General features: G+C 37.4%; 1 long non-coding RNA gene across 1 annotated transcript; it reads left to right on the top strand.

The window, feature by feature from the left end:
• Window positions 1-24,327: 24,327 nt before the first annotated feature.
• LOC135964552 (uncharacterized) lies at window positions 24,328-110,192 on the top strand. Its single transcript, XR_010577038.1, has 2 exons — window positions 24,328-24,392; window positions 109,733-110,192. It is a non-coding gene; the product is annotated as an uncharacterized lncRNA (long non-coding RNA).
• The last annotated feature ends 11,704 nt before the right edge of the window (window positions 110,193-121,896 follow it).

Below are 121,896 nucleotides of genomic sequence, written 5' to 3'. Positions count from 1 at the left end.
TTTTTGTATTTTAATAGGGACAGGGTTTCACCATGTTGCCCAGGCTGGTCTCAAACTCCTGCACTTAGGCAATCTGCCCGCCTCGGCCTCCCAAAATGCTAGGATTACAGGCATGAGCCACTGCATCTGGCCACACATGGCTCATTCTAAGCACTATTGTTTATTTCCATAATTCAAGGTAAAAACTAGATAATAATCTTTTCCAGGACAGGGATACTATTTTATGCTTCTTTTATGTATCCCACAGAGCAGATGCTTAGCAGGTTCTAACAATCTACTTACTGAATTGAACTGATAATAAAATAGTGAGAATAATTATTTTATTGAGCACCTCAATGTGATTGGCTTTATACTAAGCACATAGTATATATTATCCTATTTCATTTTGAAAACAACATTATGAAATATTATCCTTATTTCACAAATGAGAAAATTAAAATTCAAAGAAATTTAAATAATTTACTATTAAATGGCCACATGGCCATTCAGACCAAGATTTGATTCCACAACCAGTGTACTTTAACCCCTATGACATATTGCCTTCTACTTACCTGTATACCTTTGTTAACCAAATTTTAAAGACATTTCATGCAGCCACAGATGTCTGCACTAAATGTACATACAACTTACTGAATTAGAATTTCAGGCTTGAGACTTCGCTTACTTTCCTCCCTGAATCACAACTGCAATTTTCTGTCATAGCAGCCATGCATAGAAGCAAGGTGGCTGTGAGATAAAAAGAGAAAGGAAAAATACCCTGACAGAATTAGAGTGATCATTAAAATCATTAAAAGAAGCATTGGGAGTTTATTATGAGCCATAGCAAGGAAGTTCACAGCCCACAAGCTTAGCAGGCTAAGCTATACTTGGCTATAATTATATCAGTGATGGTTATGGTTTGCACATTTATTGTATTATACTTTGAGATCATGCACAACATTTAAGTAAGGAAAGAGTTTTAGAAATGATATTAGTTTCAGTCTAAATCTAATTTTTGAAAAGTAAACAATGCACAATATATCTAAACCACAGTTAAAAGTGAAAGTCTTTGCTTTGTATCTACCAACATATCTTTTTCAGAAACTTAAAAATCCAAACTCCCACTACCTCCACCTCAAAAACTGATCTTGATTCAACTGTAGCTCTGATACTCGGCTCTTTAATTTGGTCTTTGCTGACAGCTGACTTCAATTTTTGCCTGTTTATGGAAGTAAATTAAAAGAACACACTGTCTGTGATCCAGTGGCTCTTTGTGGTACAGTCCTATTCAGTCTCCAAATAAAAACCCAGAGAGTTGTCAGGAGGACTAATCATTATGTAAATATGATTGCATTTGTAGGGTACAGCATAGGGAAGCTCCAAGGGAAGTATGTCACTTTCCCAGGTACTTCATGGATTAATGTCTTTGTTACGTCAGTTTCTAAGTAATGAGTTTAGAACAATTCAGATGAGATTCAGAAACTTCAGATGGCTGATGCTTGGGCGGTGGGTTTATGTAAACATAAGAGTCTGTATTGTTTACCGATTGCACGAGGGTGCCCCTGGTGTCAGCACTTGCTGGGGGTACGTGGGGGAGAAATATCTGAAAAGAAGCCTCCAACAAACTTTAATTCATAAAACTTCCCTCAAATTCCAGAATGCTTTGGTAAAAGATGGGATTAAATCTCACGAAAGGAGATTTGATTTTATGTACATATAAACGGATGGTATTGCATACATTGTTTCTAGGTTTCCTAAGCAAATGAGCAAAACCAAAAATAGAATTTTACTGACTGTGGAAGGCCCTTATTAAAGATATGTGACTTCTTATATGTTCCTGAAATCTTCAAATCTAGGAAGTACCAGGTCATAGTGACTGTCTCTTCTCTCTGAGATACTGTCTTTTTGAAAATACAGGCATATCTCATTTTGTTGTGCTTCACTTTATTGCACTTTGCAGATGTTGTGTTTTTACAAATTCAAGGTTTGTGGTAACTTTACATTGAGCACACCTATTAGCACCATTTTTCCAACAGCATATGCTTACTTCGTGTCTTTGTGTCACATTTTGGGTAATTCTTGCAGTATTTCAGAGTTTTCATTATTATTTTATCTGTTATGGTGATCTGTGATTAATAATATTTGATATTACTATTGTAATTGTTTTCAGACACTATGAACCATGACCACATAAAATGATGAATTGAATCAATACATGCTGTGTGTGTTCTTTTCTTTTCTTTTCTTTTCTTTTCTTTTTTGAGATGGAGTCTTACTCTGTCACCTAGGCTGGAGTACAGTGGTGCAGTCTTGGCTCACTGAAACATTTGCCTCCTGGGGTTGAAGCAATTCTGGTGCCTCAAGCCTCCCAAGTAGCTGGGATTGTAGGCACCCACCACCATGTCTGGCTAATTTTTGTATTTTTAGTAGAGATGGGGTTTTGCCATGTGGGCCACGCTGGCCTCAAACTCCTGACCTCAGGTGATCTGCCTGCCTTGGCCTCCCAAAGTGCTGGAATTACAGGCATGAGCCACTGCACTCAGATGATGTGTGTGTTCTGACTGCTCTACCTAAAGGCCGTTCCCTATCTTTCTCCCTCTCCTCAGGCCTCTCTATTCTTTGAGACACAACAATATTAAAATTAGGCCAGTTAGTCCATACTGCCCAAAGTAATTTGTAGATTCAATGCTATTCCCAACAAACTACCACTGATATTCTTGACAGAATTGGAAAAAACTACTTTAAATTTCATATGGACCCCAAAAAGAGCCCACATAGCCAGGACAGTCCTAAGCAAAAAGAACAAAACTGGAGGCATCATGCTACCTGACTTCAAACTACACCACAAGGCTACAATAATCAAACCGGCAAAAAAGAAAAAAAAAAAAAAGAAAAAGAAAAAAAAAGAAAAAAAGTACTGGTACCAACAGATATATAGACCCATGGAACAACAGAATAGAGACCTCAGAAATAATACCATACATCTACAACTATCTGATCTTTGACAAACCTGACAAAAACAAGCAATAGGGAAAGGATTCCCTATTTAATAAATGGTGAAGGGAAACTTGCTAGCCATATGCAGGAAACTGAAACTGGACCTCTTCCTTATACCTTATACAAAAATTAACTAAAGATGGATAAAAGACTTAAATGTAAAACCCAAAACAATAACAACCCTAGAAGAAAACCTAGGCAGTACCATTCAGGACATAGGCACGGGCAAAGATTTCCTGACAAAAACATCAAAAGCCATTGCAATGGGCAGGGCGCGGTAGCTCAAGCCTGTAATCCCAGCACTTTGGGAGGCCGAGACGGGCGGATCACGAGGTCAGGAGATCGAGACCATCCTGGCTAAGACGGTGAAACCCCATCTCTACTAAAAAATACAAAAAACTAGCCGGGCGAGGTGGCGGGTGCCTGTAGTCCCAGCTACTCCGGAGGCTGAGGCAGGAGAATGGCGCAAACCCAGGAGGCGGAGCTTGCAGTGAGCTGAGATCCGGCCACTGCACTCCAGCCCGGGCGACAGAGCAAGACTCCGTCTCAAAAAAAAAAAAAAAAAAAAAAAAAAAGCCATTGCAATGAAAGCCAAAATAGACAAATGGGATCTAATTCAACTAAAGAACTTCTGCACAGCAAAAGAAATTATCATCAGAGTGAATAGGCAACCTACATATTTGTAGAAAATTTTTGCAATCTACCCATCTGACAAAGGGCTAATATCTAGAATCTACAAGGAGCTTAAACAAATTTACAAGAAAAAAAAACTACCCCATCAAAAAAGTGGGCAAAGGATATGGACAGACACTTCTCAAAAGAAGACATTTATGTGGCCAAGAAACATATGAAAAAAAGCTTAACATCACTTATCATTAGAGAAATGCAAATCAAAACCATAATGAGATACCATCTCACTCCAGGCAGAATGGTGATTATTAAAAAGTCAAGAAACAATAGATGCTGGTGAGGCTGTGGAGAAATAGGAATGCTTTTACGCTATTGGTGGGAATGTAAATTAGTTCAACCACGTGGAAGACAGTGTGGTGATTCCTCAAGGATCTAGAACCAGAAACACCATTTGACCCAGCAATCTCATTATCGGGTATATACCCAAAGGAATATAAATCATTCTACTATAAAGACACATGCACACGTATGTTTACTACGGCACTATTTACAACAGCAAAGACATGGAACCAACCCATATACCCATCAATGATAGACTTGGTACACATACGCCATGGAAAACTATGCAGCCATAGAAAGGAATGAGATCATATCCTTTGCAAGGACATGGATGAAGCTGGAAGCCATCATCCTCAGCAAAGTAACTCAGGAACAGCAAACCAAATACCTCATGTTCTCACTCATAAGTGGGAGTTGAACAATGAGAACATATGGACACAGGAAGGGGAACAACACACACCAGGTGCTGTTTGGGGGTGAGGGGAGGGAACCTAGATGACGGGTTAATAGGTGCAACAAACTACCATGGCACATGTTTATCTATGTAACAAACCTACACATTCTGCATATGTATCACAGAACTTAAATTTTTTTTAAAAAAGAAAAAATAACTACTAGATATTTGGATGTTAAGCCAACTTTTATGACGTGGATAAAGTGTATTATTATTATTATTTTTCAGACAGAGTCTCACTTTGTCACTAGGCTGGAGTGCAGTGGCACTATCTTGGCTCACTGCAACCTCCACCTCCTGGGTTGAAGCGATTCTCCTTCCTCACCCTCCCAAGCGGCTGGGACTACAGGCATGTGCCACCACACCCAGCTAATTTTTGTATTTTTAGTAGAGACAGGGTTTCACCATGTTGGCCAGGATGGTCTTGATCTCCTGACCTCGTGATCTGCCCGCCTTGGCCTCCCAAAGTGCTGGGATTACAGGCATGAAACACTGAACCTGGCCTATTCTTTTAATATACTGTTGGCTTTTATTAATAATTTTTCCAGATTTTATATTACTATTCAAAACACCAATGTACACTCCTCTCTTTATTCAGTTTTATATTCTAAATAATGATATAATGATGATATAAGGATAATATAATGATATAGTTATGTTATTCTGTCTTTGTAAATTCAAAGACTTTACTTCTTTGCTTATATTCAATAAGATTTGCTTTTGAAATTTAAAATAAACAAATAATAAAGAATATAAAATAAACTTAGTCCATTTAGTAACCCTACAATGAATGGCCTCTAAATGTGTTCAAGTGAAAGGAAGAGTCACACTTATCTCACTTTAAATAAAAAACCAGACAATCATTAAGCTTAGTGAAGAAGGCATGAGGAAAGCTGAAAAAGATCAAAAGGTAAGTCTCTTGTGCCACACTCACAGTTAGCCAAGTCGTGAATACAAAGGAAAATTTCTTGAAGGACATTTCTTGTAAGTGCTATTCCAGTAAACAGACAAATGATAAGAAAGTGAAACAGCCCTATTGCTGATAATGGAGAAAGTTTTAGAGGTCTGGATAGAAGATCAAATCAGTCAGAACATTCCCTTAAGCCAAAGTCTAATCCAGAGCAAGACCCTAACTCTCTTGAAGGCTGAGAGAGGTGAGTAAGCTTTAGAAGGAATGTTTGCAACTAGCAGAAGTTGGTTCATGAGATTTAAGGAAACTAACAGTTTTCTTAACATAAAAGCACAAGATAAAGCAGAAAGTACTGATGGAGAAGATGCAGGAAGTTTCCAGAATATCTAGCTAAGATAATTGATAAAGGTGGCTATATTAAGCAACAGGTTTTCAGCATAGATGAAAAGCCTTCAATTAGAAAAAGATGCTATCTAGGACTTTAATAGTTAGAGAGAAGTCAATGCCTGCTTTCAAAGCTTCAAAGGACAGACTCACTCTGTTGTTAGGGGCTAATATAGCTGATGACTTTAAGTTAAAACCAATGCTCATTTACTATTCTGAAAGTCCTAGGGTTCTTAGGAATTATGCTACATTTCCTCTACCCGTGCTCTATAAATGGAACAAAAAAGCCTGGGTAATAGCACATCTATTTATAGCATGGTTTACTGAATATTTTAAGCCCATTGTCTGTTGTTTTCACACTTAGAATAGAACACTCATTCTGCAGCCCATGGATCAAGGAGTAATTTCAAATTTCAAGTCTTATATTTAAAAATATATTCCATAAGGCTGTAACTGCCATAGAACTTTGAGGTGTTTCAGACTCAGTGGAGGAAGTGACATCACATGTGGTGGAAACAGCAAGAAAACTAGAATTAGAAGTGAAGTCTAAAGATGTGACTGCATTGCTGCAATCTCATTACAAAACTTTAATGGATGACTAGTTGCTTCTTATGGATGAGCAAAAAAAAAAAAAAAAAAAAAAAAAGTGTTTCTTGAGATGAAATCATCTCCTGGTGAAGATGCTGTGAATACTGTTGAAATGACAACAAAGGATTTAGAATATTGTATAAACTTAGTTGATAAAGCAGCAGCAGGGTTTGAAATGATTGACTCTAATTTTGAAAAAAGTTCCACTGTGGGTAAAACACTATTAAACAGCATTGCATGTTATGAAGAAATCTTTCATAAAAGAGACAATGTGGCAAACTTCATTGTATCTTATTTTATGAAATTGCCACAGCCACTCAATCTTCAGAAACCACCACATTGATCAGTTAGTAGCTGTCAACACTGAGGTAAGACCAGCAGAAACGATTACAACTAGCTGAAGGCTTAGATAATTATTAGCATTTTTAGCAATAAAATATTTTTAAATGAAGGTACATACATTTTTTAGACATAGTACTATTGCATACTTAATAGGCTACAGCATTTTGTAAACATAACTTTTATATGCACTGGGAAACCAAAATATTTGTGTGACTCACATTATTGTAATATTCACTATATTGCAATGGTCTAGAAGGCCTCAGGAGATACTGTGGGTCTGGTTCCAGACCACCACAATAAAGCAAAACACAATAAAATGAAGTTTGCCTGTATCTTCTGGGACTTAGTTCCCACGGATTCAAGGCAGATAGGAGAGCATAACCAAAGGTCCTGAGCCAGGGAGGAGGAACTGAAACGAGGTTGGTGAGTTTGAAACAGATGAGTGCAGATGAGAGCGCAGGAGCTGAGATGATAAAGGTTGGCAGTGGTCGGGTGTAACGCTACAGAAAGACTTTAGAGGCTGTTTTAAGTGCAATGGAAAGTGCTATGGAAGGATTTTCAGCAGATCACTCTGGTTGTTCTGTGGAATAGAAGGAAGCAATGAGGTTGAGGGGAAACATCTAAAGAAGATTTTTTAGTCATCGTGGGAAGGAATAAGTGGGGCTTAGTCTAGGGTGGCCAGTGTGAACAGAGATGTTAAAATGAATCCAACTATATTTTAAGGTTTCTATATGATAGGTTTATACTAGAATGGAAAGATAAAATGATAAAGGACATTGTATGTGTGAATTTTCATTTTCAGGAATCTTGGTGTCTATTAGAAAAATTGATAAACAGAAACTTGTACTAGAGAATGATAAATGTTAACAAAAAATCAAACACAGGACACTTTCGAAAGCATGTAGGATAGTAAACCAAGCCACAGGAAAACCTCACGTAAAAATAAAGTGTTGGTAACTAATTATCAGCTATTTGTTGAGAAAGCAATTATGTGACTGAAGTTGCGGCACTGTATTAGAGAACTTCAGAGTTATTTCTACAGTCCATATTTCTGAATTTATTGACGAAGAAACTAGAGTTTTGAAAGATTAAGGGTCTTGACTAACAACATACAGATGGGTGATCAGAGAAGCAAACATGCAGTCATTAACGAGTTATGTTCCTGGTGATAAATAAGAAACATGGTTCTTCTGTTCGTCAAGCTTTCCTAATTAAGATAGAGGGATTGACAGTGACAATGAAGTTTCTTGATTGAGCACCTGAGTGGATGGAATTGTCATTGATTAAACTAATGAACAGTGTGGGAAGAACAAGTTTTGGGGTGTAGGAAGGGCACAGGAAGAATGGAATGGATTCAATTTGGAAGTGCCAGTAACATTTTCAAGTGATGATATTAGCAAGGAGAATCATTATAATAAAAGGCCAGTCTCCATCTAATAAAACCAGTTTAGTGACATCATCTCACTTTAATTCCTGGTACAAATCAGAGCTAGAGACAATTTGCTTCCAGATAAAATAGTTTTTTAAATAGGCATATTATCATAGAAAGATATATTTACATTCTTACATGTGCTAACTGCTACCAAATGAAACAGGCATGGTGTACCATCTCCTGGGAGCATAAAGAAAAAATTATTCATTTGTTTGTTTTCTTGTTTTGATTAATCTTATAAATCTGAGTAGCAGACATTGTATAGTGTTTTAATCACCTATGAAGAGAGAAACATGCATAGCAGAATTTATTCAGAAAAAAAATATATACTTTCTTCTGGGATTGTTCTAGGTACTAGAATTGTTTAAAAATACGTATCTTGAGTCTGCTCAGTTCTATTCTCAGTCCAGCTCATTCAATATTCATGGAATGTTTTCCTGGGGGAGGATGTGGCAGTGACAGATTAGAGAAAAGAGGGACACCAATCCACCACAGGATAGATACATCCGTCCCAGGAAATACATTTCTCAATGTATAATTAATTGGTTCAGTATAAGTTTGATTAAGTAAAAGAGTCTGGCAATCTGAAACATACAGGCAGAATCTCTGCATTTAAATTTTAACTTCCCTCAAAGTGAGGCAAGTCACAAGAAAACAAACTCACAGCAGAGATTTTTCAAGTGAACACATACATAAACCAATACAGTCACCACCAACATGACGATTTTTTGATATGTTTTGGAGCTAGCATAATTTAAGTTTCCCTTGATTAAAAGCATCAGATTAAATATTCCTCATATGCAAATAAGGGGGAGTGGCCCTCTGGAAAGGACGGAACCTTCACTGTGTCACCCTGCTTTATTCCAATTGGAAGAAATGGCTAAGGGGCAGGAAGAGGAGGGGCTCTACTTACTAGAAGGAAAAACAGGGGTCACGCATGAACACACCTTCCAGGTGCATTTGGCCATCTGAAGAGAGTTTGATTAAAAATCAGAACTTGGAGAGAAGGGGCTACTTTTGAAGGTGTTTCTTTATCTTTGTGACCTCTCTGTGGAGAAAAACAGATGACTCAAATTGAAGAGAACTGTGATTGGGCAAACTGGGCAGGAGGTGGGCAAGGGGCCGTGGGGAGGGCTGGAAGTTACCGCACTTGATTATCTTCTTTGATGTTTGCGGTAAACATATCAATCATATCTCAGAAAGGGTTTGGGTCCAACACTCTGAAACGCATCTGGTTATCATTCCCAAGGGAAATTAGCCCATGCCATGCCATTATCCTGTCAAGAAATCAAAGGCCCTCTTCCTGCATCAGGGGCTGTGGTTTGCCTTTGTTTGTCCATTTCTTTGTGACCCTCACCTGTGATTGGATCACAGTTGCCTGAATGTACAGCTATCACCACACAGCCATTTTCTGGAGGCTGGTTGGCTATATTCACTTCTCATTTTGCAGGGCTAGCCTCTCTACATACATTTTGTGTTAACTTTGGAATTTAATAATAATTTATAACATTGTTTATAGGGAGATATATGCTCTAGTTTCTAAGTCATCAACTTGAAATTATATTTCTACCACCCAGCTTACGTGTGAATCAGACACCTTTCTGCCTACTTAGCCTAGTTTCCTATCTCTTCTTCATCAACAGTACAGCACTCCAGTGACAGAAGGAATGTGGATATTAAACAAGATGACATGAAGTAGCATAAAGACATCTTTCAATGACTCTTAGGGCTGGAAGTTATAATAAAGTCATATAGTAAAATTCTTTCATGTTATATTTGGTCAAATTGTGGCCCAGGAACTCATAATTGGAATGATCATGTAACTTATTGTCCAATATTAATATTTTTAGAGTGCTGGAGCTACAGGTATAAAATGGGACAACGTTGGGTGCACTGAAACACATATCCCATTCATAATCAGATTTCTTCAATGTGGTAAGTTAATGACAGAGGTAATATTGTAAACCTGAGAATACTGAAAGAGTTTGTCCTTACAGTACACTGAATAAAAAGAAATATGATTCATGCAACTTAGAGAGATTTTTCATTAATAGGTTTTTCTATAATCCTGCATTAACACTACATAAAACATATTTTCCATGTAAATTTGGTTTTATACTAAAGTTAATTTTCAAAACGTCTTTGTTACTATTTAATGATAAAATTCATGTTGATAATTATAACATTTATAAAGTTTTATTTAAATTAAAATATAGAAAATATACTCTTCCATATTTTGAGTAGTTATGAGAACCAAATGAACCTGAAAATTCTTGACAAAGTATATACCTATACCAAAACCAAATATCAATAACTTCTTATAAGATATAAAATAAAAATCAGTAAAATCAAAGAAAAATATCATGAAAGAACATCTAGTAAGTCACAACCATAGAGCTTTCAAAATTATTCTTTTCATGAGAAAATATGTTAAAACATGGTAAAGCAAAAATAAAATGGTGAAGCAAATTTATTTTAGAGAATGCCTTTGTTGACAGATCCTAGCATAGACATTGACAGATTCTAAATTATCATGATTGCAGTCATGTAAATTTTAAGCTATCTCATAGTTGCAATAAGTCACCTTGAAAGTAAGTAAGTTTGAAGTGACTTAAGTGGTGAAAACTGGAAGAATAAGGATACCAGGATCATAGTCCAACTTCTTGGGATTCCCTTTCTTAGACACAAACCATCATCTCTTAGTAATTAGAGCTAAGCATTATTTTCCCTTCTTTTAAAGTACCTGGCAGCTGACCTGGTGGCCAACTGAAAATAAGTATTTCCATTGCCTTATTCAAAAGACAATGCCTTACATTAGAGCTCATTACAAAGAAGAAATCACTTACTGCAACATGAGATGCAAACTTGGTACTTGGCCAAGTAAGTGAATTATAAAAAAGATTGTGGGTTTACCTGCTATGATTTTAATATATGTCCCCTCCCAAACTCATGTTGAAGTTTAGTTGCCATTGTAACTGTATTAGGAGGTGGGACATTTAGGAAGTGATTAGGTCATAAGTTCTCCACCCTCATGGGTGGGATTGGTGACATTATAAAAGGGTAAGCTTGGCCCCCTCTTGTTTTCCCTCCCTCTCTCTTTGCCTTTTCCTCTGCCTCTCTTTTTTCTCTCTCTCCACTTCTAACTTTCTGCCACACGATGACACAGCAAGAAGGCCCTCTTCAGATGCCAGTACCTTGATGTTGGACTTCCCAGCCTCCACAGCTTTGAGCCAATAAATTCTGTTCATTGTAAGTGATCCAGTCCCAGGAATACTGTTATAGGAGCACAAAACAGACTAAGACATTATCTTAAATCAACATGCAAAAGCAATCTCTTGAAGATCAAAGCACCTTATAGATTCCTAGCAACACAATTATTTCTCCATAATAATTAGGTTGCTACACAGTTCCAGGATGTTTGATATTTGGATAGGAACTATAACTCTCACATTTTTACTATCACTGTTTAAATACTAACTTACCAAAAAAGTTATGGACTTGCGAGGGGGGAAAAAAAGAACTGCTCCACCAAGTTAAAAGGTCAAAGTTTTATACGAGTATCCCTTGAAAGTGAAATATTCATAAGAATTATTTAGGGACTCTGCCAGTTTTCTGGACCTCACCCACAGATATTCTATTCTAGGAATCAGCACTTTTGAGAAGTACTGCTGAATAGAGAAATAGGAAAATGCTTAGCCTGGAAAGTTTAACTGTCTGCTCCAAACAATATTTGCCAACAGGTTTTCTTCTGAGATTATATACATTATAACAGATTTTAAAACATATTTTGTTAATTCAGGGTAAAATATTTTAAAAGATTATTTTATTAGGTATTAATACACCATGACTATTTTATCATACAATTGGAAATGTGTGTGTGTATGTATGTGTGTGTCAGCAAGCAGAAAGGTTTGGATACACTTGTTAATCTTTTTAAAAAAGCAAATATCTGATAAAAGTTGGGTTGTATGTAGAAGAGTAGTTGTTTAGGTATTCTATCCTTAAACATATTCGTTTTCCATGGACTTCAAAAATATGCTTTCTCCTTTAAAAATGAAAAGTAATCATTTGGTTTTCTTTTAACCATATAAATCTCTCCTTGTTAAAAAAAAAACCAAAACATTGAAAAGGATCATGAAAAACAATTGAATATAATCTCAAATAATTTTGACTTTAAAAAAAGAAATCAAAATTGGTATAAGAATGAAAAATAATTTTGAAAGTTCTGGGGGAATGTCCGAGGAACTGGAATTCTTTAGTCTAGAGAAGGGATTGTTAGGGAATATTTTAATAAAATTTTTATAATAAGACTAAAGCAGGTTATGCTGAGAAGAAAGCTGACAATTCATCTTAACTGAATAAAGTATCTTCTTGGTGATTTTACAAGAGACTTTTTATCTTACAAAAAGGCTTCTTATTTTTGTCTTCTTAATAGAGACTTCCTCTCTCATTTCTCTCCTTCTTCCTTTTCTTTCTTCCCTCCTTTCTTTCTTCCTCCCTTACATAACTACTGAGCATCTATTATGTGCTAGGCACAAAGGAAATGCAGTTGGTTTAAGTTAAATATACTTGGTTAGGGAAGAGTTCATGGAGAATACTGCTTGACTATTTCAACATTTTATAAGAATCTGCATATAAAAGGACTCATGGTATACATTGTAGGGCAGTGTCTCACAAAGGCCATTTACTTTGGGAAATTTCAGTCTGATCTTCATTTTGCTAATCTCTAACAAGAGATTCCAGTAACATAATTCAATTTCAGAGTGCAAAATGTTATAGAAATTTTCAATTCCAGAACAGCGGAGAGGCTAGCAGATTTTATTTTATTTTTTCTGTTACTGGTTTCACTGATAGCACTTGGGAAAGATTATGAAGTTCATTTGGCAGGGTTTTCTCTGTAAACTGCTACTCTGTTCTTTCATTTAATGATCAAGGAAAGATATTATTGACAAGTAGAGTGCCAAATCAGGTGTTAGGAGTGTCTGGTTCTACTTTGAGCAGTTATTGATGAGAAATTAGTCCGAGTTACATCTCTTTCTTCTCCTTCATTGGCCTTCTTATAACAGATGTGTGGCCTGCTGTAGTAGTCAGGGTTCTCCAGAGAAATAGAACAATAGGATATATACAGATATATAAGAAGAGTCATTATGGAAATTGACTCACAGGATTGTGGAGGCCAATAAATTCTATTATATGCTGTCTGTAAGCTGGAGAACTGCAAAGCCTGGTCAGGTAATTATTTAAAGACTTGAGAACCAAACGAGCCCATGGTTTCAGTTCATAGCTGAAGACCTGAGAACCAGGGGCTGCTAGCATAAGCCCTGGAGTCTGAAGGCCCAAGAACCAGGAGATCTGATATATGAGGGCAGAAGAAGAAGACTGCCCAAGTTCAAGAAGAGGGAGCAAATTCGCACCTCCTCTGCCTTTTGGTTCTATTTGGGCCCTCAATGGATTGGATGGTGTCTGTCTACATTGGTGAGGGTGGATCTTCTTCACTCATTTTACCAATTCAAATGCCAATCTCTTCTGGAAATACCCTCATAGATATGCTCAGAAATAATGCATACCAGCTTTCTGGGTATCACTTCACACAGTCAAGCTGATATATAAAATTAACCATCACAACCATTTTTAAAGAAATATTCCTCTCATATCTTGTGGCTCATTTTGGCTCAAGCTAGAGCTTAGATAGAGCATCCTACTAGGTGCTCTGCTGAGAAAGGAGTTCATTAGGCCAGTGTATTTAGTTCATTTTCACACTGCTATAAAGAACTGCCTGAGACTGGGTAATTTATAAAGAAAAGAGTTTTAATCAACACACAGTTCTGCATGGCTAGGGAGGCCTCAGGAAAATCACAGTCATAGTGGAAGGGAAGCAGGCACCTTCTTCACAAGGCAGCAGGAAAAAGAAGAGCAAAGGAGGAAATTCCAAACACTTATGAAACCATCAGATCTTGTAAGAACTCACTCATGATCATGAGAACAGCATGGAGGTAACCACCCACATGATCCAGTCACCCCCCTCCCTTACATGTGGGAATTGCAGGTCCCTCCCTTACACGGGGGGATTACAGGTCCCTCCCTTACATGGGGGGATTATAGGTCCCTCCCTTACACATGGGGATGACAATTCAACATGAGATTTGGGTGGGGACACAAGGCCTTATCATATCAGCCAGCAAATTTCTCTGCTCCAGAAGAGCAACAACCACAATAAGGCTCAGTTCAGGCAAATATGCATCAGTGACTACACAAGGATATAGTAGTAAAGGATCCTGAAAGGAAGCGAAGAATGATGGAGAAAGTGACAAGAGATAATAATAATTAGAACCCAAGAACACCAGTGGTTGACATTGAGAAATATTGTGAAGCAGTAGGGCTAGAACTGGGTTCTTGGAAGGAAGACAGACAGGGACAGGAAGTGACAGGCAATAAGAAGTGGGCTAGGAAACAAAGCCTTGTAGACAACTGAGTCTTAGTCTTAGGACTTCTGGACATGAATTTGAATGAATCAGCAAATGTTTTTTTAAAAGTAAGGCATGCAACTTAAGAATGACTATACTACACTACATCCCTTTATTCATGTAGTACAACTAAAGGTTTTCACTAACTCAAGCTTCCTCTGCTTCAAGTCAGACTTTTAACTTGGTCTGCAGCCTCCATTTCATGTCATACTTCGCCATCTAGTGGCTAGTCATAGTATAAGACAAAAACGAACCCAAACATGGATTTCTATATGCTTTGTTGAAAACTTGAGACATTCAACTTTGTAAAATGTAAGAGATTCTATTTGTTTTCTTTATATGCTATCTTGCTTCAAAGAGAATACATGGTGACTTAGCTTTAGGGTTGAAATTTCAGATTATGACAGAGCTAGGCAAGTTTAAGACAGTAAAATTTAAAAAATTATAAATAAATTTCCACTCATTTTTCTTAACATTAAAACATCACTTTCCTTGGTATTTCTCTTCCATATAGAGTTTATATAAACTGAAATCCAATAGGTTTTTCCAATCTAGTTATTCTGGTAGGTTTATTTTATTATTATATGCTAAAACCAACCTAACTCTCATCTAATTATGTCAAATGGTATAGATCATTTTCCCCCCACTTTATCTAGTTTTTCTTTCTTCCTTTGTATTCCTCAGTGAAGGAGATAGCACTTGACATTTTTGCATCGTTAAAAACAATCTATGGTTCAACTTCCTGATGTGAGACACGACTCTGGTCATTATAGAGTTAGCTTACAATTTAAACAAAATGTTCAGGAAACTAGTATTCTTTGTTCTACTCAGCATCAAGTCTCTTTAGGACTGCTTAGTGCAACATTTGTACTGCCAGGAACACGTGAATGACAATTCACATTTAGCAGTCAGTATATGCTGATGGTCAAACAAATGAGGGGGAAGCCCTTGTGTTGAACTGTTTAAGCGATAATCTGAGAAGAACACAGTCTACTTCCAGACTACATTTGGAGAAAATGTTGAATGCATAGAATTTAGTTTAATAGTTAAGAGCGTGCTTTGAAGGGAATAGACAGATATTTTTAAAGTTTTACTTTAAAAACATGAGGTCTTACTTTGTTGCCCAGGCTGGTCTTGAGCTCCTGGGCTCAAGAGATCCTCTTACCTTGGCCTCCCAGAGTGGTGGAATTACAGGCATGAGCCACCATACCTGGCCTATATTCTAGTTCTGATACTTACTAGTTGTGTTGCCTTTTTAAAGTGATTTAACCCCTTTAAGCTTCATTTCCTTTATCTGTCAAATAACAAAAAAATTGTACTTGCCTCATAAAAAACTTGGGAGGATTAAATAATTTACACATAGCTTAATCTTAGCACAGTATCTTGCACACAGTAAACAATAAATAGAAGTTGTTATGATGGTAGTGCTGATAATGTTTGGCCAACAATCTATGTTTTGCCATTAATTTCTAATCCTGCCTAATTAACCTTTGCAATGTAAATACTTGGCTTACTATCATGTATATATGAGATTCTCCTTGGGAATCCTCTACAATAAGCACTGTAACCTGAAGAGTGATTAGTGTTTGATGGTCAAAGACATTTCATTCCAAACAAGAGAGGAAAAAGTTTCAAGAAAGAGTAGAGTCCACAGTCATGCACCCTGTTTATTCCAATAGGAATTGCCCATGGCAGCGTAGTGTATGAGGGAGGGAGGAAATCCATGTTTAAATCCTCAAAATGTGTTATCAGTACCAGTGAATCTGATTTGGATCAAGAACGCAAATGGGAACAAGAGCCACCTGGTTTATAACAATAAAGATGCTCCATTATAGACTTTGCAGGAGATGGGAGCAGGGCAGGGGCAGTAGATGAGAGTTTGAGACTAAATGAGCAACTGAAAGGCAGATTAGAACTTTTGTTCCACCATTTCCCAGCTAACTTAATTTGTGGCAAGTCACTGAACACTGTGGAATCTGTTTCCTTCCTTTCTTTTCTTTTTTTTCTTTTTCTTTTCTTTTTTTTTTTTTTTGAGACAGGGTCTCTCTCTGTTGCCCAGGCTGGAGTGTGGTGGCACCATCTCAGCTCTTCCTGAACCCAAGGCATATGTCTACAACTGCCTAAAGGACATTTCCAACTGATTGTGTGGAATATTGCACAAAATCAGTGGCAAAACTGATCTCTTGCTTTTCACCACTCTAACCTAGTTCTTCTGTGAATAGCATTGCTAACCACCTTGTTGTTCATGTCAGAAACTCAATGTTCATTCTTGTTTTTTCTCGAACTCCTAGCCATATGTGGAATATGTGCAGCTTTATCTACCTCCTCTACCCTTCCCCTGTTTCAGAACTCCGGACTTCTCTGAATCACTACAACAATCTTTAAGATTGCTTTCCCCACATTCACTCTTGTTCTCCCACAATTCATTCATGAATGACCCCTGAAATGAAAACATTCAAGTGTACAGTCAAAGCTGAAGAAAGGAGGCGTGTGTTATGGTAGGCAGAGTGCTGGGATGGAAGAGAAGGGATCTAAGTTCTGGTTTGACTCAGTTCTGACCTGACTCAGATCATAAGTCAGTTTGGACATCTCTCTGTCTCTGTGGCTATTGGCTTTCTTACCTATAAAATAAAAACTTTGGATCAGGTGATTTTCAAAGTTTCTTCAAATATGAAAATTCAATGCTTTTGTTAAAACTGTTTCTAATTCTGGAGCAAAAGCCTTTTATGATGCTTTAAAATTGATTGTAATAATAGAGCTGGTTGCAAATGGCTTTAAATATGTATTCCTTAAAGACTTCTCTCTTTGGTGGCTACAAACTGACTAATCCCATAGTGCGATTATAATTCCAGAATCAATCTGGTCATTTGTTCAAGTTAAACTCCAGTTTTTCTTATCTCATTTTGCACGTACAAAAGTTGAATGAGATCAATATTTATGTGCCTAGTTGCTTGTAATATAAAGACCTTCAAGGTCTTTAATCCTTCAAGGAGTCTTTAATCTGTTCAGAAAAGAAATTCCTGTATATTTCTCTCACAAAATAACAATTAATTAGAACTTGACTTAATTGAAAGTAATATGCCCTCAGCTAGCATTGATTGATTTAATTAAGAGTTAACAGGATGACATGGCTGCCTTAAATGTGACTGTACCAATAGGGGTAGAGGGATAGAATAAAGAAAATAATGATTTCATATTATTCATTGCTTGGGCAATATCTGGAGTTACTGTGTTCAGTCTGAGCATTGTATTTTAGAGGGCACATCGACAAATTACAATGAGTCCGGAGGAGAACACTGTGTTGTTGTAGAATCTACAAAACTTATATGAAACATGGTTGAAGAAGCCAAAGATATTTAAGCTAGAAAAGAAGAAAATTATGGGGCACACCAGAGACCTCAACTTTCTGAAGGATTGTCAGTAGCAGAGAGATTTGGCTTCCTCTAGTGCTTCAATGGATATAATATGTGATCTTTGAAACACTGTAGCTCAAATTACACTATTCTTGTGTGTTAGCAACACTCCCATGACTTTTCATTATTCTTACAATGAACTCCAATCTTCCTATTACAGACCTTCACCCACTTATGTCTCTATGCCCCTTACTCACTAGGGTCAAGACCTGTTAGTTTTTGGCTTTTTGCTTTATGTTTCTTCAACACACAAAAATTCGAATCCACCTCAAATCTCTTATACTTGCTGTTCCCTAACTAAACAAGGAACTGCATTAACAAATAAATAAAACATTAGTAGTGAGTACAGGTTAAAGACAGCAGATTTTGCTCAATACAAGGTAGAACTGAGCCTCAGAACCCAAAACCCAGAGTCCTAGTAGAAAATGGAGATCTGTCCATCTGGAATGATTAAAGAGAGGGCTAATCACTTCCTGCCAGGGAAGTTGTAGAAGGTGAATTGGTTGCTTTGCGCTTTATTGGACAGAAACTCATCAAAAGTTGCCTTCGGCCCAAAGAGGAATATCCTGGTTTATTTAACTAAAACATGCCAGCATGGCTAAATCCAGGTAATCAAATAATGTCTGCAGGAACATTAGTTGTTCCAGCCACAACCTCTGCTTCTCTCTGTTGGCCTCATTCTCAGGCAGGCTGTCTCCAAGAGGAAGCACTGTGGCCTCCAGAAGTTTCAGGACTATATCCTGCCTGATTAGCAATCCCAGAAAAAAAGAGAGTTGCTGTTTCTTAAAAAATTCCAGCAATAGTCCCAGGATTAGCTATATTTGGTTTGGCTTGGGCCACATGTCCACCCTGAGCCAATCACTTCAGCCTGGAGATGAGATACTTTCAACCGCCGCTTCTGAGACTGGTGAAAAAACACACCTCTCACAAAAGTCTGAAGTAGAATCAGCTTCACCAGAACAACATGAAATAAAATTGTGAGAGGGATAGTTCTTCAAAATAAAATAAGGGAGTAGCTAACAAAATACCAAAGAAACGGATGCTGGAAAGACAAACACACAAGATCTCTGTTATAAATGATGCTTTATTAAGGATGTTCAAAATTTATATAACTGCAAAAAGGTTGGATTATCTGACTTCAAAGAATATGTTTGATTCTCAGTGTTCTATGATAGAGAGTTGCGATTTTATTTATTTATTTATTTATTTATTTTTGTCTTTATCTGCTGTGGTCAATGTCTTAGAAAGATCCTGTCCTATCTGATGGCTTGAGATAAAGTCAAAATCATCCGCTCATGGCAAATGCAGAACAGGAATTAGGGAAGGGGAGAGGTCACTGGAACCTGACTCAGATCAGAATGGGTATGAGTTGTGGAAATTGGCCCAGCTGCAGAGACTGATCTGGAGGTTCCCTTCTGTGAGCCAATGAGAAAACACTGTCCTCTTCATCCAGAAATAGTTGGAATCAAACAGCCAGTGTTCTCATGTTACTCCTTGGCAACTTAGAATTTCTTACTCTGAAGCTAAATCTGTCAATGATTTCTTTGAACACTGCTACCTGATTAGGAGTTTACTTCTATAAACTTCTGTAAAATGTATCCAAGTCCCAGGCTGTGAGGGCCTTGCTGTTTCCCAGATACTTTCAGTGTTAAATGGATAAGAGCATTTTGATATACTACCCTTCTCAGGTTAATAGTTTTATATTTCAAGATATCGCTTTGCCAGAAGATGTTCCAGCTGAACTGGAACTGGAATTCATAGTTTAGCTGCAAATGGTAAAATTGTAAATAGATGACCCTTTCTTCATCCCACCACCAGGAACCTCTTCGCACAAAGCAATGAGAAACTCCCCTTCAAGAAGGAAGTTTTGGGCTAGTCAAGAGAGAGAGAGAGAAAAGGGAGATGGAAAGGGCTTCATGGTCTCTGGCCCAGCTTGGCTCCAGGGACTACATCTGACCTCGTAGAGATGAAAGTTGCACGTGATTTTCATGAAGACCTTTGTGATTAATGGGAATATTTACCCATGGTGTTGCTGAGCCCAGGTGACAAAGTGAGATGAGTCGCTGGAGTGAAGTGAGAAGCATTCCTCTGTTCCGAAAGGGATTCAACTTTGGCCTTGGGGCATTGTAAGAATTGTAATGTGTTTTCTTTTACTGCTAGCATGCAAGGGCCTTGTTTCAGCTTTTACGAAAGGTTCAGTTTCAGAGCAAGGGTACACATGAGTTGATTTGCTATTTATATTTGTTTCTGATAAGCAATTGAGAGTTGAGAGAGTAAAGGGACAAGGGGCGCTTTTGCACTCCTCTTGCTGTGGGGAATCACTGTGTGCAGTCTCCTCCCTGATGGAAACATTGCCCCAGTTCCTTTGTTTAGCCTAATTTCAAACCTAGGCTCATTCCTAAAGGCCAAAGTTAGTTTAAGTGCCTCACTCTAATGATGAACATTGATGGGAGCTTAAATTAAGGCAGCTACACGTAGGGTAGAATGAAGTACCCAAGGGACTATATAGAAAAAAGAGAGGAACCAGATGGGAAAAGTGAGGAGGAGGGAAGACCGGGTGGCTTCCCAGTTTTGTTTTGAGCGTCTGGGCAGACGGAAATGATAAACGCCCTTTACCAAGTTGAGAACTATAGGAGGAGTTTCAGGTAAAAATCTCATTATTTGAACATGTTTATTGGTAAGCATTTCTATGAAATTCCAGTTCGTTTTCAAGTGTAATTAAGATTTATATCCAGGAAGTGTGTCTGAGTCTCTATCTCTGTGTGTCTCTGGGTGGGTCTGTGTATAGAGCTGGTGGGGTCTACAATAAGGGAAGGCTGAGGGAAGCTTGACACCAGAGAGTCAATTGGCAGAGCAACATTAGCCAAATAAGCCAATAATTAATTCCTCAGTGGGCAGCGAATATTCTCATTTGGGCAGGAGGATATTGATGAAATTGGGAAATGAAATAGATATGAAAGTGATAATGTAATGAAGTACTTCAGTTCCTTATACCTTAGTTTTCTACAATGCTACTGTGTCCAGAAAAATGCTCAGTGCCAACATAAGAAAAGTTTTCCAGTGTTTCCAAGAATGATTGTAGCTTTGGCTGCCTTTGTGACCACTTCATTTATGCCACATTATTTTCATAAGCTAAATATAAAAGCCTTCTCTTTTGAATATACACTATTAGGTAGACAAGATATTTCATATCTGATAGAATTATTACTACAATGCTAGCTAATATTCACTGAATGCCTACCACATGCCCGACACTATTCTAGTTTTTTTAAATCATTTATTAGTAATTTAATCCACATTAAGTCCTTGAGAACAAGTAATTTAATATTAATAGTTTCATTTTACAGATGAAGGAACTAAGGACCAAAGTACAGTAACTTGCTGAAGATCCCATAACTAGCAAATAATAAGGCTAAGATGTGAACTCAAGTAGTCTGACTGCTCATCCCAGTAATCAATCTCAACAACATAAATGCATGTAGTAGGCAACCTCTAAGATGCCACCAATGATTCCTTCCTCCTGGTATTCTAAACCTTGTGTAATCCCCTCTCCTTGCATATGGGTTGTGTCTAGAGAATTGCTTCTAAAGAATAACACACAGCAAAAATCATGAGATATTTCCAAGAGTAAGTTATAAGAAGACTGTGGCTTCCATCTTGTTTTCTCCTTCCCTTTCTCTTCCTCTCTTTTACTCATTTGAAAAAACAAAAACAACAAAAAACAGATACCTTGTTGTGAGCTGCACAATAGAGATACCTATAAGGCAACAGAGGATCTCAGTCCAACACCCATGAGGAGCTGAGTCTGCAGCCACCATGGGGGTGAACCAGGAAACTGCAGTCTCAGTTGAGTCCCAAGATGATGGCAGCCCAGCTGATAGCCTGACCACAACTTCATGAGAGATGTTGAAGCAAGAGGTACCTCACCAAATCACACTCAGATTCTTGACCCACAGAAACTGTGGGACCATCATATTTGTTGTTTTAAGTTACTCCAAAACTCCACTAAGTTTTGGAGTAATTTATTACCCAGGAATAGATAATTAATCAAACACATAATAAATGGAAATTCTGGTCCCTAACTTTCTCCCTGGGCCTATATTGCTTTGGAGAAAGAGGAAATTCTGGTTCCTAGCTTTCTCCCTGGGCTTCAAGTGCTCTGTATCTTACTTTGGAAAAAGAAGGATGACAAAGAACAACAGCTCTGTAGCCAGTTTATCTTCCTGCCATTGTCAGCATCTGCCTTTTAATATGTTACCCTGCTAAGCACCTAATTCCTTCTTTATTAAATAATGATTTCCTTCCTACAAGTCATCCTCTGGAATAATGATCATTTTTAGCTTCTGAGAGAAGCAGTTTTAGAAACATGGACTTTAGATTTAGACTGATCTGGGCCCCATGGCTCCTTCACCTGCTACACACCATTGTCACTGGGAAATGGTGTCACCATGACACCACTGTCATTTTTGAACCTCAGCTTTTTCATTTGTTAAATGGAATAATAATACTAATGTTAACATATTTTAAAAACTGAAGTGTGTATATGCGAGAGAGAGAGAGAGAGGGAGAGACAGACAGACAGAGAGAGAGAGAGAGAGAGAGAGATTTGTGTTTTGTTCTTGCTGCATTTGCTTTTCCTCCCCTTCAGCTCTGCTGGGGAAAGGTAATGAGGGCCATTATATTCCCTTAGGGAGCCCAACCCTGAACTTCTGGAACACAATCTCTTTCAATCTTTTCTGGAAGCCTCAGCTTATAAAGAGATGACTAAATGTCTCTGGAGAGAGAGAGGAAAGCAGAGAGCAGAGGAAGCCCCAGACAGGGACCGGTATGGGAGCTGTTGTGCACACCTTGGAAGAAGCCATTGGAAGAGCATCTGAACCTGAGAAGCCTGTGCAGAGAAGCCTCCCAGCTCTGCAGGGAGTTGTGTAACCTGCTCATTTGGGGTGGCCCAGATGAGCAGAATCAACTGATTTTTAGGATACCACCGGGCATCTCACCTGTAACCGGTGTGGCCCTCCTGTATCCTTTGCTCTGCTGAGGAAACTTACTACTTTTGTACCACTTAGAGCAGGGGTCCCCGACCTCCACGCCACAGACTAGTACTGGTCCCTGGCCTGTTCAGAACTGGGTCGCACAGCAGGAGGTGAGTGGCAGGTGAGCAAGCATTATGCCTGAGCTCAGCCTCCTCTCAGATCAGCAGTGGCATTAGATTCTCATAGGAGCACAAACCCCATAGTGAACTGCACATGCGAGGGATCTAGGTTGCACACTCCTTATCAGAATCTAACTAATGCCTGATGATATGAGGAGGAACAGTTTCATCCTAAACCCCTACCCCACCACGTCTGTGGAAAAACTGTATTCTAAGAAACTGGTCCCTGATGCCAAAAGGGGACCACTGACTTAGAGGCAAGTAAAACTGCGAGAGAGTAAATATGGATGGAGAATTAATTCCCTGCCATTTGGGCTGCGTGGATTCTTGGAGCTAGAAGTCTGAATATGACTTAAAGATAGTAAAACAATAAGATATTCCTTATATTAATAAATGTCTGCAAATCCACACCTTGCAGAGAGACGTTGAATATTCTTCTGGTTGGTACTGAGAGTCTTGGAAGAACGTTCAGAGAAGCCTTGATTGACAGGGCATCATTATTGCCCAAGATGCACGTTTTCATGTATGAACTGCTGAACTGCTCTTCTTCACTGTGCAAAAAGCTGATTATGTTCTCCCTAGGGCTTGAGCATTTTTTTTATGCTTTATTTATCCCAAGTCTGATAGTTGAACAAGATATACTTGCTCAGATAAGACAAATGTGACCTTGTCCTGGGACTCAAATATAGAACTTGTGATTTTCATCACTCTTTGGGTTACCATCTTTTAGGGTGAAGATTTTCCGAAAGGCCAAGTTATCGTTCTGTTCAGTCTTTGGCTTAGGATGACTCCCCAGAGACCCATCGTGGATTCCAAATACAGACATTGATTCTGCTTTGGGAGCTGTTTGCAAAGCGGCTTTAATTAGGTGCTGAGCTCTTTATCAGTTCCTGGCAACCCAAATTCAACATTCTGTTCCCCTGAGAGCGCTTTCATGCTGAGTTCTCAGCTTCTTCCCTGTTCCTCACTCTCAAAGGCAGTAGGAGGTTGTCCTCTTTCAGGACCAATAGCTCTGCTGTAAAACTTGTCTTTGAGTTCTCGGTGGTTGTAAGTCATGTTGCAATCTGCAAGCCGAAGTACAGTTAATGACCTGATTTTTATAATATTTAACAGGCTTTAGGAGAGTTTAGTTATTTGGAGTTGAATCTGGAAGAACTTCAACTCAGCTATTTTTCAAAGATGTTTATTTTCTGTATTTCTGGCAGTGTTTTGCTTAGAAAAGCTGCTGACACGCTCTCTCAGTGGTGGCATTCCAGACCCCTGCAGAAACCCCTTACATGAGAAAAATAAAGGCTGCTTCGGACAGAGGTCAGTCTTAAATAGAATGCTGGGAATTTAAATCAATGTAAGCACATTGGAGTGTAACAAAATGAGTCTTTCTTCTTTGCAGTGCTGGAAAATGCTTTTACTTCTAGGAATAAATTATCAATGTTTCTTTATGAAAAGCAGCCATTACTTAAAGGAAAGATAAATGGGGATTTTGTAAAAAACTGGTGCAAGTTGGATCACAGGACTCTTATCTTGAGAAAAGCTTTGAGGTCTGATACCTAAAAGGATTATCAAAAGGAGATGGAATGATTTTAAGGTCTAAGCCTGAAGTAGAAGTTAAAAAAAATGTAGGTGTTAAAATTGTTTTTCAATACTATGTAATAAATGTTTCATAGCTTGAAAATTATTTTCTTGGTTTCTACCTTTTCCTTTTAAAGGAGATGGGCAAGTACTATATTCCATTTGCTGGTATCTGCCTGAATACTGTATATATTGAGTGAAGACTTTTTAGTGTCTATGTTATTAGGCTGAAATGAATGGCCCTGTGTCTATTCACATTTCAAGACTCATCTTGTTTCTTCCTAGCTGTTTGAACTTCTCACAGTACTAAAATGAATTTGTACACTTTCTGTGATAATCTAAGTCAATGAGTTTCTAGTGATTACATTTTGAATTATTTTCTCTGAAAATGTTCATTTTCAAGTGTATTATTATGATTTTGATCTGTACATATTTTATTTCTCTTGAATTTGCTGATGTAAAGGAAAATCAGTACTTACCAGATTTTTCTCCTAAATATTTGTCCTTCTAAACTGATTTGAGAAAATTTAAATAACAGGGGTCAGAAGCCAAGACTGTTTAATATTCTTTGTTTCACTATGGATTATTTACTGTGGTCATATTACATATTAGACACTTTTTGAAAGCAATAATTATGTTTAATAATGCTTTATAGTTTAAGATATTTCACATTATTCTCACAACATGTACAAAAACTAGACCCAGAATTAGCTGACTCTCCAAAGGCCTCTCAAAAGTTTCATAGCAAAGTCAAGGCTTGAACCAAATATCTCGCTCCCTAATTCTCCTCCTATTGATAAATAGACCTCCACCTATTGATAAACAGCCCTGCCAATTCTCCTAGTCACCCAATCAGAAACCTGGGAGGAACACTGAATTTTTCCCTATTCAAGGGACATTGTCTTCACTGGCCCCCTTCCCTCTATCACTACTACTTCTTGACTTAATTTATCTGGGCCAATGCACTGGTGTCCTAGTCAGAGTACTCTTTCAAAATTACACATCTGGTCAAGTTATTTTGTAGCTTAATTTCCTTTAATAATTCTCTATTACCTAACTCCTGAACATCATTGCCTAATTGGGTAATATTTTGATATTAACTGATTTTTCCTTTAAGAAGAACTTTGCCATGTGAATGTGTTCAAACAATGAAAAGACAGAGAAAACAGTAAAATAGTGGAGTGAATCGTGTAATGAATTCCTGGGATATCTCGGAGATTCAACAGTTATCAGCAAACAGCTAATCTCTTTTCATCTGTTTCTCCATGCCCCACTCGTAGCTCCCCACATCCTTTGCTGGATGAATTTAAGGCAAATCTCAGGTTTTGTGTTTCTGTACTAGCAATTTTCTTCTTGTCCTTGATTTTAGACATGAGTTGAGGGAGCTCAGATTCACTGTCTTAGGAGCATTTGGGGACTAATCGATATTATTTGATCTCAAACAGCAAACTAAGCTTTCAAAACTCTCAACAGAGACAAGATTTTTTAGTTTCAAAAGACAATATTTGTTAAGAAAGAAATCTGGGAAGAGGAGATCACAATATAAAAATAACTTACCCTGTCTCAGGCTTCAGAAGAGGCAGTTAGAGAGCAGACAAGAGAATCTACATGCATGTAAAATCCCCCAAATAGTGGCTGCCTCCTGGCCCTGAGCAAGTCCTGCAGTGAATGCATATTAGAAAACTCATATTTATGGGTGTGGAGGCTTTAGCAGAAAGGATACCCATGACATTATGTTCACCTAAACCCTGAGAGGCACTCTGTGACACCATGGGGTGCAAACAGTAGTGTGGGAACGGTTGTTTGGCATGCTGGGTAAGAAATAGAGAGGTTTCTGGAGGATTTAGGGGTTGTCAAGAGAAAACCGGAGAATCTGGAGGGACCACATGGCAGAGATGAAGAGGACAGAGAGAGACCTGTGTAGAGAGAGAACAGCGACGCCATGGAGAAGTGGATTTCTCAGAAGGCACAAGCAGAGGGAGGTCAAGCACAAATGTCCCCTTTGAATCGACCCCCCAAAGAAGGGATTAAGAACAGGCCTTGAGTTGACTAATACACTGAATTGTCTTTTATGAATTGTTTTGTCACCAAGAAAAGCAATAGTAATGTAGACATTGCATTTACTTATGTAAACTAGAGTGCATTTTTACTCTACCAAGTTTGTACCCACTCCATAAAATCATCAGCACTCAGACATTCTTTCCCCCTCTCCTTTTCTTTGTAGCCAGGCTCCACTTCTGGCTTTGCTATCAGGCAGGATCCAAGTTAGTGGTGGCTGCTGGAAGCCTCAGGCACACATGCGACCACTGGTAGCTCAAGGGAAAAGAAAGCACTTGTATGCCAATAGCTCCCCTAAAGGTGCCACGGCTGGCTCTCATGGAATTGTTTTGCCTTATGTCCCTGAACCAATTACTGTTGCCATTAAGATGTGATAGGCGGCCGGGCACGGTGACTTATGCCTGTTATCCCATCTCTTTTGGAGGCCGAGGCGGGTGGATCACGAAGTCAGGAGTTTGAGACCAGCCTGGCCAACGTGGCAAAACCCCGTGTCTACTAAAAAGACACAAATTAGCCGGGCTTAGTGGTGGATGTTTTTAATCCCAGCTACTCAGGAGGCTGAGGCAGGAGAATTGCTTGAACCCAGGAGGCGGGGGTTGCAGTGAGCCAAGATTGTGCCACTGTACTCCAGCCTGGGTGACAAGAGCAAGACTCCATCTCAAAAAAAAAAAAAAAAAAAAAGATGGGATAGGCTTATTTGACTAGCATGGCTTGCATGACTACATTGAAATTGCAGGGTGGGGTCAGCCAATCTCCATTTCCTAAGAGAAAATGAGGATGATGTTCCCAAGTAGGCAAAAAGATACTGGGCAGGCTGAAATAACAGAAATCCATCATGTGGGTATTTAAGAAATATTAGCTTGAGTGAAAGAAACAGTCTTCAGTATCAAAGACCAGCCAGGACTGTTGTAATCATGTTACATTGCCTGTATCTTTTTTCCATAGTTTAAATTCTAACATTTTTCACTGAACAGGCCCTAAGTTGACTGATACACTGAATTGTCTTTTATTGATTGTTTTGTCACCAGGTGAGAAGAAAGAATAGAAATTGCATTCACTTATGAAAAATAGAGAGCATTTTTGCCCCACTGAGTTTGTACCCACTCCATAGAGAATTATATGCATTTGACCACCCTAAAATGACGTTAGCGCTTTAAGATAGTAAGTAAGCCACATAATTATGACACATTATGAATTTTTAATGGTGCTTCTATAATGCCTAGCTTTCAAGATTTAAAATCTTATAGAAATTTAATAGTGAGCTCATAAGTAGTAAACGAGTGGGAGAAGTAAGGTAAAAGGTTACATTTCAAGGTAAGCAAGTAAGCAACCTGGCCAGTGCTAAGCGGCATGTCAATTTTAGGATATATAATCCTGAAAAACAGAAGCTTATATTATCACAAAATTTCTGAGTTTTGCTTGGATTTACCACTTATAGTCAAGTGCCTGATGGGGTCTATGAGTCAGTGACTCACTTTTGATTAATCCCTAAGATAGACTATAAGCCCCATGAATGCAGGGGCTGTTCTTACATTGCACAATCCCCTTACCCAGCACAGGCTGGTTACATGGCAAAATCTCAATACTTGCTGAATGAATGATATATGAGCAGTGATTTCAGTGAAAAAAAGTAGTACAGACACATCTAATTTTGACTACAGAATGTTTTCAAAAAATTAGATTTGATTTTCTATATTTTATATGAATTGATATTCAAATTACATTGTGTCCTTTATTTCTCCTCTCATGATATTTATCATGCTTGTTAATATAATAGTGAATGTATACTGAATCTTACCATGTACCAACTCACTTAATCCCCGCAACAACTCTAGGATGCACCATTATTACACACATTTTTTGTGACAGAGCTCATTGCTTATAGAGTGCTAGAAGTCGACCATGGCAGTGGGATTTCTAAGCGTGTATTCTAACTTCCAGGATTTGTAAATACTTGTTTGACATCTGTTTTCTTTTGCAGGATGTAAGCTCTACGATACAGTCTTATCCACCACACCCAACTCAGGGCTTTGCCTTTGTTCATGTTGGTGTGCGCTGAGTGAAAAAAATTAATTAGCTAGTTTCCTTAGCACATACTGATTGATAGAAAAAGAGAATTAAAAAGTGCGTTATGTATCAAAGAGTTAAAAAATATCTTAGACAATGTATAGAGCATATAATACATTATAACAAATAAGAGGAGCTGACTATTTAATGGAGACATGTAGACAGGTAGTTAAGTATAGATATTTGGCATTCATAGTTTACTTTTACTTAGACTCATTTTTTCCTTGGTCCTAGATTTGAAGAATAAAATCATCATATTTTAGGATGGGGTTGTTTTTACATGTAAATTAATCAAAATTTTGACACCTTCCTACAGAAGAAAACTATTTATACTTTAGTGGCTTCTGTGAATTATTTCTGGTAAGTGCTCTTGTAGACCCAATGGAAGAAATATTTGTGAAAGTATTTTCTAGACCTGAAATACATAAGCCTATTATAATTGACATTTTATTGAGTCATCAGCACTCTACACATTAAAAGAGTGATATAATAAGTTATGAGGAATATTGGTATCAAACTCTTTTAAATATTCATGTTTATAAGCCATTGAGCACAACAGTCTTCAGCATTTCCTTAGCTATGCTAAGTGAGAACTACAAAGATAAATTAGGGCAAGGATTATACTAATGGCATATTTCATAATTGCCTTTAGTTGTTCTTCATAGCTTAATTCTGTCAGACAGGTGTTTTTAGCTATCATGTGTCTCTAGCTACACATCTGTTTTATTAATTTTTTATGGGGACTAAAAGTGAATTATCTTAACAGGTTCAGAATAAATTCTACATTTAATTTGGATCAATCATTGAAAATGATGTTGGCTGTTCATAAAATTAGGAGCTTAGTTTGTAGAATAGAAAAGGAATCTGCAATTTCAAGGAACCTCCTCTGAGACTGCAGATGCTAGAATTGAAGTATAATTATGTGATTTAACTTTCCAGCAATTACCAGCATTTTGAAGAGCCTTTTTCTCTGCTAAGGTAACAATCTCATCTTAAGCAGATTCCACAACTTCTCAGCCACTTTCTTTCAAGCTGTTTCTGTAGACCAAGGCTTACAGGGTATATATGGGGTCCAATTTGTCATCCATCCTGCACTCTCCTTTTCTTTCTGTGTGCCTACTCTGCTGTTGCACTGGGGAAGAGGTTAAAGACGAATGATGCTTTATTATGTGACTATTGGGGGTAAGGTGGAGACTGTTTTCATTTATTGGTCAAAAAATCACATTAAGGGCTTGATCTCAGGGTGTGCAGGATCCTAGGTAAATATATATTTTTGCGACCCCCCACTAGCAATTTGATTAAAAATTGGCTCTGTGTCCCCACTCAAATCTCATCTTGAATTGTACTCCCATAATTCCCACATGTTGTGGGAGGGACCCAGTGACTGATACACTGAATTGTCTTTTATTGATTGTTTTGTCACCAGGTGAGAAGAAAGAATAGAAATTGCATTTGCTTATGAAAAATAGAGAACATTTTTGCCCCACTGAGTTTGTACCCACTCCATAGAGAATAAATTATCTGCATTTGACCACCCTAAAATGACGTTAGCTCTGTAAGATAGTAAGTAAGCCACATAATTATGACACATTATGAAATTTTAATGGTGCTTCTATAATGCCTTGAATCATGTGGGCAGTTTCCCCCATACTGTTCTCATGGTAATGAATGAGTCTCATAAGATCTGATGGTTTTGTAAGGGGTTTCTGCTTTTGCTTCCTCCTCATTATCTCTTGCCACTGCCATGTAAGATATGCCTTTCACCTTCCATCATGATTGTGAGACTTCCCCAACCATATGGAACTGTGAGTCCATTAAACCTATTTTTCTTCACAGTCTTGGGTATGTCTTTATCAGCAGCATGAAAACAAACTAATACAGCCCCTTTCAAATGCCAGAGCTGTTGCAAGCTTTGGGATTTTGTCTTTGCTTTTCTTCTCAGAAGACTCTTTCCACAGGTGCACAGTTTGTGTCACTCTTATTATGCTGGTCTCAATACAAATGTCACCTCCTCAGAAAGGCATCCACTGCCCAATCCTAAGGCAGCCATGAGGACCCCCTCACTTATGTTACTCTATTTTATCATCTGCATGGGCAAACTACTAGCTAAAATTAATTAATGATTATCTTTGGGTTTATCTGACTCCCCTTTCTTCAACCTATCATCCATGAGTGCAAAGGTTCTGTCATATTTCCAACTCCATCCCCAGTGTATGCTATAGGTCTCAGCATAAAGAAGCTGCTCAAGAGCATTTGTTTTGTATAAGGCATAAGGAAGGGGTCCAGTTTGTTTTCTGCATACAGCTAGCCGGTTTTCCCAGCACCATTTATTAAATAGGGAATCCTTTCCCCATTGCTTTTGTCACCTTTGTCAAAGATCAGATGGTTGTAGATGTGTGGCATTACTTCTGAGGCCTCTGTTCTGTTCCATTGGTCTATATCTCTGTTTTAGTACCAGCACCATGCTGCTTTGGTTATTGTAGCCTTATAGTATAGTTTGAAGTCAGGTAGTGTGATGCCTCCAGCTTTGTTCTTTCAGCTTAGGATTGTCTTGGCTATTTGGGCTCTTGTTTGGTTCCATGTGAAATTTAAAGTAGTTTTGTCTAATTCTGTGAAGAAAGTCAATGGTAGCTTGATGGGAATAACATTGAATCCATAAATGACTTTGGGCAGTATGGCCATTTTCACGATATTGATTCTTCCTGTCCATGAGCATGGCTTTTTTTTTTTTTTTTCCATTTGTTGGAGAGTCCTCTCTTCTTTCCTTGAGCCGTGGTTTGCAGTTCTCCTTGAAGAGGTCCTTCACATCCCTTGTAAGTTGTATTCCTAGGTATTTTATACTCTTTGCAGCAATTGTAAATGGGAGTAAAATGTCTCATTCATGTTTATAATTATGCTTTTCTCATTCCCAGTGTTCTTTTGTATTCTCTCTCTCTCTCTCTCTCTCTCTCTCTCTCTCTCTGTCATTGACCATAATTGCCAATTCATTATTTACTTGTTATTTCCTTTAAGAGATTAATTTTTGGTTTTACCACTCAGGAGTCAGGCCTTCTGTTTTCTTTTTTTTTAAATTTTAATATTCAATTTCTTGGTTGTACTTTTGTCAGCATTCACCCCATTCCTACATTTTACCCAGGATGGCACAGAATTCTAGATCTGCTGTCTTCTCTCCTTTAAACACTTAAGATAGTAAAAGCACACCTGAATGCAGAGAATAAATGTCATCAGAAAGTAGCTAGTGAGATACTTATTAGGATGTATCTCCTTCTCTGTCCTCTCAGTGAACTCTCTTGCCATTGAAGTTAGGCATTCAAGTTTACTGCTTTTAGACCACTCCACTGGACAATGAGCCCAACTACTGAACCAAAGTACTTGACTATTGGCCTAATGAGAATTCAGGAATACATTTATTTCTCAAACACTTGTGAGGCATCCCAAGCTAAATCATGAATGAGAGCAGAGATGCATCTCAGCCTCTTCCACATCCCTCAACCTCTGTCTTGGTATCTCTTATGTTTGGTCCTGTTGAGAGAGAGAGAGAGAGATAGAGAGAGAGAGAGAGAGAGAGAGAGAGAGATCCTACTTTTTATGAGCCCTTAATCTTATGCTATGTTTGAACAGGAAAAGGGACTTAGATATTGTGAGAGCATGTTGATAGACACTCTCCGATGATATGATTCCCTATATTGTTCTCCAATGATAGAAACTAAATTTAGAAGAATATAAAGATAGACCATGAAATATGTATCTGGGGAAAGTCAAGGACCTTTAGACTATAAGGAGCCTGCTATGTCATTTCAGAGTATGACTGACTGATGTGTTTTTAATTATTTGTGCAAATTATTTGTTGTACAAATTTATGAAGTTTACATGTGTATATTGTTAGGTGATCAAATTAGGGTCTTTAGGGTGTCCACCACCCTAGCACAACACATTTTTGTAAGTATAGTTACCCTATTCTGCTATCAGACATTGAATCTCTTCCTTCTATCTTACTATATGTTTGTATCCTTTAACCCAGTTCTATTCCTCTCCCCACTCCCACTCAGACCCTCAGACCCTTCTCAGTCTCATTATATATCTTTCCATGCCCTACCTCTATGTGAACAAATATTTTAGCTCCCACATATAAGTGAGAACATGTGATATCTGCATTTTCGTGCCTGGCTTACTTCACTTAAGATAAAGACTTTCAGTTTTATCTATGTTGCTGCAAAAGGCATGATTTCATTCTTTTTTATGGTTAAATGGTATATATATTTACAAATATATATCACATTTTCTTTAGCCATTCATATTCTTAGAGTGATTTTATATTTAATATTTTATCTTTAATATATTTATATTTAATATTTTTATATTTTATGTTTTTACTATTGTGAATAGTACTGCAACAAATATGTAAATGCAAATATCTCTTTGATATAATGATTTCTTTTCTTTTGAGTAGATAACCAGGAGTATCCAGTAGCGGAATGCTAGATTGATTGGTAATTTTAGTTTTACTTTTTTTGAGAAATCTCCATACTGCTTTCCATAGACGGCATACTAGTTTACATTCCCACTGCAATGTATAACAGTTACCTTTTCCCTGTATCCTTGCCATCTATTACCGATTGTCTGTTTAATAATAGCCAATTTGACTGGGGTAAGATGATACTTCACTGTGGTTTTGATTTGCATTTTACCAATGATTGGCGATGTGGAGTATTTTTTCATATACTTGTTAGGTATTTGTATGTCTTCTTTTGAGAAATGTGTATTTATGTCCTTTACCCATTTAAAAAAAATAATGCTGGAATATTCTTTCTTAACTTTTATTTTAGGTTCAGGGGTACATACACTGGTTTGTTATTTAGGTAAATTTTGTGTCACAGGGGTTTGGCATACAGATTATTTCATCGCCCAAGTAATAAACGTAGTACCTGACAGGTAGTTTTTTGATCCTCTCCCTCCTCCCATCCTCCACCCACAAGTAAGCCCTGGTGTCTGTTATTCCCTTCTTTGTGTTGATGTGTACTTTATGTTTAGCTCCCACGTATAAATGAGAACATGTGGTATTTGGTTTTCCATTCCAGCATTACTTTGCTTAGGATAATGGCCTCTAGCTCTAACCATATTGCTGCAAAGGACATTATCTCGCTCCTTTTTATGACTGCATAGTATTGTATGGTGTATATGTGCCACATTTTCCTTATCCAGTCTATCACTGATGGGCACTTAGGTTGATTCCATGTCTTTGCTATTATAAATAGTGCTGCGATGAACATACACATGCACATGTCCTTATGGTAGAACAATTTATATTCCTTTGGGTATGTACCCAATAATGAGATTGCTGGGTCAAATGGTAATTCTTTTTTGAGTTATTTGAGAAATCAACACACTGCTTTTCATAATGAGTGAACTAATTTGCATTTATACCAGCAGTGTATAAGCATTCCCATTTCTCTACAACCTTGCTAGCATCTGTTATTTTTTTACTTTAGTAATAGCCATGATGACTGGTGTGATGTGTCTGTTCAGATCATTTGCCTAATTTTTAATGGGATTTCTTTTTACTTGTTGAATTGTTTGAGTTCCTTGTATATTCTGGATATGAGTCCCCTGTCAGATGAATAGTTTGCAAATATTTTCTCCCATTCAATAGGTTGTCTCTTCACTCTGTTGACTGTTTCATTTCCTGTGCAGAAGCTTTTTAGTTTAATACAGTCCCATCTATTTTTGTTTTTGTTGCCTATGCGTTTGAGATCTTAGCCATAAATTCGTTGCATAGATCAATGTCCAGGAAGGTTTTCCCTAGGTCTTTTTCTAGTATTTGTATAGTTTTGGGTCTCAGTTTGAAGTCTTTAATTCATTTTGAGTTGACTTTTGTATATGGTGCAACGTGGGGGTCCAGTTTCATTCTTCTGCATATGGCTATACAATTTTTCCTAGACCATTTATTGACAGGCCTTACATTGTCCTTTCCCCAGTGTGAGTTTTGTCAGCTTCGTCAGAATCAGTTGGTTGTAAATACCTAGCTTTATTTCTAGGTTCTATATTCTCTTCCAGTAGTCTACGTATCTATTGCTATACCAATACCATGAAGTTTTGTTTCCTATAGCCTTGTAATACATTTAGAAATCAGGTAATATGATGGCTCCAGCTTTGTTCTTTTTGCTCAGATTGCTTTGGCTATTCAGACTCTTCTTTGGTTCCATATGAGTTTTAGGATTGTGTTTTCTAATTCTGTGTAACCTTGGAATTTTGATAGGGATTGCATTGAATCTGTGCATTGCTTTGGGTGATATAGTCATTTTAATGATATTAATTCTTCCAATCCACGAGCATGGGATGTTTTTTCATTTGCTTGCATCATCTTCAATTTCTTTTATCAATGTTTTGTAGTTTTCCTTGTATAGATCTTTCACCTCATTGGTTAGATTGACTGATTGTTTGTTTTTGGTAGCTATTGTAAATGAGATTGTCTTCTTGATTCCTTTCTCGGCTAGATCATTATTGGTATATGGAAACACTGATTTTTTGTACACTGATTTTCTTATCCTGCAACCTCACTGAATTCATTTATCAAATCTAAGCATTTTTGGTACAGTCTTCAGGTTTCTCTAAATATAAACTTACATCATCATCAAAGAGGGACAGCTTGACTTCCTTTTTTCCAATTTTGATGCCTTTTATTCCTTTCTCTTCTCTGATTGCTCTGCCTAGGACTTCTAGTACTATACTGAATAGGAGTGGGCATTCTCTAGTTCCAGTTCTTAGAGAAAAGGCTTCAGATTTTCTCCATTCAGTATGATGTCAGCTCTGGGTTTGTTGTATATGGCTTTTATTATTTTGAGGTATGTTCCTTCTATGTGTAGTTTTTTCAGAGTGTTTATCATGAAGGAATGCTGAATTTTATTAAATGCTTTTTCTGCATCTATTGAGATGATTATATAATTTTTGTCCTATATTCTGTTGATGTGATACATTATGTTTATTGATTTGTATATATTGAACCATCTTTGCATCTCACTTGATTATAATGCATTATCTGTTTGATATGCTTTTGGATTCAGTTTGCTAGTATTTTGCTGAGGATTTTTGCATTGGTGTTCATCAGGGATATTGGCATGTAGTTTTCTTTATTTGTTGTGCCCTTATCCGATTTTGGTATCAGGGTGATGCTGACCTTGCAGAATGAGTTAGGGAGAATTCTTTCCTTTTGGATTTTTTGGAATAGTTTCAGAAGGAGTACTATTAGTTCTCTATATTTTTGGTACAGTTCATCTGTGAATCCATTCAGACCTGGTTTTTCCTTTGTCAAGAGATTTTTAAATTATTATTACTGATTCAATCTTGCTACTTGTTATTGGTCTGTTCAGGCTTTCTATTTCTTCCTGATTCAATCTTGGTAGGTTGTGTGTTTCCAAAAATGTATCCATTTCCTCTAGGTTTTCCAGTTTGTCAGCATATAGTTGTTCATAGCATTCTCTAATAATGTTTTGTATTTCTGTGGTATCCGTTGTAATGTTTTGTTTTTCATTTGTTTATTGGGGTCTTCTTTCTTCTTGGTTAATCTAGCTAGAGGTTTACCTATTCTGTTTATCTTTTGAAAGAAACAACTTTTTATTTCATTGAAATTTTTTGTCTTTATTTATTTCTGTTCTGAACTTTATTTTTTTATGCTAATTTGGGGTTTGGTTTGTTCTTTTTTTCTAGCTCCTTGAGGTTCATTACTAGATTTTTAATTTGTAATCTTTCTACTTTCTTGTTGTAGGCATTTATTGCTATAAACTTCCTTAGCACTGCTTTTGTTATATCCCACAGGTTTTGGTATGTTGTATTTTCATTTTTATTTGTCTCAAGAGATTTTTAAATTTTAATTTTTTTGTTGATCCAATAGTTATTCAGGAACGTGTTTTATTTCCATATACATGGAAATAAATGTTTCCTCTTGGTATTGATTTCTAGTTGTATTTCCATTGGGGCCTGAGAAGATGTTTGATATAATCTTGATTTTTAAAAATTTTTTGAGACCTTAAAAATTTGTGACCTAACATATGATCTACCCTGGAGAATGTTGAATGTGCTGTTGAAAAGAATATATATTCTCCAGTTGTTGGATAGAACGTTTTGTAAATGTCTGTTAGGTCCATTTGGCCTAAAGGTCGGTTTAAATCCAAATTTTCTTTGTTGATTTTCTTTCTATATGATCTGTTTAATGCTGAATCAGGTGTTAAAATGTCCTAATGTTATTGTATTGAAGTCTATTTATCTCTTTAGAGCTGTTAATATTTGCTTTATAAGTCTGAGTGCTTCAGTGTTGGGTGCATGTACTTGTAGAATTGTTATAATCTTTTGCTATATTGGTCCCTTTATCATTATATAGTGACCCTCTTCGTCCTGTTTTTGGTTACTGTTCTTAACTTAAAGTTTGTTTTATATAAGTATAGCTATTCCTGCTTGCTGTTTCCATATGCATGGAATATCTTTTTTCATCCTTTTACTTTCAATCTGTGTGTCTTTACTGGCAGGGTGGGTTTCTTATAATCAGCATATAATTGTGTCATGTCTTTTTTTTTATCCATTTAGTCATTCTATATCTTTTAAGTGGAAAATTAAACCTCTAATATTCAGTTTATTATTAATATATGAGGCTTTGTTACAATTATATTGTTGTTTTCTGCTTGTTTTATGTGTTCTTAATTCCTTTCCTTTTTCTTATTGGTTGTCCCTGTGGTTTGGTGGGTTTCTGTAATAGCACAATTTGAGTCCTTTCTCTTTCTCTTTAGTGCAATTGCTTTACCAGTGAGTTTTATACTTTTGTGTCTGTGTGTATATGTGCATGTGTGTAGAGACAAGGTCTCACTATGCATTGTAGAGACAAGGTCTCACTATGTTATCCAGGCTAGTCTTGAATTCCTTGCCTCAAGCAATCTTCCTGCCTTGGCTTCCCAAAGTACTGGTGTTAAAGGAATGAGCCACCATAACCAGCCTACTTTCATGTGTTTTCATAAAGGTAAATGCTATTCTTTCACTTCTAGGTTTAGTACACCCTTGAGCATTTTTCTGTAGGACTGGTCTAGTGGCAACAAATTCTCCTGGCATTTGCTTGTCTGAGAAAGATTATTTCTCCTTCATTTATGAAGGATAATTTTGCTATCCGTAGTATTCTTGGCTGGCAGATTTTTCTTTCAGAACTTTGAATATATTATCTCATTCTTTTCTGGCCTGTAGGTTTCTGCTGAAAAATTTGCTGTAGTCTTGTGGTGTTTCCTTAATTGGTGACTAGATGCTTTCCTCTTGTTTTTTCAGATTCACTCTTAATCTTTGACTTTACACAATATGACTCTAACATGCTGCAGAAAAGACCTTTTTGCATTGTATCCACCTGGGGAATCACTGAGGCTCCTATAACTGTATGCCTAAATCTCATGTTAGATCTGGAAATTTTTCATCTTTTATTTTGTTAAATAGGATTTTCTAGTCATTTGTCTCTTTACCCTTGGAGATACTGATAATTCAAATATTTGATTGTTTTATGTAGTTCCAAATGTCATGAAAGCTTTGTTCATCCTTTATTCTTTTATTTTTGTTTGACTGGATTATTTCAAGAAATGTTTTTAAGTTCTGAGATTCTTTATTCTGCCTGATCTAGTCTACTGTTGATGTCTTCAAATATAAGGTATTCAATAAATTCTTCAATTCCAGAATTTCTATTTGGTTCTTCTAAAAAGAAAAGCTCTTTGGTAAATTTCTCATTCATATCCTAAATTTTTTTTATTTATTCGTATTGTTTTGAGAATTATCTTGTATCTCACTGAGCTTCTTTAAAATCAACATTTTGAATTCGTAGGATTTCAACAAATCCTTTTTAACATCTTTTGCTGGAGAATTACTGTATTCCTTTGGAGGTGTCATATTTCCTTGTTTTTTTATGTTTCCCATGTCCTAAATTGATATCTGTGCATCTGATGTAATGATTGCTTTTCTATTTTTGAATTTACTTTTGTAGGGGAGAAACTTTTTCTGATGATGTACCTATGATGTTGATTGGGTATGGCACTTTGGCTTTGATTCTGAGTACATGCAATAGTGTAGTAGCTGTATGATTTTTTGTGGTGCAAATAGCATTAGTGGTATCTGTGATTTTCTCAGTGGATGAGGGACTGTTGTTAGTGGAGGCTGTGGTGAAGTTGTTCTGGGGACTGGGATGCCCCATTGCCAGTCTTCAAGCCCTAGTAGTGGCAGCAGTGGGCTGAATTTGCCTGTCTTTTTTGTCCCACAGTGGTGCATGCTGGCACCTGTGTTGGTTACTGGTGGACCTTTTCTTGGGCCTCCAGGTGGCATGCTTGGATGCTGGTAGTGGCATCAGTGGACTGGCATATGGGAAGGTTATTGGGCTTCTGGGAAGCTGATGTGGCATGGGCAAAGACAGTAGTGGTGGAACAATTTTCTGGGTCTTGAGTGGTATGCATTAATGTTGGGAGTGGCTGCAATGGGCTAAGTGGGCCAGATTCCAGGCCTTCAGATGATGCCTTCAGGTAGGTGCCAGCTGAAGTGATAGTGGTTGGCAGTTTAAGCCAAATCTCAGGCCCCCAGGAGAAGTGCTCTGGTGCCCAAAGTAGTGGATTGGTTGGAAATCCCCAGGATCCCAGGCTATGTGCTCTATCTTAGAGGAGGAGGTGAAACTGGGCTGGGTAGATTCATGCTCACTCCCTCCCCACCACAATGATTACAGCAGGCATCAGCCATGGCAGGACAGGGGTGAGGTGATCCTCAGGCCCTAGGCAGAGTACTCAGGTGAAGTGTGGTAGCAGCCATGCTAAGGTCCTGCCACTGGAGAGGGTGGGCTGTTCTTGGTGGCCACAGCCTGAACTGGTGGTTGGGAAATACATGTCCCTCTCTTGCCCCAGTCCTGACAGGGCTTACCCTACCCTTAGCCTCGGTAGTGGTAACCAGCACGTAGCTTGTATCCCTGCCCTGGCCACAAGAGTGCCCATACAGCTGGCAACCAAGTTCTGTTGGCAGCTCACACCCTGCCCGGATCCCAGACTTTTTCCTGGTGGTGCTTGTTTCCTGGCACTGGCAGCTGCAGCCCATGCCTCCTTTCCTTCTTAGCTCTGGCTGTGGGACTGCTCACTAGTCCCAGCAGTCACAGTCTTTCTGTAATGCCTCAATCTCGGTTCCATCGGACCACAGGACAGCGTGTACTCTGTCAAAGGCTAGACTTGAAAATGGCATGTTGCTGTAGATACTTAGGTGTCAGAAAGTGTATGAGACCTGGTGAGAGCTTTCTCCTTGGAGTAGTCCCATCCCGTAGTCTCCTGGCAGCTCCCTATGTTAGTTCCAGGGATTGGGAGGGCTGAAAAGCTCTCATGTAGCCAAGATTACATGATTCCTTGGTAGGGATGTGGGCTGCTAGAAGTCTCTTACTTACCATTTAGCCACACTGGGAATTCTTCCTGGCTTTCATCTGAACCTGGCCAGAAAGGCTGCCTCCCTCTCCTTTCCTTCCCTGATTTTGGTGTTTCTGGTCACTTCTCTATTGAATTCCAGTATTCTCTCTGGGATAATGTATTCAAAGTGCAACTGTCTATACATTATTTTGGTTTTTCTAAGTGGAGAAGGTAGGCATGAAATTCTTCTAGTCAGCCAGCCATCTTGAAGCCTCTCCCATAATTCTGTATTTTCCTCACCACTCAAAATGTGAAATGCACATTTATTGAAGACAAATTTGAATTTTTCATTTGAATATGAACTGAGTAAAATGCTTGGAAATATCTTTCTATATATGCTCTTGTGCTGAAATTAATTTGTAGCTTAACATCTGGTTCTAAACTTTCTTTATTGGTCACAAAGGTAATTAGAAACCCACTTCCTGGCAGCAGATACCAAAATAGAAGCTAAGGATAATAACGACTCAATGAGGAAAGCACGCGTTTCTGTATTCCAAATAGCTTGCTGAAGAAAAAAAAAAAAAGCCAGATTCATTGTTTGCGTTTCTTTTAAAAACTGTAAAGACACACACATATGGACTACAGGTCCTTAGTTTTTCCAGTTTTGGTTATCTTCAACTTGTAAAATGATTCACAGCATGGAGAATTATAACTAGCATTAAAATATTATATATGTACATATATAATATATACACACACGTTTATGTACATATCTCAAATATATAACATAATTATATATATCATATATATGTGGATGTATATATGTGTGTGTGTGTGTGTATATATATATAAAATGTGTATGGGCGAAGTTATGTGAAGTATAACAAGTCATCAGATGGCAATAATGTCATTTAAATCAGACTTTTTCAGAAAGTTGGAAATCAATCCTTGAAAGTAAATTTTATCATGCAACTTCTATGTAACTTTAGCCATAGTTTATTTCATAGAGAAAATGAACAATTTAAAATTGTTATTCTCAACTCTGAGCTTATCTCATGGGAAGAAGAGAAATATTTGACCATGAACTTTCGAAAAGCCATGGTCAATTTATTCACATCAAATTTGGCCTGGTCATGGCATTTGATGCTCTCTAGCCACTTTGTCATATAAAAACATTTACTCTACTGTCTCTACCCATGAATGCCTCTTTAGTTTTATTGGGTTGTCATTGAATTAATCAGAGTAGAGTGCTTTCATTTCAAGTAATTAATATGAATTAATATAAATTAATATAAAAAGGTTTGGAATGTCATATCCCAATATATACAGATATTGAAAAGAGCCTTTTCCTTTGTCCCATGCAGTTTCCAGGACTTGCATGTTTCTGGTAAATGTTGGCTCAAGTAAACAGAATCAGGAGAGGAATGACTGTAGGGCTGTGCAAGAGAAAAGGCATTTCATCCAGGCAGGGGAGTGGAGAGTGAAGAGGGGAAAATTGGTGAGGATTGAGATTAAGGCTGGAAAAACAAAATGCAGCCGAGAAATTTGAACTCCAGGGTAAGGATTTTAAGACTTTGTTATATTAAATACAGTTGATCTTCATTATTCATGAATCCTGTAGTTGCAAATTTGCCTACTAGCTAAAATGTATCTGTAGCCCCCAAATCAATACTCATGTTGTTTTCACTATCATATGGTGACATATCTTTGGGTCTCCTGATGTGCATGTTCCCAGCTAATGTCGAACAAGGCAATGCTTTTCCTTTTTGTTTCAGCTCCCATACTGTACACAAGGATCCCTTCTCAGGTATATTTAAAGCCATGTTTGTTTTGTTTTGTTTTGTTTAACATTTTTGTCCTTTTTCTTGGTGATTTCATGTTTAAAATGAGCCATAAGGGTAGTGGCCAAAGTCTTGCATAAGGTTCTTATGTGAAAGAAAGTTGTGATATGCCTTATGGAGAAAATACATGTGTTAGATAAGCTTTGGTCAGGCAGGAGGTATATTGCTATTGATTGTGATTTCAGTGTCAATCAACAATATGTATTAATAAGATGTCTTAAAAAGAAAACACATACATAATGTTATATATTGATCAATTGAAGAAAATACTGTGACTAGAGGCTTGCAGGAATATAACCTTTTATTTTGTTTAGGAAGAATGGCTCAGTATTCACTCATTGTGTTCCTGGTGATTTTATAGAAAATAACTGCTGTGATGAATACACATTGCCTGTAACAATTTTTTCTAAATGCAAAGGGGAATCACCAACAGGTTGAAGGAAGAAGACAATATAGCATACATGTGCATGTCTTTGCACATTTTCATATAAGAGATAGATGCTTGAATGTTTTGAACAAAACTTACATTAGGAGCTACACAGAGTTGTGTTACATAGAGTATTATATTCTATAATGGGTCCACTATTTTTCCTAATGGTGCAAGTGTGTGCACATGCACATATGTACACACACACATAAGCACACAACATACTGCCCACTTTAAATCTGGGGACCCTACCCTGAGCTCCATGCTTTAGAGGGCCCCATTTTGGCCCTCTTCAAGTCATGCCAATTTCATAATGCTTAGCAGTTTCGCGGGCCAAGAAGATGTATCCATCTGGAGCTCATACAACTGCCCCACCCAACTCTTCCTAGCACACCCATCAGGTTAGACAGCATCTAGATTTTCCTGTCCAAATGGACCCAACCCCCTCTCTCTTTGCCTTGTCTGCCAGTACTGCTGGTGTGTGCTGCTAGTGTGTGCATACCTGGCCTGATGGCTATGTGTGGGATGTGTGGAAAGAAGTTCGACGTGAGAACTGGGTATAGACATTTGTGTACCCCTGAAGTGAGAGACGAAGACGGAATTGGGAAGCAAAATAAGTAGTCATGGGCAGGGCCAGGAGTCAGCAAATCGCTCTTCCCAGGCTGCCATGTTCTAGAGAGGAATTTGAAGGGGTCCAAAAATTTCAAATTTATATTTGAAACTCTAAGATTTATTTTTTATGGGAGGAGAATAATATTTTATTTAGTCATTTATTAGCTTGATTTATGGTAAATATTTACAAATACCTACATTATAGGGGGCTCTAGTTAGTCTTACAATGGCCCGATAAATGTTATCAGCCACTCTGTACACATGTACACACACGCGCACACACACACACACACACACAGCTGCCCCCATTTAACTAGATGTAGTCATTTCTATAGCTGTATCATTAGTTCATTCAACAAATATTTCTGAGCACCTTTTGTGTGCCAGGCATAGATTTAGGCATTGACAATTGAAGAGTAGACAAAAGAGAATCCCTCTATCCATAGAGCTTATGATTTAGTGTAGTAGTTCTCAATCCTGGAAGCACATTCAAATTTTCTGAAAAGCATATTAAAAAATCTGTTACTGGGTCTACATTTGGTCTCATCTCAAAACCAATTATCTGGGGATGAGACCAAGGCAGCAAGTATTTTTTAAAGTTGACCAAATGATTCCAATATATGACTAAGATTGAGAACAGCCATTCTAGCATACTAACAACCATTTAAAAGGTGCTTATTCTGTGTCAGTCATAGTTTTTGTTAACAACTTTACTGAGGTATCAATAATATACAGAAAACATTGCACATGTTTAATGTATACAATTTGATGAGTTTGGACATATGAATACACTTGTGATACTATCACCACAATAAAGGTAATAAATATATCTATCACCCCCAAGTTTCCTTGTGTCTCTTTGTGTTTCTTTTATCCTTTCCCTTCCCTTCTTTCCTTTCTTCCTTCCTCGCTTCCTTTTACTGTTTTCTTTTTTGTGCTAGGAACACTTAATATGGGATCTACCTTTTCCACAAATATTTAAGTGCACAGTACCATACTGTTATCTATAGGCACTATGTTGTACGACAGATCTCCAGAACGTATTTGTCTTGTGTAACTGAAACTTTATATGCATTGAGCAACAGTTCCCCATTTCCTTTCCTCCAGCCCCTGGCAACCATTATTCTATCTATTTGATGAGTTGACTATTTTAGATAGCTCATATAAGTGCAATCATGCAGTATTTGCCATTTGTAACTGGCTTATTTCAGTTTGTGTAATGTCCTCCAGCTTCATCTATGTTGTTACAAATGGTAGGATTTTTTTCTTTTTTAAGGCTGAAAAATATCCTGTTACATGTATATACTACATTTTAAAAATCCATTTACCTATCAATAGACATTTGACATAGTTTTAAGCACTTTACATGTAGTATCTTTAATTTCCACAATAAACTTCAGAGCTAGGCATTATTGTATCCCTCCTCGACTTACCAAGAAACTGACATACCTGGAGAAGTTAGGATTCAGTGTTCCTGCTCTAAACTGTTACTCCACGTTTCCTCTCACCACACCTGGTTGGTCCAGGTGTGGACCCTTGACTCAAAGTAATCAGTGCTTTTCCCTAGGAATTGTAAGTGGCAGGAGTGGTGGAAATGGGAAGCTAAGAAGCTGATAGAGGGAATAATGTCTCCTTGTGAAGGAAAACTTTATAGACCATAGATAAAGCTGTTATGAGTTGAGAAGCACAGCTCACGAACACTGTAAACACCCAAGACCTTATTTTGCTATTTCGAAGGCCCACCCAGATCCCCAGTCTTCTTGTGGCTTGGCTTTATACACTGCAGTTGAATTCTATTAACTATCAAATTTCCATTTTGTCTAAACTAGTTCAAATTGGGAGACATTTGTGAATAAAAGTTTGCTAATACACAGTTGTATTAGTCAGTTCTCACACTGCTACCCGAGACTGGGCAATTTATGAAGAAAAGAGATTTAATTGACTCACGGTTCTGTGTGGCTGGGGAGGCCTCAGAAAATTTACAACCATGGCAGAAGGGAAAGCAGGTGCGACTTCCCAAGGCGGCAGGAGAGAGAAGCAAGCAAACGAGGAACTTGCCGCACACTTATAAAACCAACATATCTCGTGAGAACTCACTCACTATCACGAGAACAGCTTGGGGGAAACTGCCTCGATGATCCAATCACCTCCCACCAGGCTCTTCCCTCAACACCTGGGGATTACAATTCAAGATGAGATTTAGGTGAGGATACAAAGCCAAACAATATCAATAGTCCATTGGGTGTATTCTCTAAATGCCACATTTTGTTCACTCAATTAGCAATGTTGAATGACTTTATCATGAACTCTATATCCATGACTCCATCACGACCTGAGATATGTCTTAATTTGTGATGTTTAGACAGTTGCTTAAGCCTGGACTGTAAGCAGCAATGTCTTCAGTAGTGGCTGATTCTTTTTGTGAAATCGAAATCTCTAAAGAGTGACTGATGAGGCTCACAGGATGTTGGCCTATAATGCCATCCTGTCAGTACATATTTTAGTCCGTGCTGAATCCAGGACCCTGAGAAACCTTATAGCCTAGGATTTGATTCTATATGTGGTCAAGAACATATACAACATACCTCTGCACTGGATCTTTTGGGGTTTTTTGTTTTAATTTTGGATGAAAAGCTCTCAGCATATTAATTCCAGAATATACACTGAATGACATCAAGCCAATCCTTGTACATTAAGGCTATTGTAGGTAGCATGGAGTCTAATTTAGAATTGTAGAATTTATTAATTTGTTTCCTGATGGCATTTTGGAGTGATTTTAGACTACATATTGTTGCTCATCATTTTTCAAAAAATAAGATTCTATCAACTCTAGACGATGCCATTTTAGATAAACAGTAAAATGGGCAAGAGATGAGAAGCCTTCAGTGGAACATGTATTTAGTAGTTCAGATACACTCTGATTACTTTATCTTCTGTCACTGCATGAATAACTATAGGAGCCAAGAAGACCCTGTTACAAATACAGAAGCACTGCATCCCAAGGCATTTATAAAACCTCCCAAATATTAGCTTCATTCTGGCTCCATCCTACTGACCTCTGGTATTGTAATCGTCATCATTTTCCTCTAAGACCTCTCCCCCACTATATTACAATTGTGTTTGTATTTAAAGCATTATGGCCGGGCGCGGTGGCTCACGCCTGTAATCCCAGCACTTTGGGAGGCCAAGGCGGGTGGATCACGAGGTCAGGATCGAGACCATCCTGGCTAACACGATGAAACCCCGTCTCTACTAAAAATACGAAAAATTAGCCGGGCATAGTGGCGGGAGCCTGTAGTGCCAGCTACTCGGGAGGCTGAGGCAGGAGAATGGCATGAACCCGGGAGGCGGAGCTTGCAGTGAGCCGAGATCACACCACTGCACTCCAGCCTGGGCGACTGAGCGAGACTCCGTCTCAAACAAACAAACAAAAAAAGCATTATAAGTATTTTACTGGTCACCTTTTAAGATTGATTTTCTGAAGGAGCTTATCTTTGAACCTTACAGATCTGTGCAGGCTGCAGCGAATTAAAGCATGAATTTTCTCTCTCACTGGCTCAGTGCACTAGGAATCGGTGCACACCAGCAGGTGGCAGCAAAAATAAATAAATAAGCTAAATAATGAATTAAAAATACCCAGAGAAAGAGGGCCTCTTATTTAAATCTTCTTCCAGTTTCTCAACCTCCTATCTTTCTCATTTCTGTTCATTTTCTCTGATTTTGAAAATACGGCAGAATGATTTGTTGATGTAACAATATGAGTTTTAATTTGATTTATGTGGAATAATCAGAAAAGATGGAAAGCAAGTTTTATTTAATTTTTTTGCATTTTTCCTGCCTTGGTGCTTATCTGCCTCCAAGGAGGTCTTTGGCAAGCCTTCCAGCTGATGCTAAAGACAGTACCTCATCTTTGACTGCAGTGAAAGCTGGAACTCATTGAGGAGATTTTCGTGGGTGATCCAGAGAGGTAGGAGAAAGAGGTGCTTGGGAGGTATAAAAGGGGACATTTTCCAGGACTAGGCGGGAGAAAGGCTGCAGGTTCTTGGAACAGGGGGTACCTGTGGTTCCCCTCCCCATGAAATGACAGGGTTAAGGCAGAACCTGTGGGCTTGGATGTTGCTAAGCGTCAAGGGAATCAGGGAGGATGGATAATTGGAGGGGCCATTACAAGTATTTTATTCCACACAAGATTACTGGGATCTTTATCTGAACCTAGGGTAGGAGAACCCCCAAAATAATAACGACTAAAACTTAATGTCGTGATAACTCAATGTGATGTGTGTTCAATCTCAGATTTATTTAGATTCGGAGAATATAAAGTTGAATAACATTTTAGACCCTCAAGTTTCTAGTGCAAGTTCTATCCTTAGCACAATCTTAGGGTTTTATTCTGCAGGAACAATTTCTCCCATAATGGGTAGGACTGAAACTTTGTCCTAGAAACCTCCTCTCTTGATGAAAAGTGGAGATATTTTCAGCCTTCTATTGTGTGACAGGAGGTCACTTCCTTCGGGTAGACGATGAAGGAATAGGTTGCCCTACCAGTGTCCCTGGAGCATCAGTCATTCTATTTCAGTCCCAGTAACAAGGGGACAGAGGAGACACAGGGGCCTGGCTTATAAGATATTCTTTATATCTAAACTGTCCCCATCTGTACTATCAGTTCACAGGCTAAGAAGCTAAGGATGTAAAGATTATAATTTTCCACTTAAGACATTTAAAAACTAAAACCATATTAACTAAACTTCCACAAGTGCCCTCCAAGTTTTTAAGGCATTATCTCACTGATATTCCTTGAAACCTTACAAAACAACATTTCCAATTAAAAAGATGCCACACATCTGTGTTTGGGTGCTATCAATAAATAGAGACACACTGAGGTATAGAATGATAAAATGACGGGCAAATAAGGAATCATAAAGTCAACTTTACAGCCCTTGTGACAGCCCCTGCATTCAGAGAATCATGTCTTTTACTAAATTACAACAGAAGTCTTTTTTCACGGAAGATGCAATATATTGGGTTCCTCATTTGGGATCATTCCTGAGTACAATTATTTTATTATTACTATTGAAAATCTCTTAGAGTGACAAGTACAAATTGAAAATCAAGATTTGTATCAGCAAAGCTTAAAGATAGATTAAAGGCATTGATTTTGGTTGTACAGAAATATAGGAAAAAATGAATCACACAAGCTTTCTGAAAACCCACTGCGAATTTTTCTCGTAAAATCTTAAGACCAAGTGCTGTATGGTCTGAATAGCACTCTGAAATCTAGCCAGTGGAGGGCAGTCAAAGAGTAGTTCATAGAATTCGAGGGTTCCAGACTCTTTCCATATTTCTTGCAAATTCCTGCCAGTAAGCTTTTCTGACTTCATAAAATCCAGTGCGTTAATTATATCATTTCTGGATTCTGGATTCATGTTACCATTATAACAATTGTTTCCTTACAGGTGTTGGTTTCCTTTAAATTTTTCAGGATCTGAAGTTGGTGAAGTCTTATTAGCTGGATTTTCCTTCATTTAATGTGCCCTAAATTGCTTTTTATAAGACTCACTGCAAAATAGAGAATAAAAATTTTCTCTGTATCTGTGAAAAGTCTGAATATAATTTAGAAATGTTGAATGAAGGATTTATCTGCAGTGGAAGGGAGCATAAATAGAAGGAGTTGCCAGATAAGGAAAGATAAGAAAACCTTCCAATGTTTAGAGTCATATCAGAAAAGTCAAACTCTTGGTTTTAATTTCCCAGTTACTCAAACTACTAAATCCCCCTGAGAAACAGTGGGATGGAAATGCCCTTTTGGGAAGAGTTTCTGGTACTTTCAGGGGAAAATTGTACAGAAATAGGCATGTTTGCTGCATTGTAGCCTCAAGTCATTCCTACTTCAGATCCAGTCTGCCCCCAGGAAGTGGTGAATCAGTGATACATCAGAATCAAGAACTTCACATGAACACATATGAAGTTTAGTTTTAAAAATAGGTGAAAGTTCAAGAGTGACGTTTTTAAATTTGTTTTCAAAAATTGTTTTCATATTTTAGTTGGAACAAGTAAAGCAACATTCTTGTTCAGTTCAATCCAGCAAACAATTTATTGCCTCTGTGCACCAGGCCCTGTGCCCATCATGAATGGAGGAAGGGAAATGAATGCCACCAGGATAAGCAAGCGCCATTGTGGAAGTTGTTGTGGAGGATAGATCCTTCTTACTCTTAGTAAATGTGATGCTCTTGACCATTTGCTATGCCTTGTTTCGAAATTCATGCTCTTGCCACCACCCCACCATCCAGCCCAGTAACATCAAGATCACCTGGGCACTCGTCAGAAATGCAAACCTATGGTTTAACAAGGCCCTCCAGGTGATTCTGTTGAGCACTCAAGTTTGACAACCAAGTTAATCGCCCCTGAGCAGGTAGATTAATTTTCTTGATACATTTGAAGAAAGAACTGGGCATGCTTAGCTCCGCCGCCCTCTTCTTCCTGAGTGAAGTGTATGCAGAGGGCGTGGCTTCTCAGCTGCTCCTCTAAGCAGAGGCTCTTTCCACCCATCTGGAGATTGATTCTAGAGTTTGCTATCACATTTGACTGCAGATGTAAGACACTTTTTTTCAGCCTAGTTCTGTCAGAAATAAAGGTAATATTTTGGCTTCTCCCAACCCTATTCCTTGTCTTATCTTTCAGTTGTTAAGAATGCAGGCAGGGAAGATGGATTCTGTTAAATGAATCCCCTTCAAGACTCCAATGAAGTTCAGGATCTGGCAGAGGGGATGGATTTATATAGAAGTATATTTAAAACAGTGTACATTTCATAGTCATAACATAATTCCCACTCTAAAAAGCTTGTGTGTCTCTTTGCAGTATGTTATCTTTTTTGTTTTTTCTGTATTTTTATATTCTTTTGATTTCAGAAATAGCAACTCTATCCATATAGGAAAATTTGACATTTTATGATGAACAAAAAAACCTAGCTGATCAGATATCATTTAATTTAAAAATGTATTTCCAAAATGTTTTAAGAAAAGTTATAGGATGGATCCATTTAATTTTCATGTAAATATATTGTAAATTGATGACTGAGAGTGATTTGGGTGACTTCTTTTGGAATCTTTGCATTATAAACAAAGCACAGGTTTTATCTGTAATTGAAAATTAAAATTTCTATCCTCTTCTCTTATCTCAGTCTTTCCCATCCCTTTCTGTCTGATTTGCGTTACTTTTCCTTTTCTACCACGATCATCAGGGACCCCTTCCTCCTTTGAGTGCCCATAGAATTCATGTCTTGGTCTTCTTTACTGACACTTTATCTGTGCTTCTTATTTATTCATGTCCCGTTACTGCAAATTCTTTCTGAATACACAGCACCTTACTCTCCTTTATAGTCTCAGCACCACAGTAGAGGATATATATGTATGTGTTGATTATAAGATTTATTTCTTATACATTTTTAACATTTTTATTTCTGAGTGTTCAAGAAATGATTTAAGTTTTAGTTACAAAACTTTTATATAATCTATTATATAATTTTTAATTCATGTATTAATTTAACCTTTGAATCTGTCATTTAAAAATGTCTCATAGAGACAGAAAGTAAATTATTGGTTGCCTAGGGATGGGGAAGTTGAGGGAAAATGGGTATGAGGTTTTTTGGGGGGAGCAATAAAAATATTCTGAAATTGTTTGTGGTGATGGTTGCATAACTGAGTGAATATATTAAAAATTATTGAATTGCACGTTTTTAAATGGGTAAATTGTAGGGCATGTGAAACATCTCAACAAATGTATTATTTTTAAAAAATCTCATATGATAAAGGCTAGAGTGACAGAGCTATCAGAAAAAGAGACGAGCTCTTTTCAGCATTTTAACTTTGATGCCGATAGGTTTGTCTCCACAACTTATAAAAACTTATAGAACAGAAAAGAAAGATTAAAGCCATGACAATCTTTTTGAAAAATTCATATTATAATCTTTTCTTTTTTATTTCTCTTTTCCATACATATATATGAGATATTCTAAATCTTACTCTAGTTCTAGGCAGATTTTTTTTTTTTTTTTTTTTTTTTTTTTTGAGACGGAGTCTCGCTCTGTCGCCCAGGCTAGAGTGCAGTGGCCGGATCTCAGCTCACTGCAAGCTTCGCCTCCCGGGTTTACGCCATTCTCCTGCCTCAGCCTCCCGAGTAGCTGGGACTACAGGCGCCCGCCACCTCGCCCGGCTAAGTTTTTGTATTTTTTTTTTAGTAGAGACGGGGTTTCACCGTGTCAGCCAGGATGGTCTCGATCTCCTGACCTCGTGATCCGCCCGTCTCGGCCTCCCAAAGTGCTGGGATTACGGGCTTGAGCCACCGCGCCCGGCCTCTAGGCAGATTTTGTTACTAAATTCCAAACCATTTTCATTTCCAAGAAAGGGAGTTCCTCAAAAATGGAGCTCTTACTTGAGATGAAAGGCTTGGCTATATACAATAGCAAAGATATGGAATCAGCCTAGGTGCCTATCAACAGTGGATTAAAGAAAATATGGTACATATTCACCATAGAATACTACATAGCCATAAAAAGAACAAAATCTTGTCTTTTGTAGCAACATGGATGCAATTGGAGGCAATTATCCAAGTTAATTAACACAGGGACAGAAAACCAAACATAGCACGTTTTCACTTATAACTGGGAGCTAAAAATTGAGTACACATGGAAATAAAGATGGGAACAATAGACACTGGGGCCTACTAGAGCAGGGAAGGGAAGGAGGGGAGCGTGGGCTGAAAAACCACCTATTGGATACTATGCTCACTACCTGGGCGATGGGGCCACCCATATCTCAAACTTCAGCCTCATGCAATATGCCCAGGTAACAAACCTGTACATGTACCCCCTGACTCCAACTTTTTTTTTTAAAAAAGAAGAGAAATGGGAGGCATGGTGACATGTTTTAAAAGCTGCTAAAGAAATGAAGAAGTTGTATAGTGTGTTACTCACAACTACAGTGGTCTACTTTGTTATTAGCAATGGTTGACATTTACTGTTTATTATCTTTGTTTATAGGTGAGGCAACTGAGGCAAAGAGGTATTAAGCCCAAGGTCACTCTGCCCATGAATGACAAAGCCAGTTGTGAACAGCCTACAACCAGAGCCTGGGCTCTTAAATAACAGGTTTTGTTGCCTTTGATGAGTAGATCTTTACATGAAGGCGAGTTCTTCCCCATTGCCAAGGCACATTCCCTGTATGGATAGAAAAATAACAAAGCACTGAAGTGTCTGCTGGGATGGAAAAGTAACTATTAAAAAACCAAGGCTGTGACAAAATGCTGAATTAGAGTACATTCAAATCATAACTGCTCAATAGGCTCAACCAGTATGAGCACTGTTCCTAACTGGTAAACCTAGAAGTGCATTCTCTACCTGGAGGATCTAGTGAGGATTAATCATAATAGTTTGTGTGAAAGTGCCTGATGTCTTGTAGAGACCCAATAAATGTTTGATTTCTTGAATAATACAAGTTGGCATATGTTGCCCCTCATACATGTCCTGTTTTATTTACATATGATGCTTTAAGGCAGAAATTTAAAGTGCTGTATGAATGTTTTCTTGTTACTCATAGCCCAGCTGCAAACCCTTGACAAATAATTTTTCCAGGTTGGAAAAAGTTTGTAAGGTTGGAGAAAACAGAATTGAGAAAGGACAAATAATAAGTATAAAGAAGAAATCATCCTGATTATACTGTTTTCCTGTGGACGGATGTTATTACTAGTGTTAATACTAAAGTTTTCATTACCCAATTAATTAGTTCAGCAATATTTACTACATGCTGTCCTCAGTGTCTGTGATTATTTAGGCCCTAGAGATAGAGCCAGCCGTGGATGAGACAGATCATAATTAGGCCCTTCCTGGAATTTACCTTTTAGGAGATGGAGAGAAAGACAATAAGCAAGTAAAATAAACAAATGAACTAGAGAAATCCTGGTAGTGTTGAGTTCTAATGGGTTAGCTAAGAGTATATGGTTTAGAGTCGAATTAGAACCAACCCTCAGAATTTATTTTGCTGATCCTAAAGGACAACTTGACATTTACAAACTATTGATCTTGCCACAAAAATGTCAACCGTATTGCTATCGAGAATCTCGAGTGAAGTTCTTTGTGATCAGAGCACTATATAATGATGATCAATTTTTGCACAGTGTTTTACAGGGTGGACAGCACCCTCCAGGGCATGGGCTAATAGAATGACTTGATAGTATTTTTGTTCAAGGGCAAGGTGCTGAACTCAGCAGGACTCTGTCAACAGGCCCTGCTGAGCGGACACTACCACTTCCAAGCAAAACCTAGTCCATGAAGAAAACCTAATTTAATAATATTAGGCTTGTGAGGTAAAATATTCTCATTTTTTCCCTCATTTTTTTCTGAAGAGGATTTTTATTGTTTTTCTGACTGACTAATCATTCACTTATCTGTTAATCTTCAGGCTGCAGGTACAGCCAGGGTGGTCGTAATGTGATCGTTTTAGTCAGATGCACCTTTGGGCCCCCAGAAAGATAAAGATGTCTCCTGAACTTAAAAGATGAATTCAGTTTTGTGCCCATGTAGTCGTGAGGTTTTGGTTAACCTCGAGTGACTAGTTTTTGTGATTTTATGTAGCCACTGTTCGGTAGTAATGAATTAAGAGGGCATGGATCTATGGACTTGGTTAAAATTTAGTCCCCAAAGGTGAGAGGTCAGTACACACTTTCTACTTATTGTATCCCCTCCTCCCAACCCTTGCACGATGGACAAAAGGAAACTGTTCTGAAAGTAGGCTGTTAAAAAAAAATCTGTAGGAACATCAGCTTGGAGCTTAGGAAAAGGATGTTTTCTCCAATTTATCACACGAGTTTACTTTCACTGTAGAGGAAAGTATCCCCTTTTTACTTTGTACATTTATTTTCCATCTTTCTGTATCTTGCTTTAAAAAAACAAAAATATCATTTTAAAGTCACCAAATCAATGGTACAAATAATCAGATCCCACTGACTTAAATGAAAAAGTTTTCAGACTACTGATGTTATGAAACAGTATGTTCAAGTTACAAAGTTGGGTTCTATAGGCTGAACTATGTGGAATTTTGTAGTTAATATAGAATATTAATCAGTTTTATATGCGTTAAGTTAACCAAATAAGCCAAGTTAAGTTTTTCAATTTTGTAAAGACAGACATATCTGAAAGTGACCACATAAAGAAAAACAAATGGTAATCTCTTCACATTGTGTTTAGAGTAAAAATGAAGGGGCTTCTCCCTCTTTTACAGTTTAGAAAATTAGGATAGCATGTTCCTAGAGAATTCAAAAGGCAAAATTTAGAGAGTAGATGATTAATGAGTTATTTCATATTTGATTTTCCAATTCTGATTACCTTAGCTTTATTTGTAAGGAGGTAGCACTATGCTTTGCAAACAATGAATGATTTATATATATCCATTTGGTTGATCTGAAAGAGGTGTTTTTTTAAATTTATGGATGAACAACAGCTTGCCTGTGTTCTTGACCTTGAGAAAATGCTACTGGAAACTGAGTGTGATAGAGGTTGTGATAACTAAGGTAAATTCAATTCGTATAACCAGAAGTCTTGGTAAATTAGGTACTGAATTTGATGATTAGGCTTTGATAGTCTCTGAATAAAGACTTTTATCTCTGAGTAGGGGACTCTGGCTAGTTTATTCCTGCCTCCCCCAGTATAGGCCTTTGAACTTATTGAGTAGTCAGTGCTCATAGAGTTTAAATACCGACGAGAGAAAATTTGTAGAGCACACAAAGGCAAGGTAGCACTTAATAAAATAGAATATGTGATATCCTGAAAGAGTAAGATGAACATAGAAAAGCTAGTATTGTTTGAAATGTAAAAATTGCCTTCTCTAGCAAACCAGATAAAAACCATTTGATCCGAGTTTTATCAAGTTATTGCATTCCTAATGTGTTAATTTGCATCTTAAATTGGCCGAAGATTTCTGGAATAACTAATAACTGTGTTGAAACCTCACCCAAGGCATGCAGTGTGCAAAGCTGTGAAAAAAGTTGGTATTTTATCATTCTTAGTGCCAACACAATGCACCAAGCAAGTGCTTGTTAGTTGGGTTACAGTTGCTTTTTAGTTCTGTCTATTGTTGGCATGACATGTGAACTTACTCTTTCTTGGCAATTCTCTTTGCAGTTAAGTAGTGCTGGCTTTTGCTCATTCTCTCTTTTCTTTAGCACAGTTTTAACTATGTACTGAAATGTCCTAAAATGATATGTAAGCACTGTCTTTAATTAATTGTGCTTACAGCTAGCATCTGGAAAGCGTAATAGAACATCTGCTTTGCATAAAGCCACCTAAGGATTATTAAAATCTGATATTTTAAGTATTTTTATATTGTAAGTACCATGTGTTAGTCACACTCAGATACAAATGATTTGAAAATAAATTAAGCAAAATGGCTGTAATTCAGTGCTTTAAAATAAACAATCAGGATGTAAGATTATGTTTTATTTTATTTTTTCAATTAAGGGAATTTATTCTTTTCTTGGTTTGCTTTGGATGGGGTGGGAAGTGTGTGTAAAGGTTATGGGAGGGGAGGTGGAGGGTGTAAGATGGATGGTGATCATCTGCAGAGTAAATACAACACAATATACATTTCTTTATTGGAACTAAATGAAGATTTAAAAAGCATTAACAGCTAGTTGGAAGCATTTTTTCGTCCTTGAATTACATTTGGGATCTTCTTGATAAAAAAATAAATGTGTTGCATGACAATGTCTATTTCACAAACCTGTATTTCCACCTTATGCCATCTTCTCATTTCTGTTAGATATAGTCCTTTAAAAAGTGCAGCTCCAGGAAATTTTATAATTTTGTAATCTTTTTCTTATTTTTGGGTTCATAGCTATCAGTGGAAAAGGATGAATATTCTTGTTTTTCTTCTCATGTCAGTTTTACTAGTAATTTTTATTTTACAAGTTGGTATACATACACACACAGTTTATATATGTCTACACTATCTTTATTATGAAAGCCATGAGGAATTAAAGTATTTTCTGTGTGGTCTTTTAGAATTGAGCAAAGTAAGTGGTGTAATAATTAAGTTGTCTTAATAACGAAAGATACTTTGTTAGTGACCAAATCACATAGTAATCATATAAGTATTAGCTATTATTGGACAAAAAGGCACACGTGAAGTTTGTGTGATTTTCAAATAGCTAAAATTTAAAAAGCTAATTGAGAAATTTACTTTGTACCATTAGTTTACTCTATTTCACCGATGTAGACTAACTTCCTGACTGTTCAGTCACTTTGCAAATATATGGATTGCTTAAAATGAACTAATTTGTATTAAAAAACTAGAGCAGATGGTGTACAGATAATGGTCAAGGAATACCATCCCCCGTAGGAAGCAGATCGAGTTTTGGAGTACAGAAACTGCAAATGTCTTTTGCAATCAGCAATCACAATCATAATGTGAATAACAGCTAATATTTACTTTGCTCCTGTAATGAGCCAGGCAATCTGCTAAGTGCTTGATCAATGTTTCACGTCGCAATCCTATGAGTCAAGTATAGTTACTATCCCTACTGCATTGATGAAAAAACAAAAAAACAACAATCAAGACTTAGCAAGTTTAAGTGACTTGCTCAAGATACATAGCCAGTAGGTTGCAGTACATAGGCTATTCCAATATTGTAATAAAGAGACATCACTCAGGGTTATTTTATTGAATTTTTAAGAATTCATACTCATTTTACATTACTGAGGGTTATTTTATTGAATTTTTAAGAATTGATACTCATTTAAATAGCAGGCAAAAATGCTCAAAAATCGGAAATTTCAGCATGTAACCGAGTTTTATCTTTACTGTAAAGTTTAATATACACAGGGCCTAGAGCAGAAGCCAGTAAAATTTGAAAAATACCTAAGGATAATCCTCCATGACCTGGGACTCTGGATGTAAATCCTACCCTCTAGTCATTTGTCAGGTGGCTTGTTTAAAGTTTTCTGCCTTGCTTAATATATGTTTTTATATTAGCTAACTTAGTTTACAAAGCCTTGAGTCTTCTATAGATTTAAAATAAAAAAGGAGAGAGGACACAGAGAGAGAGAGACACACACACACACACAAAGAGAAACACACATACACATACACACACACATACACACAGAGAGAAGTATTCAGACATAGGTATGCTTTTACACTTTTTGACTCCATTCTTCAAAATAAGAGAAACTTGCTGAGATAGATAGATAGATAGATGATTGATAGATAGATAGATAGATAGATAGATAGATAGATAGATAGATAGATAGATTTTCTTTTCATCACACTGAGAAGAAGAAAGCCATGTGGCTAAAATTGTCTTCTGGCTTGGGAAATGTTTCCATGAACTTAGAATTTCTTCCACTAGCCATCTTGCCCAGTTAAAGACATAAGCTGATTTCTGATTCCCTGTGAATGGTTTCCTGGCTTCGGTTTTATTAGAAGGAAGGAAATCCTGAGATGTGAGGAGAGGATGGGCTAGTCCCATGAGGGCTAGAACCCTGCCATCATGGGTTCCATGGGTGTTGTTGAGTATTTGAGTTCAGTGGCATGTAATAAGAGACCCCAAATAACATTAGCTCATGCAAATTATTAATACATGCTCTTTCCCTTATCTAATAGCATGAAGGAAAGTGGTCCAGGGCTGGCATGGCTGCTTATGTCCAGAACTGGACACAGGCTACTTCTCTGCTTCTTGCATTTTTATAGCATAAGTGCTGTTTCCCTTATTTTGTGGATCAAGATGGTGCTTCATCACATCCACGTTCCAGGAGGCAGGATGGAGAGAGTAGAAGATGGGTCATAGCCTTTCCTTTAAAGGGCGTATCCTGGAAGTTCAACACATTGCTTTCCTCTACATTCTATTGGCCAGAAGTTAGTCCTGAGGTTACACTTAGATGAAAGGGAAACAGAGAAGTGTTATTTTTATTCCACGTAGTCATATGGTTAGCTAAAACTGAAAACTTCTAGTGTAGAAGAAAGGGAAAACAGATATTAGGGGACAATGTGCAGTTGCTGTCATACCATTTTTTGTAAGCATTCTCCTTTATAAAATTTTTTTTAAAAATAATTTGGGAAGTATAAGGTTGATTTTCAATTGTTCATTTGACTTCAATCTTTTTCTGGATCATTTTAATCAACAACAGTTCCTCCTTAAAGCTCTCTCCAGGATAAATTCCTAATTATGTATGGAATTCATAAATGATTATGTACTGAAATTTTTTCTAAAAATGATCTCAGGGTTGCTACATTATGAAGTTTTCTTCCCTCTTTTTTTCCTTCAATATTGATTAGACTTCTCTTCTGAATCATTTAATCTGTTAAATGCTGGAGAGAAAAAGATGACTAAAAAGATGACTAAGATAAGGTCTTCTCTACCAGGCGTGGTGGCTCACACCTGTAATCTCAGCACTTTGGGAAGCCAAGGCAGGTGGGTTACCTGAGGTCAGGAGTTTAAGACCAGCCTGACCAACATGGTGAAATCCCATTTCTACTAAAAATACAAAAACATTAGCCAGGTGTGGTGGTGCACGCCTGTAATCCCAGCTACTTGGGAGGCTGAGACAGGAGAATCGCTTGAACCCAGGAGGCGGCGGTTGCAGTGAGCAGAGATCATGCCATTGCACTCCAGCCTGGGCAATAGAGAGAGACTCTGTTTCAATAATAATAATAAGAAGAAGAAGAATAATAGTAAAAAATAAGGTTGTCTCCCTGGAAACATGGTATGATAGAGAAAGCAGGATTGAAACCCATGTGAGTCTGATTCCAAAGCCTAAATTCTTTTACTCTGCTTGCTTGTGGAAGGAAGCATGTCACACAGTGTCTTTGAGGGTCAGTTTTGCCATGGACATAAACAGGAATAACTCCTAGGGATGTTGTTAAAGTGAGGGGCATTAAATACTTGTTTTTATATTGCCTTTACCTGCTTTTATATTTATTTTATATTTAAGTTTTTTTATATTTTATAATACATATTTATTTTATATTATTGTATATTCCATGTACCTGTTTTATGTGCTAGGCGTATATAAAAACAAGTATTTTTATATGGCATGTGTTTATTTTATCTCCCACTTTAACTTCTTCCAGTTGGATCCTTAATTTAACTAATTATTATCATTTTCTTAGAGACAAGGTCATGCTCTGTCACCCAAGCTGGAGTGCAATGGTGCTATCATAGCTTACTGCAGCCTTAAACTCCTCAATCCCCTTGCCTCAGCCTCCCAACGTGTTGGGATCACAGGCATGAGCCACCACACCCATCCCTGACGTTAATTTTTTAGATGTAAGAATTTAGAAAGGATCATGGTTGGAGTATTTTCCCCAAAACAATACTGAGTAATTATTTTGTGGTCTAGAACAGGGTCTTGATAAATTGGCAATAAATCTAAAGAGAAACAATGATTAAGAGATGGCTTTAAAGTTATGACTCTTGACCTGTTATCACTAATCACACAAATAATCAGTGCCATGAATGCCCATAAATTTCAAATTGCAAATATAAATTAGTTTCCCCCCTGAATTTATTGCTTTGACCTCTTGTAGTGTTGGGTGTCTCCAAATAGAGAACAGAAATAATACTAGTTTGAGGACACAGTTGATAATGGAATTTAGGAAATGAAATAACATATATTTCAGGCATGTGCTGGGTGCTTTTCCATAGGCTAGTTCATCAGGTTCATTGATGCCACCATATAGAGCTTATGATCACTTTTCAAAGTTATATTTAATAAAGTACCCTTGATATTAAAACTAAAAACATGTGATTTTTGCTTTTCTGGCCTCATACTTTATTTTGCCATTTGGAAAATTATTAATGAATTTACAGTTGCATTAATTAAGAGATTTTTTAATGCTAATATGTTCAACAGTCTTTTTTTTTTTTTTCTTTAGTAGCTGAGAGAATTTCTGGTGCTCTCAGAAAGAGCTTCCTAAAATGCAAATCTCCTCTAGCCATTTTGACAGTTTTTCATTGCCTAAAGTGTAAATCTGTTGTGATGGCTTACAATTTCTCCCACAATCTGATTCCTACTTCCCTGTCCAATGTTATCTTTCTCCCTGAAAGCTTCTCCTCCCCATACCTCACCATCCACCTCAGCTAAATCTGAGTTCTTTGCAGTTCTGAGAACAAGCCATGAGGGTTTATGCCTTTATGTATGCCTACACTGATCTCTTCCTGGCAGCTTTTCTTGACTGCAAGGACAAAATTGAAAACATATAGTTTGGTGGGAAAAAATTTGGTTTAAGATAACTTTTTGGTGGAAATACATTTGAAAATGGTACTTTCTGTCATGAGGTTTCTTTTTGTTGTTGTTTTTTTGTTTTTTTTGTATCAGCACTCTTGGTACCCTGCAAAGCAATTTTGCAATCTTTTGGTTCATCAAGCATTTTTTATTGTTATTTTTCAAAAAATGCAGCTTTTATTCTGCATAAAAAATTAAAATTTTTGGAATGAAATATAAAATATAAAATACAACTTGGCTTTTTGTAATGCAAAGTTTAGGAAAAAAAATGCTCAACCAGGTAACCTCTTCTTTTTTAAAAAATCAGGGTCTTGGGACAGGCTATTTATTCTGCTAGAAACACTACCACCCCACCTCCAGCTCTGTCTTCTCACTACCTTCAGTTGTCCTTCTACCTCGGGGTAGACGTCAGTACTTTTCAGAGGCTTCCGTTGACAGCTTCCACTTAAATTTGGCTTTGTGTACATACATTTTTGTAAATGGTATATTTTCTTACATCATTAATCAGAATTTACAACGATTTGAGAGGTGTTTATAGTATTTAAGGGTATAAGGTCTGGAGCCAGAATGCCTGGGTTTAAATCCCAGTTTTGCTACTTCTAGGCTATGTGACCACAGGCTGCTACTGAACTTCTCTGTTCTTCAATTTCTTCTTGAGTAAAATGGGGCTAGAAACAACCTCATGGTCTTATAAAGATTGAATGAGAGAATATATTTAAGTACTTTGCATAGTGCACTGGCACATAATGAACAACCACATTTTTATTTATTTTGTGTGTTTAGTTATTGAATGTACATCTTTCTCATTAGACTATAAGCTCCATGTGTGTAGAGACCGTGCCTGTGAACCACAGCACCCAGAGATAACAGGCATGCTGAAACATTTGTTGAATGAATATGATAATTTGAAAGAGCTTAACATGTTTGACTACAAAAACATTTTTATTATTTTATTTTATTATTTTATTATTTTAATTATGCCTAGAATTAGTGCTTTTTATTGTCTGCTGCCATGTTTAAAGAAAACGTAGGAAAATAACTGTGGAAAAACTCAGGAATTTTGCATTTAATTAAAAATGGCAAAAATGTAAATAGCTAGCTTTCTGATGTAATTAGACAAGCAGCTATTAGTGTTAAATATTAATCTAAATTTTCTCTATACCTTTTTCATTTGAAGGTTTATGACACAAATATCTTATTCAGTTGTCCCTTTATTATATGTATCTCAAAATTATCCTGTGGTACTTGTGGAATTTTGTTTTTGGCCAAGGGTACTTTGACAGGAATCTTAATTCATTGAAATGGTGGCTATAATATGGAATTGGTATTTCAAAGTCATATTGAATTTGTCACAAGCAGGCATATATATTTTAACAATGTAAGTTAATTGAGTTTATTCTAACATAGTCACAGTTGTGGCAATTGTGTCAAACAGATTTATTTCCATTAAAAATGCAATTAAAATTTTATGCATAATAAAGTAAAAGGTGTCTATTACTAAAGTGTAAAAAAAAAATTTAATTTGCACATAAAGGAAAAGTGAAAGTAGCATTTTACTGGGCCTTGTCTCATTTTCTGTTCAATCCAAATGGAAACAATGAAGTCCTGGATTATTATGCAGAACCATATGCCAGTTCTTAGTGAATGCTCAACTTACATCCTCAATCTATTGTTCTTCTAAGTAGTTATTTTCACATTAAGCTTTATTTTTCTGTATGATATATATCATTTTAAAAATAAACCACATGGAATTTGAAGCAGTATCATTTTGACAATTTACATTACATCACAAACTGAATTTTATGCCAAATCTGATCCACACAAGCTGCAACTATGTTCAGCCAGTATTTGGTGTAGTTTAAATTTAATACCCAACTGGCTTAAATCTGACAGACTTAATTTTATTAATTCAAGAAAGTTTGTTCTGTTTTCCGTATGTGCCAGAAATGATCATGGTTCATTGAGAAGACTGAAGGGAACATTGCTGAATAAACCTTTATTAAGTATTAAAATGAAGGGCCACAGTGATAGGAACTGATACATTAAATGTTACAGATTTTTGTACTGATAAAACCATCTAGCAAAAACATTTTTATACTCTTTGCAAGTTATTATGGTTTAAACAGCAGGACATAATTATAAGAAAGTGTGCTGGGCTCATTTGTATTTAATGGAGTAGAAAAACTCCATGTATTGGTTTGAATTATCTGGATATCTCACATACGGCAATGCCCAAATTAATTACATAATGGCTGGGCTACCAAATTGGTTTTCATTTTATGGATCTTGCCTTCCCCTCAGATGGGAGTTGCATTAGTCAGCTCAGGCTACCATAGCACAATACCATAGACTGAGTGACTTGAACAACAAAAACGTATTTTCTCACTGTTCTGCAGCCTGGAAGTCCAAGATTAAGGTGCTGGCAGGGTTGGTTTCTTGGGAGGCCTTGCTGCTTGGCTTGAAGATGGCTGTCTTCTTCTTGTTTCTTCTCATGGCTCTCTCCTGGTGTTTGTATGTCCCTGGTGTCTTTCTGTGTGTCCATATTTCCTCATCTTATAAGGACACCAGTTAGACTGGTTAGGGTCCATCCTAATGGGCTCGTTTTAACTTAATTAACGCTTTAAAGTTTTTATCTCCAGGTAAAGTCACATTCTGAGATTCTGGAGGTTAGCACTTCAAACAATGAATGAATATTGGGTGGCAAAATTTAGCCAATAACACCATGATATTCATTTCCCAATACTGATATTTTGAATCTCTAGTGGTGAAAGCCACAATATAACATAGATTTTCCAAATCTAATTGCAAGCATACCATTAGCATGTTAAACTATAGCAATTTTACCTTCAAACAGCTGCTTTTCCTGCATTGTGTGTTTGAAGTTAAAGATGCCAGAAATAGGGACTTTTTGTTTGTTTGTTTTGCCAAGAGTAAACAGAACTAAGGTTGCCAAGAGTAAATGGAACTAAGGCAAATCAGGCCAAGTATGTCCTTATAATCTTTAATAAACCTTTATCCCCAGCTTGTCTGTAAGGGTTTAAGGGTCCAGGTTTGCCTATATCTGCAATACCTAGCACATTACCAGAAACAGTAAGTAATTAATAAGTATGCATTTATAGAATGAATAAATTAATGATTTTTCTTATAATGTAAAATTATGAATCATAAAACAAGGATAGAATGTTTTTCAAAAGTGGCTAACTTATTGTAAATATGGTCTACTGAAGAAGGGGTTTTTTTTTTTTTTTTTTTGAGATAGTCTTGCTCTGTCATCTAGGCTGGAGTGCAGTGGTGCAATGTCAGCTCACTGCAACCTCCACCTCCCAGGTTCAAGCGATTCTCTCCTGCCTCAGTCTCCCAAGTACCTGGGACTATAGGCATGTGCCACCATGCCTGGGTAATTTTTTTTTTTTTTTTTTTAATAAAGATGGTGTTGCACCATGTTAGCCAGGATGGTCTCGATCTCCTGACCTCACAATCCACCTACCTCGGCCTCCCAAAGTGCTGGGATTACAGGGGTAAGCCACGGCACCCGGCCAGAAGGTTTTTTTATTTAAGCTTATACATATAATATTCATGTTTAAATGATATCAGCTGACAGAAAGTTTAAATCTACAGAAGTTAAAAAGTAATTAATTTTGGACAGATTTATTTCAATCCTGGTAAATTATGCCTCTAAAATTCTTCTCACTGATGTCTTGAACAGCTATGTGACTTTTCTAAGTGGAAATCAGTACTCCAGCTCATTGTAAAGACATAGATGTGACTGTGGATGGTATGCAGGCAATTGTATGTAATTCTGTGAAGATAAGGTTACCCTCTGCCGAGGAGTTATGCAATAGCAATGGGGTTAGTCAGGTGTAGGAGTACCACATCCTCAGAGAAAATAAAAATAGAAACCTCAGCCACTCAGCCACTTATGGACATGCAAGTTCAGTAAATGCATCTTTGGCATAGTCTTCAGGAAGAAATCTAGAACGTGAATGTAACTAAGAAATCTAATTTGTAGTTGTTTTTTTATTTTTTCTGTAGAAATTATGGAGTGGACAGAAAGGAGCTAGGAAAGATGAAACTGAAAGAATGTTGACATGCGTCTTTAGCATGCTCCAGGAACAAGAGTTGATCCTTCTGGCAAGCACACAGTATGATGGAGGTGATATATTAGGCTAGAATAATGTCCGTATTTGTTTGCTAGGCCTGTCTGACAAAATAACATTTTATTTTCTCATAGTTCTGGAGCCTACTAATTCAAGATTAGGTGTCTGCAGGCTTGGTTTCTCCTGAAGCCTCTCCTTGGCTTGCCGATGATTGCCCTCTCACTGTATCCTCACATTGTCTTTCCTCTCACACCTCTCTAGTGTCTCTCTGTGTGTCCAAATTTCCTCTTCTTATAAGAACACCAGTCAGATTGGATAAGCGCCCACTCTCATGCCCTCATTTTAACTTAATCACCTCTTTAAAAGCCCTATCTACAAAGATAAACACATTCTGAAGTACTGGGAGTTAGGACTTCAACCTATGAATTTTGAGGGGACACAATTTAGCTCATAAGAACCTCATTATTATATATAGACCTGCTTCATTTCATGTGTACAAATGACCTCGTCTTTATAAATTGACTTTCCACATTTTCTTATTGGTATAAACTAGGTTGTCCAAATTTCCTTGAAGCCACACTCTTGAATATCCATCTTCTCAAGTACTCTAGGATATTCCTCAGTCACTTCCAACTCAACATATCCTCAATGTGAATCATTGATGACTCTCCCAAATTTGTATCATCTCTTGTCATTTCTATTTTTACTTGATGCCAGTCTCTATTCACCCAAGCCTGGATCTTATCCTATTGATTCTTTTGTCATCACTTCCTTCCCTATCATAAATTTAGTTAACTCTACCTTCATAATCTCTTTCCCTATTCATTATCATTTCATTGCTTTTGTTAGGCATCTTATCTTAATTTTTCTTGATTGCTGCAATAACATCCCTTTGATGTCCAACCCATCCACTCCATCCTCTATACACAGCTGTCAAAAAATCTTTCCCTAAAATGTAAGCCTGGACATTTAATTCTGTCCTTTAACTTCTTCAATGGCTTCAATTTCCGAAGTTCAGCCCTATTAAGGTGGTTCAGAGGACCTCTGTCTATTCCGATAAACCTCTGTCTATCTTGACCCTCAAACACATCAACTCCAGATAGAATATGTTCTCCCTAAATATGCCATTTCCTTTTTTTTTCTTTTTTTATTTTTATTTTTATTTTTATTTTTTTTAGCTCTGGCTATGCTTATTCTTCCAATGATACTGACTTAGTAAACTTATCCATCTGACTTTGTTCTGATGTTACCATCCCAAGTACCACAGATGCTTCTTTTTCTATTTCCCCTTGAGACTTCTGCCACCTCTATTCTACAATTTATGAGGCTGCTGTAATTATTTGCTTTTCTATCTGTCTCTCTCTCTTTCCTGAGAATCCCTCAAAGAAGAGACAGTTTCCTAGTAATCAGTTAGTCATCTTTCTAGTGAATGTAATGGGATTTGGACCATTGTCTCTGGAGTCTGACTGCCTGGGTTTCATTTTAGCCTAATGTTTCACCTTGCAATGTTTAAACTTAATGCAAGGTAAACAATACACACTAGCGTACTGAATTATGGTTTACTAAAAAGAGAATTAATAATTTTTTGGAGAAAGTAATAGATTATTCTTTTTTCCTGAATGGTATAAACAAATAATCACCAAGAAGGAGCAAAATAAAAAACTCTTTAGCTGTCTTTCTTGAAAATTACAGAAGGCTATGAAGAGTATCTGAGGTTATAGAGGTTAAGTATTAGGATTATGGATATTCATACTTACCATCTTGTCGTCTTAATTTTACATTGATTTTCTCTTAGCTCTCTTTGACAGATCGTATTAACATACTGTCTAGGGCAAATAAGCAAACTGCCAGCCCCACTGTATGCTCAAACATGATTTAGAGGATAAGAGAGCTTATATTTAGGGAAAAGCCTAATAACACTATCATTTAAGTGCCCCCTATCTACTAGTATTTTATAATTTGCTCTTGGAATTATTCCCAAATATTATTATACATATCATGTATAAACATATCAATTAAGAAGATATATAATCTTTGCTATCAGTTTTTTGGCATCAGACATATCTTTATTTATTTTAAAGAAAATATTCATTGTATTACATCCATTCCTTTTTGTTTTTCTCACCAAAAGAAAAATGCAATTTTCAGTCTTTGGGTCTTCATTAGTTTCTTTATGTTAGAAATACCACCCTTTTTTTTTTTTTTTTTTTTGAATAAGCAAAACATGAAACTAATGATTTAAACATCACGGAAATAGAACATAATGGGCATTTGATACATATTTGTTAAATGATAACACATATTATTTACCTTTGAAATATTGATGTCATAATCTATAAATCACACAACTAAGAATAGTTTTAGATTGTTTTTGATGAGGAGGAATTTCCAATCACCAAAGGAGATTAACTGAATCCTTATATCAGTAGTTGAATTTAGATCTAGGAATATTGTTCATTTCTGTACTTCGGGTTCATATTACAGATCATAAATCAAATTTTCTCTAATCCTTTAAGTGTCAAACAATTCTGTGAAAATAAGCCAAATACATCCCTCTTTTACATAATGGGATGTGACTTCAGATAAATATTGAAGCACATAGATAGGAAAGACTGTTTCATTAAAGGAAATACAAAAGAGTTGAACATGTAATTTTTTTATAAATTTATTTATGCTCAGAAAGCAGAATACAGCCAAAGAGAAAGGCATAAAACTTTTTTGGTAAGTAATAACAAACATATTGCTCAAAAAATCCCCAAGGCATGCCCTTTTCCTATTGTAATAAAAATGCAGCATTAAAAATAGTACAACCAAAATAAGGAATCACTCATAAACACAAATGTCATTTTTTTAAAATAAAAACTGGAATGTCTCAGTTTATATATATTATTCTCAGGCAACCTTTTATGAATAGGAACATCAGTGAAGTGACGAGTGGATAATAAAATGATTGCATATCTAAATTAATTTTTATTTTTAAAATTAAAAGTATACCTTTAGAATGAGTTGTTTGTGTTTGTAATTTTGGATTAGAATCTAGGGATAAACATTAAATACCTAAGCATGCCTTCACATAATCTGCATATTGATTTGCAAATGCAAAACCTACAAACGCATTTTTGTATGGTTGGATTAACGTATTTTGGAAGGAAGATAGTAATTTAAGACTATCACCAAAATTCTATTACATGCTTTGCTGAAAAAAAATTGAGATGTTAAAAATACTTATGCTTTTGATTTTATCTCATTAAAATAATGCACCATAAAGAAAGATACAAACAAACCAAGAAAAGCTTTGGGACTTTTCCCCCTCCCAGTCTAAGAATAGAACAAAGACAGGCCAACGATGGAATATGCTATGCAATGAAGCATAACCCTTGCCAATATTTTCTAACCCAAGCTCTTTGATTAGGTAGATATGCATTTGGACTACAGAAATCAATGTACCTAAACAAAACAAAGTCAAGTTGCCATTGAATTTAAGGAAATGTTTGCTTTAAATGTAGAACTGGCTAAGAGATGTGAGTCAAAATTAGAGATAATGGGGAATGCCTATATGTAAGCATGCCCCTTAAATGTCTCTCATGGGGTATAATAAAGACAAATGGAATTAAATTGAAGGGAATTTACTGAAATATAAGCCAAACAACAATCCAAAATACCCCCAAATACCTGTGAAAGGGAGCATCAGAAAAGCAACTATATGTTAAGTTTTATCCATATTCTAAATATTTAGAGCTTAAAATTTGGCACGATGGAAGTCTCTCTTCACTAATTCATCACTCTGTCACCAGCTACAGAGCTATTTTCTTCTTTCTATGTCCCCATAAGTGAGAAGCACTTTGGATATTTTAATTGTATTATTATTTTTTTAATTTTCTGTGGTTATATATTAGGTGTATATATTTATCGGGTACATGAGATATTTTGATACAGGCATACCATCAGTAATAATCACTTCAGGGTAAATGGGGTATTCATCCCCTCAGGCATTTATCCTTTGTATTACAAACAATCCAATTATACTCTTAGTTAGTTTTAAATGTACATTAAATTTATATCGACTATAGTCTCTCTGCTGTGCTATTGAATACTAGATCTTATTCATTCCATCTATTTTTGTGTACTCAGTAACCATTCCCACATCCTCTCCCCCCACAACTACCCTTTGGACAATATATTTTAATTCTCAATTTATATTTCTGTTTCCCACTAAAGGGTGAGCTCCTTGAAGCAAGGGACAGTGTGTGAAAGACTTCACATCTCCCGCACCTTGAAGAGAATGCAGAACTTAAGAGTATGTGCACACAACAAAGTTCACTGAATGGTTTAAAGAAACCCAAATTCATTCTAGAGGAGCTTGCTTTACATTGTACCATCTAGTGAGCAACATTTCTTTATGATGAAAAAGTACTTTTCCTGACAGCTGAATTTAGAAAATGAACTGGTTATTTCTATGATTTTTAAAAATTTATACTTCAGGAGTGACATTTCTTCTGTTAATTTCTGTTAAGTTTTCAGAGGCCTAGACTTTAAGTCCTCTGTGATAGGATTGAAAGGGACAGCCTAGGAACAATGAGCCTCTGGCTCATTGCTCTCTGGTAGCTGGCCAGAAGTAGGAAGGGGAAGGAAGAGAGGAGTCCTGTGGCCTCTCTTCTCCTCTCTATGCCTCACTGCAAAAGTGGAGAGGAAGGAAGGAAACTAGAAAGGTGTCAGAAAGGGGTGTCATGAGATCTATGAGCATCCAAATTTGATTTTTTCAGCTAGTCACAAATTTAACATAACAACCTAAAATTAAACTTGAAACACAGAAAAAACAAATACCATTTGAGAAATATACTGGTAAGTGATTACCTTGTCTATTTAAAATCCTTACTGACTGTAAACTCTTTGAACAGCAATTTTGTGAGCCTTACGTGGCTTTTTATCCTGGGTCTTAGCATAGAAGAAGTATAGTCATTGAATGATTAAATAAATAACTTTAAAAAATACTTAGAACTAAGCAAGCAAACATATTATATAGGCAATTCCTAATATGCAAAGAAATGAAACTGCCTGCTGCCTGAAATTCTTTGAGGAATGATTAGAAGATTTTTTTAAAGATAGTAAATAAACATAGGTCACAAGATGATTTTTGGAACTCAGAATTTTCCATAGGTACATGTTAACCACAGTGACTGGCCAAAACCTCAAATCCTAGTTTACCAATACTTTAATAAGCACAGAATTTATTGATCATGTCTTTCTTTAAGACAATGCAAGTTAACTTCCATTTGGAAAGCCCTGGCTATGATTTCAATTCTTCTTAAAGGGACATTTTGAGGAGTTCATTGATATAAATATAAACATACATGAAAAACTGTTCAACATTATTAGTCACTAAAGAAATGCAAATTGAAACTACAATGTGATATCAAAACACACCTATCAGAATGGCTAATAAAAAAAAAAAAGTAATAACATCAAATCCTGGTGAGAATGTGAAGAAAGTAGATCCTTATTCATTGTTTGTAAGAATATAAAATGGTACAGCCATTCTAGAAAAGAATATGGCAATTCCTTATGTACTTACAATCAGTTTGTGTTAGCCACAGATTATGAGATGGAAGAACAAACATCATGTGGAACCACCACAAAACAATACACCATAAAATGACCTACTATACTACTGTAGCATAAAATGTGTGCTGCTAATTTGTATTTTAATTCCAGAGATCTTCAGCAATGTAGTCTAACAAAGCAAACTGTCAGAAAGAATAAATAATAGCAACCCTAAAAAAATAATGAAACCCGAACCTGCAGTAGATAGGGACTGTATAAAATTACACATCCACCTGAGAGAATGGAGTATGTGAAAGTTGTTGCTGGCATTTTCTCCAGGAGGCATCTGTGGGAAATTGTATTGAAGAGAGGCAGTTTTAGGAGCAGAGGAGGAATTCATTTACCAGAATTAGGTCCTAACAAGATGGAACTACTACCTCATATGGCTCATGTATAGCACTGTAGAAACATTTCATGAGTATTTTATGTTCCTTTGCTCACTGTAACATTTGTAAGGTGCTGACAAAATAATTTGGAGTTAGACCAATTGTCAAAAATATATTATAGTGTATGTATTTTATGGTGAGGCATAGTGCTGTGGCTAAACAAGAAGGAACCATGGTTAGGTTGCAGCAGGGAAGAATATCTAGAACAGAGCTCCTTATTTTACCCTTTGGATTTTACTATGTACTACTGAGCTTGACATACTTAAGCAGTATGATTCTGAGAATTCTGAAGAACTATGACTAAGCTGATCCCATCTGGAAAGGTCTTGATGTTATTTGGCCAGACATAACTCTTAAGAGGTGGTCTATATCCAGATACTACACAACTTCTTGGAGTTTAGAGAAAAACAACAGAGGCTGTTCCAATCATTTGGTCAGAGCAGCGAGAGATTTTTGCATAAAATGCTCAAACCTTGGAGAAGTTACTTAATATTTCTGTCTCAGTTTTCTCACTGGTAAAACGGAGATTAGAGTATCGGCTTCCATGGTTGCCATACAGCTTAAAATGAGGTGAACCTGCAATGGACTTCGAATAATAACTAATACATGTTAAATGTTCTACAAAAGCTATTATTGTTATTGTCATTAAGGCACAAACTTGTAGCATACAGGAGTGTGTATTAGTCCATTTCCACAGGGCTATAAATACCCGAGATTGGGTAATTTATAAAGGAAAGAGGTTTAATTGACTCACAGTTCCACATGCCTGGGGAGGCCTCAGGAAGCTTACAATTATGTAGGAAGACAAAGGGGGAAGCAAGGACCGTCTTCACATGGCACAGGAGGGAGAAGAGAAAGTGAAGGGGGAAGAGCCTCTTATAAAACCATCAGATCTTGTGAGAACTCATTCACCGTCACAAGAACAGCATGAGGGAAACCTCCCCCATGATCAAATCACCTCCCTTTGTTTGTATGTGGAGATTGCAAGTCCCTCCTTCCACACATGGGGATTATAATTCGAGATGAGATTTGGGTGGGAACATAGAACCAAATTATAATCAGAGTGTAATGCCTTGCTACTCAAAGAATGTGTGGGCTGTGAATAAATAGCATTGACATCACCTGGAAGCTTGTTATCAGTGACGGATCTCCAGCTCCATCCCAGGTCTATTGGGAATCACAACCTGCATTTTAAACAAGATACCAGAGTATCTTTATGCCCAGGAAAGTTGAGAAGTGCTGATTGGCATAGTCGACTCACACTGCGGTGTTTCTCCAGCTTGCTTGCTTGCTTATTTATTTATTTATTTATTTACTTACTTACTTACTTACTTACTTAGATCCAGTCTCTCTCCGTCGCCCAGGCTGGAGTGCAGTGGTGCAGTCCTGCCTCACTGCAACCTCTACCTCCCAGGCTCAAGTGATTCTCCCACGTCAGCCTCCCAAGTAGGTGGGATTACAGACATGTACCACCACACTTGGCTAATTTTTGTATGTTTTGTAGAGACTGGGCTTTGCCATGTTGCCTAGGCTGGTCTCAAACTCCTAGGCTCAAGTAATCCTCCTGCCTCTGCCTCCCGAAGTGCTAGGATTAACAGGCGAGAGCCATGGCTCCTGGCCCTCTCCACCTTCTATATAATACTGTCTGACTTAATCCTCACAGCCTCCTGGAAGTTGGCTTAGCTCCCTGGCCATAGCTGAGTGGTCTAGATATGGACATCTCCCCAGTTTGTACAAAAAATTATTTCCCTCTCCACGATTCAAACTGAGTGAGACATAGAAACTGGGAAGCGGATACTGAATCACATCAGCAGCATGATTCTAGAGGGAAGGTCTACAAACTCCAGCAGCTGAAATAACAGGAGGGGCCTCAATTCCTGCTCTTGTCCTCTGCTGTCCTGAAGTGCCTGTTGGTTTGTCTTTCTGGACAGGCTGCAGTAGATGTGCCCTCATACATTGATTTTGTTCTTGTTCCCAAATCAACTCGGTGCCTCTGGTCCCTCAGAAAAATTTCTCCATCTGTCACCAAGGTTTTAGGGAAAGATCCCAAAATGTTCCTAAGGGAGCAAAGCATGACTCACCTCACATTCGCCTTACCACAAGGGGCGCACTTCGCGTTCTGAAAGAATCATTCTGAGTACATCCGGCAGAGAAGTGGCTGGCAGCCTCTGTCCTCTATCACCATAAAATCCCAACTTGCTGAAAATGAGTTATCTAGATTTTTGATGATTTCGCCTTACAGATCTCTTGTCTTCATTGGAAGAAAGTAAATAAAGACAACGAATAAGCCAAAAAACTAGAGACGGAGCAAATAAAAAATTGCTGCATTTACCTGCTCTGGATCTTTAGGCATAGATGTTGAAAAAATCGATTATTTTGCAACACATAGGGGATAACAGCTTTGCCCAGAATGTTTTGTTTTGCTCTAGCTGAAAAGGGGTAGACTATCAGACTGAATTCAAAATAGAACTAAAACTGGAAAAGTTCCCTTATCCCCCTTGCAGCCCACGCTACCGGGGTGTCTCGCTTCTTTGGTGCGCTGCTGCTCAGAACCCCTAGGGGGAGCAGGCAGACGGGCAGGTCGTGGGGAGCGTGGGCTCCACCCCACAGCAGTGTCTAGGGGTGAATGCTTCCAGCGCCTCTGAAGCCCCAGTGGGCGCGTGTTACAGTGTGCTCTTTTAGTTTTGCCGTTTGTAGGCAGCTTGCGTTAATCAGCTCAGTTAGATCCTCTGCCTTATGGCAAGGACAGAGGGATTTCTGTATCCTAGGGTTCTTGCCTTGGTGTACGGGAAAAATCAGATCACCCGTGTGCTTGGAGAATGAGTGCAAGGTTTTATTGAGTGGAAGTAGCTCTCAGCAGATGGATGGGAAGCCAGAGGGAGATGGAATGGGAAGGTGGTTTCTCCCGGAGTCAGGCCACTAAGCGGCCAGACTCTCCTCCAAACGCCCCGGCCACATTCCCCTCGGCTTCTGCGTCATTCCGCTGGTTGATGGCCTGCCGGCATCTGCTGCTGTGTTCTACCCGTGTGTTCCTCTCGAGGTCTAGCCCCTTGTGTCTTCTTCCACTAGGGTCTTGGGGTTTTTATAGGCACAGGATGGGGGTGTGGTGGGCCAGGGTGGTCTTGAAAAATGCAACATTTGGGCACCAAAACAGGAGTTCCTGTCCTCACCTAGGTCCATGGGCACAGGCCCAGGGTGCAGCCCTAGCCCAGGACCATGCCCTTCTCTACCCAGCACTTCCCTGCCCCCTTCCTGTATCAGAACCATATTCAAGTCAATACGGCTGACTAAATGAAGTTTCAGGTGCAAAACCTTCTAACTATAGCATTTTAACTGGGGTTTCTTGAGACATAAAGTGATTAATCAACACAGTGTCTGCTCAGGCTGTGAGGGTGGGGCTGGGGATGGGAAGTGGAGTTTCCCAGATCTGGGAAAGCAGGCACTGGGGAACACTTGGAACAGCAAGACTTTTAATAGGCTGTGTTCTGTTTGCTACCTTCAGAGGAGAAAATATCTGTTCATCAATTGCTTTTTATTGACTGTAATGTTTAATTATCATTTTTATAAGTACTGGAGTTTCCATAAGTCAGAAACATGGTTTCCAGGAAGTACACATTCTGAATCCCTGTCTCTATTCTTACACACTCTCTAATCATGATACATAAACGTTAATACAAAAATCAAGCTTTCCTCTCAAGTATTTCAGCACCATAAATGGTTTGCGTGGTCCTGTGGGTCATTACTCTCTTAATTTACTGAAAATGCATTTAATAATTGTTGGACATCTGAAGCCAAAGCTAGTCAGCACTGGTTATTTACTTCTCTTTTTCTCTATGGCAAGGGAGAAAGCCAGATTCCCATAGCTGTTCCAGCTCTCCCCCTCCCGAATAAAGCTTCTGCCAAAGCAGATTTTGTGCAGCTTTCCCTGCTTCAGAGCTGCCAGTTTTCCTAAGTACTGAATCAAAACTAATACATCATCCTTGAACTTTAAATTTCTGATGTGCCCTGACATTTGGAATAGCCTAGGAACCAGAAGGATAAGCAAGCAGCGGATTTTCCTTCTTTAATGATTTATGCTTTATTTTTGATCTCCTTTTGCAGTTCAGAGCAGTTTGCTGGCATCAGCCCATCTGAGGCACAAAAAAGAGAAGCCTAGGGTGGTCTTCCTGTGGTTTGGAGGAAAGGCAGGCATACACATGCTGAGACTGTCCTACAATTACAGACTTTCTATATTTATCAAGAAAAGAAGACTAGTGATTAATTTCCAAAATTTAAAGTAGAGATATAGGAAATTGGGTGGACTTTTAAGGGCTCAAAAAGAATGAGCTTTCTAGCTATCTTCTTCTCAGTGAGCTTCTGCTTAATTCTTGAATTGAATTTGAATATTTAGCTTGTTTAACAAGGAGCAAGGGCCCCGGGTTCTAATCAGAACACCAGATATCACTGAGAATTAATAGAATTGTGGCTGTGTTTTTACATTGCCAAATATCAGCATGAATCTTAAGAAGAAAGGAGAAAATGTGCAAATAGCAATAGAAACTTTACTTTTTGAAATTCTCTCAAGTACTAAGCTGGATGGATGTCTGAGAAGCAAATGTCTTACTAAAAACTAGTAAGTTACCTAGATGCTAATGTCGAGCTTCAAGATAATCTTTGTCTATGTTAAAAATATAACTAGTCATCTAAGAACAAGAATTATCTTTCTGTTTTATTAAAGAAGCTGCTATCATTTTGTTAACACCACTCTGGATTGCTTGGGCCACCCAGAAGTAAGATTCTGCAATCACTTCTTCTCTGTGGAGAAATCCCCTGAGATAAGAATTGACCTGTTTTATCAATTGCCTTTCTGGGACCTGACAACTAAAAACTTAACTTTCTATATTAAGATGCTATTGCAGTAGCTGTTTTGCAATAGTAGACAAATATTGAAATATTAAAAATACTAACATCTAAAACTTTGGAAGTTAAATGATTAAAATGTTTAAACAAAATAAATAGCAAATAATTATTGCATATATATTTCATTTCTGATGTTAGAAAACATTTTTTGACATAAATATAGCCTGATTTGAGCTTCTCAACTCTATTCCTGAAAGTAATACATAGAGAAGAGAAGGTGCCTCAACAGTATCTCTATTTTTTCAATTTTCCACTTCTACTCCTCAGACACATCTAAGCCAAAGAGAATTCGAACTTTTGCATGTGCGCATAACCAATCACAATGCTAATCTTGTAATTTTTTAGCTGGAGATGTCTTCAACACAAGCTTCGGAGCCAGGCTACCTGATTTGAGTCCTGCTTCAGGTACGAAGCTGATATGCAGTAGATCCTTGGGCCAATTATCTAACTTCTGCCACCTCTATTTTCTCACTGTAAAATGGGAGTAATTACAGTACCCACCTCATAGGGTTGGTTTTGAGGCGTAAATGAGAAAATACACAGAGCACTTAAAACATATTGAAACTGGCATAGTGAACACTAAACTTTTAATTCTTGATTTTATCTAAATGTGTTATTTTACTGGCGAGGAAACCAAAAAGTGAAGCTAATACTGCTGAATTTGATCTTAAAATTTGTTTTACTTCACCCCTTTTACCTAATGGATAATTTATGACCTGCAAATTTTCCTCTAGCTGTCCTAATGCCAACTCTTTCTAATGTTCCCTTGAAAGATACATGTCCCGAGAACCCTGAAAGTATCATATTCCATACAGTTTCATCTCAATCTTATGACAGTTTGCAACCAAGTTATTATATGCAGTCTAAACACACTCTGAAAATTCATCACTTGAGGTTGACTAGTTCAGTATTTCAATATAATGTTTAATCTGACAATTAAACACAAGGAACACTGCATAAAACAGTCTAACTTCTCTTTTAATTGTAATGTTTCTCACCCTGTTCTATGGATCTCACCATCCTCTTTAGAAAATCGAATTCTGCTAAGATGGTTTCAAATGATTCTAGGTTACTTTGCAAGTCCTTGAGTTAATAAAATATAACATTCATAATGCTAGAAATGTTACCCTTGGTGAAGTATAGCATTGATTTTGATGCTCATTTTGTGATTTGTTCTCAATTCTTATCCTTTCTTCCCCCACTACTAGGTTAAAAAAAAACATAGAAATATGGTGCTTTTTTTCCTCCTGCTTCACTATCCCACACCTCTGGAACATTGACTAAATTGCAAGTGCTAGCTTCCTAAGAAAAAAAAGTGCTTGCTAAAATTCAGCAACTGGAGTGAACAGTAGGTACTTTTAATCTGAGTAAAACAATTACAACAGAGAGTGCAGTTCCAAGAACTGCGCAAAAGCTCTTGGAACCCTGGCTATGTTGTCAGACACCTATCTTTAAATTGCCTCCTGCCAAATGATGACTGTGGCCCTGTCACCCTGGCCAGCCCTATAAGTCTCATTCACACTCCTTCTAATTGGCAGGCCCTCACTCTGGGCACCTCTATGGCCCTTGTAACATTTTTTAGGCAGATAACTTGACACTGTAAATTTGGCTAGGAGCCTGCTACTGTGGGATTTCTTTACATCTGCCCTCATGGTCACGTCAGTTCATACCCTTGAAGTTCCAGCCTAAACATTTTGCAAATTAGATTCCAGGAAAGAAGGATGTGGCTGCATCAGAGAGCTGGCCGGCCCTTTCACCTGTTTGAAGAAGGACGATTTGGTTACTGGGAGAAGGAGGGCTGAAAAGGTGGTTTCCATGGACAAGAACAGGAGGGAGAGGACTATCTTCCTATCAGCTTTTGAGGACTTGAGGAAGCCTAGAGTGTGTGGCGTTTGGTTTCCGACACAAATGTGGCAGCAGGCTGGGGAAACCTGATAACAGCTTTTGTGACCCCTGGGTCTGGAAACAGTTTCACTGATTGAAGTCATATAAGTTCAGCTAAATTTGAATGTGTTGTAACAATTTTCTGGCAGCCTGACATACAGTTGTTCCTGAAATTATAGGGTAGTGTCTTATCTTTCCTAGTATGTAATTTTTGAAATACTCTTCTGGATGGCGTTTCAGATGATAAATATAGCTGAGTTATTGTTTTGTGCTAAGGTTTTCTCAGGCTTTGAGCCTGGTTAAAAGAATAGAGGGTATTTTCTGGCAACTTTGTTTTCCTAAATATATTGGAGACTGCAGCGAAAATCTGCTTAGAAACTAAACTTTGGTAGAACATAAACAGTCTGCTTTAGCTAGAGCAATTTATTTTCCCTCACATTTCCAGAGACACTGGTATACAAGAAGTTAGATCCAATGGATATTTTATGTGAGAAAACTGTTAGTATGCAGCATTCCTTTCCAGTGAATTATTGAGTTGGGTAGCAGCAAAATAGGCAGGAGAGAAGCTAGCTTTCAGTGAAATAGTCCTTTGTTGCTTCAAAGGCAACTCTGAACTTGCCTCACCCTCAGACACTGCTGCATATAAAACAGCAGTAGCACAGACCGGAGCAAGTGCCTTGACAGGCCCTCCATCACTTCTCTACTCCTGTCTCATTAACAAACAGATCTCCACCAGCAAGCCTGTGCTCTGCTCTTTGGGAGAACGTGGGGACAGTCAGTGGTAGGTCAGGATGAAAGAGGAGTGACAAGAATGAAATGTCCAGGGTTAAATCTAAGACCAAAGGCAATGAGGTGCAACCACTTTTGATGGCCTAGGCCTTGACCTCATAGTTGTAGTTGCAGCAATAATGACAACTCATTTAATTACTTAACTTTGTTTTCCCAATCCCAAGCATTTCTACCAGCTGAGACCACTCCAAGTTTCATTAGAAATTCTCAATTTGATTTGGAGATGCCCGTAGAGAACTTTGCCATCTGCTCTAAGAAGACGGTCAACATGTGGCCAGCTATTACATATATAAAACTACCACATTGGAAGACATCCTACAGTTCTTCTACATAAAGAGCAAAGCCTTTGTCATGCCATCAATTCCATTTATAGGGTTTATAATCAAAGCTCATTTATTCAAGTTGTCGCATATATCAACATCCGAACTGGTTCTTGTGACATAGAAGTGAATTAGCTGTAGATCTTACTTTCAGATAATTCACAATCTTATAGAGGAACAAGGCTGAGGAGAATCTGTAACCTACTAGGATATAATTTTAAAAGCAATATAATACATAGTGAAATGTACTTGAGACATGGCCCAGTAGTAATGTCATCAGATGTCTTAGCAGGAGTAATCAGAAATTTTAATCTTATTATGGAGTTACTTTTGGCAACATGGAGTGTGTTATGCAATGGACTGCCTAAAATAGCATATTTCCATTTAGGGTCCTCTCCTGTTTGTCTGAAGATTGAATGAAAGTGCTGAGTATTTCAAACTCAGGGCAAATGTACATCACATACAAAAACAGACATTATAGCATAAGGCAGGGCCAATACATGGCACTTGTGTTTCTACTAGTCTCTTCTCTTCCATGCCCCTACAGATACGGAGGTCTATCATGGCTGTCTTTCTAAATGGATCTGGATTTAGCTTTAGACTCCTCACTCTACATAACCTTCCAAAGAGTCACTACTAATCAAGCCTAGTGTACATAATAGATGAAATGTATTTTTCCATCACAGGAACAAGTATTCTCAGATTCTAACTTAGAGACCATTTTATTTGCTGACTAGTAATTCTTGAGCATGAATTTGGAGTTTCTATCTCTCACTAACAGCATGTGCCAAATATTTTAATTCTATCATTAGAAAACAGGTAAGAATTGTGTAGGTTTTTAATGAAACAGTTCTATATTGCCACAAAACCTACTTAGGGTTGATTCTACTCTATATCATACCATTGAGGAGCTCAAAAAGTCCACAGTGGCTCCAAACCATTGTGGTCATATGTATAAATTAAAAATATAGTGATAATGAAAATTAGAAATAAATCTAACAGGATTAAGTATTTCCTTACCTATAATTATAGAATCAGTTCAGAATGTGTGAAAGCTCTAATTGTTGGTTTAAGCAATCATTTCAATTTATTTTAAATTAACACGATCAGGTATAACTCTTCTGTAGAGCCTAATGTGCCTGTTCTGGTCACGGTAGTGAAAGTTATGTAGCACTAATGAACAATTCAAATTTCGGTGGTTTAAATGACAGTTTACTTATTTTTCATGAAAATCCTCTGCGAATCTTGGTCCCTCTGTGGGTACACTACATTCCCCATGTGGCTCAGTACTGTTCCTCCCACATCAGCACAAACATCCATGACTGCCTCAGCAGGGGAAGACAGAGGAAGAGACTAGAGAACTGGAAATTAAAAGGCTTTGTCTGGAAACAATATGCATCACTTCTTACTCATTAGGCAAAGCAAGTCACAAGCTGTGGCTAAGTTCAAGGGAACAGGAAAATATAGCATTTCTATTGCATCTGTGCTAGAGAGGAAAGTAGCATATTAGTAAGTAGAATAGTAGTAATATCAGCTAGAGTGCCTCAAGCCTTTCCCATCTCTTAAATTTTTGTCTTAAGAGATGTATCATGTAGGGAATCTTAAAGTTTGAGATTCAGACAATGGGGCAAAGTCTATATGGTTTAAATAGTCAAATACTTTATTAGGTGACATTAAGTAGCTTACAGACTTCCTAGGAAGGTCAGAGAGTCATGCTTGGAAGATATGAAGACAAGAACAATTCCAAACCATAGTATGAGTTGGCTCAAGAACACCATAGTCACCCCTACCAGGACAGGAGTCAGGTCCATAGCTGCCCTTGCTGATGCTTGGGTGTGGACACTAGCATCTTCATCATTGTTGCCTCCCCAGAATAAGTACTACAGCTACACTCTTGCGAGAAAGTGAGTTCTAAGCAAAAGTGTTGTCTGGGTGCAACTCATGGGTGGAGCTGAGGCCATATGACCTCAATGTGTAGAAGAGGACAGGGAAGAGAAGTCAGGCTTCTCTGAAAGGTGCTCAAAAAATGCTGGTTGTCTACTGACATGTCAATTGTCCATCACGATAACCTCCCCTGTAGATATCACTATCTTATTATTTTGTTTTTAATATTGCTAACTTTTTCAATATATAAAAAGAACATTTACCTTTTAGTATAAAATATTTTACAAACTCATATTTTCTTCAATCCCTTCATGGTTAGTTGGTTTCCCTTTTCCATTAGACTTTTAATGCCCCAAAACAGAAACCATATTTTTTCTCATCCAATAAACTAATTGGAATTTTGTGTAAAATACCTGTTTTATACACAGGGTGGTCATTAAAAAATACGTAGAGATTGCATATTTTAAAATAAGTCAATAAAGGTAAATTGATCAATTTGCAAGTTCTATTGCATTCATTCTAACAACAATACTGACCTTTATTCCAGGTAGTATACCAAGTGCTTTATGTGTTTTATTTCATTTAATTCATACAGGAATAATGAAGTAGATATGTCTATTTCTTCAATTGTACATATGAGAAAATAGAGACTTAGAGGTATTAAGCAGCTTGCTCTAGTTACACATTTGGGTGGTGGCCAAGTTAGGATTTAAACCTAAGTGGAGCAAACTTCAGAATTTAACCACTATTTTATATTGCTTCCATGTCTACTTTAAGGATTACATGAGCAGACTGTAATAGAAAGAGAAAAATAGATAGATCTGGAATAATTTACCTTAGAAAAGGAAGGCTGATCCCAGGGCTAAAGAAAGTATAGCCATTATATTCACTAATATTGCATATCTCTTCTAATCCAACATTAAAGGACTCCTGCAACACATTGAAGGGGCTTAGGGTAGAGCCCTCTAATTTTAATATGTTTCACATTTCAAGATCAAATTTTCCAGAAATAACCAGAATTGTGCATATTAAAAACTTACTTTTACAATTGTTATTATTACTGAAATATAAGCTCAGTAATGAAAGATTGATTTTATTCATATTTATCAAAAACAGAAATTAGGCAATACATTGTCTTTAATCAAACTGTTAGGAACATGAAGTTTAGTATGTACAGGTATTAGTTATATCTGCTAGTGGTAGTTCTTGTATGAACTTGCAATAAAATTATTAGGAGTAGGTAAAGAACTAACCTAAATTGCAACCTTTTTATCAAGAGGATGACATTTAAGCCAATACTAACATTCAATGTGATGGGAGTAACAATTTACACTAAGGCTATAACTTTTGGTTGTATTGTTTTAATGTGTCAGACTTTGATTTAACATCATTATGAATGGTCGCTTGCAATGATAAGGTTCAAGAAAATTTATGAGAGTTTATGGAACTTTGAGGATTTTCATTGAGTTAATCATCATGAGGAATTCATTACCTCTATATTTATCAGTAAGATATACAGAAAAAGCCCCACACATGAGCATATATATAAATGATAATTTTATAGCATTCTCTATTAATAAAATTCCATGTTCAGAAGAATCTTATCTATCTCTAATGCACTTCTTTGGATTTGGAGCTATTTGAGGAGAAAGTTTGGTTATTTTTTGATGTGAGATAGGTATTTTCACCTTCAGAAGTTAAATCAAACCTTTAATAGATGTAAAGAATGTTCATAAATGGTGACTGAGGAATTACAGTGTGCGAGAATATTTCTGAGGGGGACTGGAAGACAGGATGAAGCACTCCATGGTTGTCATTGTCAGGCCCTGTGAGCTCAGACACTAACATGAATGCTGTTGAACTATGAATGCCTGGGCACATCACTTAACCTTTCTGTGTTTCCATTTTCTTATCTACACAATGAGGCTAATAATACTGATTGACCTCACAGCATTTAATTAGACTATTGGGAAGCTCTTTGAAAATGCTAAGTATCATTTGTTCGCACTTAGCTTCATGAAAGGTTTGTGTTTTTAACACACTGTGGCTTGAGGATGTGTTGGTACAACTCCTGCCAACTTCTTGTTTCTCCACCATATCTTTTCTGAGCTCCCTTTGAAGTCAATGGGAATTAGGATGATTGAAGGCACTTAGCAGAGGCTTCAGGTATGAGAGTGTATTTTCTGGCATGTTTATAGTACCACTATTCTTATAAAGAAAGTGCCCTGCCTCTCAATGGAAAAGGAGCTTGATGGTTTCTCAGTGGTTTATGGGTGGGTAAATGAATGATTGCTCATGGAGCTTAAGGCCTAGAGCAGGAGATTTTGGGCAAAGATACTAAAAAATGTTTAAATTATTTGAAAAAAACAATACATACACTTTTAGGAAACATAAATAATAACTTAGGTTCCTCTAGGGGAGGATTAAACCTTTTACTTTCTGTTCAGAAGACATAGTTGTTACCTAATACATGCTTGTTAAAGAAATGCATGATGGATGGGCAAAAATTACTATACCAGTAGCATGTTAGATGATTATTATATTATATAACATTAGTGCAGCATCTAGAATACATTTTTGCTACCTTCTATGTACTCCTTTATGTGGTTTTCTTGCTCTATTATAGCATTAACCAGAATTCTTTGTGGTACTATTCACAGAAATATGGAAATGTATTGTATGACATACTTTTACTCAAAGCTTTAAGGACAAAAAGGGGGAGTTCCATCACACTTTCCAATTTGCACACCTATGGAAACATCACTATACTTCCATAACATCCTTTCTAGACTGTTTTAACAGCCTTCCAGTTGGTATCCCTGTTTCTAATCTTTTCCCAGAGCACCATTTTACAATCAGTTGCCAAACTAATCTTTTTAAAATACGGCTTTCATGATGACACTTGTTTCAAAAGCTTTAGTGTCTCCCTGTTTCCTGTTGTGTCACTCCTATCTTCAAAACTATAATTTTAAAATCTGATGTGTTTTAAAAGGATAAGCTGAATTGTGACCCTGGCCATCATATGTTGTGTTCTTAACACCTTGTACCTCAAGTGTGAACATTTTTAGAAATAGGATATTTATTTATTTATTTATTTAGAGACAGAGTCTTGATCTGTCGCCCAGGCTGGAGTGCAGTGGCATGATCTCTGCTCACTGCAACCTCTGCCTCCCGGGTTCAAGCGATTCTCCTGCCTCAGCCTCCCGAGTAGCTGGGATTACAGGTGCCAGACACCAAACCTGGCTAGTTTTTGTATTTTTAGTAGAGACGTGGTTTCACCATATTGGCCAAGCTGGTCATGAACTCCTGACCTTGTGATCCACCTGCCTCGGCCTCCCAAAGTGTTGGGATTACAGGCGTGAGCCACTGCACCCAGCCTGAAATAAGATATTTAAAGAGGTAATTATGGTAAAAATGAGTTAGTGTGGGCTCTAATCCAGTATGACTGGTGTCCTTATTACAAGAGGAAATGTGTACACAGGCACAAAGAGGAGACTCTTCGATGACGTAGGGAGAAGGCCATGTACAAGCCAAGGAGAGAGGCCTCAGGAGAAACCAACTCTACCCACATTTGATCTTGGAGTTCTAGCCTCTAGAAAATAATTTCTCTTCTTTAGCTACCTTGACAATGGTATTTTGTTATGGTGGCTCTAACAGACTAATACATCATCCACAATATAAAAGCCTTCATGGCTTTACAACCTTATTTCTCTAATGCTAATTTGAATTTTAATCATCTGGCTAAATAAAAACCAGGACTCTCTACAATTGAAGGGAAGAACACTGAGTAAGAGATAGAACACCTTTTTACTGACCACGGGACCTAGGAATATCATGTCTTCTGTCCAAAATGTGGAAAATATACTTGCTTTTCCTGAATCAAAGGTCTGTAGGCTTTCAAATAAGATGGCACATATGGAGGCATTTGGAAAATTGGAAAATGTCAGAGACTTTCCAAACTCTGTTCAACTGCAGGTAACAAAGAACTTTGATGATACAAGCTCAGCTCCACCCGAATCTGGAGCCCAAATTTGACTATGTTTTAAAAGCCCTATTTATACCAGCAGGTAGACTCTAACCTCAGCTTTGATGACTGGAGCTGTCTATCAAATGGGTTTGGGATAAGCTCCCTGGGCACCTGTGTCTTCTCTTTAGAATTCCCAGTGATGAAGCATTATCCATATTGCTCGGCTTCAGCCCTATTTCTTGGTTTGTATTGAAAATCATTGCTGGAAATCAGACACTGCTCCAAACAATAACCTTTTCATAGGTGCAGGACACTCCCTGGAACCTACTAAGTGCTTTCTAACCCCTCTGTCACAGAGTTAAATCTTATCCTTGGACACCCGTCAAATACTGCAGCTCTGCTTTAGATTGGAGCATTTGTCCCCAAGATCATGACAGCCTCCTGACATGCTACTGCCTTTTGATGACACTTGCCATCCATAAGAGTAGATGCCCTCTGTCTGAGTACCAGCCTTGCCAGTCCTCCCAGACATGATTTAGACCTCGATTCCACCCCTTTGGGGATAGCCCCACAGATAGCTTAGGCCCTTTTGTGCCTGTTCTGCCTTGTGTACTTCCTGCTATTGCTCTAATAGTGAGCTCCATCACAACTTCAAGGCTCAGCTCACATATGATCCTATGCAAAAATAAAGGAATCTTCTTCTTGTAGAAACTCAAAGCTGAACTCAGTTTCTATTTTCTCTAAGAATTGTTTACTCTCTTATATTTTCTTTCTTTGAACTCCCAAAGTATTTTCAGTCTGTATTACAACATTGAGCCCTTAATTATGTAATTGATCTTTTTATATTCTTTTTGTTAATATTTCCTATGATTTTCTTTTGACGAATAGATTATGAAGTCCCAATAATACACTTTTACTGAGCATATATTCTGAGCATAACAAAATATAAAGCTTTAAATGAGTTTTGAAAGTAAAAATACCCGACTGGGCGCGGTGGCTCATGCCTGTAATCCCAGCATTCGTGGTGGCGGGCGCCTGTAGTCCCAGCTACTCGGGAGGATGAGGCAGGAGAATGGCATGAACCCAGGAGACAGAGCTTGCAGTGAGCCGAGACTGCGCCACTGCATTCCGGCCTGGGTGACAGAGCGAGACTCCATCTCAAAAAAAAAAAAAAAAAAAAAAAAGAAAGTAAAAATACCAATTTTTTTCTGGCATGTTATTTATGCTTTTTATAAACATACTTTAATTTTAGGCTACACAAGTACATTTTGTCATAGCCTTTTTAGGATGTTTCTGACATTCATGAGTTTAAAGTTTAATGTAATTAATTTTGTCAGTGGTTTTCACTTTATATTTATGCTAAGAAAAGCCTTCATTTCCATAAACTCAGTTGAATATTTAAATACATTTCCGCTTGGTTTTTATATTTTATTACATAAATTCTTTAATTCAAACAGTACATTATTAAATTTGTAAATGCATGCACATAATGACTATGCATAGGAAAAAATGGGCAAGAAACATAAAAATGTCAATGTGATTATGTGATCAGGTCTAAGGAGTAATTATTTTGTTTTTTCTATATTGCTATAAATAATTTTATTTTTTAATGTGCTGTTGCTAAGAAGTAACTAAGAAAAGGTATTTTGAAATAGACTTATTTCTGTGCTTTCTTGTGTTATTATATTGATTTTTTTCTGAGCTTTTAGTTCACTCTTCTCTCTGGATATCTATCTATCTAACTATCTATCTATCTATCTATCTATCTATCTATCTATCTATCTATCTATATTTTTTTTGAGATGGAGTCTCACTGTGTAGCCCAGGCTGGAGTGCAGTGGCGTGATCTCGGCTCACTGCAAGCTCTGCCTCCCAGGTTCACACCATTCTCCTATTTCAGTCTCGCAAGTAGCTGGGACTACAGGTGCCTGCCACCATGCCTGGCTAACTTTTTGTATTTTTAGTAGAGACGGGGTTTCACCATGTTAGCCAGGATGGTCTCGATCTCCTGATCTAGTGATCTGCCCGCCTCGGCCTCCCAAAGTGCTGGGATTACAGGCATGAGCCATGGTGCCTGGCCATCTATATAAATTTTGATTATATCTTTACAAACTTTTCTTAAAATAGACCAAGTGTTATGGTTAAGTAAATAGGTATAGGGGCTAAAAAAAATAGAAACAGTAACATTTTAATAGTCTAAGCATTCTATTTTAATCAGGATAGATTCTGCCATGGTAAAAGGTAAAAAAAAAATCTGCCCCCATAACTCTGTGTTTTAAGGCACTAACGATTATTCTGGTTCACATTACATCTCCATCTTCAGGCAGAAGGGAACTCAACACAACATAGTCACTTAGAGGCCTGGGTTGACAGAGAAGCCACCATCTGAAACTTTATGGGTCACCTTGCTGAAAGAGAAGAGCTCGAGGAGAGTCTCTCTCACCAGCAATTAAATACTCAGGCTGGAAGATGACTTCCAATCACAGCTCTTTGGTCAAAACTAGTCACATTGTCCCAAAACAAGTAAAGTAGGTAATGCAATCCTATTATGAGTCAGAAGGCAGAGAATTAGAAACTTTTGGTGAACAGTACTAATCACTCTTTGACATTATTTTAAGACTGAGTAAAGAATATTTCTAGTGTAAATTCTCAAATGCTATGAATAACAACTTGGCTTAAAAAATATGTAATTTTTCATTTAAAACATTTTCATTTTTCTTTGTGTTACTAAAAATAGGGATATATTGAATGCCTATAAATTCAAATCATATTAAAATGATACTAGAGTTCTAATTAGTTATGAAAATAATAGCTTTGTAAGTCCAGATTGTTGCATATTCTGTTTACTTAAAATGAGAATGTGATTAAGAATATCATTTTGGCAATTATATTCAGTTTTTTTTGTTAACTAATTTAAATACATAGGAGGAAACATTTATTTAAAAGAAAAAGTGATTGCTTTTTATGCAAGTCATTTGATAGACAAAACAAAGATATCATAAAACATTTAAACTTTTGTAACGAAATTGTGATAGAATATTCTTACATTTATCACGAGTACCTAGTAATTTAAAGAATTCCATGAAGAGGGCCGGGCGCGGTGGCTCAAGCCTGTAATCCCAGCACTTTGGGAGGCCGAGGCGGGCGGATCACAAGGTCAGGAGATCGAGACCACAGTGAAACCCCGTCTCTACTAAAAATACAAAAAATTAGCCGGGCGCGGTGGCGGGCGCCTGTAGTCCCAGCTACTCAGGAGGCTGAGGCAGGAGAATGGCGGGAACCCGGGAGGCGGAGCTTGCAGTGAGCCGAGATCGCGCCACTGCACTCCAGCCTGGGCAACAGCGTGAGACTCCGTCTCAAAAAAAAAAAAAAAAAAAAAAAAAAAAAGAATTCCATGAAGAGATGAAATAGGAAGAGAATTAATTTGTAGGACATAATAAGTATTTAAAATAAACTAAGGAGAGAGTTAGTTTCAGGATCACCTCAATTATACCTGTGGCTTTGAGAGTCAACTTTTAAAGGCTAGATTATTTAAACGATCCTCCAAACATAATCTTGATATCTTCCCACAACGTAAAGGGACCATCTTAGATTAAAATGTTTGGAGAAAAAACACAACAACTTCTTTCCAGTCATTTTCTGTTGAAGTATTTTCAGTGACCCTGTCAAAATAAATCAAATTTTGCACCAATATGTTTAATAAAAAAAATAATAAATGATTGGGTCATTCGGTTATTTTCTTGCTAATAGATGTTTTCGTCCAGTCTTCAGGCTCGAAAGTATTTTTTTTCCATGGAGAAGAATAGTGTGAAATCCTTTATATGGTTTAAACTGTCAAAAAGCACTGTCATTAAGTCACTAATGTATGTCCATAGGAGAAACATTCTCCTGAGACCTGATGGTGTTCCTAAACCATTTGATCTGTGGTCTCGTGTTTTACATTTTCAGCAGAACACCTCTTGTATATTACAGTTTCCTACTTGCTTGGAGGTGCTCCATTATTGTCCATTTTGAATATAGTAAATGACAAACTCCATGATGTATTCATTCCTCTCTTTTGACAATAGCAAAGTATGCAGGTATCAGTTTACATCACTTTGTTAACAGGAATAATTCAAGAAAGGGCCCATACTTGACCTCCCCTTCCCATCCCCCACCAAAAGAAAAAAGAAAAAATCAACAAAATCAGAATCAACCTCCAAATTCATTGAGAAATGCTTGCTTTCAGATTTAAGTACTTGTTACTTTACAAATTAAATTAAGTGCTTGCTGGTTCACCAAACAATAGAAGTTTTGTATTACACATTATTCCTGTGAGTTAGATAAGAAAACATTTCAAATATAAAGGGAAAGAAATCGTAGCCATTTGGCTGGCAAGATTTCTTTTTTTATATCATGAGATTGGAAGATTGATGAAGTGTCCAGGATTTGTAGGAGATGGTTCCAGATGTCAGGAGCTGCAAGGAAGATGACCGTAACAAGGAGAATAGCAGAATATGTGATGGCGTTAGGAGTTCAGGTCTTGGATAGTCTGAGAAAGTTGACAAATATTGTGGCTTTGATACAGCAGATAGATGAGACTGTTAGTATAAAGAATATTGAAAAGAAGGGAAATTATTTTAAAATCGATTTTAGAATTATTGGAAAACCAGGTCTTCATAATCTGAAAAATGCAACCAACATTTTTCATAAGGATTCAGAAGCGTTTAGGCTCCTGGATTTCAGGGGTCTCTGAGGAGGATCATTGGAGTCATTTAAGAGTCTTTCAAAACATTTAGCAGAGGTGAGGGGGACGAAAAAAGGCAAATGTGACTCATGTAAAACTGCCATGGTGGATGCATTTGTCTACAGGATACGACACAGGAGGAAAATGGTAAAGCATGCTTCAGGACACTGTGTAATTTTATACCAGAACCATCAGTTATTAAGTATACAGTATTGGGGATAAAGGAAACCAAAAAAGTTTACATTGGTATCAATCAGAATAATGAAGTAAGATCAAAAATAATGAAGAAAATAAGACTAACCGAGAAATTGTTATTCAGATTTTAATACATTACACAAAATAAAGAAAATCAATGACTAGAATAATGGCTGATGTGACATATTCACTATATTTACTTGTTAAAATTTTTTGTTCTAACTTATAACTGTGTCAGCTCTGAGAAGGAAAAATTGTAGAAAAAGGAGCCATTTCACATTTTAACTGATGGAAGCTGATGTTATATAGTGAAATCAGTGGAGAATTTGGATCAAGAAGAAAGAAATTCATATCCTGGGTCTGACACAAACCAGATGTGTTATCAGGAAAAAGTCACCCTGTGAGTGTTCATTTCCTCATCTGTAAAAATGAGAGTTATAATTGCAGTAGAGACATCCACATCCATCAGTATTCATTCCCTCTTTCTTCCGTAGGAATCAAACTTACAATTTTTAGCTGGCCATTATGTTGTCCCAAATAAAGACTGCATTTTCCATTCTCCCTTTGTAGATAGATGCAGCCATGTGATTAAGTTTTGGACATAATTAGAACTGCCATGCAGCAGCTTGGAGGAACCTTCCATAAAAGACAACTGATGCAAGTCCATTGCCTTCTTTTCTTTAAACTTTTCCCCATCCTGCTGTCTGAAATGCAAATAGGAAGGCCAAAACTTCAGTGGCTCTCTTAGACAAAGAGGACATGGCCACACATTAAGTATGGCAGAATATATGGCTGGGCACAGTGATTCATGCCTGTAATCTCAGCACTCTGGGGGGCCAAGGCTGGTGGATCACTGGAGGTCAGGAGTTTGAGACCAGCCTGGCCAAAATGGTGACACTCCATCTCTACTAAAAATACAAAAATTAGCCGGACGCGTTGGCAAACGCCTGTAGTCCCAGCTACTTGAGAGGTTGCTGCCGGAGAATCACTTGAACCCAGGAGGTGAAGGTTGCAGTGAGCTAAGATCATGCCACTGCATTCCAGCCTGGGTAACAGAGCGAGACTCCATCTCAAGAGAAAAAAAAGAATGGCAGAATATTGTGTTGGAAGGAGTCTGTTTTTTTTCAGGACTTAGTGAAGCAGAATCAATATATTAGCCTTCAGAATTTTATGTGCTAGAAAATACATTTCTACCTTATTAAATCTGTTGTTTGTAGCCGAACTTAATCCTGATGATATGCTTACTTTATAAAAGATTGGGTACAAAAACTACAGTAGTTCCCCTTTGTCCCCGGGGGATATGTTCCAACAACCCTACTGAATGTCTGAAACCACAGACAGTACCAAACCCAACATATGCTACTTTTTTCTTATATATGCCCATGAAAAAGTTCAATTTATAAATTAGGTATAGTACAAAATTAACAATGATAACTAATAAAAAAAGGACAATCATAACAATATTCCAGCATCACTACTCTTGTACTTTGGGGTCATTATTAAGTAAAATGAGGGTTCACTTCAATACCAGAACAGTTGATCTGATAGCCTAGGTGGAGATAAGTGACTAGTAAGTGGGTAGCATACACAGCGTGGATAAGCTGGACACAGGGAGGATTCATGCCCTGGGTGGACAAAGTGGGATTTCATCATGCTACTCAGAAGGTGCTCAATTTAAAATTATGAATTGTTTCTTTCTGGAATTTTCCACTTAATACTTTTGGACTGAGGTTGACCACCAGTAACTGAAACCTTGGAAAGCAAAACCACAGATAAGAGGGGACTAATATACTATCAAAATTCTGGCACATAATGGGAGTATAATAAATCATAGCTGATTAAATTAATCTATGTTAAGCAATAACATCTTAACATGAATTTAGATTATCATCAATATATGGCTCACTGGCTGTTCACATCTAAATTTTTTAAAAAATAATCTATCTTGAGAATGCTTGAAATGATTAAGGAAGTGGAACAAAGAAGCAAAGAAAAAATAATAAAGGCAAGAGATGAACTAAGTCACATAAAGGTCAACAGTCACCTCTCTTTAAAGACTTCTCTGTTCATCTAGATAGAACTATCACCTTTCTCCTTCGTGCTCTCCAGAATATTTGAACCCCAAACCATGCATTACTGTTCCATTTTATAACTCTGTGTGAACATGTCATCATCCTAGAGAGCAACATTGAACACCTCGTCTGTGCCAGGCATGTGTATCTCATGTACCTCACCGGACGGTGAGCTCCTTGAAGGCAGGACTCATTCTGTATGTAGTTACCTGTTCTCCACTTAGGGCCTGGTCTAATTATCAAAAGTCCTGGTTAGCTTTTATTTATAAGCAGATTTCTTTACCCAACTCCAATATATGGTTTTTTTTGTTGTTTTTTGGTTTTTTTTTTTTTTTTTTTTTTAAAAAAAGCAAACACCTACGTTTGGCATGTAGTAAATATTTAGTAAAAGTTTTGATTGATTGAATTTTTTCTTCCAACAAGAAATCACTAGAGTGCAGAATGCTGTGTTTTTATATCTACTTTACTTTACTGTGATGGCAATTTTGATATCATCTTTTCTTTTCCCTCTCTCTCCAACCCCCACTGTTATCCAATCAGTAGCTCATGGCTATTCCTGTTCCTCCATTCCTATTGATACTGTCCAAGGCTGTTCTCAAAACCCTCCTCTTAACCTTCTACATCTGTTCCTCTTAGTTTGTTTGTTCCATACACATTGCAGAATGGCCTTTCAGACACATAAGTATAGTAATGCTCCATTTTGCCTGAAATGTACTGGATGATTCCCTTTAGCAAACACTATTAGCAGCATACTCTACAGCTACTCTCTCTTCTTTTTGCTAAAAGAATCATTCTTTTGTTGAGGCATTCTGAGTCAGCAATGTGCTCAGGGGAAGTGGTTCCCACTTTCTGACCAGGAAAATAAACCACAAACAGTTTAAGTCATTAGTTGGTATTAGATTTGGCTGCAAATAACAGAGAACAAAAATAATAGCAACTTAAATACTGTACAATGGAATGTCATTTCATTTTTATAGTAATTTCCAAAAGTTGACAATCTGAAGCTGGCATGACAAATCTATGTTTACAAAGTCCTCAGGAACCAAAGCTCCTTCTATCTTGGAGGTCTACCTTGGTTCCATCCTTTAAGTCATTTCACGGACCTGAGTATCTGTTCAAGCTGTCACAATCACACCTGCCTTCCAGACAGCAAGAAAGAACAAGGAATTAAAAAAAAAAAAAAGATAAGGAAGTATTCCAATCTTTTAAGAAAAGCTTCCAGAAGTTTCCACTTAATTTGTCTTTTACCCAGTGGCTAGAACTTAGTCAGAGGGTCAAAACTTGTTGCAAGGGGAGTCTGGGAAAGATACTGTTTATTCTAGGTCATCATGTACTCAGCCAAAACTTACATTTTCTCACTGAGAAGATGAACAGAAAGGTAAGAAAAGATATTGAGCAAACACTAACATATTCTGTTACTTTTGTTAAAAATACTCCCATTTGCCAATGATCAGTTTAGAGGTATGTGATCTACTTCTGCTAGTCAAACCTATGGGAAAGGATGATGGGAGTTCTGGAAAAGAGCTTCCTCCTTGATAAAAATAAAACAGGGAGAGAAGAAAGATGCTTAGTTTGTAGTCCCCTTTCCTTACCTTTTGGCTGTGATGCCTGTCTGAAGTATGACTGTCAAAATGCTTCCAGGAATGGAAAGCTAAGAGAATCGCAGAGGAAACCACCATAGATGATTACATTAGTGAGTCTCTGAATCTACCTTGTAACTCCCTATATATAGGCCTCTTATTAAATGTGTGCAAAGAAATGTCTATATCACTTAAGCTGAATTTACTGGGTATTCTGTTACTTGCTGCTGAAAGCATTGAAATTGATACTCTTTCTTATTGGCAGAATAAAACCGAAACTCCTTTGACACAGTAGGTAAGATGCTTTATGATCTGGGTGTTACCTATCCTTCAACCTCAATCTCATTTCTTCTCCCACCGTCCTCCTTCCCTGCCACATAAATGCTACTGTTGGGTCCAGCCATTGCCTTTCAGAACTTCTTTTCTTTGTTTATAATGCTAGGTCATGTCTTTATACATGACTCCTTACGTAGTCGGTGTGACAAATTCCTGTTGCTGCCCTAAGAAACTCATCAAATCAGGTGGGGTTTCATCACCTCCATGTATCAGAAACCAGGCTGCAATAAGTTAAGCAGATAGGGTTTGTTTTCTTCACATCAAATGTTGAGATATAAGCAGTTGCTGTCCAGACTATCTGTTCATGGAAGTTATCAAAGTCCAGATGTCCTTCTACCTTCCCATTCCATTTCATTCCATACATTGTATCTTGTGAAAAGACTTTAGTTCTCATTGTCTTGGGATGACTGCTGTACTTCCAGACATTGAATCTGCATTCCAGGCAGGAAGAAACAAAAAGTAACAGAAGAGTTTGTGTACTAGCTAAGTTTGTCAGTTTTTATCAGTTATTTATTTTTTTTATTTTTTTGAGATGGAGTCTTGATCTGTCGCCAGGCTGGAGTGTAGAGTGCAGTGGCATGATCTTGGCTCGCTGCAACCTCCGCCTCCCGGGTTCAAGCAATTCTCCCGCCTAGGCTCCTGAGTAGCTGGGACTACAGGTGTATGCCACCACACCAAGCTAATTTTTGAATTCTTAGTAGAGATGGAGTTTCATCATGTTGGCCAGGATGGTCTCCATCTCTTGACTTCGTGATCTGCCCGCTTCAGCCTCCAAAAGTGCTGGGATTACAGGCATGACCCACTGGGACTTTTTATTTAACTGTACCATTAGGTATAAAACATTGTTTGCATCTATATCTGGTTCTCTATAAGGCTAGTTCTCTGCCAGGCACGGTGGCTCATGCCTGTAATCCCAGCATTGTGGGAGGCTGAGGTAGGTGGATCACAAGGTCAGGAGTTCGAGACCAGCCTGGCCAACATGGTGAAACCCCGTCTCAACTAAAAATACAAAAATTAAGCTGGGCACAGTGGTGTGTGCCTGTAATCCCAGCTCCTGAGGAGTCTGAGGCAGGAGAATTGCTTGAACCCAAGACAAGAGGTTGCAGTGAGCCGAGATTGCACCACTGCACTCCAACCTGGGCGACACAGCGAGTCTCCATCTCAAAAAAAAAAAAAAAAAAAAAAAAAAAATGACTAGTTCTCAAGAGAGGTGTACTAGACATGGCCTCAGTAGGAAATGGATGACATACAAAAGGGGTATGTGAAGGGAGTGTAAAGAAAGAATTATTCACAAAGGTGTTGATATGGTTTGTCTGTGTCCCGACCTAAATCTCATCTTGAATTGTAACTCCCACAATTCCCACATGTCCTGGGAGGAACTCAGTGGAACGTAATTACATTGTGGGAGTGGGTCTTTCTTGCACTGTTCTCATGGTACTGAATGAGTCTCGAAAGATCTGATGGTTTTAAGGATGGGAGTTTCTCTGCACAAGCTCTCTCTTTGCCTGCTGCCATCCACATAGGATGTGACTGGCTTGTCCTTGACTTCCACCATGATTGTGAGGCTTCTCCAGCCACATGGAACTGTGAGTTCTCCATTAAATCTTTTTCCTTTGTAAATTGCCCAGTCTCAGGTATGTCTTTATCAGCAGCATGAGAACAGAGTAATATAGGTGTGGACAAGATTATGGGAACTAACCAGAGATGATAAAACACCCAGAGATTACCAACAGAGGCAGGTAATTACTACCTCTATGTCTAAAAAGGCAAGGAAATCAACTTCTAACAAAACCAGTGAGACCTGAAGACGCAGAAGCTATGGTTCTGGGTTGGAATTTAGCCTCAGCCAATTTGCAGCCTATGCCATAGGATCAGAGAGAATAAATACCCTGACCTCTCCTCTTGTTTCTGCCAGTATCTCTCATTGGACAAACCCAGCAGGAAACCAGAAAACAAACCCAGCCCTGCTGACATAGTCCTAACAGGTCAGCCTCTTAGGGCTCAAGGAAGGGTGGGGAGGGGCAGAGATTAATTTCAATGTGCAAACAAACTAACCAGAGCAGGTGGGTATCATTTCTGTGGTCCAGCATCTAGTATAGCATCTGAACATCACAGGTGCTCCATAAATATTTATAAAGTCAGTACTGCTGAATGAATTAAAAAGGAGGAAATACTCTCCCACTGACATATGACCTGACCAAAAATTTATAGAGCTTTAAATACAAGTTTGAAGGTGTGGTTTAGCCCTTGGAGATAAATGGCTCGGGGAGCATTCCAAATCACCAAGTGTCTTTGAGGCTGAATATGCTGGGGTGATTCTACACTTAAAGAACGCACTAAACAGAATCTGGGATGCTCATACATCTCTTGAAAACAAGATCTTTCTCTGGTAGACCCCTTAAAAAACACAAAAAAACATGATAAATACTTCTAGTGTAGACATTGATTGCCAAACCCATGTGAGTTCATAGCTGGGTGACACTAGATGTCCTCTTTCCCTTCATCCATCTTTGCTAAATACATTAGGGACATTTTATATTGGTTGGTTAATTCATGTTGGTTACTATAATATGAGTCAAGTGACTGAATTCCCTTTTCATTTTTGAGGAATTTGGTAAACTCAGTACCAAGAGGGTGCTTCTAAAATTTTTTATGAGTAGCTGTTTGATATCTAGGTGAATAGAAAGATGAAAAATTGGGTGCTCTTTAATAATAAAACAATGATCCCTATCATTAATGACTGCAGATTTTGCAAAGGGCCTTGTTTGTTTTCAGTTGCTAAGACATTTTCGTTACAGAGAAAGCCAGTTTTGTTGCAATTAAGTTTTGATGAATTTTTTGCATTATGGCAGCAAAGCCCAGGTTTCAAATGGTAGAAGGAGATGGGAAAAGGAAAACTGCCTCTTCCTGAGTTGAGAGTTAGGAGAGCTGCCAGAGGAACTAGCAAGAAAATGTAAGTCGGATAGGTACATTTTTTTGTTGTTGTTGTTTTTGAGACGGAGTCTCACTCTGTCTCCCAGGCTGGAGTGCAGTGGACCAATCACGGCTCACTGCAACCTCCACATCCGGGATTCAAGTACTCCTGCCTCAGTCCCCTGAGTAACTGCGATTACAGGTGCACGCCACCGTATCCAGCTAATTTTTGTGTTTTTAGTAAAGACGGGTTTCACCATGTTGGTCAAGCTGGTCTCGAACTCCTAACCTTGTGATCTGCCCGCCTTGGCCTCCCAAAGTGCTGGGATTACAGGCATGAGCCATCGCACCCAGCCTTGTCGGATAGGTAGTTATGAAACTGCATGCCACAGGGTATGTGGCAGAGATTGATGTAAAATCCTTTTTATTTCCTCCTTTATAAAATCTTTATTAAAATCAGTCTCTCTCAGAAATGTATTTGGTGCAAATAGATTCTCCTGGGGGAGTGCAAAGGGGTGTTGAGAACTGGAAACTGCTGATTTTGAGTTTGTGTAGACAACTGAGATACAAGTGTTTTCTTAGCCCGGATATAAAAGACTTTGCTTTACATTCATTTTTTGAACTCTGAAGAAAAGAGAAACACACCTCACAAGTTTTCTGGAACTGTAGACCAAGTATAGAGGCCTGAATTCTGACTTAGAAGCCTGAGTAGACTCTAGAAGAAGGTTATGGATCATTTTTTTTTTCATATTCAGTATACAATTTAATAAACTTTTTAGTACATCTAGAGTTGTGGAATCATCCCTACAGTTTTCTTTTGAAACAACTCTATGAATTCCCCAAGCAGAAAAAAAAATAATGAAAAAGAAAAATACTACAATATATTTGAAGGTTAAATATATTGAAGCACCTATTGTTTTCCCTTATTGGTATGAAAATTCATTAATAACATTAACATTTCAGGCAAGCAGACAGGAGTTCACATGGAGGAAGCAGAAGAGGCTGAGGTCTGACTTGATGGATGGTGATGTTGAAAATCTTTTCATTTGGCTATTTGTTCAGTGTATCTGCTTCAGTAAAATGGGTTTTCGTATTTTTGCCCATTTATTATCTTATTAAGGTCTTTCACAGACCAAAAGTTTTAATTTGACAAAGTCTCCTTAAAAATTTTATTTATTCATTATTTTTTTCTTCAACTTTTATTTAAGTTCCAGGGTACATGTGCAGGATGTGCAGGTTTGTTACATAGGTAAATGTGTGCAATGGTGTTGTGCTGCACATATCAACCCATCACCTAGGTTTTAAGCCCGGCATGCATTAGCTATTCTTCCTGATGCTCTCTCTCCCCCAGCATCCCCCCGACAGGCCCCAGTGTGTGTTGTTATCCACCATGTGTCCATGTGTTCTCAATTATGGATAATTAACAAGTGTTTTGATGACTTATCTTTCAATGCTGTGGTTACAGCTCAACCTGGGTGTGGGAATCATGAGGAACACTAATCAGTATGTCTAAAACAGAGCAGGATTAGTTTCCAAATGCATATTTGAATGAATTCCTGTTGCTCAAAAATTTTCATATTTTTGAGACTTTTCTAGTACAAAACAAACCAAATGTGTAATGTAAAACTCCAAAAACACAGTTGTAAGCACTCAATATAGACTTACAAATACACATTGTAATTTATCTTACTAATACACATACATACATACACACACACACACACGCACGCACACACACGTTTTATTTCTGCTGTTGCCAAATTACTGCTATAAAAATAGCATAGGGAAATATGTTTATTTTAAACTGATGTGGTATATTGGCATTATGACTATATATAACTGTTTATGAAACAGTAGAGTGGTTCTAAACCTTTATAATAGTGGTTTTAAATTCCTAGAATTTTAAAATTACAAAATGCCCAGAAGGGTTTAATTTTTTAAATGAAGTACCTCATGTGTAACAAAAAAGCATCCATTAGATTTGACCAATGACCATTAACTGTTCCTCTGCAGTTGTCCATAAAACATGAAAGACCAAAGAATGGGTTTAGGTTTTCAAAGAAGAAATATATTCTTCTTATTCTTAAACGTTGGGCTCTATGATGAGTTACATACTAGTTTCTAAGAGTATTAATCAGGGTTCTTAACCAAAATAAAATGTCTTCCACCAATGTTGAGGATGAAAGAATGTTTAACTTGTATATTATAGTGCTGGGTTGTATCTTCTTTTAAAATTTATATGCAGAAAGCTGATACACTTTGGTTCCTAGACAAATCAGGCAGAATTCAAGATCTAAGAGTCTACATAAGAAAGGGTTGTGCTTTCAGCACAAAGATGTGTGTGTGCAATTAGTTTTGTTTAATGTAGATTTAATGTGACTGATGGGAATAGATATGACTAAAATAGTACAAGTTTAAAAGACTATCTTAGCCACTTAAAATTTAACTTACGACAAGAAGCACTTACGGTAATTTCTTTGGAGTAGATATGTTTGGATAAACTTTTTCATCATAATTAACCTGCTATTATTTAGAAAATTGTTTTTTTTCAACTAGTGTTTAATTTCCTAAAGTTTAAATATCTTAATGTGGTGAATATATGATACACGATGACACTTCTTTTCTTTCTTTTTTTTTTTTTTTTCTTTTTTGAGAATCCAGTTCTCTTTGGAATGTTTCCCAGTATCTTCTGGAAAACAGATTTTTTACATCCAAGGACTTCTACTCATTAAACAGTTGTAAATATAGAAAATGTACCACAGACTAGCTCGTTTTCTTTATGTCACGAGAGCTATTTAACAGGGGGTTCCATTGATTTAGTTTATTGCTTTATGTCAACATGAGTTTTGAACAACTATTAATGAAAATTATGTTCAATTAAATGACCCCATTAATATCTGTAACTCAAATCTGGTCCTATGATTTTATTTTACAGGCAGCAGAGCCAAAGACACAAACCTGCTAACTTGTAACAGGTCTACCCATGCTTCTCTTTCAAATGAATATGTTGGTTGAGGCCAATAACTCCTTGCTTTCCATATGGAAATCAATCAACAAGTAGCATTGTTATCTTCTTTCTAAGCTGGTGTTCTGTCTTTGAATTTTTCTTTTTCCTAGTTAGCAATGAAGGTAAAAGTTTTTACATAAGTATAATTATTCATGTGACTCCCCCTGAGGTAACAGAACTGAACAAAGACTGGTTCATCAAACCCAAAAGTCAGACGAATGTAGACTGAAATGAAACATTTAGGCCTGGACTAGTGTGTAAGAGATTAAAAAATAAGCAAACAGTTTTTCATAGTCTTACATTCAATACAACACAGAACACTTCACATCTGGTTACCAAAATGTATGTAGATTTCTTTCCACCAACAATCAATTCTCTAGGAGATCCCAAGTAGGTATCATCTAATTTAATGCAATTCTGTCACTACAGATAGCATAAAATCCCACAGGTTAAGAGCTCAGTCCCACAAGGCTGCCCCAAACTTCAGAAGCCAATCACCTATTGGCTTTGCCAGAAGTAGGTTGTCACTTATACTTCTGACTCCTGCTATAAATGGGAGTTCCCATGACCCTCTCTTTGGGTTCCATTAATTTGCTATAATGGCTCACCAAACTCAGGGTGAGCTTACATTTACCAGTGATATGGTTTGACTCTGTGTTCTCACCCAAATCTCATCTTGTAGCTCCCATAATTCCCACGTGTTGTGAGAGGGACCTAGTGGGAGATGATTGAATCATGGGGACAGGTCTTTCCCTTGCTGTTCTTGTGATACTGAATGGGTCTCACAAGATCCGATGGTTTTAGAAACGGGAGTTTCTCTGCACAAACTTTCTCTCTTTGCCTGCCGCCATCCATATAAGATGTGACTTGCTTCCCCAGCCGTGTGGAACTGTAAGTCCAATAAACCTCTTTCTTTTGTAAATTCCCCAGTCTCAGGTATGTCTTTATCAGCAGCATGAAAATGGACTAATACAGTAAATTGGTATCAGTAGAGTGGGGTACTGCTGAAAAGATACCCAAAAATGTGAAAGCAACTTTGGAACTGGGTAACAGGTAGAGATTGCAACAGTGTGGAGGGCTCAGAAGAAGACAGGAAAATGTTAGAAAGTGGAACCTCCTAGAGACTTGTTGAATGGCTTTGACAAAAATGGTGATAGTGATATAAACAATAAGGTCTAGGCTGAGGTGGTCTCAGATGGAGATGAGGAATTTGTTGGGAACTGGAGCAAAGGTGACTCTTGTTATGTTTTAGCAAAGAGACTGGCGGCATTTTGCCCCTGCCCTAGAGATCTGTGGAACTTTGAATTCAAGAGAGATGATTTAGGGTATCTGGCAGAAGAAATTTCTAAGCAGTAAAACATTCAAATGTGACTTGGGTGCTGTTAAAAACATTTCATTTTAAAAGGGAAACAGCATAAAAGTTCAGAAAATTTGCAGCCTGATGAGCAGTAGAAAAGAAAAACCCATTTTTTTTAGGAGAAATTCAAGCTGGATGCAGAAATTTGTACATGTAGCAAGGAGCCTAATGTTAATTCCCACGACCATGGGGTAGATGTCTCCAGACCATGTCAGAAACCTTCTTGGCAGTCCCTCCCATCACAGGCCCAGAGGCCCAGGAGGAAAAAGTGGTTTCATGGGCCAGGTCCAGGGTACCTGTGCTGTGTGCAGCCTAAGGACTTGGTGCCCTGTGACCCAGCTGCTCAAGCCATGGCTGAAAGGGGCCAGGCTGTGGCTTCAGAGGATGGAAGCCCCAAACCTTGACAGCTTCCATGTGGTGTTGATCCTGTGGGTGCACAGAAGTCAAGAATTAAGGTTTGGGAACCTCTACCTAGATTTCAGAAGATATATGGAAACACCTGGATGCTCAGCCAAAAGTTTGCTGTAGTGGTGGGGCCCTCATGGAGTACCTCTGCTAGGGTAGTGCAGAAGGGAAATGTGGGGTTGGAATCCCCACAGAGTCCCTACTGGGGCACTGCCTTGTGGATCTGTGAGAAGAGGGCCCCTGTCATCTAGACCCCAGAATGGGTGATCCACTGAGAACTTGCACCGTGTGCCTAGAAAAGCCACAGACACTCAATGCTAGCCCATGAAAGCAGCAGCTGGGAGAGAGGTTGTATCCTGTAAAACCACAGGGACGGAGCTGCCCAAGACCGTAGAAACCCAGCTCTTGCATCAGTGTGACCAGATGTGCGACCTGTAGTCAAAGGAGATCATCCTGGAGCTTTAAAATTTGACTACCCCACTGGATTTCAGACTTGCATGGGCCCTGTAACCCCTTTATTTTGGCCAATTTCTCCCATTTGGAACAGCTGTATTTATCCAATGCCGTAACCCCATTGTATCTAGGAAGTAACTAACTTACTTTTGATTTCGCAGGCTCATAGGTGGAAGGGACTTGCCTTGTCTCAGATGAAACTTTGGACTGTGTACTTTGAGTTAATGCTGAAATGAGTTGAAACTTTGGGGGACTGTTGGGAAGTCATGATTGGTTTTGAAATGTGAAGCTATGAGATTTGGGATGGGCCAGGGGCAGAATGATATGGTTTGGCTCTGTGTCCCTACCCAAATTTCATCTTGTAGCTCCCATGATTCCCATATGTTGAGAGAAGCACCTGGTGGGAGATGATTGAATCATTGGGACAGGTCTTTCCCATGCTGTTCTTGTGATTGTGAATGGGTCTCACAAGATTCGATGGTTTAAAAATGGTGACTTTTTAAAAGAGATACACAAAGCTCTTTCTTTGCTTGCTGCCATCCATGTAAGATGTGACTTGCTTCTCCTTGCCTTCCATCATGACTATGAGGCCTCCCCAGTCATGTGGAACTGTAAGTCCATTAAACCTCTTTCTTTTGTAAATTCCCCAGTCTTGGGTATGTCTTTATCAGCAGCATGAAAATGGACTAATACAACTGGTTTATTATATTAATAAAGGAAATGAAGAAGGATTCAGATGAACAGCTAGATGGAAGAGATGCATAGGGCAAGGTATGGAGGAAGAGGTATGGAGCTTCCATGCTCTCTTTGGTCAAGTTGAGCTACTCTCCAGGAACATTCAACTGCTCATAACCCAGAATCTCTCCAAACATTGTCCTTTTGGGTTTTTATGGAGGCCTCATTAGGTAGGCATTATTGATTACATCATTGGCTGTTGGAGATCAATTCAACCTTCAGCCCCTCCCGTGTATCCAGAGGTTGGTGGGTGGGGCTGAAAGTTCCAACCCTGCAATCACTCTGTTGGTTTCCCTGACAACAAGCCTCCATATTGAAGCTATCCAAGAACCCACTAGGAGTCACCTCGTTGGAACAAAAATGCTTCTATCACCCAGGAAATTCCAAGGGATTTAGGAACTCTGTGCCAGACATTCCTAGCACTCAGGAAATTACAAAGGTCTAGGAGCTCTGTGTCAGGAATCAGGGTCCCAAAGGAAATATTAGAACAGAATATTTGGCCCTGGTTACTCAGATAGAGCTCCTAAAATCCTTGAGATTGGTGTGCTAGAAGAATCATCTGATATTTTGTCTTTGACCTCAGTTTTTGACACAGTTCCTGAATCCCTTGGAATTTCTTGAATTACAGAAACATCTTTTATTTTAATGAAGTGACTCTTGGTGAGCTTCTCAGGATGAGAGCAGATCGTCAGGGAATCAACCATATGATTTTGTTTTGTTTTGTGTTTGTTTGTGTGTTTGTTTGTTTGTTTTGAGATGGAGTCTCACTCTGTAGCCCAGGCTGGAGTGCAGTGGCACCATCTCTGCTCACTGCAAGCTCCGCCTCCTGGGTTCACACCGTTCTCCTGCCTCAGTCTCCCGAGTAGCTGGAACTACAGGCGCCCGCCACCATGCCCGGCTAATTTTTTTGTATTTTTAGTAGAGACAGGGTTTCACCATATTAGCCAGGATGGTCTTGATCTCCTGACCCCGTTATCTGCCCGCCTCGGCTTCCCAAAGTGCTGGGATTACAGGTGTGAGCCACCGCGCCCGACAAGAGTTGGAAATTTCAACATCCCCTCCCCACCTCTGAAAAAGGGAGACATGCTGAAAGTTGGTTTGGTCACCAATGGCCTACAATGTAATCAATCATGCCTATGTAACAAAGGCTCCAAACAAATCCCAAAGGATGAGTATTGAAGAGTTTCTGGGTTGATGAACACATCGTGGTTCCTGGAGGGTGGTACTACTGGAGAGGGCATGGGAGGTCTGCACCTCTTCCTCCATATCTTGCCCTATGCATCTCTTCCATCTGGCTATTCGTCTGCATCCTTTATCATATCCTTTATTAATATAATAAGCCAGTAAATGTGTTTCCCTGAGTTTTTTGAGCCAACAGAGCTAGTTAATCAAACCTAAGGAGGTAGACATGAGGACTCCCAGTTTATAGACAGTTGGTCAGCAGTGCAGATCACAATCTGCAACTTGCAACTGGCATATGAAGTAGGGGGATGTCTTGTGAGACCGAGACATTAACCTATGGGATCTGCTCTTATCTCCAGGTTAGAATGTAATTGAATTATAGAGCACCTAGATGGTTTCTGTTGGAGAATTATTTAGTGTATGTGAAGAAAAATCCCACACATCTGGTGTCGAAAATGAAGTATTGTAGAGTGTGTGAAAGTAGCAAAAACATTGTTTGTTTTTACTATTAGACAAACATCTAATACAAGCTAAAGACCCAAGGACGTCTTAGAGGATTTTATCATTAAGGTAAATCTTACTAGGTAAGTAGGAGTAAATAAAGCACTCCTGTCTCCTGACCAAGAAAAAAAGAAAAAGCCAAAAGAGGGAAAGAGGATATTCTAGGCATACAGAAGATTATTGGTAGAATGACAGGTATAAAAAAGAGTCATCTTAAGGGATCTGAGAATTCTCTATAAGGTAGGTGTTTCTCTTAGATTACTCTGGCAGCTGTGGGAAAATACACTAGAACTGGATGAAGAATTGAGTAAGAGGAAAAGCACATGACATAGTTTGGTGGCTTCCATAGTAATGCAGGCAAGAGATGATAATACTGAACAATGGCGGTCAGAATTAGAAAGCAAGCAAACTTCAGGTTAAAAACATTTAGAAGAAATGAGGTAGCCTTTTACCTGTCCATTATGTTGATTTTTTTAAATGAATAAACACATTTCTTGAATGTTATATTTAAAGGCAGACTTAGCGTTCTTTTCATCGCATCTTAATTTATTTCATTGAGGTTAACATAAGGGAGACATGCTAATCATAAATGAGTAGTTAATAAGAAGTGACATAGCTTAAGATTTACCAGTGTCAGACACTGTGCTACGGGTTCTAAATAGATTACAACATTTAGTCCTCATTACAGCCCTTTGGGGCAGGGGTTACTGTTATTTTCATTTTATAGAGGAGGCAGTAGAAGTAAAAATTCAGACTCAGGGTTTTTTTATGATTCAAAAACCGTGTACCTTTAAATGCTTCAATGCCTCTTCTAACTTTGCTGGATTTGGTGCCTAGCTATCCAATGGCACGACAGCTATCACATCACTGGAAGTCGTTGGTTTTGTATCACCATTAATTTTACTTTCCAAAGAAAAATTTTTAAAAACTACATTAAACAGAGGACCTTTCTTTTCCTAGATAAGATCATGACTTGATGCACACATACATAGACAGAAAGTTTCATATATTAAAAAGAAAAAAAAAATCAAAATGCTGCTATTCAGATATTTTGCAAAGGATTTAAGTTTTGGACATTTGCATATACAGTGACTAAATGAGACACATTCCTAGGTTGGCACGTCTGAAATAGACTATCACATGTGATCCCTGCCTCCTTTTATAATCATATAGTCTTCCTCTATTTCAATTTTGCTGAATGAGTAATGGAAGTATATTAATGGTATATAAAATAATTCCATAGATTCACCAGATTTCAGGTTAAACTAATCTTGTATATTTATGGATGGTTTATTTGGGGCTCTTGAACATGCTAGGACAAATTAAGATAAAGAATTTAAAAGACCAACAAAATATATAGGAAAATCCCTTTAGAGCAGCAACATGTGTCTGCTGAGTTTCACATTGCCAGGAGTTCCCCTTTCAGCATAGCACAGTTCTTAGACTACTGCATGCTTTACATTTTCAATATAATTTCAAAACTATTTTCTTCTCTTCATCTACTTTAAAGTATAAAACAAGGAGAGCCTTTGGTATGAAATACAAGTTAAAGCCAGATTTTTTCACTAATTTTCTGGAAGCAATCCAAAATATTAACAAGAAAAAATGAGATACCGAAACATAAGCTATATTTGGCAAATATGGGGAGTAGTAAAATCCAATAACCCAGAGAAAAACGTCTGCAATGGCAGAGTTAATGATCTCCAAAAATCCATTCCTCCATAAGATAAATGAAAACACTGCCCTAACTGTCATAATCAAGTTTTCAATAACTCTAGAAACTAATCAAAGGCTTACAACAATCTGAGAGGCACTTATACAAAAATATAATTGAATCTCAGTAAGGCCAGTGAGTTTTCTGGAATTTTAACTTGACCTATTTCCACCTATTTCTCCCTAGTTCCACAGAAACCTTGAAAATTAGCAGCCTTGGAACCACAGAAGTTACAAAAACCAAGAGACTGGCTGCCATTGGAGGGGGACAGAACAATTCTGCAGCCCCCCAAAAAGCTCCATCCTCAGAGAATTGTCACTATTTGACCCATCCAGAAACTTCCTAAAGCCCCATTCACAGAGATTGTCTTTATTTGACTTTTATTTAAAGTTCACGCAATGAGGAAAGTTCTATCCCCAGGGAAGTTTGTCAGAAACAATCAGTGGTAATTGTTTAACATCTCAGCTACTTGAGGCAGTGATACTCCTAGAGAAAACAAGAATCTGGACAAAACTTTAAAAGAAAACCTGAAGAATTTGATTTCTATAGGGGGCTTTGAAAAGCTCCAACATATTCTTGGAGATCTACAAGGCATTGCACCCATGCTGGACTGTAGGAATATCCAGGAATTACCTGAGAATGTCCTAACATCTAATCTTTGGTTGATCTCAAGACTCTGCACAACTAGATAATAAAGGCTAAGGTATAGCTGCCAGAGAATTGAAGGATTCTCTTTGCTCCAATAAAGGATGAGCAACTTATTGGTTCAAGAAATTTAAGGAAATATTTGTACAATCATTAGTTGACCACTAAGCTAATGAAGCAGAGACTTTGGTGGCTGCACAGGGAAAAGAATACAGGTCATGCAGAACTAGCCCAAGAAAGTCAATAACATATAAACAGCAGTGAGAGCAGCAGCAGCAACAACAACAATTTTGGGGGAGGGAATTAAATTTCTGGAGTTGCCACGTTCTGTATTTAAAATATCTACTTTTTAACAAAAAAGTCATCACTCACACAAATAAACAGGGACGTATGGCTGCTATACAGGAAACAAAAAAGCAGTCAATAGAAATTGTCTTTGACGAAGCCCAGATGTTGGATTTACTAGACAAAGACTTTAAATTGAATATCATAAATATGTTCAAGAAACTAAAAGAAATATATCTAAATAATTATATAGCCATTCCCAAGATATCACTTATAAACCTTTCACAACTATAGGTTGGTTTGCAAGTTCTAGAATTTTATAACTGGAATTATACAATATGCTTTCTTTTTTTAATCTGGCTTTTTAAATTCAATATAACTATGTGAAGATTCATCCATATTATTACATATATCAAGCTTATTTCTTTTTATTGTTGAGTAGTAATAGTTCACTGTATCTGTATTAGAGTTTGGCAAATTCAGCAGGCCAAATTCAACTGACAGAATGCATCCTGTTGTTAGCCACATATGACTATCCCATCTGCTTATATATTGTATATAGTTGTTTCATAGAATGGCAGAGCTTAGTGGAAACTATTTGACCAAGAAAGTTGAAAATATGTATTGTTTGGCCCTTTACAAAAATAGTTTGTCTATGCCTAGGGTGTGTGTGTGTGTGTGTGTGTGTGTGTGTGTGTGTGTGTGAATATATGTATAATTTATATATTATATATAATTATGCATATTATATATTATATTTAAAATAATTATGTATAATATATATAAAATAAAGCTATGAACATTCATGTACAACTCTTCATACGGACATACACTTTTATTTCTTTTGGGAGAATACCTTGAAGTAGAAGGGCTGAGTAAAATACTAAGCATATGTTTAATATTTTAAGACATTGCCAAACTATTTAACAAGGTGGTTGTATTATTTTACATTCAAACCAGCAATATATGAGAGCTCCATTTGCTCCACATTTCTGCCAACTCTTGATATGGTAGTCTTTTCAATTTTAGCTATCCCTTGGGTGTATAGTAAAATATTATTGTGTTATAAATTGAGTTTCCCTAATGACCAAGGAGGTCTAGCATTTTTTCACGTCTCTGACATCTGTATGTGGTAAACTGTTTGTTCAAATCTTTTGCCTAGTTTTTATTGGAATGTTTGTATTATGAATGGGATGTAAGCATTCATTACATATACCACATTTAAGTCACTTGTGAGATAAATATTTTGCAAATACTTCCTCCAGGTCTGTGTTTGGCTTTTTGCTTTTTTAAGTATCTTTTAAAAAAATAAAAGGAATTCACTTTTGATAAAGTTAAGTTTGTTAATTTTTTTTTTCTTTTGTAGTTTGTGTTTTGTGTTCTATGAAAGAAATCTGGGCCAAACTCAAGGAAACTAAGATTTTCTCCTAGAGAGTTTTTAGTATTAACTTTATTATTATTTTTATTTATTTATTTATTTATTTATTTATTTATTTATTTATTTATTTATTGAGATGGAGTCTCGCTCTGTCACCCAGGCTGGAGTGCAGTGGCCCAATCTCGGCTCACTGCAAGTTCCACCTCCTGGGTTCACGCCCTTCTCCTACCTCAGCTTCCCAAGTAGCTGGGACTACAGGTGCCCGCCACCACGCCCAGCTAATTTTTTGTATTTTTTAGTAGAGACGGGGTTTCACTGTGGTACAGGATGGTCTTTATCTCCTGACCTCGTGATCCACCCACCTCAGCCTCCCAAAGGGCTGGGATTACAGGCGTGAGCCACTGCGCCCGGCCAACTTTTCTTTATGTGAGGCAGAGTTTCACTTTTGTTGCCCTGGCTGGAGTGCAATGGTGTGATCTCGGCTCACTGCAACCTCTGCCTCCCGGGTTCAAGCAATTCTCCTGCCTTAGCCTCCAAAGTAGCTGGGATTATAGGCACCCACCACCACTCCCATCTAATTTTTGTACTGTTAGTAGAGACAGGGTTTCACTATGTTGACCAGGCTGGTCTCAAACTCCTGACCTCAGGTGATCCACCCACCTTGGTCTCCCAAAGTGCTGGGATTACAGGCGTGAGCCACCCTACCCCATCAGTATTAACTCTTACATTTAGATTTCTAATCCACTTTGAGTTAATCTTTGTAAACGGAATGTGGTTATTGGTGTCACGTACTACACTGTTTTTACTGTTGTAGCTTTATAAATCTTCATTTCAGTTAGTATAAATTCAACTTTTCCTTTTTAAAGTTATTTTAGCTTTCAAGGTCCTCTGCATTTCTATATAAATTTTAAAATTAAATTGTCATTTTTTATAAACAAGCTTGCTTAGCTTTTGATTAGGATTTCACTGAAGCACAATACAGGAAGAATTGACATGCTGACAATATCTGCATTTCTATATAACTTTTAAAATTAAATTGTCATTTTTTACAAACAAGCTTGCTTAGCTTTTGATTAGGATATTACTGAAGCACAATTTAGGATGAATTAACATGTTGATAATATTAAGTCTTCAAATAAAAATGATATATTATTTTCACTTGAGTCTTTTTAAATTTCTCTTAGAAATATTTTGTGCTTTGTAGTGTACAGTTTTTGCACATCTTTCACCAAATTTATGTCTAAATAGTTTATATTTTTGATGTTATTTTAATGATGTTTTTTAAAAATTCAGTTTCAGATTCATTATTGCTCATATATACACTCAGTTGAAATTTTTATAGTAACTTTATATCTTACAACCTTGCTAAACTCATTTATTAGTTCTGAAGACTTTCTTCTTCATAGACTACTTAGACTTTTATACATTAGACTTTCTTTACTATTCTAGCTTGCTGAGAGTTTTAATCATGAATGGATGTTGGCTATTATAAAACATTTTTTCTGCATGTATTAAGAAAGATTATATGGCTTTTTATTTTTTAGTCTTTTAATACTGTAAATTCTATTGATTGACTTTTGAAGATATTAATATAAACATTTTAATATACTAATATTAACATACTTTGAATCATGGGATAAACCTCACTTGGTCATGATATATTACTCTTACATATATTGTTGGATTTAAATATCAGAAATACTGTTAAGGAGTTTTGTGTCTATATTTATGAGCAATATTGGTCTGTAGATTTTCCTGTTGTTCTAGTATCTTTTTCTCATTTTGGTGTCAGGGTAATGTTGGCTTTTGCTCTATTGTTGTCATACATTTTACTTCTCTCTGTAGATAATAAATCCCAAAATTTATTGCAATATTTTTGCTTTAAACAGTCAAGAATCTTTTAATAAAATTTGAAAGACAATTATTTTATTATTATTATTTCTGGTGACTTTAATTGCTTTGTAAAGATCCAGACTTTGACCTGATATCATTTTCTTTCATCATAAATCGCTTTAAATTAACCTTTTTTTGTATTAAATGTCTGCTGGTAATGAGTCCCTTCAGCCTTAGAATATCTGGAATATATTTTTCCACTTTTTTTTTCTTTCAGATGGAGTTTCACTCTTGTTGCCCAGGCTGGATTGCAATGGTGTGATCTTGACTCACTGCAACCTCTGCCTCCTGGGATCGAGCAATTCTCCTGCCTCAGCTTCTCAAGAAGCTGGGATTACAGGCACCCGCTACCATGCCCAGCTTTTTTTTTTCTACATTCTTAAAAGAGATATTTGATTGGTGATAAAATTTTAGGTTAGCAATATTTTTATTTTCTGTAGAGATATTGTCCCATTGTCCTTGGGCTTATACTATATCTGAAGAGATGTCTCGTTATTCTTATCTTTGCTCTTCTGTTTGAAATGTGTTATTTTACTCTGGAGGCTTTTAAGAAGATATTCTCTTTATCACTAGTTATAATGTTCCTTTTTTCTGTGTTTTAATTTGGTTAATTTTTAATACCATGTTTTCAATTAACCTGTTATTATATATTGTATATTAAATCTCAAACATTGTATTCTCTAGCTCTAAAATTTCATTTTGGATCTTTCTTATATCTACTGTATACTTAAAATAATCACATTTTGTTCTATCTTCTGAAACATGAGGAAAATAGTTATAAAACTACATTGATATCTTTGTATACTAATCATCTGCCAGTTCTACGTTGATCTTGATTGATTACATTTTTTCCCTCTTCATGAATTTTAGATTTGCCTCCCTGTGTGCCTGATAATTACCTATTGGAGGCCAGGCATTGTAAATTTTATTTTGCTGATTGCTCACATTCTTTAATGTGTTACTGAACTTTGTTCATGAATGTAGGTAAATTGGAAATGTTTGACTTTTTTGAATCCTGCTTTCAAGCGTTATTTTACAGCAGTAGAACAACTAGTTTAGAGCTAATTTTCCGTGCCACTGAGATGATAACCTTCATAGTACTCTGCCTGATATCCCATGTGCTGCAAGATTTTTCTACTTTAGCTAGTGGGGACATTAACTATTCCCATCCTTCTTTGAGCTCCAGGGATTATTCTGCCTCCTCCATTTGGTACTTTCCCTTCCCTCATGGTCTCTAACAGTTTTCTCCAAGTAAATACTTATCTGTGCTCAGCAGAATATTCAGAGTACCCAGAGCTTTCTTTTTTTTTTTTCTCCTTCCTGTTCCTTCTTCTCTATAAGGTATTCTGCTCTACAAACTATAGCTGTAGGGCAACCTTGGATGCCCACCTTCATCTCCTCAGCTCAGGTAGACTTTGGACTCTTCTTGAGTTTCTTTTTTCTGATCAAAAACCTGAAAACCCTCTTCAGGAATTAATTTGGCACACTGTAGGGCTCACACTTCTGTTTCTTCTCTTTCATACATCAGCATCAGAAAACTATTATTTGGTATATTTTGTCTAGATTTTGAGTGATTTCAGATGTAGGGTAAATACAGTCCATAGTGCTCCATTAGTGCCCCCCAAATATAGATTTTTAAGGTGAGAATATAATCTGTGAAGATGAGAGAAATAACCTGAAATATATAACCTTTAAACATATACCCTATAATATCCTACTTTATTACTGTGAGAAAACATAAACAAGATGTATGAACTGGAGTGTATGGAGTTTCCTGGACCTAGCTTCATTGTGACAAACATAGGAGACATATCTAAGAGCTGATCTAACTCATATCCAAAAGCTTGGATTACAAAAAAAATCAGATATTTAAGAACACAGCTTGCACTCTACATAAATTTTTTCTTTAAATAATTGGCCTCAGGAATTGAAACTCATCTCCTTCAAAAGTGGATGAGAAAAACGAATAGCCTGGAAATTTATAAAAATTTGCTAAAACAGAGGAAAAAAAGCAACAGGAATGTCTGTGTACGAGAGATCTCAAAGACATAACACTATCAGACTTCATTTTTGCGAATAGAGTGAATATAAAACAATGTTATTAAGTCTTGACTTTTATTTTTCTGACCAATAATAAATCTGAAAATCTCTTCCTATGTCATATGTTTAATGGGCTTTTATAAGGTTGAAAACAAGTAAAGCCAAACAACATAAAATTTAGAAATAGATGTGTGTATGAATATATTTATAATTACAAAACATATATATAATATAGAACTCTATTTATGAAAGTCACTAGCATAAAAAAGTCAAATTTCAAAATTGTAATTAGTTTGGATGAAGAAGGTAGGCAGAATGAGGAAGATGTTACAGTTGATATATTCAATATTCTAGTCCTCACATTGACTGGTGGTTTTGTGAGTAGTTATTCTATTATGACTATGAAAAACAACAGCAACAAAAAAGAGGTCCACTTATGGGTTAATGAATAGACTGTGTTAACACAATTTTGTTACCCTTACCAAAAAATCAGAAGCAAAATTTAAAAAGATTACAAAGGAGCTACAAAGAGGGAAGAGAAGGGGAAGAGAGAGAGGAGAAAAGAAAGAAGGATGAATACAACGAATAGCAGATTGAAATCTCTCACCAGAAGCACACAGGTGGAAGAGCATGCTGACAGGCACCTGTAGGCCGGCAGCCAGCAGCCAGCAGGCTATTGACCAGTGGAATGACATAGAGTGTGGCTGGAGCAGTTGGAGAAGAGTCGGTCCAGAGATGGTCAGGAAAACCATCTCCCTTCTGGCTCCCCCATCTGCTGAGAGCAACTTCTATGCAATAAAGCCTTGCACTCATTCTCCAAGCCCATGTGTGATATGATTCTTCTGATACACCAAGGCAAGAAACCCTGGGATACAGAAATTCCTCTGTCCTTGTGATAAGGAAGGAGATCTAATTGAGCTGGTTGACACCACAGCCTATAGATGGCAAACTAAGAGAGCACACTGTAACACATGCCCATTGGGGTTTCAGGAGCTGCAAACATTCACCCCTAGACACTGCTGTGGGATCAGAGCCCCACAGCCTGCCCATCTATATGCTCCCCTAGAGGTTTGAGCAGTGGGGCACTGAAAAAGACAGCCACACCCTCATCACACACACTGCAAGGGGGACAAGGGAACATTTCCTATTTCATTATAATGAAGAAATTGCTTTCATGAAACAAGAGCACTGGGCAGAAATGCAAGAGCTTGGAGAAGAGTTGGAGAGACAACAGCAAGAAATGAAATGTGGGCTGGCGAAACTCACAACCCTGAGGAAAAAATTAAAACATCAGAGAAATGATAGTGACAATAGAAAAAAACAAGGCAGATTAGGCAAGAGAGACTATATATTGTTAAGAATACAGCAAAATGTAAGATGATAATAAAAAAGATGATAAAGCAAAAAAATAAGGACACATCAGAAGCAGAGGATAGATATAGAGGACAAAGACAGATTGCAATCCCTAGTGAAGAAAACAAAAATAATAGCTCTGAATAAATATCTCTAATGAAATCATGCCATTTGCAGCAAACATGGATTGAATGGGAAACCATTGTACTAAGTTAAATCAGCCAGGCACAGAAAGACAAATATCAAATATTCTCATTCATATGTGAGAGCTAAAAAGCTTGATTGTGTGGACATAGAGAGTAGAACAATAGATACCAGAGACTGGGAATGGTGGTTGGGAGTGGGGGAGATGAAGGAGGATTGGTAAACAGCCACACACCTACAGTTAGACAGAATAAGTAAGTTCCAATGTTTGATAGTACACTAGGGTGACTCTACTTAGCAACACTATTTTGAATATTTCAAAGTAACTAGAAGAGAGGAATTGAAATGACACTAAGACATTAAAATAACACTCAAGGTCATGGATACCCCAAATACCCTGACTTGATCATTATACATTATGTGCATGTAACAAAAACTCACATGTACCCTGTAAATATGTAAATATTATGTATCAGGAAATTTTAAAAGAAATCAAAATCAAACAACTTTGAATCTACATAAGAACACACCATATTCCAGGAAAAAATGGGCCAGGAAAGATATTGTAGAGTCATAAACGAGTAAGCATAACAAATGTCAAAGAGAAATAAAGAAACCTTTGAAGAAAAACACAAAACATAGGCCAGGCGTGGTGGCTCATGCCTGTAATCCCAGCTACTCAGGAGGCTGAGGCAGGAGAATTGCTTGAACCTGGGAGACAGAGGTTACAGTGAGCCGAGATCACACCACTGCACTCCAGTCGGGAAGACAGAGCAAGACTCCATCTCAAAAAAAACAAAAAAAACAAAACAAAACAAAAAATCTAACAACAAATAAACAAACCACACAAAAACACATAATCTCCTCTCAAGGAGGAAAATATCAGGCTGTCCTTAGACTTTACAGCAAAAGTCAGTACTCGAAGCAACCTCTTCAAAAAGAGTCAATGAAAAAACTATAGCCAAGGATTTAATACCTACTCAGAGTAAATGCTGTCTATTCTGGCACGTTAAACATCAAATTCTTAGAGAATGTTGTTTACATGAAGACTTTTTGAAGATTCTCCTAAAGAACTTAAAGAAGGCTGGGCACAATGGCTCTCACCTGTATTCCTAGCACTTTGGGAGGCTGAGGCAGGCAGATCATGAGGTCAGGAATTCGATACCAGCCTGGTCAATATGGTGACACCCCGTCTCTACTTAAAATACAAAAATTAGCTGGGCATGGTGGTGTGCAACTGTAGTCCCAGCTGTTCGGGAGGCTGAGGCAGATGAATTGCTTGAAACTGGGAGGTGGAGGTTGCAGTGAGCCAAGATCGTGCCACTGCACTCCAGACTGGGTGACAGAGCCAGACTCCATCTCAAAAAAAGAAAAAAATGAAGAAATAAAAAAGAACTTGAAGCAGACAAATGCGAAATGAAAAATGGATACAAATTACCATTGATTAGTACTGAATCTTTAACTGTAGATCTATTTGAAATACTAAAATAAGAGTGGGGATTAGGATGATAGGACAGTTAGTGTTACATATCCTGACAGAATAGAAAAAACTATGGCAACAAAAATTAGGAGAAGGCAAAAAGAGGTTGAGTAAATTATTCCTCCTCATTTAAAATAATTGTGGTGGGGTATCAGGGTGATAAATCAATTAATGAAGCATCAAATATACTTCAAACCACAAATTTAAATACTAAAAGAAAATATAATTGACTTAAATGATGGAGGAGAGAATAGGAAAGAAGAAGAAAGGGAACTGTGTACTGTTAGAAATTAATAGAAACAAGGTAAATAAATGAATAAATAACAACAGACTATACATAATAATATTGTCATATCAATAGAAGGCTAAATTTACTTATTAGAAGAAAAAGGGTTTTAGACCAGATCACATTAAAACCCAAATTAACATTGTGTATAAGAACTGCACCTAAAACAAATGAGTCATGAAGGCTAAATATAAAAGAATGGATAAATATACACCAGGCCAGTGAAAATAAAAGAAAGCAGAAATTGTAATCTTACTATCTTGCTAAATTGAACTCAGGCCCTGAAGCATTAAACAGAGAAGTGAATATTTTAATTGTAAAATGTATAGTTCATAGTAGTTATAACTACCTAGGCGTCAAATAACACATTAGAGATCCACGCCAAGATGGCCGAATAGGAATAGCTCCAGCCTCCAGCTCCCAGCATAAGCGACACAGAAGATGGGTGATTTCTGCATTTCCAACTGAGGTACAGGGTTCATCTCACTGGGGCATGTCAGACAGTGGGTGCAGGACAGTGGGTGCAGCCCAACGAGTGAGAGCCGAAGCAGGGAGAGGCATCACCTTACCCGGGAAGTGCAAGGGGGAGGCATCACGCTACCTGACTTCAAACTATACTACAAAGCTACAGTAACCAAACAGCATGGTATTGGTACCAAAACAGAGATATAGACCAATGGAACAGAACAGAGCCCTCAGAAATAATACCACACATCTACAACCATCTGATCTTTGACAAACCTGACAAAAACAAGAAATGGGGAAAGAATTCCCTATTTAGTAAATGGTGCTGGGAAAACTGGCTAGCCATAAGTAGAAAGCTAAAACTGGATCCCTTCCTTACACCTTATACAAAAATTAATTCAAGATGGATTAGAAACTTAAATGTTAGACCTAAAACCATAAAAACCCCAGAAGAAAACCTAGGCAATACTATTCAGGACATAGTCATGGGCAAGGACTTCATGTCTAAAACACCAAAAGCAATGGCAACAAAAACCAAAATTGACAAATGGGATCTAATTAAACTAAAGAGCTTCTGCACAGCAAAAGAAACTACCATCAGAGTGAACAGGCAACCTACAGAATGGAAGAAAATTTTTGCAATCTACTCATCTGACAAAGGGCTAATATCCAGAACCTACAAAGAACTCAAACAAATTTACAAGAAAAAAAACAAACAACCCCATCAAAATGTGGGCAAAGGATATGAACAGACACTTCTCAAAAGAAGACATTTATGCAGCCAATAGACACTTGAAAAAATGCTCATTATCACTAGCCATCAGAGAAATGCAAATCAAAACCATAATGAGATACCATCTCACACCAGTTAGAATGGCAATCATTAAAAAGTCAGGAAACAACAGGTGCTGGAGAGGATATGGAGAAATATGAACACTTTTACACTGTTGGTGGGACTGTAAACTAGTTCAACCATTGTGGAATACAGAGTGGCAATTCCTCAAGGATCTAGAACTAGAAATACCTTTTGACCCAGCCATCCCATTACTGGATATATACCCAAAGGATTATAAATCATGCTGCTATAAAGACACATGCACACATATGTTTATTGAGGCACTATTCATAATAGCAAAGACTTAGAACCAACCCAAATGTCCATCAATGACAGACTGGATTAAGAAAATGTGGCATATATACACCATGGAATACTATGCAGCCATAAAAAAGGATGAGTTCGTGTCCTTTGTAGGGACATGGATGCAGCTGGAAACCATCATTCTCAGCAAACTATCGCAAGAACAGAAAACCAAACACCACATGTTCTCACTCATAGGTGGGAATTGAACAATGAGAACACTTGGACACAGGAAGGGGAACATCACACACCAGGGCATGTTGTGGAGTGAGGGGAGGAGGGAGGGATAGCATTAGGAGATATACCCAATGTAAATGATGAGTTAATGGGTGTGGATGCAGCACAGCAACATGGCACATGTATACATATGTAACAAATCTGCACACTGTGCACATGTACCCTAGAACTTAAAGCATAATAAAAAAGAAAAAAATACACAACGTTAATAGTCACAAAGTAAAAAAAAAAGCATAAAGTCCAAAAGATAGATATATTTTCTTACATTATGAAATATAGCAAAATTAAAAGAGATTTGTAGTGGGAGATTTTAATCAACATTTCATAATTCATGACAACTGCCTGGAAGTAAGAAAAGAAAATCATTTAGGACATCTAAGTTATGACAGTCACACACACATACACAATTACTAGCAATAGAAATTTCGTATTTCCAAATACTCCTGTAATACTAACAAAAATTAACCATATATCAGGAAAGCATAAATAAATTCTAAAAAATGAAAATAGCACATACAATCTCTGTGATCCCAAGGTAATAAAACTAAAAATTATAACAAATGTAGAAAATCTAGAAAAGGAAAAAGCAACTAAGAAAGAAAATACAAATATTTTATCTTAATAACCCTTGGGTCAAGAGAATTTCCAAACAGAAATTTTGGAATACCAAAAAATAATGATATTGACAATATTACATATTAGACCTATTAAATAAGCTAAAGCTCATACTTCATATGAGTTTTATGCTTAGGTGAAGAGTCATGGCTTTAAATATGTTAATAGGCAGTAAGTAAGAATATAAATGAAATGAGCATCCAACCCAAGATATTATAAAAATAATAATAAACTTAAGAAAATTAGAGTGAATTCATTATAGAGGCAGAAATTGCTTAAAAAGAAGAAAAATAATATTAATAAGTATACACAAAATCTGCTTATTGAGTTAAAATGTCAAATCGATGCAAATATACATTATAAGCAGTGATAAGGGGAAATTATCTATAGGGAAAATTAAAATGATATAAAGATAATCATTTCAAATTTATACAAATGTATTCAAAATTTCTTCCAAATAAACATAATTTACCAAACTGACTTTAAAAGAGAGAAAATAAAAACTCTAAAATATTCCATTACCATACATTTAGAAATTTATCACAGAGCTCCCAACCAGTAAAATACTAAGCCTAGACATTTTCACAGGATAAATTGACCTAACTTTCAATGAATAAATAAATCCAGTACTATTTTAAAAGTTCTAGAGTATATAAAATAAAAAATAAATCTTCCAAATCTTTTTTATGACAGGCATCTTATTAATCCTAATAAAGAACAAAATTGCATAAGTAGGAGACTACAAATTAAACTGTATTATGAATACTGATGCAAAATATTAACAAAGAGAATGCAGCAATATATTAACGTACATATAAAATCTCTAGAAGTGATATGGTAGGGTGGCAGGGGAGTGCTGGGTAGAGAGGCGGGGGCTCCTGGCGAGGGTTCCACCCTTGGGCCTCTGCCCATGGAACTATGTGAGAACAGGCACTCCTGTTTTCAAGCCTGAATGTCGCATTTTCCAAGACCACTCTGGCCTGCCATGCTTCCTATCATGTGCCCATGTAAACCCAAGACCTTAGCAGGCACAGACACAGTGGCTGAACATGGAAATCAGCATATCAACAGATCACTGACGGCAGAACAATGCAGCAGAGAAAGAGAAAAGAGGACGGACATCTGCGTGCCAAGGGGAGTTGGACTGAGGGGTGATTGGAGAGTCTGGTTACCGGGTGGCCCAACTCTGGGGGAAAACTACCTTCCCACTCCATCTCCCCTTCCAGCTTTCCATCTATCTTGCTGAGGGCCACCTCCTCCCTCAATAGAACTTCGATCCCATGTGTGATCTGATTCTTTCAGGACACTGGGCAAGAGCTTGGGATACAGAAGGCTGTCACATTGGCCCTCTGCCCTTGTGGTAAGGCAGAGGGTCCCTTGAGCTGATTAACACACAAGCCATTTGCAGATGGCAAATCTAAAAGAACTTTGTAACACACACCCACTTGGGCTTGGGGAGTTGTAGTCACCCTCCGCTAGATGCTAGGCTGGAGCCCAAGAGTGCTCTGCACCTGCCCAAATGCATGCTTCCCCTAGGAGCATGCTCCCCTCTAGGGGTTTGAGCTGTGGGTGACTAAGCAGGCGAACAACACCTCTATTGCACGTCCTGTGTGGGGAATCAGGGATCTCTCTGGTTTCAGAAGGATATATTTTCTGTGGGGAAAAGAACTGGGTGATTGGGGGGCAGTGGCATTTTATTGTATACTTTGTGAACTGTGAATCAAGTGAATGGATTAGTTATTAAACAATAAAATTTTTTAAATTCTCGTCATAAAAGAAAAATTAGAATCAACCTTGTGTTTCTTTAAACATGAATATTTTATTCATCTAGCATATTTTTGCTGATAATATTGATGAGGGGAGAGCTCTGCATTTGTGCAGATCTTGATTGCTTGAGTTGACTTTAGATATGTTACATTCTAGATCCTGAATTATTGGCCTCAATTTATAGATGAGAAATGCACGATGAAGAAAACAGCAAAGCTGAGAGCAGGACATGAATCTTTTCTTCTAGCCTCTTTTTCGCTTACCATTTTGACTGCCCCTTAGTGCAGGAATCTTGGGCAAGTTTCCTAGCATTCTCCCTAAAAAAAAATTGTTGTTGTTATTTTCTTCTTAAATTAGGATAATAAAATTTTTTTTTCTAAGGACTTTTAATAAGATTAATTTAGATGATAGCTTTAAAATGGATAACAGAATACTCTCATTAGGTAGTGGATCTTATCTCCTTGTGCAGATAAGGAAGGGTCAGCTTTTATACTGGAACATCAGCTTTTGGAAAGATTCTTTCAATATTTATTAGACACCTACTTTGAGGTAGGTACTATCCTAGGCTCAGAGGATACAGCTTTGAATAAAACAGACAAACACTCATGGAATGAAATTCCTTGATATAAGTGTCATCAGTCAAGCTTATTATTTCTAAATTTCTAGAATTTGGGGCAACACAGCATAAAGGAGAGCCTCCTCTACTTTTCCAGCCACCTCCGTCATCCTTACAGAGGCATCAAGGGCACTTGTTTCGACCTCAGTGACTCTACTTCTGACCTTAAGATACTGAAGTGTCATTTGTCACAGTGTCTTTATGGAGTAGCTGACACTCTGATCCTGCTAGTCCTGAAAGCTAATCCCTGTCATGCAACTAAATTTCCCAAGAGCATACTTCAAGAACAGATATGTTTCTACCATAGAGTAAATCTAATTTCAAATGATAACAAATGAAAATAGAGATTAAACATATACTTTTTGGACGTTCAGTGTTCATAGCACTGGACAGATGCTATAAAAAGAAGTGCTGTTACTTGAAACAAACTAGAAATTTGTTAGATTAATCCATTGCTGGGATGCAAAAATACCTCCTCTTGTCTAGAAAAGTATTATGATTTTATAGCTTTCTAGCATGTTTCAGTTGTGCAATTTAAATGACCCTTGCTCTTAAACAAAACAACAATTTGTGCCTTACCCAATGCTTCTTTGTTGAGACCTTTTGACACTTCATTTGTTTTATTTAATTGACAAGGATAAATCGAGTTGGGAAAGGAATCGTATTTCCCTATTCAAGGAGCATCTGGATTTAGGTCAGTGGTAAAGAAAGCACCCAACTGTGTAACAAGTGTGCATTTCCAACCTATGCATTTACTGAAACTGAGTATTAACATTGTCTTGACTTGTTATGCATACAACTGAACTCAAGACCTATTTCTTACATGATTTCAGGCATTTTCAGATAAGGAGGTACCTAGATTCCTAGGGCACACTTGTTTAAACTCAGGAGAAACAAAGAAGACAAATATGACGGGAAAACTTGCCCCCAAACTCTAAATTCAACAATCCAAAATTCAACACTTACTGAGTTTTCTCTCTCTCTATGTCTCTCCTCTCTCTCTCTCTCTCTCTCTCGTAAAAAGGAGGGAGAAATAAAGATTCTGGCATAGAAATTATTAGTCATGGCCATTTCCAAAGGCTATACTGCCAGCCCTTTTTCCTTAATTACTTTAAGGGAGTTTTCTGTAAACAATTACAAAGATGCTTATCTTTGATTAAAGTTTCCTTTCTCTGATTCAAATTTTGCCATTGAAATGACCTCCACACAGAAACCAGCGGTCTCCTATCATAATGGTGAACATCTTTTGAATTGCTGTTGATCACTCCAAAAGGAAAAGCTTTCCTAAGGACTTGGGATACATACTAAGGTAGCATTTTAACAAAGTAAAAATTTCCCCCTCCCTGTTTATTTCAGGTTTACACAATATAGTTAAGTAACAAAATTCGATTGTTATAACCAAATGAAAACTGTCACTGGATCACCCCAAGTGGTCTAGCAAATTTTACTCGGCACTAAGCAGAAATCCACTCGTAAAATCAAAGGTATTATAAAGCCAAATGAGTTTTCATATCTGAAGTTTAAGCAAGCACAGTAAGCATGTTCTAGATTAAGCAAGAATACTTTGACTCTAAGGCAAACGGGATAAACGAGAAGTTGGATACCATGTTGAATAAAACAAAAAAAAATTGTTTCAGTAATTATAAAATTTTGGTAATATACTGATTCTTCATTCTAATGACTGAAGGCTTGAGTTGGGTACCTGCAAGTTACATTTTAAAAAGTCAGCTCCAATTTGTATAGTCAAGATGAGAGTACTTCCTCTGTTGGTGATATGAAAATAACACCAATCAAAACGTTGCTCAATAGTGAATCATCGATGATAGGAACTTTTTTTTTTTTTTTTTTTTTTTTTTTTTTTTTTTTTTTTGAGGAGTCTCACTCTGCCACCCAGGTTGGAGTGCAGTGGTGCCATCTCAGCTCACTGCAAGCTCCACCTCCCAGGTTCATGCCATTCTCCTGCCTCAGCCTCCTAGTAGCTGGGACTACAGGCGCCCGCCACCAGGCCCGTCTACTTTTTTGTAATTTTAGTAGAGACAGGGTTTCACCATGTTAGCCAGGATGGTCTCGATCTCCTGACCTCTTGATCCGCCCGCCTCAGCCTCCCAAAGTTCTGGGATTACGGGTGTGAGCCACTGTGCCAGGCCGGAAGTTAGCTTTTTGACTGAATTTCTGCTTCTTTCAGAAGCAGTTGTAGTTCATTTGACTCCATACATAGAGTAAGTGCAGCATGTTGTTAT

The sequence above is a fragment of the Macaca fascicularis genome, chromosome 8 (assembly GCF_037993035.2).
Source record: "Macaca fascicularis isolate 582-1 chromosome 8, T2T-MFA8v1.1".
Taxonomy (NCBI): Eukaryota; Metazoa; Chordata; class Mammalia; order Primates; family Cercopithecidae; genus Macaca; species Macaca fascicularis.
Note: the sequence above shows the minus strand (reverse complement) of the source record. Positions and strands in the feature narration are given on the sequence as shown.